The sequence below is a fragment of the Haemaphysalis longicornis genome, unplaced genomic scaffold, assembly GCF_048455015.1.
Source record: "Haemaphysalis longicornis isolate Haplotype H1 unplaced genomic scaffold, Haemaphysalis longicornis Haplotype H1 scaffold_13, whole genome shotgun sequence".
Lineage (NCBI taxonomy): Eukaryota > Metazoa > Arthropoda > Arachnida > Ixodida > Ixodidae > Haemaphysalis > Haemaphysalis longicornis.
This window is the reverse complement of record NW_027526233.1, coordinates 91825724-91969404: the sequence shown is the minus strand read 5'-3', so window position 1 is coordinate 91969404 and position 143681 is coordinate 91825724. Positions and strand designations below refer to the sequence as shown.

The 143681-nt window shown below is 47.8% G+C and overlaps 4 protein-coding genes across 4 annotated transcripts; 1 reads left to right on the top strand and 3 right to left on the bottom strand.

Annotated features, from left to right (window-relative positions):
* Positions 1-27358: 27358 nt before the first annotated feature.
* Positions 27359-61390, bottom strand: Cct4 (chaperonin containing TCP1 subunit 4). The gene is made up of 9 exons (XM_077694918.1): positions 61177-61390; positions 55548-55600; positions 44904-44993; positions 42835-42943; positions 35810-36074; positions 35027-35162; positions 33499-33974; positions 32264-32498; positions 27359-27634 (listed from the first exon to the last, which is right to left on the bottom strand). The coding sequence occupies exons 1-9, from the start codon at positions 61289-61291 to the stop codon at positions 27503-27505; spliced, it is 1611 nt and encodes a 536-aa protein (XP_077551044.1). The 5' UTR covers positions 61292-61390; the 3' UTR covers positions 27359-27502.
* A 146-nt stretch (positions 61391-61536) lies between these two features.
* Positions 61537-111672, top strand: LOC144164396 (denticleless protein homolog A-like). The gene is made up of 16 exons (XM_077694917.1): positions 61537-61773; positions 62153-62229; positions 64087-64126; positions 66328-66426; positions 69788-69970; positions 75331-75396; positions 78220-78308; positions 81890-81963; positions 82752-82855; positions 87036-87152; positions 90750-90868; positions 91787-91876; positions 93758-93884; positions 96986-97158; positions 102110-102505; positions 110276-111672. Exons 1-16 carry the CDS (start codon positions 61719-61721, stop codon positions 110345-110347), a joined length of 1881 nt encoding a protein of 626 aa, XP_077551043.1. The 5' UTR covers positions 61537-61718; the 3' UTR covers positions 110348-111672.
* On the bottom strand, positions 111163-139655 carry LOC144164398 (malate dehydrogenase, cytoplasmic-like). The gene is made up of 8 exons (XM_077694919.1): positions 139632-139655; positions 133969-134070; positions 131622-131718; positions 126491-126666; positions 120596-120718; positions 118747-118923; positions 113798-113911; positions 111163-112990 (listed from the first exon to the last, which is right to left on the bottom strand). The coding sequence occupies exons 1-8, from the start codon at positions 139632-139634 to the stop codon at positions 112778-112780; spliced, it is 1005 nt and encodes a 334-aa protein (XP_077551045.1). The 5' UTR covers positions 139635-139655; the 3' UTR covers positions 111163-112777.
* On the bottom strand, positions 128648-129561 carry LOC144164143 (uncharacterized). The gene has a single exon (XM_077694678.1). The coding sequence runs from the start codon at positions 129499-129501 to the stop codon at positions 128791-128793; it is 711 nt and encodes a 236-aa protein (XP_077550804.1). The 5' UTR covers positions 129502-129561; the 3' UTR covers positions 128648-128790.
* Positions 139656-143681: the final 4026 nt, after the last annotated feature.

Below are 143681 nucleotides of genomic sequence, written 5' to 3'. Positions count from 1 at the left end.
TTTTGAGGCCCATATGCACATCCAATTAAACGCAGCTACCTGCGCGCACTCCCTCACTTGAAAAGCCGCCTAGATGCAGCGCACTTTTTAAAGATGTAATTAATCTCGTGACCTCGTTTCTTAGCAAGGCCCTTTTCTTGACTGCACAAATTCCCGGGGAATTGGGCAATTTGCCAGAAGTCCTTTCTGATTGGCTTTCAATTTTGGTCACGTGCTTCTTGACAAAGCGGTTGTGTGTGCTGTCGTCATTTTGACGTTTTATGACGTTTACGGGCAACATTTCTATAGTTTGCCTTATTTCTCTTTACTAAGAGTGCACAATTCTTGGCCAGTAATGAAAAACCAGACTAAAAGCACTAGACATGACAATGTAGGCCTGTCTTTGCTATTCTATTCAACAACAACAATGCCTCACGCCCTCTCTCTGATTGGCTGAGAAGGCATCACGTAATTTAAACCGTTGGCGGGAACGATCACGTCATGCATTGGCAATTTCAGCTGCGTAAAAGTGACGTAATGTTACGTAACAGCTTGAAAATGGCGGCTGCTTTGGCCGCAAAATAGGGCAAAAAATTTCCCCGGCTTTCGGCTCCGCGAAATGTTCGCGAATTAACAGCAGGCGCAGTTTGTTTCGCATGCGCGCGGTTCAAAGCATGTTTTCGCCGAAACAAATTATAGTTACAACTGTTTCCAAGTCAGCGATCACGAGCATGCAAAGAACGTGCAGTATTTTGCTTTTATGTTTGGCAATAAAATAAAAATTATTTGTTTGGCGTAACTGCAACATAAGAGGGCAGTACAAGCCTCTCCGTGACAAAGAGAACCCAATGCATGGCATTTGTCCACACTCGTCCTAGTAAGCTGCCGGGTCACATGATCGAATTCAAGAGACAAATAGCAAAGAAAAGCGACTCTTTTGGTCATTACAGCGCTGATTGAAGTCGAGCTTGACGAATGAGTGGATCGGCGACATTGGTGCGCTCCGCGGTTATCAGGCGTAGCACTTCGCTGCTCTTATGTGCAGTGACGGATTATTAAATTTCGGTACCCGGGGCTACCTACCTCTTTTGGGCCCATTGAGTTAATCGTGGGGGCCCTAATGACGATGATGACGATAATGATGACTGGATAAAGACGTTGAAATCTTCGAATACCACATGTTACGGTCAATGATCAGTGAAAAACATATAAATAATTTAAAGGTTTCCAAAAACTGATATCTCAGTTTTCTTCGTAATATTATTTAAAGGTTATTACCTGATGTGCACGTCAGTATGGTTTATTCGCCAGTCCATCACAAATTCATAATAATCAAAATGCCGCATTTGCACGCATGACAGGCCAAAGAACGGGAGAGCATTTTTTTCGGAAGAAACAATTCAATCTTTGTTATAGGCGCATAAAGTTCAACAAAACACACGTATAGTCTCAGCCTTTGAACATCAAAATAGTCATACGAATCACGTACATTGACTTCGCTTCTAAATAAACCTTTTCATTCAATACATTTAAGAAAAGCAGTCCCGTCTGACTCAATTACTTGCAACAAAATGGGAACAAAGAACGACTTCCTTCACACTGTACATTGGTAAAAAAAATGATTCAATCTAGCGCTAAGATAAAACATGAAAAATTGAAAAATTTAAAATGTCCCGCTATAGCTTTTTGCACTCGCAAATTCACATATTGGAAATATTTCAGCAGTTCCCTTACGATCGACATGATGGCTAAAGAATTCAATTCTTCTTGCAGATAGTATAGCGTAAGCAGTCTTTAATTAAAAACACTTTTCAGAAAGCAGTGTTTGGTTTCACAGTTTGTTACGAAAATAGATCACCTTAGAGCAATAGAAACAGATCTACATTACACAACACAACATCGTATGCTGGACTGTCTGTTACCGCTTTCCAAAGTTATTTGTCCGTCACACTTCACTCTTAAAAAAAAGGTCGGCGCACTTACTAACAGAACACTAACCAGTTACTTGTCCCAGTATTGACTAGGTACTTAGTTGCTTTTACTAACTGGTCATGCATGACCTAGTAAAAAGCTACGCGTAACAATGTGAATGTGCTGAGTGCGCAGCGCGACAGACACATTCATGACGCACATATCACACCTGGACAATCAACAACTGAATTGAGCAAGAAAACCAACGGGTCACGCGAGGGGAGTGAGTATTACTTAGTTACCTTAGTAATACATCTGTTCTTCTTGCTTTTATAGCTAGCAGCGGAGAGTCCCCTGAGAGAGTCGGTGGGCTTGTCGTAAAAATCAAATATTGTAGCGATAATTTTAGAATTATGCATTTTAATGTAAGCATGTGCAAGACAGCATGTGGATTTACAAAAACTTTTTAATCGTGATGTGGCGTGGAAAAAGAGCTGCAGTTACAGTCAAACCCGGCTATAACGAACCCGTATAGAGCGAATTATGCTATATATCGAACAAAAATATTTCAGTTACGGAAATACATGGGAAACATGTTCCTTATAACGAAGTTCACATCCGATATATCGAACTCTGGGCGCGTAGAATGGCCACCGAAATGCATGATCTCGGAGCGGCGATGAGATGTGGATTGGCCGCGACCACGGAGCAAGAGCCGCGACTGAGGCATTGCGCCTCGCACGGAGCGACGTGACGCCCAATACTTTCCGGAACTGTCTCCGATGCGCGGGACTCGCGACGGAACCCGCCCTGTCAGTGAGTGCGGACCAAGACAGCATGCAGCATCGGTGAACTGTGGGAAGAGCTCGCCAACGTTCCCGATGATGTCTCCAGTGAAGCGCTTTCGGCCGTCGATGTGCTCCGCCAATGCTTATTAGATTTTTGAGGACACGGACTCGGAACTGGTGCAAACAATGTTTCGTGTAGAGATAGCTATGCTAGTTGAAGCCGCCAAAACGAAAGTGAAAACAAAAATACCCCCCCCCCTTTTTTTTTTTTGCAACGTGGGCAGTTAAGGCGGACAGTAGCTTTGATACTTGCAATAAATTGATTATTTTGGTCTGGTAATGGCTACTGTAGTGTGTTCGTTTCTGCATACGCGGATGGCGGAGTTGGGGAGGGGGCGGGGGGCTCTCGCGGATTGCGAACTCGTAACAATAAGCTCGTTATAGGTGGGTTCGGCTATATCGAACTATTGGATATATCGAACTAATCGCGGTGCTTATTGCAGTTCGCTATAAATGGGTTTGACTGTATTATGTTCAATAATTCATAGAATTTGTTACTTCACTGAATGTAAGTATCAAACCAGCAGCAGTTACTAAGTGCACGGTCTAGACTAGTAACGGTTCCACACTTAGTGGTAGGACCTACCTACCGTTCTGGGGGGTTGATAACTCCGTAAGGAGTTAGTAAATACAGCCGTTACTACCCTTTTGCGAGCTTTTTTGTTAAGAGTGTTGTTTTCCGTGTTCACTATTACAAGCCGGTTTTCCTGACATAGATCTACCACTAGAGAGCCGTTGTGGTCTGTGTATTCATCCAAATCTTGTATTAGGGCATTCATATCTCCAACTAAGATTATTTCGCCCGAATCTTCGAAGTCGTTTATATCTCTTCTCAAACAGTTTACCATTTCCTCATTTTCCTCCCAAGCACTGCTCAGTCAAACGGCTTACTCCCTCGCATGTAACGGTGCGGAGTACCTTAGGACCTCCCAATGTCCGTCCGCACACCACCATCACACGAAAATCAAGAAGCAAAATTCGATTTGATCCGTGAGTTGGAGTTTGATTTAGGGAATAATCAAGGTGCAACTCACAGCTTCAAATCGAATGACGGTCGGGGCGCAAATCGGATGTTACTCAGGGCTCAACCTGGATGTCATTTCGAGTCCCCGTATTCCGCACCCTCGACACCATCCACGGAGTGGAGATGCTGCCATTTTAGATGCAAACGCATCTCATTCACTCGCCTTGTCCCGGCCAAGGAGGTTGTATAAAACTTCTGGAGTGGAGGCCGCCCATAGCGGGCAACGCGGGGAGGTGAAGCCGGGCGAACCGGTCGGCGGCCATATTGCCGTGGGTAGAAAAGGCGCTGCGCCGGCAGGGACGCTGAAGTGCGGTCGCGTTTTTTTGGCTTTACAAGAGAGAAAACGACAGCAAGCTAGTTTATCGATTACGATATTTGAGGGCAGACTGAATTTTGCCTTACGCGTAAGGTTTTGACGTAAGATATGGTTCAAGCAGCGAGTTCGCGTGTGTATATCTTACGGTGGTCAACAGAGCTGTCGATGCGGGAAAACGCGCAGCGCTATGCTAAAGGCACCACCCCTGATTTTATTTCAATAAACGTTTATTCGGTATAGCTAAGGCTATAGACCGCCCCCGTAACATTAAAATTACCTCATGTTGCGTGCCATGGCAAGAGATTCTGCGTTATTTTATGCTGGAGGTGCGGGACACGCGAAAGCGCGATTATTTGACGCTTGTTTCTTTTTGGCGGCGTTGCTAGGATTAATGAATGCTTATTCATTAATGATTAATAAATAATAACGCAGTAGCGGTTCGAATGGTTTTTAAGCAGTACTGCAAGAATCATATCCATCAGGATATTGTAATCTTTATATGTAGTGCAAATGCACGTTTTCTGGTTTAAACAACATGCCCAGTTTTGCCCTTGCCGAAGAAGACCAAATTAAGCACGAGCTTTTGATTGATTGATTGGTTGATTAATTGATTCATTGTGGGGTTTAACGCGCTGACGCAACGCAGGCGATGAGGCGCGCCGTAGTGGAGAGCTCCGGATTAATTTTTACCACCTGGGGAATCTTTAACGTGCACCGAAATCTCGTTCACACAGTAGTTTTCGCTTTTCGCCTTCACCAGAAAAGCGGCCGCCGCGGCAGGGAATCGAACCCGCGTTCTAGGGATGAGCAGCACAGTGCATTAGCCACTGAGCCAACGCGGCGGATCTATTTCCAGCTTTTCAATCGTATTTTGCGAAATGGATTTGGCACCCACTGAAGCACATTAAAGCAGGTTTTTTTTATTCCGCGCGCACTTTACAGAAGGCATGGGACAAAATTAAGGAATTATGAAATGCGTGAGAACATAAAGAAAAAGAATCACATGACACTCAAAAATATACCTGTTACTATAAGGAATAGAATTTAAGGAAACATAAAACAAGGTATTTACAACAAATCTCAGGAATTATGAAATGCCGCAAGAATATTAAAAGTGAAAAATCACAATGCACTCACAAATATAAATGGAACTCTGAGCAATACATATTCAATAAACACAAAACACCGCAAAACTAAGAGGAAATGTACAGGAGGTATTTACAACAAGGTTTAGGAATTATGAAATGCCGCAAGATAATGAAAAAATTCGCCCCACATATTTACAAACATGTGATTTCGCGCAGCCAAGCGACTACAGGACCACCACAACTACGAGCGAAAACATTCGCATATCTGCGTAAACAAGCGCGTACGGTATGCTCAGTAAGCGGACGGCAGGTGCTACGGCAAATTTTCCCTTTACATCACGCACAAACTGCGGGCAAATGTGCACTCATAACGTTATAATACTAGTAATGCCCTCGAAACCCAAAACAAACAGATACCCTCAGTACTTAAAGATGAAAGGTGATCCCCGACGCCTTCTTCGCACGATTAGCGCAGCCGAACGCGACGCACGAGCAAACCATATCTGCTTTCTACACCTTTGGAGCATCCATACGCGAACGAAGATCGAACGAACACGAGTTCTGCTCTTTGGCAAGAGAGAACTCGGAAGAACGACACATGGGGCAGTAAAAAATGTCATTGTCTCTACTGTTTATTTTAGTTGTTTGCGCCCAAGAATGTAAAAAATTACCAGATGTGTGCGCCCCCGGCGCACGCACGGGCGACTTGCGAAGCGCTTAACTAGAAACACGGAGAGGGGAGCATAACCGAAACCACATGCGGCGAAATGAACGCGCGCAAGAAAAGCTCGGTGCGCTTGAAGGCATAGAGATAATCTTGAAGGTAGCCGCATGAGAGAATCAACTTGCAAAACAAAACAAAAGAAAACAAAAAAAGAACGGAAGCAAAAATATAACGTAACCCGATGCAAAAACAAGCACATTATGCGACGAATGCAATGCGTCTGCTACCGCGGAACGAGTTTTCTACCCACGGCAAGATGGCGGCTGTCGGCGTCAGTTTTCGAGCACCATCTCCACTCCAGAAGTTCTATACAACCTCCTTGGTCCCGGCATCCATCCGGCGTTGTCGGCGTCCACCCATCCCCCATTCTCCTCGCCGCGCCAGCTGCGCTCTCCGCCGCTCACCCCTTCTCCTCTCCGATAGCGAACACTCTCTCGCGAGGGGCATTGGATTGGATTCGATTGGATTGGCTTGGCTTGGATTTGGATTGGATTGGATTAAAGTGGATTGTGTTGCGTCATAGCCGCGGCAGACGCACTGGCGCCGGCGCGTCCCCTTATGCGCGCTATAAAACGCGGTGCCTGCGCCGCTCCGCTCCATCGTTCCAGCGCCGTTCCTCCGCTGTCCAACGCTGCAACGTGAACCCCCTATGCGTCGCATCTACACAGGGGTTCCCGCGAGGGGAGTTGGGAGTTTTTTAAGAGCGAATGCTCTTTATAAGCGACCCCAAACCATCCACCGCCGGCGTCGGCGGCGGCGGCGTCCGCAGTGCTCTTTAAAGAAAAAACAGCATCCGGCGCCAGGTTTCGATCCGAGGACTTTGCGGGCCGCAGCGCGACGCGCTACCGACCGAGCCACGGACTTTTTTTTTTTTTTTCTTTATTGACCGAGCCACGGACGCGACGGTGATATCGGTGTTAGACGCGCCTTATATCTTTAACGCATTCAAACTACGTCGTCAGCGGCGTGCGTTGGCGACTCAGCGGCGTTATAGCGGCTTGATAACTGCGTGGTGTACACGTGATACTACAAACCCGATGGAAGAGATGGAAGAGAAGGCGGCGAGGCGGTGGGCTGCGGGGGCCGAGCGCAAGCGCCGCAAGCGGGCCGACAACCGTGCATTCGCACTTTCACATTCTCCCCCTCGGGGAAATGCGGGGGAATTTTTTTTATTTATGTATTGGCTTTTCTGTGGCCGGTGGGATGCTGCGCTCTCGGCTACGCAAATCGTGCGAGCAAAATCAGCGGCATCCGACTTTTCTCCTAAGAGGTAAATTCGGCGGGTATTGTGGATGCGCGCAATGCGCCGAAGAGGCTGGCAGCCAAAGCAGCGACATGGTCTACTCTTAGCCATAGCAACATTTCCCGTTCTCGAACTTCTGCTTTTCTTCAAAACGCAGTCATGCCGTCTACATTGGCGGTCCGCGCTGATTAGTGTCATGAAATGATGCTGTTTATCAACCATCTGCTATCATGCAGCACCAGCAGAAATAGTACCCGGGGTTGGGGGCAGAGGGAAATTTTCCTGCTGGGAAATATTGTCATGTTTTGACGAGGTAGAGCACTGTGTTAAAAAGACAATGAATGCCTAACCTGCTGAGGCGACGCGAAATAAATGTTTCGACGCGAGACCCGCGATAGCCGCCAGGCGCCAGATGGACCACGACAAGTTTGGTCGTGTGGGGGGATCTGTTCAAGACGAACGAAATCCATTGCTTGTAAATGCAATAAATTTGTACCTTGATCAAATATATTATGCGTTGAGGATGCGGCAAAACAGAGATGCGTGCCGTGCTCACATGTAGCATCGTGCCTTCGGCGCAAGATGGGCCGCTCACGCGTCTCGAAAAATCTGTTGTACTTGGCTAGGCGAACGGGCTCAGTGAACGTATTCTTTTGTTGCAGCCTCCCGACGCTGGCGTATTAGCGGGCGTGCAAGGACACTAACTTTAACTATTATGAAATAATTACTACCGACAATTATTTCAGAGCCACTGACGCAAGCTATACGCATTAACCACATATAGCTGCTATGTTACTCTCACGATGACGATGAACCGTTTCGCGATTTCACTGGGGAAAAAGGCAACAAAACAATCGGTCCCTTACGTAGAGCACGACATCATCGTGATATTTTTATTGCAATATTTGTTTGTTTCTGCTCTTTATATTTTTTGTTTTGTTGCTGCTTATTTTACTTTTTAATCCTTTCATGCTTTACCTTTCCTTTTTTCCCTCGACATGAAATCGTACGTACGCCACTGTCCCGTGGCGACGCAAGGCGAGTAAGAACAGGAGCGTATATGCTGCCTGAGGCACCGCGCTCAGCTTAAACCTCGCAAATAACAATGAATGAGCTTTCCTTGGTATGTGTCCGAGCACAAAGCATCTTAAAAAAAACATTCTTGGAACGCGTCGCAATAGCACCAACCTTCAGAATGACTCGTTTAAGCTGTTCTGTCGCGCACTGATTACCCGAAAGCGCCACTCGTCAGTTGACCCTACGGTATACGAAAGTGTTGCGGAGGTTCTGGTGCAGAAAGCTACATGGAGGTGCGACGGCCGCAGCTAGGATAGCTAGATCCCCCACCTGTAATGCAGGTGGCCAACGACGGCCCGAACCAACGGCACATCGTTCTTCGGGCGCCGCGTGGCCAGGCCGGCCCGTCGGCGCAGGCGCGTTCGGCACTATAGTTCTGCCAACCACCGCCGAATAGTAAGTAAGTTCGTGGTCCTTATCCCTTTTGACACAGGGCAGGCGCATCAAGCGCCACAGGAAGTTCGAACATGTGTTTGCACATACGGAGAAATTGTCAAAGGACACTGACACGAAAATTTTATGTTACACTTTTATTGCTTTTATCGGTGCTTAATTGCCTGGCGAACCTGAAACAGCACTTCAAATACTTCAGCGCGTGATAGTTATTTATATTGAACGGCCTGAAAATCGTTTGTTTCAAATTCCCGCGCGTTCATCCCGAACGGCGCATATGACAGAATCCCGGCCTGACCTCACTGCTTTGTGCGAACGTCACCGGCGCCCGCTCGCCGCTCGTGGGGCGGCACGCATGAAGTGACGTCACGAGTTTTTGACGAGCGCTGCCTCGTCACTTCTTTTGGCTTTCACTGGATGATGTCACGCTGATGTCCATTTGCTGAGTGCCACTCCGCGCGCTGCTCCGTCGGCGCGATAAATGAGATCCAATTAAACTAGGTTCTTCGCGTCGCAGGCCGCTCATATTTCAGCCAGGGTATTCTGTTGAGTGAAGGAAGCAAACTGTGCAATAATATAAACGCCGAAAACTGGTGTCAGTGCTCCTTTAAGAAATTGTTGCCACCCGTGGTGTGGTGTTTGGGATCGAGTATTTGCACCAGCACCACCAGAGCTTTTCCTGGCACAGTAGTTTTCTTTTGCACCGTCAGGAGGCACCACGGGTGTCAGAGTACACAGTACACACACTACACACGTACACACCGAGCACGCGCGCACTCGCACGCATGCGTGGAAAGCCGGTCCACCACGGCCGGTCTGGTTGTAGCCGAAAAGTGAGGCCGTCGGCAGGTACGGCGGGTCGGTCCACTTAGCTCCCCACTCGATCTATGCAGGAAATACGCTGAGTGGGGACCTTTTCTAAACCTCGGCAGTACTGCTCCCGAGAGAGAGAGACAACTTTATTAAGGCCTGCACTTTACCTACAGACGCCCGAGCCCCGGTGAGGGGGCAGCGCCGTCGGCTGCTGGCGTTTGAGGGCCGCCAGCGCTAACTGGACAGCCTCCCGCTGTGCGTTAAGATCGGTATGTGTTACAGCACTTGCTAGGCGTGGCGGTAGCACGTCCTTAGCACTGTCTTCTACTGCACAGTTCCATAACATGTGCGCCATAGTGGCACGATCGGAACCGCACACCGCACATACGTCGCTTGTGTATAAGTCCGGGCACACATGTTTTGCGATTACAGGTGTCCACATTGCGCGAGTTTGTAGTTGCCGTAGCATCGTTGCCTCTTGCCTGGAGAGCTGTTTGTGAGGCGGCGGGTACTTCCGCCTACCTTCACGGTACCAGCTCATCACGTCTTTGTAGGAGGTAATTGGCTCCATGTCTTCGTCGTTGATTTCCTCCGCGGGTTGGGGGTTGTGGTCTGCGCTGCGGCTAGTGAGCGCACGCGCCGCCCGATCTGCCCCTTCGTTGCGGTTCTCTCCTGCATTCATTGGTTCCATGTGCCCCGGGAACCATTTAAGCACCACCGGCATTGCTCTTTGTGTGAGGGCCCCGCACACCCTGGCCGCGCATGGAGACACGTTGTTTTTGGCAAAGTTCATAATCGCGCTTTTCGAGTCGCTCAGTATCGTTGTGCAGTTGGGGTTCGCGAGCGCCAGCGCTATGGCTAGCTCTTCCGATTTCGCGGCCGCCAGCAGGCGCCGCCAGTCGCGCACGTGCGCTTCGTGACGTCACAGGGAGATGTTCATTGCCAAGCCCCAGGCACACTCTACTATATTGTCTGGGAATGCCAACTAAACGCAGATCTTCCCCCCATACCCAACCCCTCACGCGAGCAGTGGGAGAGCACGCTGGCCAGCTCCTGTCCTGAAACGCAGCTTTTGCTAGCGGAAAGGACGAAGACAGCCGGCCGTACCGACGGAGTCTTGGACTGAAGGCCCCGACCACAAATATGCTCACTTCAGCAGTGATTAAAGTTACTCTCTCTCTCTCTCTCTCTCTCTCTCTCTCTCTCTCTCTCTCTCTCTCTCTCTCTCTCTCTCTCTCTCTCTCTCTCTGAGGGGAATTTTGTATACCACATTTTCGCTGCAATCGGTGTTTTTTGTCGCAAATTGGACTCTGGACGCACCTGTTCACCTGACGGCACATGCCGTAGGCCTTGTTAAAGGCGAAAAATATGACCTTGAATATGCCTTGACGCCATGTTTCGTGCCCACTTTTTCATGACATGGGAGAACCTAGCGTCACTAAAAGGGCTACGCTTAAGAGTACCGCCACTTCGTGCACCCGGAAGCGTCTTGTGGACATTTTGTTGTCTGGGGGACATTCTGCAGTGTTGCCATCTCTCCCAACGAAACGAAACGAAATATCCCCAAAAAGTTAGATTCGGTACCTAGCCTCTGATACAGTCTATATGCCGACGACATTACGATGTGGGTACCTGAAGGTAGCGATGTTCAGATAGATACCATGCTTCAACAGGGTGCCCATATCGTGCGGACACAGAGGCGCCGCTCGCTGGGTTATCCTGTTCTCCAGAATAATCTGCCCTGCTCATTCTCCTTGACCGGTCTTGCCGTGATTCGCCGAACATACAGGTTTCCCTCGGCAACCGAATCATCCCAGGGGTGCAAACCCTTAAGGTACTCGGCCTCATTATACAGCGCAACCGAGGTAACGCTAAATTCCTCTCCCTACTTAACTCCCAAGTCAATCAAACAATTGGCCTTATTCGACGAATCGCTAGCCGTCACCGCGGGCTCAAGAAGAGAGAACGAATCCGTCTAGTTCAGGCTTTCATCATAGATCGGATCATGTACTCTCTCCCCTACCTCAAACTTGCCATCTCCGACATATACAAAACTGACTGCCTCATCCGAAAGGCATACAAGGCAGCATCACAAATCCCCCTCCACTAGTCCACTGCCAGACTCGCCTCGTTCCCACGAGCTAATAGAGGCCCATCGTATTAATCAGTTACGCCGCCTCTCTACCACTTACGCAGCTAGGGCGGCATATTCTTCACCACTTACGAATTGGCATCCCGACAATGGTAGAGAACGAAGCTTCGTTGCCTCGAGACATCCAAGACTACGTCCACATACTTCCACTCCCGCGCAACATGCACCCCCAGAAAACCACGAAAGTCCATAGGATATACACAACAGGTCACAATATCCAATGTCATTTGAGGACATTCATGTGATGTCCATACAATGTTTCACCCAAGATCATCTGCTTGAGGACATCCATGCGATATCACTGCAGGTGTGTTATTAAAACATCATTGCGCGCGATATTGCTAGGATGTCCACAAATTTACATTTTTCCTTACACTGAAAATTCGCATTCATAGCGCGGTGTACATATAGGGGCCCCAGCCACACAAAGTGTGTCTTAGTCCAAATCTCCCATCATCCCCGTCTTTCCAGCTTCAAAATATTTTCTGGCCTGTTTCTAACTCATATTTTAAATGAAGAGCGGGTAGTTATTTGATTTGGAATTTGAGCGAAATCTGGTTTGCCTTTCTGTTTGATACGGGAATTGGATTCTATATTTTAGGCTGCTTGATTTATGTGGATGAAAAACAAGCGGGACTGTTGATTTTCTCATACAGTTGCAGGCGAGCACTGGTACGGAGCCTGCAGTACGGAGCCAGTTACGGAGCCTGCTGAGTAGGCAGGACTCTTGTCACCCAAATTTGATGCTTGTGATGCGAGCGGGTGCATTGCATGATGCAACCCACGCGTCTGGATATTGCTTGTTTGGTTCTTGCGCGATGGAGTGGCGGGCCTCGTCCAGTCTTGTAAGGTCGGGGGAGATTAGGGGGACGGCCGAGTAATTTTGCAGCGTTTTACTGCATCGTGAATAGCCTCGTGGGGTAAGCAGTCGAAGGCTTTGCGAATGTTCAAAAGGATGACAAAGGCCACGGTTTTTGGTAGCCTTCGCGTTTTCTAGTGCACAGACAATGGCACTGCGCTGCCGAGGAAAACTGCTGCTCAGGGTTCAAGTTGCAGATTCGCGCGTATACTTGTAATTCGAGGCTTGCGAGCGCCATGGATTCGAGAATTTTGGAGGCACCGCTCGTGAGTGAAATAGGACGAAAAGAGGAGAAAAGTTTGGGAGATTTGTTCTTTTTTAGGATGGGAGGGACAAGTTGGAGGCCAAATTGAGCAGGGAGGGTGCCGGAAGACAAGTGGAAGTTGCAAAGTCAAGAAGGCGCGAGTGCTGCCTCTCGGCTACGGGCGCACTTTTCCTTTTTGCATTTTGAATGACCCGCACGAGCTCGGCCGCCATGAAAGGAGCTTCAAAAGCCGTGCCATAGCCTCCTTTATCTATGGCCGTGCTCAGGGCGAAGGAGGGAGCCGGCGCGCGCGGGGCGTCAGATTCTTCGTTTTGGGCTGCGGCAAAGGGTTTGCGCGAGAAGAGAAAGCTCGGCCGTGTTTTTTCCACTTGCGATGGAGCGGGCGAGGAAGGGGGGCGCGGGGGGGGGGGGGGGGTTGTATGTCGGGGTCGCGGAGATGGCGCGAAGCAAGTGCCGTGCATTCGCCCCCCCACCCCCCGAGCGCGCCGCATACTTCCTCCCAACTTCTCCGTACTTGGCGTATCGACTGACAAAAGCGGCGGCGGCGGAGGAGAAGGAAACCATCCTCGCTCTCTCCGACGGGGAGCTGAGTTCCTGTGGTTCCCGCGCTTTTCAGTCGCTCCCTCGCTCTTTGCTCGCCTGTTGTGACCACAACTGTCTCGTACTGAACTGCTCGAAGGACTTCGCGTCTCAAGAGACGGGATCTCGACAGTTCGTGTTCGGTTCCTGTCTTCGGCTGCACTACACGGTTCTCAGATCACCGATCGGCTTCACTTCAAGGACCCGGCCGTATACTTCTACTTCAATAATTACCATAAATTTCTCTCTGTTCAAGGTATATTTCTTCTTTGCGATTGTGATGTTACTCGCGACTCTAAATTACTGCTTGGTATTTTCTTCCAGCTTTCCTTCTGAGACTGCCAGTGAATACATCACAAAAACTTCATCCCAGCCCCTTGATCAACGTCTCAAGTAGCAGGTGAGAAACTCTCATAATGTCAGCAATAAGCTGAAGCTAACCAAGATATACGACATTTTCTTGCAGGACAACTAGCGTTTTCTCCAGATTCTGCCATTCTAAGAAGGGTACCTACCATTTCGTTCCCTTTCCCTTCTGCCGCTGCGTTGCTGCTGCTCTTTCTGCTGAAGAAACAAGCTTTCGGGATCAAACACAAGATTTCAACTGGTGGCCCAACTTCTCAGAAACAAATTTACAGAATATGTGAGCATGAATCCAAGCGCGTTCCTTCTTTTGCGTAATATTTTAGCATGCAGTATAGTTTTTAGAGACCAAATTTGCCTTTGCTTTTCCGGCCTGTTTCTTATAGGTATTCTGCCCCAGCTCCTATTTTCTCTGGTGTTCTGTTTAACTTCATGATAACTTTAACTTAAAATCTTTTGTGGGTTTATTACATTTAAAATTTATTCTTTGCTTAAGTTTTCATGGCTTCAAGTTGAATCACATTGTTTATTTGGCACTGTTTTTATTCGAAAGCTGAAATCTTTGCTGTGTTTTTTCTCGTCTCATTTTAGCTGTACAGTTAAGAAATGATTCATATATGCACGCCTGTTGATGGTGTATTTGTATGTAAAGTATTTAACCCGCCCGGTTGATTGCAATTTTCTTTTAACCTGTCACTCTTTCAATAGGCAAAATGGTGTATGCAGCTGTTTCAATAATAGCTATTTAACAAGCGTTTAACTGGTGCTGTTTTTATTTTTTTTTTATGTTTTCAAGGTCTTGGACTTCCAGCAAGGTTCATCTGGTGTATATTGAAATGATTGTGAAATAAACGCCATTTTTCTTTGCAATAAAAATTGGAGATGGTTTCATGTCACTAATAATAATATATAAATAGTTATATAATAATAGTATAAGGTCCTGAGAATGCCCCAACATGGCATCAAATGGACATTACATGATGTCGTCCGGATATCTGTGAAATGTCCACAAAAAGTTTCCATGAATTTTAAGGACATCCTGTGGATATCCAGACGAAAGTATTTGTGGATGTCTATTCCGAGGCAATAGGGACATCCCCTGAATATCCCTTGGACATAACGTGGGCGTTCACGAATATCCTCTGCACATTGAATGTCAGGGAAGTTACATTGAATGGACATCCACAAGATGTTTTATGGTTTGCTTATATATGTGACGCGGAGCGCAGGCGCCAGCGCGCCCGTGCCATTGCAGATACATACCCCATCTCCCACACCATATGTACAGGGTGTTGCAACGATAACTGGAACACTTTAAAAGTTTTCCCTGAGCGATCCGCCGCTCTGTTCGCGCTCAAACTTCACACAAAGGTCGCATTTTGTGGTCAATTTTGTTTGACACCGGGAACAACAACGGTACTTACCTGTTTATTCTGAAAATAAATGAAAACGATTTTCGCCTATGGGAAAATGGCCGCTGATTTGAACGTGCGAGCCAGCGCAAGTTGATGTTGGAACGACGGAACCACCTGCAGAGTGAAACGCACGTTTGGGATTCACGTACGGAGCCAAATGGTGCAGCAGACGATCAGAAAATGCACCTAGAAATGAGCTAACAGACGATCAGAAAACCCGGTTTTCGGGCTCGCACGTCCAAATCGCCGTCATTTTCCCATAGGCGAAAATCGTTTTTATTTATTTTCAGAATAAACAGGTAAGTACCGTTGTTGTTCCCGGTGTCAAACAAAATAGACCACAAAATGCGACCTTTGTGTGAAGTTTGAGCGTGAACAGAGCGGCGGATCGCTCAGGAAAAATTTTTAAAGTGTTCCAGTTATCGTTGCAACACCCTGTATGTAGACGCCGCGGAGTACCGACACGCGGATGGATTTGCCCTCGCAGTGGTCACTCACCCTATCTCTCCCCCGGTCACTTCCCTCACCGTACGGACATCTAACGCCGCAACGGCGGAAGAGACGGCAATAGGGTGAATTCACAGGGCTTTGTACCGCGTGGCGGCGCTACCTGCGCGGCGGCGACGACGCCATATTTGTGGCTGCACTCCGCCGCGCGGGCAGCCGGTTTCCCGCCGCGAAACGTGGTATGCGGCAACGGTGCTGGCAAGAACGTTCGTGTGGACGGGGTTTTTTCTGAGTGATTCGTGGGTTTGAGAATGCCTTGTCGTAACGAGTAGTCAACATTGTTTTCGCTGCGAAATTCCGGGTGCGCTGCTCACGTCTCCTACAACCGCAGACCCGAAGCCGGCCGAACGACGAAAGCAAGCGCGCCGGGTTTTTTTTTTTTTTTTTTTTTTTGCTGTTTTAAAGCGAAGACCAGGGCAGACAGTATGATTTCGCGCGACGAATGCAAATGTCCGACGGTTTGACAGGCGCGGCCAGCGTGCATAACCCGGTCTGTTTCGGCGATTTCGCGCTATCTCGGTGTCATCCGCGTGCGTCGATTTCCTTATTTCCTCCGTTGCCTGAAGCGACCGTGGCTCGAGTCGAGAAACTTTCTTCACCCAAGGCAGCGAGGATGTTTGATGTGGTATGGCGTGTGAGATGAGGAGCTGGTTTTACCGCGCCACCCAGACATGTTGCGCACCTCTTGAGGAGTGTGAGAGACGGTGAGGTGCTCTGGCGACAATGTTATGTGCGTTGTACGCACGAAGGTAGTCCATCCATTTGAGCTTCTAATGAGGCGGAACAATTACGCACAGGATCTGGGTGGAGACCATCGCGAGGTAAGTACGTGATAAAATAAAGTATGGTGGCGACGAGAAAGATCCCACCGATGATTTTCAAGTGTTTTCATTTCGGTAAAGGCGAAGCGGAAATTATAAGCAGAATATTATGGAACACGCATGGGCTACTTCGAAAGCAGCGCAAAGATAAGTGACAGAGTGCGCTAGTTTATCTCTGCATACGTTTTCGTCTTTGCGCTGTTTTTGAAGTAGTCAAACTGTGTACCCAGCGTCAAGGTTTAGTGTCTGATCACTTAACACGCTTGGTCATTATAGAGGAGTCGAAGGCGACGAAGAAGACTAGGATGCCCGCAATAACCAGGGAAGCGACATTGCATGCACGCGTGCGTTCAGTCACCTCAACACTCGAAGTAGCCCATGTTCAGGCTTGGCGCCCAGTCTGGTTCGTCTCATCCATAAAGTACGCCGGCTACCTTAAAGGGACCCTGCAACACTCTTTGAGCAGTGCAAGTAAACCTGCGCGACGTTTAGATTACACTGCCAGGAATACCTGAGCCAAATATTACACGTGCACGTGAAGCGGTGAGCGCGAAAATCGATGTGAAAGACGCGGAAAAACCAACCGCTCTCTCTTCAGTTGTCCTCATTATGCAACCCCTGGCATGGCCTAAGGGACGTCACATAGGCCATGGCTGCCCGATCGGCTGTCACTGGTCAACTTCGCGGCTAGATTCTCCCATTTCCGTCGTCGTCATCACTGTGTACGTCCCTCTTCTATGCTTGAACTTGTAGGCACAGTTTTGCCGTTTCTTTTGTGTTTCGAGTGCGCGCGGAGCTTCAGTGATGAGCTCAATACTTCCCTTTCAACGGGACCACTCGACTACAAACGTTTATTGCTTCAAAAACGCCCTACCAGCCCGAGCGCGCACTTGCGAGCAGGCACCCATGCCTGCTTTTTTGTGGCACCAGACCGGAAATAGGCCCCTCCGCGTTGCGGAGAAAAGGAGAAAACTACCCGGCATGTTATATATCGAAGGCCGCCGAAGAGAACGCCGCGAGCCGCCCCCCTCTCCGGGAGAGAGCGCGGAGTTTCGTCGCGTTGCCCGCGGTCGAGTTGAGGGGGAACGATTATGCGCGATTTCTCATCGCGCGTAGTTTCATGAATTGTGAACGGATTTTCATAATTCTTGCGGGAGGAGATTTCTGGGACAATAGACTTTATCCCAAAATACATTACTATAGTAGTCGATGGCAAGTGTTGCAGGGTCCCTTTAAAGGGACCCGGAAAAGCCTTTTGTAAAAGTTACAAGAGGTCTGTATTGTCGCGTAGCACCAATATAGCGATGCAATGCCGTTGGAATTATTGATCTACATTCAGTATTAGCTGCGCCAGAAGCAATTAAGTGCACCTCTCCCCCCTTGCCGATCGATTCCTCCTCCCTCTCTGCTTCTTTCAAAGCAGCTGGAAACACTGGGAATAGCCATGTGACATCGCTACGCTCGACTTCCGTTCTCCGCTAGCTACATTCCTGCGCCTAGGCACGCGTCAATCGCTGCAGACCCGCCTTTGCCTCGGGATCGCGCAGGAAAGAGGAAGAGCAGCCGGAAGCCAACGGCAGTGACGTTGCCGGTGACCGACGATCGGCCGAATCAGGGGGCCGCCTCGCCGTTGCGTCAGCCGCGGTCGGCTCGCTGCGGCGGCGCGCTCATCGGCTGAAAAAGGCGATCTTCAAAAATTGTTTACAAACTATCCGTTCAACGTATGGGGCTCACACTTGGCTCAAAAATCCCCGGTTATGTGTTCTACCACCTGAATGCATTTGATTGCCACCTTCACAAAGCTTTTCTGCGTCCCTTTAATTTGTGAACATTTTAAGCACTGCGTAATGTTTCAAACATGTGACGAGGTGCGAGGTGAAAGCTCCGACGCCCATTGTCCCGGGGCCCACCTGAATTTGAAACGGGCTCCAATAAATTCGGTGCTGATTAGCTATATTATCGGTAACTTATTTGGGAATTCGTTGAATGAAGACAGACCGTCTTCACTCAATGCCCTAGCCGTCGCTTCGAAACAGCGAAAGGGAAAAAAAAAATACCCGGCGCGCTTGATTTTGTCGTGCGGCCTGCTCCGGGTTTGCTGTAGTAGGAGACAAGCGCAGTGCGGAATTTTGAAGCGTAAACAATGCTAGCTATACTCGTTACGACAAGGCATTCGCAGACTCACGAATCACGCAGAAAAAAAAACACTGTCCACACGAACGTTCTTGCCAGCACCACGCCGCAAACCACGTTTCGCGTCTTGAAACGCGCTGCTCGCGCGGCGGAGTGCAACCTCAAATATGGCGTCGTCGCCGCCGCGCAGGTAGCGCCGCCGCGCGGTCCAACGTCCTGTGAATACACCTTATATAGCCCTGGCCCTTATCTCTAGGCCGCAACCACACATTATAATCACTGATCCGAAGACGGCCGTTCAGAACGTCATTCGCGGTAGCATTTCGGCTACAGCACTCAAAAATTCTCTAAAATCCCCCTACTCAACCAGTCGACATCGTCTGCAACCCGGCCCACGCTGGGGTGGGAGGCAACAAGGCGGCCCGCAAAGCAGCACGAGAACTCACCAGCCGACGTGCTGGGCTCGCTCCTGCTCCCTACCACGGTGCTCGGTCGGCCCGCGATCGACTGCTCTCGTACCAAGAAGTCACGGATCATTACCGTCTCTCCCGCCGCCGCTATCCCCCTGCCCACATATCCCTCGGCAACGCTGAGAAGCGGCGACTCCTTCAGACCAACTCCCTCGCCAGTCGTTCCCTCTTCCACAAGATCTATCCTTCCGAGTTCCCTTCACCCAACTGTCTCCTCTGTGACTCCCTGGGCACACTAACCCACGCCATGTGGGCCTGTCCTCTTAAACTGACACAAAAATTTTGCATCTTGTTTTTTTTTTTTTTTTTTTTGCGATAAGTAGCTATACTCGGTTACAACTTAAAGGGGTCGTGAAGAGAAAATGCATTTGTCTTTGATTAATTTTGTCTGCTTGAACGACCTTTTAAGAACATAAATCCCAAATATTTTCACAATTCATTGCTTCTGGAATTTAGGAGGCGCCGTTGAAATTCTCGTTTTGAGGCGCATCGCAAGCGACTATGCGCGTACGGGCGGTCGGCAGCGCAACTAGAATGACGTCATGTGAAGTACATTCCAGAGTTCAACGCAGTTCAATGTTCTTTGTGTATAATACTCTGCAAATCTGCAAACCCAATATTTTAAAAATAATGCCTCCTTTATTCGTTGCCAAAAAACAGTTTTCTATCCACGTGAGCGGTGTCGTGACCGCTTCAGTTGTCTGGCAACCATTGCAGCAGAACTCAGACCTACTGGGTGTTTGTACAGTTTGTAGCCAGTTTCACTGCCGAATTTCACGTTCTTTTGCCGAATTCTCTTCGGAATTTTATCTTTTTGTATGAAATGGCCCAAGACCGCTCAAGGAAAAAAAAAAAAAAAGTGCCCCATGTGCGATTCGAACTTGCGGCCTCCGGGCCAGCCCAACGTTACGGCCAGCCTAGTCGGACACTTTATCCACTACACTATCGCCGTGGGAAGTGCGCGCGCCGAAAAACTGCTGCATAAAAGCCTCTTCGCATTTGTAACCCAGAAGTCTGTCGTGTTTTCATAAATTCTAATCTACCCAGAGCTTTAACCGCCAACTTACTGTTGAGCGCTTCTGCAGTAAGCCAAAGCGGAGCGTATACAGTCAACAAAACAGCGTTAACAGCATTGTTTATTGCAGGAAACAGGAAAGCAATCGTCGAACTGCGTGATGTTGGGACTCGGCGACTCGGCGCTGTATCGCTGCTTCTCGCTAGTTATTTTTGCGCTTGATGAGTGAATAATGAGTGGGTTTTAAGTTCCGACTACTCGAAGTTCCTTCGATAAACGTGTTTATGTAATAAACTCTTATTTTAAGCGTTCGGTCATGTATCTCGTCAGGTCAGAAGTTTCACGTTCGCGCAACTCACATTACAGGCTACGTGAGACAGACGTCGGCAAACTTGTGCAAGAATATCGGCTAGCAAAACGACAGTTTAGACTCGTGGAAAGCAGCGTAAACAGTTTACGAATGCCCAGTTTAGATTAAACGTGGTTACTTCTGCCTGCGCCACTCGCCGGTGTTGTTGACTGAAAGTTCGACCATGTTGATCAGTCGTATCAGAGATCAGACGTCTCCCGTTCAGTTGCAGGGCGAGTTTCATCATGGCGCCGATGTTGTAGCTTTATCTGACCCTTTGCAAGCCCGCCCTATGCCGACATATTGTGCAGACGAGGGAGAACTGTGATTGGCTGCTTACTGACTTACTGAAACGTCACTTCACGAGTTGAGGAGGAAAGCCTCGGTGAAACCGTAACTGCATTTATTTACCTATTTCCCGATATCGGACGACGAAACGGGTATGCATTGTTTGTTTATCAAGGTTCCACGGTTAAAAGCGCACACACAACACAGTTTTTTTGAAAATCTCTTCACGACCCCTTTAAGAACGGCACCGAAGTTGCCGCTGTGCCTCATCACCGCAGCCGGATGTCACTCCGCGCAGCACAAGTAGCGCATTACTGGGAATATTTTGAACATGGCACGAGCCGTTTTTGTATCTTTTTGGACCTAATATGCTTACAAACTACTGCAGCGACGCCAAACAAACTACGTGAGAAAAGGCAGACGCTATGACGCATTCGCGGCAGTCTCCTTTCAAAATGCGCGCGCCCGTTGACATCCGGGTCCGTCGCTTAGGCGGAGTGGTACCGTACATGAGCTGGTGCCGTTCTTAACTTGTTCCCGAGTATACACCATTTTCCATAAGAAGCCGGGAAAGGAGGAAAATACTCTCAAACCAGTTCTCTCGGCGGCAGACCAGTGTTGCCTGTGCGCGCTGGGCTGTTAACATCGCTCGGCGCGGTATGCTCCGCTGCGTATACAGGGGGTATTTCGCACCGCGTGCTTAGTTTTTGCGGAAGTTTCAACTGTTTTAGCTAATGCTGCGATGCCGTTAAAGGCGCAAACGTCACTTGGTCAGCACTGCGCGGTGGTGGGTTATTGAACAACCAGAGAAAGCGAGAAACAGTCGCTGACAGCACGCATGTGCACGACACTGCCTGTAGAAAATGCAGTGCGGTTGCGGCGTGTTTTTGCTGCATCGCTTCCCAACACACACCGAGTTGAGATATTGGTGGATGCCGCTGATAAATCGCAACGACTTTGTACCAACGACCAACTCCAGGGTTTGTTGGGTGCACTTGGACGGCAAGCAGACGGAGCAAAATCCATTTATCACACGCAAAGCTGCGACAAGGAACGGAACCTCCTGAAATGTTAGAAGCAACTTTATCCTTTACCATACAGCATTGATTGATTGGTTGATTGATTAATTCATTCATTATGGTGTTTAACGCCCCGACGCTTCTGGGTGATGAGGCGCGCCGTAGTGGAGGGCTCCGGGTTCATTTTGACCACCTGGGGATCTTTCACGAGCGCCGATACAATACAACATTACAATAACTTCTGGTTCCTTGGAGTCAATTTAAAATACCATATATTGTTTGGTCATTACAGCCGATTGGCATTAAAATCTAACCTTTAAAATCACGGCGTTTTGTTTACTTTTTTTCAGGCCAACGCATTACACTGCCAAACGATATGAAAGGATAACTTTCTCCTTCGCACACTGCTGGTCAATAGCAGGATAAGCAGGCAGCCCAATGTGGAAACGAAGCTCGAGATACGCGTGAACGCTGCATTTGGAAAATAGCTCAACCTGTTCACAACGCGGCCAAAGGAAAAGCTTCCAATCGTTTTGCGTTGTCACGGAATCTAATTACAATTACAAAACAGTTACTGCTGGTCGCGTAAAGCATTTGTGGTGCAAGCAGCGGTTTCACAAAGGTGGGCTCCGAGCGACAGGCCACATGCGCTGCGCAGAGTTAGGTCAATCATAATCACGATCATGATCAACCAGAATTAACTCGCCCGAACGTCGACCCTTCTGCTCAACCTTCGAATAGTAATTTGACTGGTTGTGCGGTCGCGTTATTTTTCCGCCCAGGTAATTTCGTTTCGTCAGTAACCATCATAAGTCTAGTTAAGAAAGATTATATTACATTGCAATGTCAACAGCGTAGCAATCGCCTCGTCGAAAGTCCATCGCGAGCACGGATCACCGTGACCCACATATGCTGTGCGCGCTTCGCATTCGACGTCCGTGCTTCCGTAAACATGACTAATCGGTGAACATAACGAGCACGGTGGCATTGAAAACACGTGTTTACTCCCCGATATCGATTTCCATGTCAGTCGGTGCCATACCGGTACGTTTGCATCGCGGAACTGCGGAGCACCACCGGCACCACCACCACACTGCTACTGCTGCTCGCAACAGCCGGGATCGGCATTTTCCGCTCTGGCAGCAAATGAAGACCTAAAATTCGTCCGCAGATTATGAAAACAAAACAGAACCCACACACACAAGCACTGCAACCGCTAACTTAAAGCAAAACCACTACGGTTCACTTGGTAATGCACGGGTACCGAGCAGACGCACGGAAAGAACGGAGCACTTAACAGCCCAGCGCGGAAGTTTCGGCGGTCGCTTCATAGACGGCGCTAGCATCCGGTGAGAAAAAGCAAATGGCGGCGCCCATCTCTAGCAAGGAAAATGGTGTATAGTGACCTACTTATAACCTGTAGAAACCTCATTTGCTTCAGCGTGCGACGGTTATTTATTTAGAGGCATTTTCAATGCGGCCAGTCGCAGTTTCGGTTTCAGCGAGTGCCGCGAAACGATGGATTTTGTGGATTTTGTGCGAACAAAGCTGACCACGTGACCGTCGGAGGGATATCACCGAACAGAGCCGCCGTAGCACTGTCGAATCAGCATCGACGGCAGCTTCTGCGAATGCCCCCACGTACTGATCTCGTGAGGCGCTTAATTAAAAAGCGACCGTGGATGCGGTGCAGGCGCTGCGAGTGCAAATGCTACCTCGGCTAAAGAACGACGCGCGAAGCTCGAGACGGTGGGTGGCAAGACGCGCGCTGGGAGCAGCCGCGGCCGGTCTGCCTACAGGTACGCCTACAGATGTGTTCGGCTTAGCACTGCGGCGGATATTCGAGTGCCGCGGTAACAAGCTATCACTCGAGCTACCTGCGCCGGCCTGGGCCACTTCGCGGCCGTGGCCGCCGCCTGCACAGCTGCGACTAGCTCAGTGGGCTTTTCGTGCCTCCGGCGCGTTTTCGCATTCAATGGTAATAAACAGTAATAGAAACAGAGTGCCTGGAATCGCTATAGAACTTTGGTCGCGGCCAGCTGCCCGACGAGCTGACGAAATCACGGCGCCCCCGCCGCCAACGATCGGGTCGTTCGTTCTCGAGAGCAGAAGCTCCGCCCTCCGGCCCTCCGATTGGAGCGGCGAGCCGGCGAAAAACGCCGGCAGTGCGGAAGCGGCAAACACAAACTCGTGGCGTGTTTGGATATTGTTTGTTTACGCAATATCCTCGGGATGTCGATTGCGCGTGGTCCTCTGCTGGCTGCTCGGTTGCGTTTCGCACACTTTAAAATTAATTTTAAATATGCTCTAGGCCGTATTCGCCGCTGATATTTTGCAGATGATGTAGATGTGTTCCTACCAATCTATCACCGAAGTTATCTCGCCTTCAAAATTTTGTGTCAGTGCCCCTTTAACCCGTTCACCCCCTCCCCCATCTCCAGCGTCGAGCCGTGGGAGGACGCGCTGGATAGCTTGCCACCGGGCGTGCAGCTACTTCTGGTTGACCGAGCCGCCACCGTCGCTGCCCACCTACGGCCGGCAGCCACCACCCGTTCCTAGCCAACGTGCTTGGAAAATAAAGTGATTTCTCTCTAGCGTCCACGCAGCAGAGAGAGAGAGAGAGAGAAAGAGAGAGAGGCGCCCCGAAACAAAATGGCTGGGCCCGTATGTAAACATATATCACGTGGTGCTAACCGACCAATTAAAATCCTCGCGGTACATAACAGATAGAAAAGAGTGCCGATACTCTAAAAGCCTTTATTTAGTGACGCTAAGAAAACCCATGTACGCACGGGAGTACTGCCATACGTCTTCTGTTCTCTTCAGTGGGTCGGCGAGGCCGCCTCTTCTACTTACCCTTCATTTTCTGCAGGAGCGTTTCGCAGACAGGCTCCAGCAAGCTTTTCGGGTAGCCAGCGTACGTTCTGTAGGCGACTTTGCCTGTTTTTCGAAGATGGTGGCCATCTGGTGCCGGCAGGATTTCTTGACTGCCGTTAGCAAGGCTGCGGTGGTCACTGCTCATTTCAGTCTTGGAGCGACCCGACGCGTAGGAAAGAAAGGCCTTGGACGAACGGGGCTCGTACCTCCAACAGGCTTGGTGCTCCCGGATGTGATGCCCAGAAACCTGATTGACGCCTTTTCGGGGAGCTCGTGTGTGAAGGAGAGATCCGGGCAGCATTCCTTGAAGACTTTGAGGACTGTGTTCAGGCAACGGTTTGGTGGAGCACCCTGCAGCAACCGTAGGTGGTCCACCAAACCGTTGCCTGAACACAGCAAGTCTTCAAGGAATGCTGCCCGGATCTCCGGTGCGACGGATGGCGGCAATCGACATTCGTCCCTATATCCCTACTAAGATGCGCCGTGCCGAAGTGCTGCTCGCCGGAACCCCTGCAACGTGCACCCGCGTTTCCGCCACAGCCGATACCGTTGATTGGCTACAGCATTTAAAGGGGACCACCAATAGCGGCGCCGTTCTGTTCAGTGCTTCGTGCGTCATAAAGGCTGCGTCCGAGCCAAAAATTTACGTCAGTGCGGCAGAATTGCGACGAGGATTGGTAGGTAAACAAGGAAAGAAAGTAAGATCTTTGTTGAGTATGCAGAGGTGTAGTATCAGGTTACGTTATCATTAAGTACTCTAGCAATTGCGCGGTTGAAATGGCGACCTTCAGGAACATGCGGGAGTAAGAGTTAATGGAGAGTACCTCAGTAACCTCAGATTTGCTGATGACATTGCCTTGCTGAGTAACTCGGGGGACGAATTGCAAAGCATGCTTACCGCACTGGACAAACAGAGTAAAATGTGGGCCTGAAAATTAATATGCAGAGAACTAAAGTAATGATCAATAACCTCGTGCCAGTAAGCCTGTGTAGGGCCCCTTTAAATGTATATGCACTTACAACTAAGTATAACAAACATTTGAGAAAAATTCTAAAGCATTTGCTTGCAGCCAGATTTTACAATTTGTATCCGATTCAGTTTCCAATTTGATATTCACACATCTGTAGTCTTTGTTGTAATTTTCTAGGCAAAACCGAAAGTGCACAGGTCGCAAAGAATTCAATGTACAAGCCAACGTCCCGAGCGAGGCTGGAAAGTTTCATGCCGGAAAGCTAGAGAAAACACCTTTCTTACTGCCACAAAATAATTGTTACATTTAAAGGTTAAGCTTATTTATTCTTTGAATTGTTTGCGGTCGACAAGGCTTAGGATTGGCCTCAAAAATTTTGACAAAGGGTGTACCTAAAATGTACCCAATCAAATGCTGTGCAATGTGTTGTGCACGCAGTTAAACCTGGATGCAACGAAGTTGATAAAAATTCGCATTTTCTCGTTACATCCAGGCTTTGAGTTAAAGCTCGCGGGAATGAAGCAGAAATGAAACTAATATGCTATGCATCAGTGATGCTGAACTCGCCCTTGTTCAAGGATGTATTGCACACTGAAAAAAAATCCCGCGCCTTCCCGCGAGGGGAACACGAGTAAATGCAGAGCATTGGGGCCTCAGTACTGGTCACACGTGGTACTGGTTGAAGGCAGTGTTGCTTCCATCGCTTCTTCCGTGATGCTGGAGTAGCAGACACGAGTAAACGTCGGAGCGAGCGTCAACCAAGGAAGGAAGGAGCAACGCAGTGTCTGAAGCAAGAGCGACCGCTAGCCGCTTTATATTTGCAGCGCGCGCAGTACGGGGGGGGGGGGGAGAGCACGCATGCGCAAGCAGCGCGCGCCCTTCCACGCTGCTATCACGCACCTGTTACGCCGAGACCACGACGGAGCGAACGGGCTGACTACGACGCATGCGCGCGCCAGCTGCTGTTGAGAGGAGGATAGGCGCACCTGCTGCGGGCGCCGTCCGACGCAGGAAGAGGCGAGGCTAAGGAATGCTCTGCATTTAAAACTGCACGATTTGCGCTTGCTGCTTCTACACAGCTCCCGAATTCACAATCCTTAGTAAGAATTTTGCTTTTTGATATTTTTCGGTGCCTTAACGGGTTTCAAGAACCAAACCATTCTGAAGGGGCGCCTTTTTGCGAACTTCATGCTCTTTTCCACAGTCAAAATTGAAGGGATGCTAGCTGGGACCTTGTACTGGGTGGCGACGTTATTCTTTCTCGCCGACGGAGACGGCTTTTAAAATTGCGAGTTTGTCTTGAAAAGCCAAATCTCTCCGTATTCAGGCAGCAGAAATCACCCACGAACCCACACCACAGATATTAGGGGACACATGCAACTACACACTGGCAGGTAGGCCTAGCACCTGACTGACACCACACTCGCACGTGGAAACGCACGCGATAGTGGTGCAGGTGAAATTCGCCAAATTAGAGCATTTCGCCAGCTGATTTTTCAGAAGGGAAAGAAACCTTGACTCACCAGCACAGCGAATTCGTTACATCCAGGTTTAACGTCCCTACTCCTTCGTTGCATAGAGGTCTTTAGCACATGGGCATCAATGAAGGTGGAAATGGGGAATTGCTTCGTTGAAGCTAGGAATTCGTTACATCCAGGTTTAACTTTATTGTGGTCTTGCGCACTAAAGCTACACTTCCACAATGGAGGGCTCAGACTTAGTTTTGACAACCTGGGGATCGTTGATTTGAGCTGAAATGTTGACACCACGGCCAGAAATTGAATTCACATCCGTGCTATGTTCCTTACCCCACTGCCCTTGGTCGAGGCACAGATAGACACACACACAGACAGAGCAGCTAAGTCCGAAAGCATGTTTATTTCCGGCTTGGCGCCGCCGAGGAGAGAGGCCCAGCCACAACCACGGGGTGTTTTTTCCTCCTCCATCCACGCAGAGGAGGGAGGTGGGAGGAGAGATTGAGAGAGAGAGAGAGAGAGAGGCGGTCAGCGCACAGTCTGGACGATGTCGTCGATCTTGAGGATGCTGCGCACGGTCTCGGCAGCCAGGGTGATGGCGCTCGTCGACACCAGCAGGGGCTGCACCACGTTCTCCTCGAGGATGTTGGTCACGGAGCCCTGGGACACGAAACGCCGGCAGAGGGCCCCGTTAACCCGGAGAGCTCGTCCCCAAGGCACGCAGTGAACCAACTGGCAATAAAAGACTGATAGTGGAAGGAGTAGCCAGGTGGCAGAAGTCTCAGCGCATTACTCAGTAAGTGAGCATGAAGAGACTGCTCCTCAATTCCCTCCTCTTAAGGGGGGCAGCACACTGCTCTTAAGGGGGGACGCGGCTTTCAACTTCAGAAAAATGACCAAAACATCGTTTTTTTGAAATCCACATATTCGGCTTCTATGTTTCCTATTCTGTGCGTCTGCAAAGTTTTTACGCTGAAAAGCGTCGCAAAGTGGCATAAAAAAATACTTTTGTCAGGCGCGGTGACAAACTATCAGCGCAAAAGGGCGAAAAAACGGCGATTTTCGGAGCGCTGTATCTCCGCAACGGTGCCATCGGGCGCGGCCATTTTGATATCGTTAGATCGGCCGAGCGTTCATCTTTCCGGTTCCCCGCGTCTCTTTTATCTTCGTTCATTCACAAACGCACGAACAGCAGAAAAGAAATGACGCACAAACGAAGCTAGAAATAGATGCTCAAGCGCTATTCGTCCTCCGGTCGGGCCGCGCCAAGAGGGCCCTCCTGATTGGGTGTCGCGGCGCAATGCAAGATGGCGGCCGCCAGAACTGCGTAGCGTGCGGTTTGAGTTCATTTTCGGTGCTTCGCTCGGCCAAGTTTCTATTCAATCGGTGGTATTCAGCACGGACGTTATCGCAATAGGAATGCCTGAGATCACGAGCCAGATTACGGGAAGTTGTGTGGCTCGAAAGGCGGAGGTCATCGAACGCTTCGTGGGGCGCGTGACTCTGCCGGCGCCAGACCCCGGAGGGTGACGCGGTGTGCGCGCTTGCGATAGCGGTTCGTGAAGTGAACTTTTAGTCGAATTTGCGATGTTTACACGCTTAGTTATTGCTGTGATTTGATTGTGGGCTCGCTAGCCTTGGGAAAGAAACAGTCGACGCGTCAAACGCTGCGGCGCGCACGGCATAGCCGACGCGCATTGCAGCATCACATGTCTACGCAACCGGTTACAATTGAACGCCAGTAGTTGTAATTAATGCCTGCGACGTTAGATTTAATCTTAAAAGCGACCTGACAAGCCATATCAGGGATAATCAAAGTACGATATGTCGCGGTAAGCGTGCGCTGCAATGCGCGCGAGCCAAATCGCCTTTCTTGCGCAACGTTTCCCGTGCGCTTCTAATAATCATGCAAACAGGTTTGATTTAGGAATATAGGAATAAAAATATGTTCTCTGCGTTAAAAATTTACCTTACTGTCGCAGTATTTAAGTGATTTTTGTAGGGAAATGATTGGCACCAATGCATATAATCATGGCTTAGGGCATACTGACTGTGCTGCGAGAAATGTTGGATGCTGTCAAAAGTAGTAAAAAAAAACCCCCTTCCATCAAAGTTGGAGTTATGCACAGTATTATACCAAGCTTCAAAGTAGTTCGTTTGCACCCGTATGGTATGCAAACTTTTGGCAATGAACACCTATGAGTACTGAATTGCTGCGCCAGGCAAAGTAATAAAACATAAAAGAAGCCAGAAATTTTCAAATTTAAGTAAAAAAAAACGCTTCACTTGTTGCCATGGCGACAACACTGCAAAGGGAAGTTGTCCAGTGCGATACTGCCAACCAACTAACCTACTTTGCATCGAAAGCCCATTGAAAGCCATCTCCCCCTCCGTTTTGTCTGCTAACTGGGCTATGTACTGTTCACAGAGGAGCTGAAAATGATGTTTTGTGGAAAGAGAAAGGCTGTAAAAGGCACTCCAATTTCAAGGCAAGGCCTTCCAGAAGCCCCATGTTCAGAAGGACATGAAAGGCTACAACAGTGACAACTTTTGATAAGTGAAACCTATGTTGCAACTTCGGAAGCCGTTTTCTCAAAACAGTTTTTTTTGCCACCTGTGACGCTTGTACCAGGGATTTCTTTGTGACCGCTGGGGCTATTTTGATTCCGTTTCTTGCATTACATTCCTCGATGAACAGTTCAGGTCGTGACACTCTTGGTTTTCCTGATTAATTTTTTGTGGTTTTTTAATTCAAATAGTCATTCGCAGTCGACACGCCTTTTGCTCATTAACCTCTAAAAAAATGAAAACTAAAAAACATTGTGTTGTAAAAAAAAATTCTAAAACTGTCACGACCTCGTCCGTTCATTTGGGAATGCAAAGCACTCCGAACAAGTTTTCTATCATGTTTTATAAGTTGCTCAAGCTCGGTACAAGCGGAACAGAAAGAAAATTTAATAAATGAAAAAGTTATCAAAATATTACATTGAAATTTTGATGGTGTTATAACAGAAGCATTTCCAGTTGCTGTGCCAATTTTCATCAAAATCCACACAGAAATAAAAAAGTTGATTTTGAAAGCCACGTCCCCCCTTAAAACAACTTTTAATTTTCAAATGATCTTTAGCAAACCTGCAAATCTTGCTGCTTTTTTCCTCCTGATTTCAAACACGCCACTTTTTTTTTCAGTTGGTCAATTAGTTCCCAAGGTAATTAGAGACAATGAGCCATTTTTGGTCAAACAATAGACAAAACAGTGCTGGTCATAAAACTGTAATGTTTATATTTCCAAATACTGCGAACCCTGGTGGATGCAAAAAGAGAATCGGCTTCAATTTTGAGGCACCGTTTGGAACTAATATTACACCTCATTACACTTTGGTGGCACCAGTGACAAGGAACCATTTCGAGGGCCCATTTCAAACACCAAAGTTTAAGGAGCTGTAATATTAATTCCAAGCGATGCATCAAAAAACCACTTCATATTGCACTCACCACAGTTCGTAGTACCTGAAAATATAAAGATTACAGTTTTATGACCAGCCCTGTTTTGTCTATAGTTCAACCAAAAATGGCCAATTATCTCTAATTATCTGACCAACTGGAAAAATAATGCCTTATTTGAAATCAGTGCAAAAAAAGCAGCAAGGCTGACAAGTTTCACAATTTACTTGAAAACTAGAAAGTTTTAAAACCATGTCCCCCCTGAAAACATCCGAGGGGCCAGCTGAACCACCACTTCCTTTTCTGCATCAAAGGACGACGTGCCTCCCCTCGCTAGACACAATCAGCAAAGCTTCAAAATGTGGAGATTGTATGCATTCATTAAACCATGCTCCCCCTCGAAAAGTAACTACGGTGCGCCACATGAAACCCCTGTCGTGTGTCGCCAAGTTTTCAATTCCAAACAATTCCTGCAAAAGGGGAACTGATAATTTCATTACAGTTTCCTACAAAATTTAGCAATCACAACGTCTGCAGGCACAACTTGGTCCACGCAAAGTACAACTTGGCATGCGACAGTGTGGGAATCGGCCCTGCCACACGCATCAGGTATGCCGCAAGTAAGATCACCGCAGAGACTCATATGTGTCCTAAGGCGTTCAATGGGCAGGTACTCATCATGTGCGTGCGGCAGGGCCCCCTAAGACCTGTCTGATCAACGGCCTCACTCAACACCAACTGGATATTCTAAAAGCCTCACTGTGCAGCCCCAGACATTTCCCAACAACAGATTCGTTAACGTCCGATGTACCACAGGGCTGTGTTCTTGCACCTCTCTTATTCGTAATTCTTATCAATGACTTGCCCCCTCTACTTTTTGTGAATAATTCTATATTTTTCGTGAAATAAACTCCCAGGAAGAGCATCTTGCTCTCATTAGAGCCCTTGAAACAGTAACAATATGGTGCTTCAATTGGCTAAGGTCGCTTAAAAAAAAAAACACCACCCATGACAATACCGAGAAACGGAGTGATTAGATTTTCATACACTGTATAATACCCATCACTACTTCGAGAAAGCAAATCAGAAGTACCTGCGCTTCACTATACCCAATGACCATAGATTTCTCGAGAACCCCACATGGACGATAATGCCACAAAATGAGGAAGAGTAGCATGCCTATAATTCACGGAGCAGTGCTGGCACAACGAAAGCCAAGTTGTATTCAATACAACTTGGACAAGTTGTATTCAATAAAGATCCACACGCATGAGCACTGATTACAAACAGACTTTGAGCACCCATTCCTCCCATCAACAATGAGGGAATGGAACAGCCTGCAAACCATGATTACTCAGCGCAATTTTGATTGCAAACAAACGTTTCTCTTGAAGAATGCACACGTCCTGAACTCCAATATACCGTGAGTGATGCAATCCCCGTGAGAATCAAATGTGTTTCAACTGTGCGGTCTGACATTTCCTGTTCTCTAATGATTCGCTCGTACTATGCTTGTATCAGTCTCTATGTGCCAAGTCTTGTCACTACAGTAAAACCCCGTTACAAGAGACGCTCAAGGGAGCCAAAAAATGTGTCTCTTGTAGGCAATGTCGCTAACATGGCGAACTTGGAAAACCAACCAAAACGCCTTTATTCGAATGTCTCTTGTAACCAAGTGTCTCTTGTAACGAGGCTTTGCTGTACTCTGAAAGCAACCATGTCCCGCCGGTGTAAACAGATGCATACTTTACAAGCACTCCTTTCGGGTCGCTCCCTCGTGCCCTTCCCGTACGAAAACATCGCAAAGGGATCGACAGATCGCCCCCTCAACACCCGATCTCCCACCTTGCGGACGTTGATGCCCGCGTCGCGCTCCCCCTGGGCGTGCCGGTTGCGCAGTTCCGTCACCGTGGCGATGGGGTGCAGGCCGGCATTCTCGGCCAGGGTGTAGGGCACCACCTCCAGGGCCTCCGCAAAGGCCTTGACGCAGTGGGCCTCCAGGCCCCGCAGGGTGCGCGCACGCTCGCCCAGCCGCAGCGACAGCTCCATCTCGGGGGCGCCTCCGCCCGCGATCAGGGCCCTGTCGGTTGCGCAAGGGGGGAAGGCGATGACAGTCACAGCTTCAGAAGGAGAGAGAGACAGATGGCTCTTCATTGAAACACTAACCGTCCCAGCAGAGGTGTACAAAAAGCTTGTTTAACCCTGTCAAGCTGTAAACCAATCCCTCGTTAGAATCCTGGCAAACGAAATGCCCAACCCTCAAACAACCACAAGGCAGCCCTTGTTCTTCCGCTAAGCTTAACCCAGGCACAAATGCCCCGCGTTTGGGTTTCAGCATGTGCTATGACATGTCCTGCATTTGCTCTTCGGCAGAGCGGACCAAGCGTGGCCTACCCACAGCGCAGAGTGAGCTAACCTCCCTTTCCCTTCTCCAGAGGAAGGGAGCGCCTTTGATTGGCTGGGAGTATGGCGTGATCTGGTGTGCCACTTGTGGGAGTGGCCCCCAGCTGCGAGTGAGGAGTGTTGTGGTGTACGGCACCGACAACGACGCGAGTCAGCCAATACAAGCTTTACTGGAAAATGCAGAATTTTGACAGCCTTTACAACCACCTACAAGATTCTCTGTAGAGGACTGAGGATGTAACAAAAAAGGGCCTAGAAGAAGGTGGGCAGGAAGGGAAAAAAAAAGGCGAGGACTTGATAGGTGATGACAGACTATTTTGAAGTTGCTCACAGAATTCCCAATTTTAAAATGCAGCCCATGTCCTCCTCCAAAAAGCAAAACCATCTTCTCACAGCCTGGCACTGCTTTGGGGGGCAAGTCCATGGTTTTAGAACAAGCTTCAGGGTTAGCAGCCCTTGTTCTAGACGCTCAATGCCCTAGAATGTGCAGTCTTGGTGCCATGTAGGCTACACATTCTGACAAAGCACATTTGCTGGGCGAATCAAAGGGCCCTCTTGTAATACTGTGGCATTCCATTCCCTAAGTAGTCGGTCTGACTCTTTGATGATTCTTTGCTACGAGAAACCCCAGTAAGAGCAAAGGAGAGAGAGAAAGAGAGAGAGGGACCGGCACTCGCCTGCGCTTGACGAGGCAGCGGACGACGCAGAGGGCGTCGTGCAGCGACCGCTCGGCCTCCTCCAGCACCAGCTTGTTGGAGCCGCGCACCAGCAGGCTCACCGTGCGGCTTCCCCCGGCCACCCCGGTGACGCGCACGTACTTGCAGCCCGCGGCGGCCACCTCCTCGACCAGCTCGGCCGTGCCCAGGGCCTCGGGGGCGAAGTGGTCCAGGGAGGCGATGGGGCGGCAGCCGAGGGCGCGGCACACGAAGGGCACGTCCTCGCGCTCCACGTCGCGCACCACCAGCACCTTCATCTTGGCCAGGAAGTGTAGGGCCAGGTCGGAGAGGGCGTCCCGCAGGATAGACTTCTGCACCAGCAGCACGTTGCAGCCGGTCTTCTTGATCTGCTTGACGATGTTCAGGATGTAGGCGCGCTCCTCCCGCAGCACCCGGTCCATGGCCTGGTAGTCGCCCACGATCACCTGGTGGTCCATCTGGCAGGGGAGGGAGGTGGAGGAGGGAAAGGCTGTGTGCCATCTTGCCTGCTACCTCTAAAGAGTGTCGTCCCAAAGACTACTTTTACTTGTGGCTAGAGAGTTTTGAAGTGCTGTAATGACACCTTCACCGCTTTCCATGCGGCACCAAAACCCCCCTGCGTATATTCATTTCATAACATACACCAGCAACTGTGATAGGCACCTTGTGTACCACCACTATCATCATAAACTGGCGATAACTAATACTGCTCGTGCATTCAGGAGCATTACCAACGAATTATTTTGTTTTTGCTCTCTTCACATTTTTACGTGATGACCAGCTTGAGAAATTGCAATTTCGACGCCTCAAAGTATAAAGCTCAAAACAAGTACTGACGATGATTGCATTCAGACACTCAGGAAACAATGCCCGAAGGAACCAACCTCGATGCTCCAGTGGCAGCCACAACTGTTGTATTTATTTAAATGTAAGGTGAGGTTTTCCCCCCGAAATATGTAGTCTCAGACATAGCCCGCCTTATATCAGAAGCTCAGTATATATATATATGGAGATTTTATTTGTACTCTTTAAACTGCACCCTCGCCTTATAATTGAATAAATACAGTACCAACAACCGTGCGCACATCGACTACAATGTTGATGTCAACGTTGCTACGGAATTTGTTCCATGACGGGCCGAATCACTCCGCTGGAGGGCTCTCCATATGCTTCTTGTACAAGGAGCTCCTCATTGTGAGCGAGCACTGTGCCACCACAATTGCACTCGCGCAAACACAAACTTTGAAACTGGATTCTCATTTTTTTTTAAACGCCTGAAACCTTTCCCACTTCCTCTGTAAATGCTACATAGAGCATCCCATATAAAAGAAGCTTTGTACACGTATCCTTCACGATACGTAGAACGCCACTATCTATTTGAAATTGCTATATCCTACAGCAGGAATTGTGAAAGTGCAAGGTCGCGTCCCCCCGCATCTCAGAGCTCTCGATGTGGCCGACAGCACACCCCTGCTGCCTCCCGTATCTTTGCAGTTGAAAAGGCACTCACGTCCGTCTTGGGCGGGGAGATGCAGAACTGGATGAGTCCGATCTTGGCCTTCTCCACCCGGTGGGGGCCCCCCTGGCCGGCCACCCTCTGGGTGAACACCAGCCCGTCCACCAGCTCCGTGTCCTCCACCGTGCCCCTGCAACGTGCATTCGTGTCGGGCCGCCACCACCGAAGGCGCAAGCAACGTACGCGGCTGGCTTTTGCAACACCGTGAAACTGAACGCACAGCGCAGGTCAAAAACGAAACACCACCATGCAGAAACTTCCGTCGTGCACTCTTTTCTAACAACCAGAAGTTGTCGCGTTACTACAATGTCTGAAGACCGAATATCCAAAAACCTTACTCCCATGTTTGATACTACGACTAGTGAAGGAAATGCAATGTGGTCCAGTGCAAGCAGGAATGCGCTACTTCATTCGCTGTGTACCGTTGCACTACAACAGCAGCAGCAGTAACTCGTAGGCATTGCAACCCATAAGCATGCAGCAGTCTAAACCTAATGCCTCGCTTTGTGGCACCACGATGCTTGCAGCCTGACGTACATACGAGCACTGCTTGCAGTGGGGACTGACGTTTGATACTGAATGTGTGACATGTGGCCTAATGCTTCAAGAGTAGCCCCGACACTACGTATCCATTATGTTGGGTCCCATGATGTGCCAAGCAACCCCATACCCACCGTATATGTACTTCGACCGGTGGGTCTTGGTTTCGCGAAGTAACATCGTGTCGACCCATGCCCGTAATTAAGTGGAAAGCGCGGGAGTGCCGCCAGCACTCACCCGAGCATGCGGATGACCTTGATGTCGCGCAGGTCCACGTTGGTGTCCCGGGCGGGGTCGACCACCCGCAGCACCGCGTCCACCGCCATGGGGGCCAGCAGGGAGGCGTGCTGGGAGACCACCTTGGAGTTGAGGGCCGTGGTGGCGCTCTTGAGCAGGGACTCCCGATCGGCCAGGTCCAGCGGGTGCGACATGCCCGCCAGGATCTCCACCGACAGGGCCGCCGCCGACTGGAACGCCTCCGAGATGGTCGTCGGATGGATGCCTGTGAAAGAGGGGGGGCAGATTTCTAACCACGGCCTGCCTCCTCGATCCAGCTCTACCTTTCCTCAGAGTTAAAGCACACTTCTAGAAGGAGGCTCTAAAATGCGAGGACAAAATGACGCACTTACTTGGCCATAAGGCGAGTTTTTTCCCCCAAAATCCGTAGTACCAAAGTCATACCCCACCTTATACTCCGCATAAATATCTTTGTGCACAGATTGTTCATGAATACTTGGTGCCTGCTTTGCTGAAAGGCAATGAATTTAACTGCCTTCTTTTGTATCTGTAGCCTTATATTGGTAGGAATATACTTATTTTCTCTTCTGGCTCTCCAAAGGGCACCCTCACCTTATAATCTAATAAATACGGTAACCATGTGCATAAATGCGAGGGGGCATCATCCGTACTCGATTAAAATAGCTGAAGCTGCTGTGCCCCTGAACCCCCGCAGCCACTTCAAGTTCACCCTGCCTTTTAATGAACGCTTTTCAACTGGTGCCAACAGAGGTCCTGTCAAAATGCAGATCTGCAGGGAGCGAGTCTCCCCTACCACAGTGCACCATTCAACTACCTGTAGGCCTCTGTCTTCACGCAGGCCTGTTCCGCTCTCTGACAATGTGATCACATTCACTGCACTGCAAGAGTAAAAATTCATATGCGTGTCTCCGCAAGGGCTGCCCAAAAATGCAACAACAGAAAAATATTTCATGGCAAATCAAACACTAGGTGTGTTAGAGCCCAGCCAGTTTAACTCTAGCTCTACCAATAGACAGAAACACCAAGGCATACACTGAACCTGCTGCTGGACCAGTAAAGACGTCGACCGCATTAACTCTTTCGGGACCGCTCCATAGGCCATCGATCACATATGATCGATGGTTTCGCGAGCCTGCAGAATACAAATTTTCGCTCGATGGAACACCTAGCGACATCTAGAAGATAGTTTGAAAACTGGAGTTTTCTCTTTTGTGAAGTTTCTTTTTTTATCACCAGGCGGCAACGCATCAGATATTTTATTTTGACGGGCAGTGGTTCCTAATGTAAACAAACATGGCGTCATACTCGCGCGAGCGCGATAAGAAATCCTCCTCGTCTCGTCTCGCATATCTTCACCTTCTACTATGGATTTTAACGATGAGAGTGGCAGTGAAGAGTCGGAATGCGGCTTTAGAGATCGGATTTCAGCTCGAGTGAGGATTCGGGTGTCGATCAGCCTGGAACATCAAATCGCGCTCAAAGGTGGGTGTTGGTTTCGGTTTCAAATGGATTTGGAGTAGGTATGTGCACTCAAAATATGTTCTGGCTGGTTTATATTTGTTCGCTAGGCTGTTAACAGGGGTGAGACAGCCCAAACGAATTTGGGAGCAGTTTTCGGAGCAGCAAAATTTCGATTTTGGAGCAGAAGAATCTTGATTTGGAGCAGTTAGGGACATTTAATACATCGTCTTTTGAGCTTAAAAACTCATTATTTCAGCAATTTGCAGGGTCAAGTGCACATTTCAATCAGTTTTGAATACACAGAACCCTTAAACAGCCTTACCTGAAAGAGTTTTTAAGAGTATCACAAAGTACTAACTGCACTACCTTTTTCCTAACTGGTGATATTGTGTTGGGCCTGCACGCAACACCGACAACAAAACTGCCGTTAACATTAGAGAGTTTTAGCAGTCTGTCTGTTCTGTTGGTTACTTTGTTACCGGGTTTACCGGTCCGGTCTGCGCCTGCGCGCGCGGAAGGGCGAGGAGGCGCGGGCAACTAATCCCCCTACGGCTACGAATGCTCAAGTGCCCAGACGAGTCCCGGTGAGCACGGTAACTACGTACACGACGGAACAGACGGACTGCTAAACCTCTTGTCAAATTTAAGGGCTCCGCAATTGTGGCGTTTTTTTTTTGCTGTTTTAATGCTAAAATTACTATTTTTGTAATCCTAGGCTGTATTGTACGAACGACTGTAGTCACGGCAACAGTTGAGCAGCTTCAAGCTAACGGTCGCATAGCCCAACCAGCCTACCCGTTTCAGTCCCCGGGGTGCAGGTTCACCCTATGGTCATTTGAGTAGCGTTAATGTCTAGCCACCTATATTTTGGCATTAAATTTCACTTTGCATACATCAAGTGTTATAGTCGCGTTCTATGGCAACCGTGTAGTCCTGCAGCTATTGGGCACTGCTTGAACAGGTCGCGGCGCCGCAGCACAGCCCGCAACTTTCGTGTCGACTGTTCCATTCCCGAGGCTGGCGATTGCGCTTCGAAGCACAGCAACACCTCAGCATTTTACAACAGCACAACAAGCCAAAAAAATTCACTTCACGAACCCGATTATAGACGCGCGCACCGCGTTTCGCACTCAAGGACACGCCGAAGTCGTAGGCCCCACATTTCAATGAACTTTTTTTCGAGCCGCCCAACTTCCCGTAATCTGGCACCAATCTCAAACCATATCCTTGCGTTCACGTCACTGTTCAGAGCCGCAACAGATAGAATGAATAGACTGGAACTCAGCTGATAGCGTAAAATAAACCAGCGAACCAGAACAGGCGGCGGCCATGTTTGTTGCCACAGCGATGCCTAATCGAGAAGGCCGTTTCAGCAAACCCGGACGGAAAGCGAATCGAGTTTTAGAAGCTATCGCTTGCTTCGTTTCAGTCTTTCTATTTCAGGGTGTCTAGCAAATTGCCTAATTCAATTTCCCTGACTTTTCCATGTTTTCCATGACCATTTTAAACGAAATTCCCTGACCAATACAACAGGCGCCATTATGTGTGAATGGTACGTGAAGCATATAAAAAGCATATACAAAACACATTAACTTCAGCTTGTTGAGTTTGAGGTTTGCTTGCCTTCTGTTACGGCTTCAGAGAGTTTATTTCGTCTTGCCAGATAGAAGCTTCAAGTGCGCTTCAGCGAGCACATTTTGCTTTTTTTTTTATTATCCTGGCTCGACATGCAACGTGACCCGCATGGTGAGTCTTTTTTTTTTTTTTTTTTTGCACGCGATTCGCGCGCGTCGGCGTTGCGCGTGCGATTTTTTTACGCCCGCGTCGACGATTCGCGCGAGCGCAGCTTCTGCCTCGATCAGAAAATGACGCGCGTCGCGGGAGGCAGTGGGAGGAGCCATCGCCTCCTGTATAGGAGGCGATGGAGGAGCCTGCCGACTTGCGCCAATGGAGAGCCGCACGCCTCATGGCGGCAGTTTCGAAGCTCTCGATATGTTTAGGCTTACCACCTCGGTAGGTATTGCATGGGCGCTTTCACTAGCGGCGCGGATGATGTTTTATAGTACCGTTTTCGCCCACATTATAGACTCCTTTACCTCACAAGCAACTTCGTGCGTGCCTTGTGTGGCATTTTAGACAGCGCTTAGAAGCGGTCGCTCGAGCTCCCGTCACCAGTTCGCGGTCGAAGCCGCCGCCATGTTTCCGCTGCCGGCAGCACCGCGCGCAGCGTGCAGGCGGTGCCGCCGCAGCGTCAGAGTGTCTGTGACATGCGCGGCGCATTTTCGCGAGCAGAAAACGCCCCACGCGGTTCACGCTAAACCATGTCATGTTCCTTTTTGATTAGGTAATTCTGGCTCCTAATGTCAAAAGAAGTTCTATCAAGATTAGCTACAAAAAAGCGCTGACTTTTAAAATTCGCTAAAAAAAAAAAGCGCGTTGTGCGTGCGAATTGGGCACCACCTACATCGACCCTCTGCGCAAGTGCAACCAGCAAGCTAAGCCAGCTGCAAGCTGTGTGAGCCGCACGGCGAGTTTCTGCACGCGATTCGTGCGCGGTATTTTCACGGCCGCGTCGACGATTTCGTGCCTGCGGTGGCTCCTTTCCTGCACAAGCAAGTGCGTTTGTGCCTTGAGTAGCATTTTAGAGAGCCGTTAGAAGCAGTCGTTGGAGCTACCGCACTACTCCGCGGCCGGTGCAGCCGCCATGTTGCCGGCGCCTGCCGCTCGGCACGCACCGTGCAGGTGGTTTTCGCGGCGGTGTCAGCGCGCCCCGTGCGCGGCGCGTTTTTTGCTTGCAGAAGAACCAGAAAACGTTTCATGCGGTTCACGCTTTCATCGCGCGCGAACGTGTTGCGTTCGGTAACTTCTTGGGGGCCCCCAACACTGGTTTCTCCTATTCTGAAACTGTCGGCAGGCCCCGAAGTGGTTTTCCCTGACTGGTACTACTTGATTGAAAAATTCCCTGACAATTTCCTGACTTTTCCCGGTGGCGCAAAATTCCCTGACTTTTCCCGGTTTTCCCGGTCGCTAGACACCCTGTATTTGTGCCATTTCTGTGTTTGCGATTGACCGACGATAAAAGCGGTGACCGGGATGCGGGAGGCTTTCGTCCCCGCCGAAACTGACATGAGCATCAAAATCCGTGCCGTTGAGGCTCTTCTGGAGCAGTTTGGCGCAATTTTCGCCATTTTCGTGCTTTTGGAGCAGCTTGGCGCAGGAAAATGGAATTGTATCAGAAAGGTGCAATATGCGCAGCTGTCTCACCCCTGCTGTTAACTACCTATGGTGGTGATCTCCTGCCACCAGCGCAGAAACGGATAAAGTTTTCGCCGAGACGAGAGCCCGGCGTGTACCTGGGCAACGACGTAGCCATGGCCCTAGTGCCAAAGAGATCACACACAAATAAAAAAACCAGTTACAGCAAGCCGCATCAAACTTTCGCGATGAAGAAACAAAGCATTGTGTTAGATTTTGTATATCCTGAAATAATTTTATTCTTTTTTAATATTTTTATATTTACGCTTTTTCCTTTCTTTTTCTGTAGTTTTTTTACAAAGTTCTTACTTTAAGATTTTTTCATGGTTCTATCGTCAGTTTTGAAGTAAAACTTGGTATTTTATGTCACAGAACATATAATTACCTGCATTTTGGTATATGCTAAGGCAGGATGGTGCCTTTACTTTATGTAATAAAAAATTTGTACCGAGACCTCCCTTTTTCATCACTTTTTCCGGCGGTCCCGAAAGAGTTAGGAGGCAGCCAATGCAGCAGAGTCCTTCAATGGCTTTCTGGTCATGAAACTTCGCCGCCATGCTATGGGAGACTTCGTACGCTGCCACGCTGCGGTGCTGGCGTTGATCGGAGGGCAGCCAGGGGCATGGTCAGAGCGCGTTTGGCAGGGAACGGACCACGGAGTAAGATAAATCAGATGCCCGCCACCTCATCAGCAGTGCTTTCGCTTCACGTGTCGTGGGCCGCTCAAATGGACTTATTTTGTGAGTGGCGAAAAAATTTGGTGTGAACGGGCATGCGGCTACTGCGTTCCTGCGTGCCGGTCGGGCTACAGAGCAGCTACGGCCGCCCGATGCCCCCCGATCTGCAGTGGCGCCCCTCACGGTAGCCTTTGTCCCCGTACGAAACTTGGCTGGGAGTTTTACGACCAGAGAAGCATAGGACTCTGGTAGAAGCTCCCGACCCCTGCACTTCATTACATCTCATTAGAACTACTTACATCTCACTTACGCCCAATATGGAGGCACCATAGGCCGGAAGAGCGCCCATGGTAACACACTGCCTTAGATCCCTAAGCAATCGCTGTTGGATGTGGTTTGTAAACTAATTTTTGAAATTACGCCCTAGCATTCTCCAACAAGATGTGTAGGAAGTTCGGCCATGCCTTTTCATGTGCTGGCCAGCAATGCGTCGCACGCACGACAAAAGTATTACACCCAGACATCGCTCTACGGCAATTAACCATCAACGGTAAGCCGACGAGCTACGGAGCTAGAAAAGCCAAACCACTACGTCATCATCCTAGTCACCTTCACAGTGCACCCCAGACCTTCCAACCTTGAGACCGCCTGCTGCCACGGCCAGATCGAATTACAGCCAGCGATTTATCCCAAAAAGCAATCTGACCCCCTGCCAGAACAGAGACCACTACGCAGCTCACCGCACCCACTCCAGCTCGTCGTGGCAATCCACACAAGCGTGTGGCAAAGGGGCCCCCTGCCGCCGCAAGCGTCAGAACATGCCGCAAGCAAAGTCACCGTGGAGACTCAGATGTGTCCTAAGGCGAGCAATGGGCAGGTGTTCATCATGTGCGTGCACAGCGGAGGGGACCCCCGCGTAGACATCGTGACCCACAGCTATGCTGACTGGACTCCCTCCTCGCAGACGCAACTTCAGTTTGCACCGGAGCAGCATTTTCACAGGAGTGCCACCTGCTATGCTCCCTGAGCAACACCCGACCACGCCTCAAGTGGCTTGCGATTCAGGCTTGTAGCAGTGCAAGAACTTTTGCAGAAAAGGAAAAGCGCCACCCATCGCCTGGTGCGGCTGCGGAGGGAATGCGAGTGAATGCACAGACAAGGTGCATTGCACAAACACCCAATTTCCCACAGAAGACAGCCCCGCTGCCAGGCTGGCTAACTTGGCAGCCTCACGCACGGGGGGAACCTGAAAACAGGAACTCTGAAAAGTGCACCCGATACTGCGCACCGATCCCTCCTGCACGCCGGCCTGTTGTTATCAGCAGACACAAGGGTCGCAAATTCCCCCACACTCATTGCCCCCTCACACAACCAGGCTCAACCACCGCGGAGCCCAGATAGCGGCTGCGTCAGTCACGTCAGTGGCCGTGCGATGTGCCTGCTCACGCAACCCTCGCAGTGGTTCCGCCTGACCAAGCTGCCATTGGATTTTGAAACGAGTGGCAGCTGTTCTCACCTAGTCAAAGTGGGAATGGCGAGAGCCACACCCCCTTCTGCATAGCTTGCGAGGGGACGCGAACGCTGATGGCAGCGGGGAGGAAGAACACCCACCTTTGAGCAGCAGCTTGGCAGCCACGTCCAGCAGGCTCCCCGCAATGACCACCACCGTGGTGGTGCCGTCGCCGGCCTCCACGTCCTGTGCCTTGGACAGCTCCACCAGCTACATGGGGGGCGGTGGTGTTGTTTGGGGAGGGAGAAGGGGGGCAGTGGTCAGGGGCAGGTCACAGAAGAGGACGAGTGGGACGGGAAGGGGACGCCTACGGCTGCTTCCGCTCTCAGACATCGGTTGAGGTCACGGGGGGACACCCTCGCCATTAGCATGACACTATTGCATCACTGGCAGAAGCAGCCCTGGCATGGCTCACGTTCACTATTCAAGTGTGGTCGCGCATGCACTGTTTGTGTCACAAGAGCAGCAAATGCCACAGAGCACCAGTTGGACGACGGTAGATCGATCCGAGTGGAAAGAAGTGCAGCCGCAGAATTGCGGGGCGAGTGCGGTGCGATTAGGAGTGCCATGCGGGCGTCTAACGCCCTTAAAGGAGCCATGACGACAAAATACAAGTTGGGTTTATTAGAAAGACTGCTTAGTCCTGATAACAATAATACCAATATCATCGCAATCTTCGAACAAATAACAGATATTAGAGAAAATGTGTGAAGCAGTCACGACCCCCTAGCCAATTTCCCGCAACTTTTCTATGATGTCACGGAACCTTGTCTGTGCGATTGGCGGCCGCCTGACTGACCTGTCGCGACGACACATGACTGGACGTCTGTAATGGGGCCTCTAGTTCCATTTGATCGCATCACTTGAATGCTAACGTGCAGTCAACGCACTGAAAATTATGTTTTATTGTTGGCCTGTATGACGTCATTCTTGCTCATAACACGTCACTGTGTCGCAAAATTTGAAAGATTTTAAATACTTCTTGCTTTTTTTTTCCGTTAAAAAACATCTTTTGGGGCTGTAATGGAGCTGAGTGAAATACTGAATCCTAGTTCTTCCAAATTAAACGCAGTTGTATTTTCTCTTCATGGCTCCTTTAACTGCACAGTGAAGGTGGTCATGGCAAGTGGTCACAACAATACTACCAAATGCTGCAAACGAATTACGGGTGGTACGAGACAGTTTGCACATGGCACCTGACAAAGCAACAATTGACAGCGCTGGGCATAAATGTCAGCTCTCTCTCAGAGCAACTCGAACAGCTGCCCATGCATACAGTTAACAACCCCTTGCCACAATGAAATCATCCCCACTAGAAGCTGAATGTTCCGAGCGTGCTCTGTTGAAAGCAGGGTAGGGTTGCTCTCCCTGCTCCGTACTTTGGACCAAAAAAGCTGAACAAAGTGGCAATTTGAACAAAGCAATTGCGTTAAAACAAGGCCGTACTGATACTCGGAGCTACAACTTTCCACAGTAGCACTATAATAAACTACCACTGGGCCAGAGAGAGAGAGAAAAACAAGGACCCTGACACTGACACATAAGGCTGGAATGTGCAGCACAGCTGTACGCAACCTTCACGATGGTTCAAGTCTACGATTGCGCCCGATGTGCTTCTTCTTCGCTTCCCCAACGGCCTTTAATTCCATCGTGGCTGTAAGAGTGAGCTACCCCCATTTTTTGGAAGAGATAATCATTGGACATCATCTTGTAGTGGTGTACGCTATAACATGTCTTTCTTGTTCTGAACAAGGGTTGCCATGATTACGGCGAACGCTGGAGTTTTGTTTTCGGCCAATCTTCCCAACTGAGCATGCTTGGCTTGGCAAACATGAACAGGGGACGCTGGGCGGTTGTCGCGAGGCACGCACTCACAAGTGCTAGGTACTTTCTAGGTACTTTTCTGCCCATATGGAAAATGCTAAACAGCTTTGCTGTTAAAAAAATGAAGCACACCGCCCTCTTGTGCAACAAATAGTTGGCAAATACGACAGCTACTTCACTACACAAGCACACCCTCACGTGTTGTCGAAGCTACGCACTCAGCTTATTACAAGGCACGCCGTCCTTTTGAATACGCAATCACTGTTGCTCACAGCTCCCGTCAGCACTGAAAAAGCACTCGGCGCAGATGGGACAGAAAGTGAGTGACAAGTAGGAGACGCCGTACCATCTTTGCGGCGGGGTGGAGCACCTGCATCTGCTTCAAGATGGTGGCGCCGTCATTTGTGATCGTCACGTCGCCATTGGCAGCCTGGATCTGGGACACAGGAGCCACAACCACACAGGGCAGGTTTCACAAGATGGCGAAAAATCCGCGCAATGCTTACGGACCTCAATGCGGAACAAAAGGCCGCACTGGTACAATTTCACGTCTGGCTCACCAACGCAATGCGTAGGCAAATATTTCTTTACATAAACCAATATGTAAGAAATAGTTTCTAAATTATACTAACGAAATGTTGATACAGAGAGCTAAGCCTACGGAACATAAAAAAAGAAGTACGCAATCAAGAAACTTGCATGAGCTGAGCTCAGGGGTGGAAGCAGGCTTAATAGGGTGTGTTCAGATAAGGACAGCCAAAGTGGTGCCATGACCATTTTTTGTTTGAGATGAAACTTTAATATTGTGTAGAGCACTGCATCCCCACTATGGAACTGGCATTAGTTTAGTGAGTAACGCCATAGTTGATTTAATAAAAAATTATTTAGAACGCGATCGGGCTGGGCTACTTTCCACATTGCTCGGTGTGGCAACTCTAGGGACCCGTAAAATGAAGCGAAATTTTTTCCAAATTTTCCTAATTTTTTAAACAAATATTTGCAAACTTTTCTGCTAGATTCGTAAAAATTGAATTTGCAATACTTACATTTTTTGAGAAAATATTTCTCAAACTTAGTAGCGAGAGCAATGTCGTTCAAAAGTGGCACTTCTAAAAAAATATTTTTTATGCATCGCCCTAAAGTCTAAGCTGTCTATTTTTTTAGACGTGTTTACGAGGAGCTGCTGAACACCTCATACCCTTTTAAATGCTCTACAAAGAAAATCTATGAAAATACCGCTTCGTGAAAAGCGACAAAAAATGAAAATTTGGAAAAAAGGTCCATCTTTCGACGTCATTTAAAAAAAATCATGTTTGTCAATTTTTGCAATATTTAACAAAATGGCACTCAATTCCCGAGTATTCTAGAAAGCTAAACATGTGTTGCATTATTATTGTTCTAACTCGGAAAAATGAGCTCACATTCAACACATTTTTTTAATGTCCGATCAACGGTTGAGTAGCAGTCCGCAGTGAAAAAAGACAAATAATTATGGCTGTTTTTTACATTCTAGAAAAATAAAGCGCGTGATATAAAGAAAACTGATCCTAGTATTCATATTTACCCATTGTTCAACTTGTTAGTTGCAGTAGGCATGAAAATAATTGTGAGGTTTCTCAGCTTGTTTCTCTCAAAAGAGTAAGGCTACCTTTTTATTTCTTTTTCGCCTTGCCCTAGCTGTGTCATAAACCCATATGTTTGATTTCTGACGCTGCTTAATCACACATTATTAGATGCGGCGCATCTCTTTAACTCGCCTTGTCCACCGTAGTCGGCGTAGTCCGCACGTCTCTCCCCCATTCTCCTCACCGCGCCAGCTGTGCGCTTAACTCCGCTCTCACCGCAGCGCCATCTGCGTTTAGCGCTCGCTGGCGCTCGCTGCCGTCGCCGTGCCAGCTGTGTGTCAGCGCGCATTAGCGCTCGGTTAAACACATGCACATGCGCTGCTCCTTCTCATTCCGCTACATATAAACGCGGTAACTGCGCCGCTCCATTCAGTCGTTCCGCCGATGACATCCGATGACCACCGATGATTTGAATGGAGACTATGTTGGTTTCCGTTGCGTTTCCGTTATGTTAGCATGTCAATTGTTGTTATGTTTCCATTTTACGCAGCGTGTCCCCCCCCCCCCCCCCCCCCGATGCGTTGCATCTACCCATGGTTCCCCTCGCGGGAAGATGGTGTAATTTTTGGTAATTTACCCCATTTATAAGCAAGTAACCTTGCTGCTAGCACTGAGAATATTTGACATGCGATCGTCATAGTCAAATGTGTACCTATTTCCGTTCTACCTGGTACATGCGGAGCGCTAACTGCAAAGCATCTCCGTCTTGGCAACTGTACGTCTTTCAGGCTCCCGGGGATAATAAATAGATGGGATTCTTAAACATTTTCTTTTAGCTGTTGGAACATTCTGTTTTTAGCTGTTGGAAAACTTTTATCCCATTACAAAATCTGCCAACCTTTTCTTTGGACACTTCAAGGTTAAGGGGAAGGTGCAGCTTTCTAGTTCCAAGAGATCCGATTTCGAGATCCGACAAACAGTGGTCAGAAGCTTTGCTTGTGCTGTGGGAATTACTTTCCGATGAAGGTAGAGGATACCATTGACCGCAGAGGCAAAAAAAGTGTGTTCACATGCATTGCGATGTCGAGAAAGACTACGACTCTTTGCGGGAGCACAGTCTTGAATCGGCTCATGCATGCTTGGGGTTGGTCGAAATCAAGCGACTTCTTGAAGAGCATGCATGAATATGCGCTTTAATAATGTGTATAAATAACTGTGGTGCCATTCAATTTAAGAACAAATATCAGTTCCTCTAGGTGCGCAGAAGTGAATGTCGGGTCACTAGGGTGACAAAGTGGCTTTTCTCTGGAACCGGACATGACAAAAGTGCGTACGATGGCGTGGAGAGCCTTGTGAAGCATCAAGCTGCTGTGAATATTTTGCGTTTACCTTCAAGCGAAGCCACAAAAAGTACGAAATAGTTCGTGGACAGCATCCTGCAAAAGTGAATTTTGTCATGCTATATTTTGGCGATGGCGATATCGCCACATTTGAGGAAAACAAGAGAAAAGCAAAAATGTCCCGCCTGTACTCGGCATACCGTATCCTCCCGGAAATAGCGAAATCAAACAAAATAAATTGAAGGTACACAACATTGAACTGGGACTCAGTGAGGCAGTGACGGTTTTCACCTCTATGTGTCGACTCTTTGAAGGGCCTTGGAACTAGAAAGCTGCACCTTCCCCTTAACCTTGAAGTGTCCAAAGTAAAGGTTGGCAGATTTTGTAGTGGGACAAAAGTTTATCTTTCCAACAGCTAAAAACAAAATGTTCAAGAAGCACATCAATTCATTATCTCCGGGAGCCTGAAAGACGGACAGTTGGGAAGACGAAGTTGTATTGCAGTTAGCGCTTCGCATCTACCAAGTAGAACGGAAACACACATTTGACAATGACGATCGCATGTCCTATTCTCAGTGCCAGCAGCGAGGTTACTTGCTTATAAATGGGGTAAATTACCAATAATGTGCGATTAAGCAGCGTCAGAAATCAAACATATGGGTTTATGACACAGCTAGGGCAAGGCGATAAAGTAATAAAAAGGTAGCCTTACTGTGGTGGGAGAAACAAGCTCAGAAACCTCACAATTATTTTCATGCCTACCGCAACTAACAAGTTGAACAATGGGTACATATGAACACCATGATCAGTTTTCTTTATATCAGGCGCTTTATTTTTCTAAAATGTAAAAAAATAGCCATAATTATTTGTCTTTTTTCACTGCGAACTGCTACTCAACCGTTGATCGGACATTAAAAAATGTGTTGAATGTGACCTCATTTTTCCGAGTTAGAACAAAAATAATGCAACAAATGTTTAGCTTTTTAGAATACTCGGGAAATGAGTGCCATTTTGTGTAAATATCGCGAAAATCGAGAAACATGATTTTTTTTAAATGACGCCGAAATGTGGACCTTTTTTATAAATTTTCATTTTTTGTCACATTTCACGAAGCGGTATTTTCATAGCTTTTCTTTGTAGAGCATTTAAAAGGGTATGAGGTGTTCAGCAGCTCCTCGTAAACACGTCTAAAAAACTAGACAGCTTAGACTTTAGGGCGATGCGTAAAAAAAGTTTTTTTAGAAGTGCCACTTTTGAACGACATTGCTCTCGCTACTAAGTTTGAGAAATATTTTCTCAAAAAATGTAAGTATTGCAAATTCAATTTTCAAGAATCTAGCAGAAAAGATTGCAAATATTTGTTTAAAAAATTAGGAAAATTTGGAAAAAATTTCGCTTCATTTTACGGGTCCCTAGAGTTGCCACACCGAGCAATGTGGAAAGTAGCCCGGCCCGATCGCGTTCTAAATAATTTTTTATTAAATCAACTAGGGCGTTACTCACTAAACTAATGCCAGTTCCATCGTGTGGATGCAGTGCTCTACACAATAATAAAGTTTCATCTCAAACAAAAAATGGCCATGGCCCCACTTTGGCTGTCCTTATCTGAACACACCCAATAAGCCTTTTGGAGCAGCTCAGGGCACAGTAAAAGGGTAGTCCTGGAGCAGCTTTCGAGCACGCACGCACGCACGCGCGCGCGCACACACACACACACACCAAAAGAGCAATGCAAGATGCTTGGGAGCAGATTTCTATAGTCAAACATCGTATGTTTGTAGTTTCTCATTTTTAGTAAACAGAGAAAAAAATCCAAATGGCTTTTACTCAACTTTTCATCAATACTGTGCAGACCACTTTTTCACCCAGTTTGAAAAATATATGTTACCAGAATTAAAGCCTCGCAGCTGACAGAGCAGTCACCAAGAAAAAACTAGAGAAAAGTAATGCTTTAAATAGCTGCACCAAACTAGACTTCGAACAAATAATAAAAAAAAAATTCACTTATTGTAAAAAGCTGTCGGAAGTGCGGAGCAGTGATGCGCCATAACGACCCATACCGCCGTTATCCGCTCACTGCTACCACCCAACGCATTTCAAATTTCCAGCCTTCTCAGTGCTCGCGCACGCGCCCCCTGCCTGAAACTGCGCCAGCGGAAGTTCTGTTGTTTTTGGGCTTGCTTTAATTTCGTATGTTGGAGCTGTTTTGAGTCATCGCGAACCGGCAATTTTTTCCTTGCGCAGCTGCAGCCTTTCTGCGTCATTTCAAACGTGCCATTTCTTTCTTGCGCGGCCGCCTTTTTCGTTTACTATCGTAACAACCAACCCAACGAGCGTCCCTAACTAAATGAACGTGGGGGGTGCCGATAAATTACGTATATTTTGCCCCAAATGTACCTCTTTGCGCTGAACAACGGGGAGATGCATGACAAGCAGCAGCGGTTCGAGAGTTTCGAACGCTTATGACTAAGTGAACCGCTTGGCTTTCGAAGCCTCTGGGGTACGTGAATGACAGCCGTTACCACGGGACGCCCCGTTGCTCTATTTGGGTCCAGCGAGCGCGCTACGAGAAGGGGAGTGCCTAAAGTTCTCTGCACTTAAAATAACACCATCACAGCCATCCGAAGTGACCATGAGCTAGGCCTTCATTCTAGAAACAACTAAGAGAGGAAAAATTTGAGGAAATTAAACTAAGGGGAAGGAAACAAGAGGTAATCGGAACTGAGCCTGACTAGACTCCTCAGAAATTAAAAATAAATGTTCACGTCCACAGAAAAAAGGAAAAAATATCGCAGCGTATCATTCGCACTATTGTCTAGGTAATACACATGCTTCTATCTAAGCAAGAAATACTGTGCAACTACATCGTGCTTATCCAAATATTGAATGGACCCGTGTCTATCAACTTGCTTTGTCGAGTGTAAACACCGGGCTTAATCCAAGGGAAAAATGGGGGAAGGAGGTGGAGGAGTGCGACACCCCCCCCCCCAAAGGGACAGGCAGCATTGGGCAAGACACCTATGGAGCTGATTACTAACTTTAGCAGAATCTCCCCTCTCACTTGTGCCAGGGTGTTGCCCTGAATGTCACCGTATTCGAAACAGCCCCATGCATGGTTCGTACAGGCTTCAGAAGCGAAAATTCAAGGGTGTTTTTTAAGGAACCGAAAACACATTTTCAAGGTCCCCATATAATGTTTAATCTGGGAGTACAACTTTTTAAACACAATGCAAAAGTTTTTTTATTGCACAATACCCAAGCACATTAGTGCACATTTAGGTAGACAAGCGCCAACGGGTTCGTGAATGCTCCCCCAGCTTTATCTTTTATGCCGTGGTTGGTATTTTGAGGTTTTTCTTTTTTCTTGGTGTTTTGCTCGGGCTGTTTGATTTCATAACTTAGTTAATGTTGCCTGAATTGTCAGCAAGAGTATCAGCTGAAATTACATCAGCAAGTGTTGCTGCAAGGCAGGATGAACAATGTACACGTCCACCATTTGTAAAAGCAAACGCAGTAGGAGCGTATGAGGCATAGCAAACATGCAATGAGCGAGCGTCCACAGACTAGATGGAAGATGCAAGATAGAGAACAGAAGCCGGCTTTCACTGGATTGCATCCTGACATGAATTGGATTGGGAAGTGCCTGCTCCCAATGTTGTCTCACAATGATGAAAATTCACCAAACTTAATTCCCACCATACACTGAAACTTGATCGTTACAATGTTTCCTTACATTTGCTAAGACCTAAAATCCATGCCAAAGACTTTAAATTCTTGTGAAAAGACAGGGCCATTGATTCTGTCCAGAAAAATCAAGGGTTTTAAAGGACGAATAAAAAAATTCCAGGACTTTCCAGGCCTTGAAAGTGACACTTCTAAATTCAAGGGTTTTCAAGGACCTGAGCGAACCCTGCCCATGGCATGTAACCTTTGGAATTGGCAAGCGCGCTCGCAACAAGATAAAATGGCAAAGTACGGTTGAACCGCAAAACCATTTTACTTTTTCATTTTTACACCAAGCGGAAAGATGGCGATGACGACTGGTGGCGACTCGTGCATCACAACGCAGTGCGCTGAAGCTGCATTTCAGGGCAAAGTTTGCAAATCCCCCTGCACCGCCACTTGGAAGAGACTGGGAAATTGTGACGAGCGATACTACGTTCCTACCGTTAGTCCGTAAGCAAGTTCACCGGAGCATGCTTCACTGTCAACGACAGCCGAACGAGTAAGTCGCTACTGCTCCCTGCTCAAAGCGTCTGGCCCTGAACATCACGCTGAACAAACGGCACAGCACTTCCGCCCCTGTGCCCACTGCTGAAGTTTCAAACCGGCGCTTTCCCCAACCACACGAGGAACTGCCGCCGGCACGTCAGAACAAGCCGCATACACAATTCACCGTGGAAACTCAGATGTGTCCTAAGGCGATAAATGGGCAGGTGTTCATCATGCGTGCCGCTCCTCTTCATATGTGGCTGGGCGCCTGCGCACTCACCAAAGCTTTTACTCCGTCAACGTTAAACGGACCCTGACTACAGCTTCGTAGGCTGCAACTGCACACGCGCAACTGTTGGAACGCTACAAAAGGAACATCCTCTCGCAAAAAATTATTTCAGAGTGGTAAGTATTACCCAAGTCATCGTTCTCTAAGCTAGCTGTAAGGCCTCTGGCTTTCGCTCTTTCTGCATGCCTCAAAGCGCTGCGAACACTACGAGCTGACCAGCACGAAGAAACCCAAGAGACATCTGTCAAGGCCCTCGTGCTCCGAGGTGTGCAGCCTCTGGATCTACTCAGCTGTGCCTCGCGCTTGTTTCAGCAGTCAACGCGGATGCTCTGCCTACTGCTGGCGGCGCGCAAGGGCCACCCGTTTTCCCTGCTGTTTATGTCGGCCATGCTAGCATCAATAGGGAAAACGAGTATTTGGCAGCCAGGCACGGGTCCCCAAACACAACACGCTCACTCCCGACAATTTTCAGACACCGCGCTTCACCACGCCAACAATCTTCTGCGTTTCCATTCGCAGAAGGCGCACCCTGCTTTTCAGTGTTATTCGTAGCGCGTAAAATGTTATATCTACAAACCCAGCTAAGCTTGTGCGGCAGACGGCGCCAATGGGCATTTGTACCTACAAACATGTCGTGCTCACATAGATGGCCGCCAAAACCGCCGAATCCACCAGTACATTTCCACCAAGCCGGAAAAGCGGATTGGCCGCATCATAGAGTCTGCGTCACACCCGAAAACGGCAACAATGATTGACACGAAAACAAGTGAAGAGAACACTCTTTTTCGCTTGTTCGTATGGCCCATGGTCTACGCAGAGGTGTAACATTTGCCCTACCTTCTTCGACCATGTACTCGAAAATTGCATGCGTGGAATGGTGACCTTCGGAAGACTATATATTCAGGGGCCCCTTAACATGTGCAGCAGTTAGTCCATTAACACAAGACCGCATGAAAAAAAAAAAAAAAAAAAGGCTTTTACTCAACTTTTGATCAATACTGAGCAGACCACTCCTTCGACAAGTTTGAAAAATATACGTTCCCAGAATTAAAGACTCGCAGCTGACACAGCAGTCATCAAGAAAAAAACTAGAGAAAAGCAATGCTTTAAACAGCTGCACCAAACTAGACTTCGGACAAGTGAAAAAATAACACCATTACAGCCACGAGAAACAGCCAAGAGAAGATCGGAGCTAGGCGAAACAGCCTGTCTTGAACCTAAGATAGAAGGTCTACCTTTATTCTACACCTAATGAGACCACAGGAAAAAAAAAAAAAAAAAAGTGAGCGAGGAAAAATTTGAGGCAATGAAACTAAGAGGAAACAAGAGATATTCTGAAGTAAAAACCTGAGTAAACGCTACAAAAATTTCAAATAATCGAATGCTCACATTCACAGGACAAGAAAAAAAATATCAGCAGCGTATTAGTTACACTATCGACTAAGTGATATACACGCTTATCTCTTAGTAAGAAATACTGCGCAACTGTGTTGTGCTTGTCCAAATATTGAACGTACCCGTGTCTATCAAATTGCTTTTTCGAGCACGAACAACGGGCCTACTGTAGCAGAAATGGGAAGGAGGAGGGAGACGTACCTCCCCTCCCCTAGCAAGGAAAAGGCGGCATTGGGCAAGACACGCCTATGGAGCTTAACTTGCAGATAGCCGCTACCTTTAACAGAAACTCCCCTCTTGCTTGTGAAGGAGCAAGTGCGCTCGCAACAAGATAAAATGCTGAGGGGTAAAATGATTTTACTTTTTTTATTTTTACACCAAGCGGAAAGATGGCAATGACGACTGGTGACGGCTCATGCGTCACAGCGCAGCATGCTGAAGCTCAATTTCGGGGCAAAGCTTGCACATAACCCACACCCGCAAGGTCACTCCCAAGAGACCGGGAAATTGTCACGAACGGTACCACATTCCGGGTATTAGTCCTTTAGAGAGTTCACGCGAGCGCACCCCGTCATGAAAAACAGTCGAATAAACGAGTCCCTACTGCTCCATGCTCAAAGCGATTGCCACTGAACATCACGCTGAACAAACGGCACAGCACTTCCACCCCTGTGCCCACTGCTGAAGTTTCAAACCGGCACCTTCCCCAGCCACACGAGGAACTGCTGCCGGCACGTCAGAACAAGCCGCATGCACAATTCACCGTGGAAACTCAGATGTGTCCTAAGGCGTTCAACGGGCAGGTGTTCATCATGCGTGCCGCTCCTGTTCCCGTGTGGCTGGGTGCCCGCGCACTCGCCAAAGCATTTACTCCGTCAACGTTAAAGGGACCCTGAGACTACAGCTTCAAAGGCTGCAACTGCACACGCGCAACCGTTGGAGCGATACCCGAGGAACATCCTCCTGCAGAAATTATTTCAAAATGGTAAGTATTGCCCAAGTTCAAGGCCTTTGCACTCCGAGATGTATGCAGCCCCTGGCTCCGCTCGGCCATGCGTCATGCTTGTTTCAAGAGTCAATGCACATGCTCTGCTTACTCCTGGCGGCGCGCAGGGGTTACCCCACCCCTTCAACCCATGCAACTAGTCGATAAACACAAGACCAGATAAAAAAAAATGGTTTGCGCAGAGCTGAGAAAAATGACGGGAAAACATCACTGAAAACAGCAACAGTTGCCACGTGGTAGGTATGAAGCTTTGAGCTGTGACCTTGCAATTTGTGCTGTCTTGTTCCATGGACAGCCAAAATTTCTCCTTTGTGACTCATTCTCGTGTATTAGAAAAAGGAAACCTAAAAAAAAAAAAAAATAAAGACCCCCCTTTCCTCGCTATTCCAAGCCCTGCTGTTCAGTCAGCAATAAAACATGCACGAACACAGCTCTAATGCTTTGAGGCTTGAGTATTTCTGTTCACATCCGGCTTCTGAAACAATACTTGCACGCAGGCCCAAGATAGGACATCCCCCTCAGAAGCCCAAATATTTTGACACCACCTTTGACCCTTTCAGCCCTGAAACACCGAGAAAACAATGTTTTCTGTGTGTTTATTTAAATTTTAGGGTCCCATAGGCCCCCCCCCCCCCCCCCCCCCCTCTAAAAAAAGAGCTGAAAGTGCAATAGACGTATTAATGAGGCAACTAATTAGGACATCTAGCAATTAACATTTTTATGTCAAGCAGAAACATCACATTTGCATATTTTCCTAAACTTCATGACCCCATGAACCTACAAAAAAATGAGCTTCGAAATGCACATATTGTAGATTTACAAGCTTGGGAGTAAAATTCGAACTGCCATTTTATTCAGCCTCAAAATGTCATAATTTCGTCTTCACTGGGGCCTCTTTGTAGTGTGGAGCTCCACTAAAATGAAACACTGATATCTATCCCAATCGGCACCAATGAAGAACAATTCCCCCAAAAAGTAGTAGTTCTGGTTTCGTTTTTTCTATGCACTAGAGGAACTTTTATGTGATCGTGTCCATTGACACCACCAAGGACGAAAGGGTTAAAATAAGGTGCGCTCTTCGAAAACACATGCCTGAAAACAACTGCCACAAAGTCCAATCACAATACGCTAGTAGCGAAGTCCCTCGACCTCAGGGGTAACCGCACCCACAGAGCCCACTCACCATTTTGTCCATGCCGCGGGGTCCCAGACTTGTTCGGATGGCATCGGCAACAGCTGGAACGAGATTGTTCGCATGGTTTTCACAAGGCGACAGACCTCCCACAAATGCACACAAGCAAAACTGCACCGCCGAGTTACCACAGGAGCGCCCCGATCCCTTTCAGAGCAAATTCTTGCTGCACACTGACAAGGGTATAAAATTGAGGGAAAAAAAAAAAGCGCGTGCCCATGCAGTCTGCACAGGAGCAAAGCTGCAGCAGGCGTTTATCCGTGTTTCCCAACCTCCAATGCGTCGTTCCAACTTACCAGTGTCTGTAAATGTAAGGATAGCTATGTCTAGAGTCCCTAGATCAGGTTTCAGAGTATCGGCACTCTCTTCTCTCTTTGGATGCTGCCCACAGCAGCCATTGGTCTAACCGCGTCAGGTCACATTTGTTTACCCTGGAAGGCGCATGGGCGCTGACATTTTGGTGTCCTCGTGTTGTCGCGTTCGCATGGTTTTCGATAGATCGTGGTTTTCGGGGTGCAGTGCGGCTGTATGACAGGTTGAGAGCGAGTTTTTACGCCCCAGACGGAGTAGCGGTGCCGTGATACCCTGCACTGGGCTGTTTCAACCAGCCGGAAGGTGGAAAACGTCTGCTTCACTCCCTGCCGGGAAAGAACAACAGTGGCCGAGTGTAACTTAAGACCACTACAGAAGCGTAGCTTACCGTAAAATTCCGAGCAAGCGCCCCCACCCGTGCAAGCGCCCCCCCACCACTTCAGGGCTAATTTCAAATTTCCGCGCCGTTCCGGGAAAGCGCCCCCCCCCCCCCTTCCCCCGCGCAGTTATCACGAACCGCGTGCAGGCAACACTGGCTTGCCGGAGCCAGTCTAAGAATCCAATCCAATCCAATCCTGCTTCAACTGAACGCTACGCGCCATTTGTTACTTTGTTTTGGCGGTGGTAGGTCATGCATTCCTACACAGTTGCAAAGAAAACCGAGGTGATCCGGTGGCACCGAGAGCACGGGAAAAACGTGCACCAGACCTCTCGACAGTTCAAGCTTGACCGAAAGCGCATACGGAAATGGGTGAAGAATTTCGACAATCTCCTTCAGCAAAACTTCGGAAAAGCAAAACTTCGACGGAAGCTAAGCAACAGCGTCCCAGTGTTCAGCGAGTACGTGGAAAATGCGCTGTTCGAGTTCTGAGAGGGCGAAAGAAGCGCGGGACGCGCCGTTAGCAACCGGCTGCTGTCTGAAGAGGCTGTGAAAATAGCAAGCAGCATGCAGTTGAGTAACTTTGTAGCTTCCAGCCACTACATAAGCAGGTGGAAGCAGCGGTTTGGCGTTGCAGTGCGCCGCGCCATGAACGAGGGCCAGAGGACGCCCGAGGAATCTGCGGAAGCAGTAAGCGCCTTCCGGACTGCCGCGACTCCCTGCGATGGCGAAACGACGCCAAAAGGCAACTTTAAGAAGCCGTCGTGGCAGCAGGTCCTTGATTTTGTTGCCGAGGCGTGGGCTGCTGTACCGGAGGAAACAGTGGCGCGCTGCTTCAAGGGGAAACGCACTCGAGCTCCGAGGACGGCGACCTGCACGCCGGGCTGGCAGATGTCGGAGCCGTGATGCCAGAAGACTGGGGCGGACTGGAAGACGAGTGCGCCGAACTTTTTTTTTTTTTGCTACAGACTCTGAGGAGTCTTTCGATGGTTTCGAAAGTGACGAACAGCAGTAAGATCAAGCCGTGGCACCCGAAGACGGGCAGCAGAGTGCTGCGAACAATTTTTCTTTTTTTGCTGCTAAGTTTTGCAATGGTTTCCAAAGTAACTAACAGTAACATCTTTTGCGTAATAAAGTTAATCTTCCTAATGAAAGTTTAAAACCACGCGCACTGCGTTTTTTTTTTCGTAAAAGAATTGTCGCCGCCATCTTGAATTTCCGTGCCGTTCCGGGATAGCGCCCCCCCTCCACTTTGCCGGTAATTCCGACTTGCTGAGGGGGGGGCGCTTGCTCGGAATTTTACGGTATTTAGTGGCTGCAGCGTAACCTAGAGGCACTAAATTAGCTACGCTAGCACAACCGAGCCTGATCCTGTCACACTGGCTCGAAGAGTAAACACAGCTGTCATGGTTGCCAGGCAGCACCACCTGGACCAATTCCACCTGTCAAAGTCGGCCACAATTTGCCTTTGTCATTCCGCTGTGGCGGCCTCTGGTGGCACTGCCGAGAAGCAATATGGCAGCGGTGCAAGCGGACTGCCACTGCAGCAGAAGAGAAATCAGGGCTGCGTTGGTGGTGTTAATTCGTTTTTTAGCGAATTGTATAGCCTGCCCTAAGCTGCAGAAGGAATAACTTTGCTGGAATATGCAAGTTTTCAACGTGGGAAAGATCTGAAAAAAGCTTGCAATGCTCGTTTCTTTCTGCAGCGGTTCTGCAAGTGTCACTACAGGGGGGTGGCTATCTGAGACTGTGGAAGCGATGGTCTCACGCTATTTCTGTTTTTTTTTTTCTAGCTCTTTAAAGGGAAGGGAGGGGGACACGGGCACCTGATAGACAGCAGCATAAATGCAGGCGCTTAATGTGGCCTTTATAAATAAAAATTGTTGCTTGAGGCTGGTATGTGGATTTCAGAGATGCAAAAGAGTAGACGTGGCTGCAGATTTGTTCAATTCTGTCGTTTTTTTTTTCTGTTTCTTATAACGATCACAAATGGATACGCAGATTACTTTTGTGAGCGTTTTGACCGAAGCAAACAAAGTCCCAACGCATCTCGGAAGGCGATGGGTCGCAAGTTGTGATGATGTGCAGGAGGTGGTTAGCCTGTCATGCGGCTCTGCTACTGTTCTCTGCATGAAAGCCCGCCTTACCGTCGATTTGTACCACCTTACAGACATTTGCGTGGGAGCATTAAACCATCTTAGCATCTTTTAACCACTCTCTCTCGACTACGTAAATGTAAAAAAAAATAATAATAATAAAAAAAACCTACTTCGGATATAGCGAGTACCTGCCGTCTGGGTTGGAAGTAATTGCAAATTATTGCACCCTGGTTTGTAAATTTTGGTTTACAAGAGACGGCAGGTCTAATGGGTGCGTCATTAATATGACGCAAAAAAAAATACAAGTGTCATATTTAAGAGGCAAATACACCAACCAAGGGTGTTTTATTCAAAGCGGGACCGCTTTGAATAAAGAAAGTGTCTAGCGTTCCATCTAGACGGAACGCTAAAAAAATCACGCCATATCCACAGAATGAATGATAAGTGGGGCGAAGCTCGAGAGGGGGAGATCATCGGTAACCGTAACTCTCCCGTGAAAGCTCGCCCATTACATCATTAACAAAGACGTAATACTTTGCGCATACATTGTACAAATCAACTTTTATTTTCGGAGTCAATGCTCCCAGGCCCAGACCTGGTGAAAGACCCCGCGCCATCGGGGACTACCCCGCACCTCCACTACAATTTGTCACGTAGGATGGGACACAGTGGTAAAGAAATAACTTTTTATTTAGGGCGAACTTGTGCCCGAACAAGACGAGAGGAAACGAGCAAAGGTCCTTGCGTCTCGTTCGATCTCCGAGAACGACTGCCTGCGTTCGTGGCGTGATCTCCCTCTCGCAGTGCACGTACGCTCGCGCCCCCGTTGGCGAACACAGACAAGCTCGCGCTCCTGGTGCCGAGTTTGCGCTGCTGGTTGCAGCCGGTTCTTGCGCGTGCAACACGGCCCACTTTGCGACATCTCCGAAAGCATGTGGCGGTCACAAACCACGAGACACAAGGGATGGACAGACCCATGGCTTTAGGAGCTTCGCCCCTATAACTGCTAAAGTTCCGTCCAGACTGAACGCCAAATCAAAACCAGCCGATTAGCCGCCATTTCTCGTCCTGGGATTTGGTGTAGCGGTTCCGCCGCTGTCTACCGACGCTGTAGTCCCTGGTTCGATTCTTGCAACTTCTTTTTTTTTCTGTAGTGTTTAACGTTTTGTAATAGATGTACAGTGGGGTCCACTGTTAAAGGGAAACGGCGAGCGCGTGGCCACTGCGCTCCGCGAAGCGCCGGCTCCGAGAAGTGGCGAGAATCGGAGACAGCCGGCACATGCGCACTGACCGCACGAGGCGGCAGAAGCCGCTCTGTTGTCTGCTACGGCGCTCCGCTGCGCCGATCAGCTTGAAACAGCTGAGCGATTTCGCACTCGAAGGATGTCAGCGGCCGGGCGAAGCGCTGTAGCAGACGACACAGCGGCTTCTGTCGCTTCGTGCGGTCAGTGCGCATGTGCCGCCTGTCTCCGATTCTCACCACTTCTCGGAGCCGGCGCTTCGCGGAGCGCAGTGGCCACGCGCTCGCCGTTTCCCTTTAACAGTGGACCCCACTGTACTTCATGCCCGCTTTGCAATTCACGGGATGAGAGCAGTCGGTCTTGGTTTTTTACTCAAGTGGCCGAACCGCTCCCGCTCACTGGAGCGAATGCCGACATAGCCATCGCCAGTCACGCCCGATCTCCTGTAATTAACAGCGACTCCGGCTAGTCAGTGAGTGGAAGCAGTGTGGCCGGTTGGATAAAAATCAAGACCGACTGCTCTCGCTTAATTATTGTAAAGCGGGCGTCGGCTTTGAGATCCGCCCGGATCTGTATCATCTGTACTTATTAATAATGATTAATAATTATAAGTGATTCTGGCTAGTCAGTGAGCGGTAGCAGTTTGGCCGGTTAGGAAAAAATCAAGACTGCCCTCAACGCGACTTGTGTTTCCTCTGGACGGAACTTTAGTGACAGTTGCCGTTCCGTCTGGACGGAACGCTAGACACAGCCTTTATTAAAACGCCCTTGGTTGGTGTATTTGCCTCTTAAGTTTAACCCAACCACAGAGTTCTGTCGAAGATGTTCACATTCAAGTGTCATATTGGATGCATGTCTAAACTACGCTCCAGCACGGTCTAGACCCGAGGTTATTCAGAAAAGGCAAGTTTCGGCACTTCAAGCAAGCCAATCAAGGAAAACACTTTCGCCACTACGAAACCCAAACACGCAAATAGCAAGTGGAAAACAAAAATTACAGCAGGTCAACCCGCAACGATGCTGCTGATCCTGCCATTATTGATAACTATTCTCGCTTTCCGGTCCAAGTTTCGTTTTGTGGGGGGTGGGAACCGAAACCTGAGGTGGTCGACAACCGCGATAAAATGAAATAAACGACGGGCGGTGACCGATGTTTTATGCATACCTCCTACACCCAACGACCTGTCTGGGCACAGCCCTAAAAGGGCATCTCCAAGCTGCAACCTCTTACCAGTGGCATGCTTGATCACACAATACAAGACTTATTCCAAGTCGTTTTCTTCCGCCCTGGTGAGAAACATTCTCAGAATGTGCTTGGCAAAAGTTCATGAGCTAGAAACATTAGCAGAGGGTTTTTCTGCCTTATATGGCGAACAGGTGCTCGGCGTGGTTCGATTAGCACAGCCGTGCCGAGACAATCTAACGCTCAGACAGCCACCCTCACTGGGAGCGTTCATGACTTATTTTATAAGCAAGAGCACCGGTAGCATTTGTCAATAGACGCTGTTTTACTGTCAAGTCGCTCGTTCGAAGCACGAAAGTTGCATGCGGCGCCGCGGTGTAGGCCTAACGCACGTGCCCATACATACCTTTAGCGGCGGTGATATTGCTTTGACGGACTTGCGCTGGTTTGTCCTTATCCTTGTACGAAGCTCTGTCACCAGTCCCGCCCGTGGACGACGAAACCGGCGTCGGCGCTTTCATTTTGACACACGTTAACTAGCTTAAATTACACTTAATGCGGCTCACCCCACGCTCGAAACAGTGACAAAAGCTACTCTCGCCGCAGCTGTCCCGCACAAAGCTACTCCGCAGAAAACTCCTTTTTTACCATAACATATTAAACAATTACGTGTAAACGTTGAATAAACTTAATGATAATAATTAGTAGTTTATTAACAAAATACAATTGTTCAATAATGTGTTTGCAGGTGAAAGACATGTGAGTGACCACCAGAGCGGCGTAGCAGTCGTTCCACCGAAAGCCCGCCGATTTTCCGTTTTTGCGCGAAAAGCGCCCGATTGTTGACCGTTTGACAATGGCTCGCGCTAGGACGAATTAAATTCAGCGTAAATAAAGTTGGTTAGTTGAATCGTCGCGCTTACTTTTCGACCCTCCAGGTGACTGATCATGGGTCCCAACGTATTGAATGTGCTTCGAGAGGGCGAATACCTCCGGCGGTCCGGTAAGACGCTACACTGTTATCTGGTGCGGGCAGGATCCTACATGCCCGATCATTTAAATTGATGGGTGGCCTTGGGATATCATCTGCGCCATTTCGTGGTCGCATGGATGCGACATCGATAATTCGCTGGTGATTATGTTAAATGTCTCTTTAAGGTAAAGCGAGCGACGCTCGAATTTTGGTCAAGTCGAGTAAGCCAAAAAGTTTTCATTTCTGCCTCAGGAACTTTATTGCTCGTTCACGAGCGGCAGTATTGCGTTTTCTTAGCAAGTGTGTTGGGATCGCAAAAAAAAAAAAAAAAAAAAAACGAGAACAGCGGCGTTGCCGCAAGTTTTAACCTGCCGGTTTTTATTATATTTGTTTTCCCCCGCAAATGCAGGGAACGGGGCCCTGACCTACTCGGTCCTCAAGAATCTACACAGCCGAGCTGCCAGCGAATACGTCGTGCGCAATGATGTAAGTTGTGTTTTTTTTTTTTTTGTATTCGTAAGCGTTAACAAGCGTCGTTGGTAGCGTGATGGCCGGAACAGCCAGAAGGAATCCTGGGACAAAAGCGGCCACCTGTTTTGGCGGCCCCGGACAAGAGCTCGAAAGTTTTAATTGCCTCTCTTGGGAAACGATCACCGTTCTTTTACGCAGGCTGAATTAACATTATGGCGCTGGGCGAGATTTCGAATAAACTTATTCGAACAAAGGGTGTGAGGGTTTCTGCGCGCCGCAGAAAATGATCTCGTAAATCAGCGTCTGTAGCTCGCGAAAAGCCCCGTCAAATTTGGTCACGTTCGCTCATGTTTTAGGGGTGAAATAATACGGCGATAGACTGCGGCAGGTTCCACATTGAGTTTTCTAACTCGTAGATTGGGCTTGGTTGTGGTACCTACTTGTTTGTATTGTTATGGTGAAATTACGTTCTCCTTGTGCTTTCGGGTATGCTAGCAGGATAGTCTAATGATAGTAAATGAAAAAAAAAAAAAGAGAGAGAGAGAGAAAATGGTTGCATTTGTGAAGGCGAGGAAACTGCTAACAGTAAATGGCAGTGCCTGCTATTTTCATGGCAGCCAGTTTCGCACAGCAGTTTTTCCCCACAAGACTGGCAGCATTTTAGGGAAACCTGACCCAAATTAACCCGGCGCAACTATACCACAGACAACCTATCCTAAACCAAACCAAGTTGCAGTACTGTGTGCGTCGATAGAGTGGGAATTGTTAGAATAACACCCCAGTGAAAAATTCGCTGATGAAAACCCAATGAACGAAAACTCGTTAAATTGTGGTAGGAGAAAAAAAAAAAAAACGGACTTCAGCTTCGATTCGTAGTCATCCCATCTAAAGCAGAAGCAGGTACTTTCCCACAACACAATCACTTTTTACTGAATGTTTGATGCAATGATGCTCCAGGTGACACACTTAGCCAATCACAAACGGCTACAGTGAGAACTTCAGGAATGCAATTTTCATAGGTGCCGTGACTGTAGACACTGCCAGAATAAATTGAGATTCTTTATATTTTGTTGTTGCAAAACGTGATGCCTGTCGATTGGAACGGAGACGCTTGGCAATATTTAGTGAACTCCGGTGCTCACAGGACCTGTCGAGGTAACCAAGCTAGGTACATTTGGAAGCCTGCCTGGACCAAATAAGAATATGCCAAATTTTGTTGCAAACTTACAGCAAGTGAGCGGGATATCAGGTAGAATAGGCGAAGCAGTGGGAGCTCACCATTCACTTTCTCACCGGGTCCTTATGGTGTTGCAATCCTTTCGGCGGTTGGAGGGGGGGCCTCTAGTTCCATTCGATCGTATCATTTGAATGCTAACGTGCAGTTAACAAACATACTCGTGATTACATTTTTAGTGTTTTACCCTATTGCGTCACTTTATTAATTTTTGTCTGTTTTGCCTCATTACAAAATACCCTGTGGTGATGGCATGGTGAACAAATAAGCAAGTATGCGAAAAAGTTTTGCGTTGTGGCCATTCATCAACAGTTCACATTGCAGAGAATGTAAGGTAGCTCAGCAGAAAAAAAAAAATTATAGTGATAATTCGAGTGGTTTACATTACATGTGGTGTGTTTGCATTCTTCGTGTGATTTCCATTGGCAGATCGCTTTCTGCTGTGGGTGTGTTTTTTTTTTTTTTTTTTTTTTTTGCTTCTAGTTGTACACTTTGGCTCGTCCCACAAAACTCTTTAGTGCTTTCTGCAGTGAAAAGTGAGCTGGAAGCATGTTTTTTCTCTTGTTGCTTCTAATTAAGTGTTATCCTTTAATGGTTGTGTGAGTGTTCTAACTACAGCTTCCTTTACCTTCGCGCAGATGCAGGAAGTCCCTCCGCTTGCCTGCACAAGCTTCTCAGGTAATCCGTTTGTTTTTCTTGCCCCAAGGTCCGCTTGTTCAGTGATTGTTAGTCACTATCAATGCAAGAGCAGTCTAAACGGAACATTCTAGTTAGGGCAGCGAATTTTCAAAGGGTTTAAATAGGTCAGGGCTTCACGACAGGGCTTCACGACACTTATGGCAGTGCTTCACGACACTTATTGCATTTGTCTGGTTTCGTTTTAGTTCAACAGGGCAGGGCTTCACGACACTTATTGCGTTTGTCCGGTTTTGTTTTAGTTTAACAGACAGTGCAGACAAGTAGAGATAGGCTACCTAGAGAAGACACGGGCACAAACGTAAGCGAGTGCAAGTTGACTTTTTGCCAAGAGTCGTGTAGGAGAAATGATAAATTCCATCGCCGTAAAAGGACGGGCAGTCGTTTGCAGTGGTCCAAGCAGTATGGCTGCATAGTTGCCGAGCTTTTTAAAAAAAGCTGCGAAGTTTGTGCCGTCCTTTGATGTAAGTTGTGTGTGGGTTATATAGAGGCTTCAAGATGGGCCAGAAATTGTGCGGCCTTTTTTTTTTTTTTGCCTACAATATCCTTTTTTAAGGTGATAGTCTTGTTTGGACTGCTTAAACCCGAAAATTTTAATCTGTCTGTCTGCCCTTGTAGTCAGCTGTCCAGCCAGGAGTTAAAAGGTTGAACCACTACCGTATTTCATACAAATTAAAGTTGCTAAGAGAAGCGCTGTCAGAGCCTTACCATTTTCATAAAAAAACATGTAGGTAATTATGTAATTGAATTTATATTTCATTCGCAACTCACCATCGTCCCCCTTCGCCATGGAGCTTCTATCCTCACTGAAGTCTCTTGCGGCCACACTTTGTTGTTGGCACCGTCTTCCGTGCCGTCAAGGCACTGCAGAATTTCTTTTCCGACAACGGCAAACTTCTCTTTTTTGGGCCCACGAAACACACGCCGACCCTAGTTCACCACCCAAAAACCTTTCGTTTTTGCCCGTAGCCTACACACACACCCAAAAACCTTTCGTTTTTGCCCGTAGCCTACACACACTCGATCAACACTGAAGTGCCTGCCACACAGCTGCGCCATTTTCATGTGCAACGCATGCTCCACCACTGTAGTTTAAAACGCCGCGTACCAGGAGCACAAAAAGGGTTGGAACACAGCTGAACAACAAAACCATGGAGCGTAGTGGCGAAATCGCGTAACAGCAAGAGAAGAGGAGTGCGGAGTACGTTTAGTGCTTTGTTCGCACGCCGGCGGAACCACCTCAAACAGCAAAGAGCAGGGAAGGAGTGCGACTACGTTTTGTGCTTTGTTCGCACGCCGCAATGTTTTTGTGCCGCAAGAAGGTTTGTTTTGAATTCGACAGGTGGCGCACCGCAAGCGCGCAATTTTTAAATTGTAAGCCACGGCATTCGTGCTCACATCTCCGGCTACGCTTGAGATTTCTTTTTGGTTGAATGCATCTTTAGCATTTCTGCGCGTACTGTAGCACGATATCAAGTTACTGCGATCGCCTACAGCATCATCAACCATGCTTAAAATAAAAACATATTTCCGCTGCATTTTTTATTCAAAGTGACAGAAAAGTAAATTCTCAACAAGAAAAGTGGGGAGAGGGTTCATTGCGTGAGTAAATATGGTAGTTTATGTAGGCAAAACTTTTCCAAACCAATAACTCTGGAAAAACAGTTCATACCTCTCAACATTGCTCAGGAAAAAGAAAACATTGAGCATGTTTGTGAGGAAACAGCAATACATAAGTGCTATTGGCAGTGTTCTTTTAATTGAAAATAAATATTGATATTTGGAATTGGAAATTTAAAAAATACACGTTGAAAACAACTGTTTTGACCCAAAAATACAGAGAGAGCTCGCTCCCAACCCTAGACCACATGCCGGCATTCTAAGAAGCCCAACAGTAATCAAACTTTCGAGTAGATTGCGCGTGAGGGGTGGAAGGCGGGAAAATTGAATAGCCCGGAGCAAACATCCACCGTGTTTATCGTGGAAGGAGCGAGACAGGAGAGAAAGAGTGTGAGAGCGGTGGGTGGTAGAGAGAAGAGGGGCATTTACGTGGCAGAAAACTCGTCTTTCGATGACATTTGCGGTGAGGCGAGCAGATGTGTGACCAATGTTTTCACCTTTTCTTTGTTTGTTTTGCCAATTTTCACCTCTGCTTCCCCTGCCGTGACCCCTGAACTCCGCAGAACCTGACCTTCGTGACCTGCTGGCCGTGGCCGACGAGGATGGCACGGTGCACCTCCTGCGCACCGGACGGCCCACCGAGGGTGTCACCCTGGCCACCTGTGAGTGCCACCCCTAGGGGTACACCGTCGGGGTGGGGGTGCACCAGTAGGGTTGATGAGGAGGAAACAGCTGATGTATGAAGGATGGAAAGAGCTAGGCATGGAGGAGGAGTAAACTCAAGAACGGCACCACCTCATGTAGTGTATCACTCCGCCAAAGCGCTGGACCCGTGACGTCAGTGCGCGCGCGTTTTGAAAGGGGTTTGCTATGAATGCGTGATATCGTCTGCCTTGTCTCACGCAGTTTGTTCGTCGTCACTGGAGTCGTTTATAAGCATATTAAGTCCAAAAAATCACAGGAACGGCTCACGCCGTGCAGGGATTTATACACACCCCCCTAACACCCCCCCCCAACACCCCCCCCAGAAGGACTTCGACGCCCCCCCAAAAAGATTCCACAAGCACCCTGCCTACGGATTTATACAACACCCCCCCAAACATCCTACCGACACCCCCTCAAAATCGAAATTTTGCATAAACCCCTGACGCCGTGTTCAAAATATTCCCAGTAACGCCCCACTTGCGCCGCACGGAGAAACATCCGGCTACGGTGATAAGGCACAGCGGCAACTCCCGGTGCTGTTCTTAAGTTGTCACCGAGTATAGTGCAGCAAACTGGGCAAGCTCGGGGGCATTCACGGTGGCAACAGCAGAAAAAAAACATGGAAACTAAGAAAAGAGAAAACACAGACACACCGCTGAATCGCAGAAGTTTGTACCGTGCGCTAAAGAAGTAGTGTACGAACTCTCTTTGTCTTACTAGCGGAGAGTGTGGGTGGGCCAGACCAAGAGGCGTGTAAATGTTTGTGTAAGGGAACGTCAAAGAGCTGTGGAAGATGACCGTCTGGGGTTAATAGTCACATATACCTGCGTGTGCGGTTGCTTTGTAGGCTTATTTAAGAGCACTAGTTTTAGCCAACCACTGTGATAAACTTGCTGGAGAAATTATTGAAGCCGTGTCATTGACAAACGATTTGATAAGTGTATTGCATGTCCATGTGTAACACCTACGAGAGAAGTTGCGTATCTTGACTGCACGAAGGCCACCCTGGGTGTGCTTGCGTAAAAGCCTGTGTAATCTGCGCATGTTTCGTGCGGTCTTTTTTACGGCTGTTTCGTGGAGTAAAGTTGAGTTGTCGGTCAATACCGTGTTTGCATTTCCTCTTTTTTTTTTTTAAGTCCACTTCTACAGAGTGCACTCAGCTAAAATGTCATTAAACGGCAACCCCGAATGACACGTGCCACCGAACGCACTTTAAGCTGAGTGTGTTTCCGAAACACACTTTACCCAGGCCAGCTCACCGAGTGAGTTATCTCGCCCGCAGGGGTAAAAAATCGGGAGAAATAACATAAAACAGCGATCGTTTAGATAATAATAAGTAATGTTACAAGTTAATTATAGATACGTTGTTCAATTATTTTTGCAAAAAGAGAAGCGGCGACGAAAAACAGGGAAATAACGTCGCTCCCAACGACATGCCAGTGCCGCCTCGTGGGGTTTTGCTGCTCCATGGTGGCCGTTGTAGGTGGCTTCTTGTAGCCCTGTGGTTGTGTTCCCGTTTCAGCCTTCTCTGTTATATTCCACACTTTCAGATAATTTTCCCCAACTTAGAATGCTGCTGCGATTCACTGCGCACTGAATAACAGTAAAGACATCTGCGCCAATGGCCGGTGTTCAGTTGCCATCCCGACTCCGTTTTGTGGACTTGTGCGAGGCGCCGATTGCGATTTTGAACAACGCAAACACAACGTAATGTTTACATTATTGCTCACGTGATAAATAGAGAAGATTTTGAGTCGTTTTGAGCAATATTTACACCTTCTATCGTCACGGACATCGTGGTGAAGAGCACTTTGATTCATCGTTTAGCAGCGCACAGCCAAAGTGTCACTCAGAAAACCTGAGTGCACTTGGCTGTGCACATGCACTTAAATGGGCATGTTTTACAGCTGTATTAGCCTTCGTCCTCTGTTGCACAGTTGTCACGATCAACTGTTGAGCTATTCTTTTTTTAGTGTTTTACTTTCCGGTGTTCTGCTTTTACAAGTCGTTGCTAAGCAACAAATAAACTTTCTGACGCCCCTGGTGCATGTTGTTTTTAGTGTAAAACGTGCAGAATTGTTTTGCTTTGGTTTTATTAATAAAACTTTCGTGCAATGCACCGAACAGGACAAGAAAGAACTGCAGCGGCACTTGACTTCAGCGGTTATCCGTAGCCATGCATATGCATTGCCTGGTGTGTCGCAGCCGCCGTAGTGCTTGTTTTCTAGTGGAAAACATTGTTTGCCTTGCTCAGTGAGGGAAATCTCAAATCTCCGTCATCACTAGCCAAGCTGAAACGGCGAATTTCTGAGCGAAACCACTTTTTCCTTGCAAGGCCAAATTTACAGCAAGGTTGGAAAGTTGGGGTGCCACTACTTACTTCCCTGTGTAAAAATCACTTTTTCTCTATGATACGCGACCACTTTCAGGTCTACGTGCTTTCTACGCGTGGAGAGCTGAAAGGAAGAGGTGTTGTGTGATAGCCCGTACCCGTAGTTTGACAACCAGTGTGCATTTGTAATTGGGAATTAAGGGGGGGACACTGGTCTTAGACAACTTCTCTTAATTTTCGAGTGAACTTTGTGAAACTTGTCAGTCTTGCTGCTTTTTTCCCGCTGATTTCAAATATTCCATTATTTTTTTCAGTTGCTCAATTAGTTCCCAAGATAACTAGAGATAATTAGCCATTTTTGGAGGAACAATAGACAAAACAGTGTTGGTCGTAAAAGTGTAATCCTTATATTTTCCAATACTATGAACCCTGGGGGTTAGTGCAATAAGAAAATCGGTTTCTTTATGCATCGCTTGGAACTAATGTTACAGCTCATTAAACTTTGGTGGCACCTGTTACAAGGAATCATTTTGAGTGCCTGTTTCAAACACCAAAGTTTAATGAGTTCTAAGTTTAGTTACAAGTGGTGCATGAAGAAACCGATTCCTTTACTGCACTCATCACCAGGGTTCATAGTGATGGAAAATATAAGGGTTACAGTTTTACAACCCACTCTGTTTTGTCTATTGTTTAAACAAAATGGCTAGTTATCTCCAGTTATCTTGATAACTAATTGACTTACTCAAACAACAAAGGCATATTTGAAATCAGTGGGGAAAAAGCAGCAAGACTGACAAGTTTCACAAGAGTTTACGTGAAATTAAAAGGAGTTGTTTTAAGACCAGTGTGCCCCCTTGTCCAGGCAACTGTTGTTGCTGCTTTCCTTTTTTAAAGTGCACTGTGAAATTGACCGTTGCTCGAAATCTGACGGCAAGAAGCGGTCTAGTGGCTCAGATGTGCCTTGCTTTGGTGTCCGTTGTTTGCAGCCTGGCAAGCGCACGAGAACGCGGTGTTCGACGTGTGTGCCCGGCCCGGGCGCTGCCACTTGGCCACGGCCAGCGGCGATTTGACCGTGGGCCTCTTCGACGTTGTCCAGAGGATGCTTGTGGCCTCCTTCAAGGCCCACCGGGGCAGCGTCAAGTGCGTCCGTTTCGCCCCGGGACACTCCGGTGGGTGTCCGTCACCTCTTTTTTGGTTTACTTGTTGATTGATTGATTGGTTGATTGATTGATTGATTGATTGTGGCATTTAACGAGCCGAAGCTAAACCTGGGCTCTAAGGCGCACCATAGTGCAGGGCTCTTCTGGATTGATTTTGACCACCCAGGGGTCTGTAATGTGCGCCGAAATCTTGACTCGCGGGCTTTTTCACTTCTTACCTTTAATTTGTACCTGTAGTGTCCCATCATCTGAGGAGAGAACACAGAGTTCATTTGGAGGTAAAACTTTACATCGAAGGTGTACTCTCACTAGTCACTTGGGTAGTCTTAGTCTGTCTGGTACATGTTGGCTCGTTTACTTGGAGAGGAAAGCAGTACAAAAAAAAAAAAAAACTAGGGGTAACACTCTAGGGCATGGTTTCTCAAAGTGGGTTCCGCGCAACCTAGGGGTTTCCTCATGCCCCTCCTCAGGGTTCCGTGAGCCACTGATAAATTTTCCCTGGTTCCGCAGTCGCAAAGTCTTATATGGTAAACTTGAGGTGCAATCGATCTAAGGAACCTCTATTACTCACGCCCGAGTGTCAGTAAGCACAGCTCGGCTCATAACAGAAACGCGCGAGCTGCGCAATAAATCTCGCCAGCAGCTTGTAGCCAGCCAGACTCCGAAAACGGGCCACGTGGTTAAACTATTGCACTTGAATCTCGTCCTTATATTACCCCTATGCGCATTTCTCCTGTTTGGAGATAGGTGCCGCTAGCGTACACATTCGCGTAAAGTCGACGGGAAAAAAAAACGATACCCTTGATTGCTTTTGAATTTATTGCACGTTAATGTAGTATGAACAGAATGAAAACTGGCGGGAGTGAAGGGGGGGAGGGGGGTTCCTTGGCACTTAACGGAACTTAGCAGGGTTCCCTGGGACCAACATACTTGAGAACCCCTGGTCTAAGGGATTATCGGACCAGCACTGGCACAACTGAGCACTATATGTATTGCGGCACGCAAATACAGTGTAGCCCGCTTATAGCGAACCTGGTTTTATGGAAATAGCGGCTGTAACGAACGAATCTTCGTTTCCTGTTACCATTTGTATACACACCTTTTGGGTCCGGGTATAGCGAAAAGCGGATGTAACGAAGGGATCTCAGTTTCTACGTGTGTTCGTTATGAGTGGGCCAACTTGATTTATTGATTCCTCAAAGGTCGCATTGGGACATTACATGAGGGGTAATGTACATAGCTAGCTTTTTTTTTTTTCGGAAACAAGAACAACAAAAACGAAAAGTGTGTTAGTATGCAATTAGCGGCTGTAACAGAGAAGGAAGTAATGTAGGACCGAATGGGAATCAGCTTGGACTGAACACCAGAAAGACAGAGCATACACAACACACCACCGGCTAACAATTGATGTTTTTACTGAAGGAAACGCAGATGTATACACAAAATGGGGCCAGAAGGTCATTGATATTATTATCACTACTTGGTATGCAGAAACCCTGTTTCAATGCTCGGCAAGGCACACGATCATGTACCAACTTTCACGGATCACACTCATTCTAAGAGTTAGTTTACTTGAAGGGTTGAAGGGGGTATATTATGTAAAAGAGTGAACAGCGACTTCACAGTGTAATTGTGTTCATTTTACTAAGCAGTTTTGGGTTCTTGCGTTGTTGTTGTTTTTTTTTTTTTTACTTGTGTATTTGTGTAGTGCAACAGATATTCTCAGTTGCTTTCCAGCACTCGTTCAAGTACAGTAGAACGCCTTTGATATACGTGCTCGGTTCATACGATTTCCAGCCACTTTGCTCTCAATTGTGAACACTAAAAATTCCCCATAGTACGTTTCTTACTAGGTAGTATGTTTTCCCGGATTGTCTGTTTGTCCCCCCCCCCCCCCCCTTTTTTTTTTATATACGTATCACCGAGGTTTGGGGGTTGTCCATTGTGTGTAGGAGCCAGCAGCAAGGCACTAGCGTGTGTATATGTGGAGTAGAACATTGCTGGTTTCAGGTCAGTTCAGTTGGCAGGAGGGCTGCGGACAATTTGTACCGAATTAACTCGCATGTTGGTAGCATGTGTGCGCACTACAGGGCCCACTCAAGCTAGACAGGCCGTGTCCTTCTTAAAGGGGTACTGACACAAAATTTTGAAGGCGAGATAACTTCGGAGATAGATTGGTGGGAACACACATACATCATCTGCAAAATATCAGCGGTGAATACAGCCTAGAACATATTCAAAAGCAATTTTAAAGTGTGCGAAACGCAACCGACCAGCCAGCAGAGGACCACGCACAATTGACATCCCGCGGATAATTTGTAAATAAACAACATCCAAACACGTCGCGAGTTTGGGTTTGCCGCTTTCGCACGGCCAGCGTTTTTCGCCGGCTTGCCCGGCTCTCCGCTACAATCGGAGGGCCGGAGGGCGGAGCTGCTGCTCTCGAGAACGAACGACCAGATCGTTGACGGCGGAGGCGCCGTGATTTCGTCAGCTCATCGGACAGCTGGCTGCGACCAAAGTTCTATAGCGATTCCAGGCACTCTGTTTCTATTACTGTTTATTACCATTGAATGCGAAAACGCGCCGGAGGCACAAAAAGCCCACTGAGCTAGCCGCACGGTCGCTGTGCAGGCGGCGGCCACGGCCGCGAAGTGGCCCAGGCCGGCGCAGGTAGCTCGAGTGATAGCTTGTTACCGCTGCACGAAATTGTACCCAAGTCGCTACCATGGTGGCTTACATGAGAAAGGAGTTAATGATGCGATGGCGGGTCGCATTAAAAATTGTCATCTGCATCGCTTACGAGAGCGGCAACCGAATATCCGCCGCAGTTGCCACATCTGTAGGCGGACCTGTAGGCAGACCGGCCGGCTGCTCCCAGCGCGCGTCTTGCCACCCACCGTCTCGAGCGTCGCGCGTCGTTCTTTAGCCGCGGTAGCATTTCCACTTTCATCGCCTGCATCACGTCCACGGTGGCTTTTTAATTAAGCAGTTCAAGAGATCAGTACGTGGGGGCATTCGCAGAAACTGCCAACGATGCGGAGCTCTTCTCTGATATCCCTCTGACGGTCACGTGGTCAGCTTTGTTCTCACAAAATCCATCGTTTCGCGGCACCCGCTGAAACCGAAACTGTGACTGGCCGCATTGAAAATGCCTCTAATTAAACAACCGTCGCACGCTGAAGCAAATGAGGTTTCTAGAGGTGATAAGTAGGTCACTAGCTACTTATTGCAACAAACAAAACAAGATGCAAAATTTGTGTGTCAGTGCCCCTTTAAAATGGCTGGAGCTGGCTGTGCAAATGAACAGGACTGCATCGAAAGCTCAAAGCTTCAGAGCATACTGGGAAGTGGAGAAAGGGTTGTGGAAAGGTTGGTCCGTTGTTGTGTGGGCATTGTCACGGTCCCTTCTGAAACCACTTTGTCAAGACCCTGTACAGCAGTGCTTTTTTGTAATTCGTCTCCTTTTCATGGTGTGTGCGCAACTGGACTTGTTGCGCCATGTTTCGATAAATGAAGCCTCTAGATTTAGGTTGTAGAAGAGGTAACGTGTTGGGCCGTCACATTGTAGGGGTAAAGCGGCGCTGCCGTGTAAATGCTGCAGCCTTTAAAGGGACACTGAAGTGATTTGTAAACATTGCGGGATTACTAGCGCAAATTGTAGTTCGGAGTCCGTAGGCATTGTTTCGACCACTCTGGCCGCGTTTACGCGAATTTATTTATTAGAAAAATCAATTCGAAAATGCTGTCCTCCTCTCTTTACGCTCGCCCATTTTCTGTGGCGTTTTCGTGTGACGTCAGCAGGAGATGAGCTGGAAAATAACTGCGCTACTGCACGGTTCGCCGACCAGCCGACCTACCGATCGAGTCAGTCGGCCCAGCGTTTCGTCCGCCGGCCGCCGACGGGTCGTCGCTATTCGCTCGCTCAATTGAAACTAAGCCACAACACCTTTGTGAATGAAAGAATGTGCCTTTCCTTACTTTGTTAGTTTGTACACTGTGTCAAAATCAGAGTCCGGGTCGCTCCACACAAGCGCTGCACAAGTGCACATGCGACGCTTCTCTGACTTTACGGTAGTAGGAAAATCTAAGGCCAATTGAAGGCGGGAGAAGAGTCAGCAAAGTCAATATAGGTACTAAGAAAATAAAATCACCTGAAACTTTTACCGTGCAGCGCAAAACTTGGGAGCAGGAAGCACTTTTTGCGCTGGGTAAACAAGCACAGCGGTCAGCAGCACGACTGCACGTCTGCGAACGCTTTTCCGTCAAAGAAATGCAATTGCTAGACGTGAGATATTGTGGAAGTATGGGGAACACTTACTGCAGGAGTGATATACAACAAATAGTCACATAAAGTACTTAAAATGCTTAAAATAAATAAAAGTGTAAACTGGTCATACATTATAAACCTTATATATCCAAACCGGCCAGCACCGGCTCGTGGCCTAGCGGTCTGAGGCGCTGGGATTTCTTTTGAAAGTCGCGTCGCAAGTTCGAATCCCCGAGGGTACATGTATTTTTTTTTTTTTTTTTTGTAAGTTGATTTTTTCGTATGCGGCCGATGTTTTCTGAACTGAGTTCAGCATTTTTGGGCCGTAACGTTCACTGCTCCACGAGCGAGATCGCAGAACGCGCGCATACTGACAATGACGCGCTAGCGAGTTCTCGTTGGCGTGCTGTTGCCACAAGCACCGACTGCTTGCGGGCAGTGGGCCCAGGCCTGAATCAGCACACCCTTGGCCTGGTGCGAACTAGCTTTTTACGAACAGACATGAGTGAGGCAAGCTCCGAATATGCGGGAAAAGCGCATGGCATTTGAGAGTCTGCGGTGACGCGGAGGGCGTTCATCCACTGCGTAGGCCTCGTCTAGTGATTTCTACGATTCCAAGCCGCCCTGGGAGGTTTATCTTAGACATTTGACAGCCGACAACATTGCAGAAGCGCGGTACGGCGATAATTGAGAAATCGAGAATGCCCATCCAACAACGCCATCAGATGTCAAGCATGTTTTACAGAACCGAAACCGAAACTTTTGATTGCTAACCTTGGGCATCGTCCAATTACGGTGCCCCCCCCTCCTGACGTCAACGCCTTTAGTTGGTGCGGCCGCCGCAAACCGTGCATAGTAGTTTTTCTTCTTTCGCGCTTTGTAAAATAATTACCGATTTGTCAACCGGATAAACGATGAATAGTGTGTTAATTTGAGCCAGTCTACACAGTGCAAGCAAAAACGGGAGCTTGACAAATTCACTTCAGTGTCCCTTTAATATGAGCACAGCAAGCCGCCAGAGGCAGTGCTGGTTCAAATAACCTCTGCACCCACGTCAACCTCTCCTCCCTCCCCCCCTCTTTCCTTTCCTCCTCCCCAGACGTGTTCGCCTCGGGGGCCCGTGACGGTGGCGTCGTGGTCTGGGACGCCCGCTGCTTCAAGCCACGTGAGTGCCTACCAGTGTTGCCTGTGCAGTGTGCGTGAGGTCGAAGGCGGCCGTCCCTCTGAAAGGCACCCACTGTTGGGAGGCTCTGCACCATTGCAACAAGTCAGTGTAGTCCGCTAAGGCTGTGGCTGCAATTGTGAAAGGTGTGGGGGGGGACTAGCTTATGGTTATCAAAGAGCTTGCTGCTGGGCGAGTCGATGCGGACTTTCTGACATGGTTTAAAGGGACGGACAACCGATTTTAGTCGAGTATACGTTCTCCATCATAAATGAAAGGGCATCCCTTAAAACACCCTAGCACGAAACGGTTTTGCTGTTAATGCCCTAGAACTTCTTGAGTCGCAATTTTGAGAACTAGAGCTCTATGTGTCCTCCCGAAAATAATGCTGGCAACCACGACATGCAGTAGCGCAGCAACATGCTGTTATCTGTATGCAAGATGAAAAGTGGTATTTAAAAAATGGTTCCCAGCTTTAAAAAAGTCTGAACCGCAGGCTGTCTTATTCCTGTACGTGTTTTTTTTTTTTTTTTCAATTCACTAGTCTATTTTGCATGAATGCGCCGTCTGTTGGCATGAATGATGGGTAGAATGCTGGCTTCATGTTGTGGTGTCAGCAGTTCGATTCTCCTCTGGCGTCTTTTATTTTATTGTTTTTTTATTTTTTTTAAGCTGCCATTGGCGTTTTCGGAAACTGAAGACTAATATTTCGGCAGAAGAAATGCCCCCTACTCGGGCAGAATTGTCAAACAGTGTACAACAGAAGCGGGAAGCTCCTTCACTCTGCGTCTGTTTACTGAATGCTGCAGTTGACTGGGGACTGGACATTGAGGCTCAGTTAGCCGCACTGAGAGCAATGCAGTGGCGGCAGGCGGTGTGTCTTTAAAATCTTCAAAATAATGCTTAAAAATAGATATACAATTCAAACTTATAGAAATACCTGTGTTCAAATGTTTTCAATAAGTGGATAAACGTTTCAGCTGTTTCAATAGCTGCTAGTTTTGCAGGTCACGTGACCGGTGCACGTATTGTAGTGTCAAGTTTCTACACTACGAACCGCCACCCTTCCGATTTCGGAAAGTTTAGTGCGAGAAAATTATTTCTGCCACTTTGTTTATAAATTGCTTGTGGTTATTGGGCTATATAAAACACTGGCTTTCATACGAGCTAGAAAACACATGCTGTTGCCTGTCCCTTTAACTCTTTCACGACGGCGCCATAGGCAATCGGAAGCCGGCGTCCGATGATTTTAAATCTCCCGCAAAATCTGAAACCCGCGCTCCACAGACAACTATTGCCATCTGGTGTGTTCATTGGCAACTTCTCTTTCAATTTCGGTTTCGTTTGTTTGTGTGTCTCGTGTGGTGGCGGCGTAGCAAGAGAAATTTGAACCGAAGGGGGAGGGGAGAAGGAGGAAAAATGGCGTCGGGTTCGCACCGCGCTCCGCACAGTCGGACTGCTGTAGCAAGCACTTTGGCAGCTCCTGCTGTCGATTTTTCTGATTGCAGCAGCAGTGAGGGATCAAGCAATGATGTGGGATCTTCAGATTTCAGTTAGGAAGACAAAGCTCCGGTTCAGGTGCCTCGCACTTCAACAAGCGCTGGCAGGTAATTTCGTTGTGACTCCGCGCTATATTTATAAACAAAACGAACTTATCTGACGACTGCGGTTTTGATTTTGTGTTTAGGGTCTCGAGAACGTACGGCCGGGATATTTTGCCAAATGCATCGCGCCGTATCGCGCTATCACCTTCAAGATAACCTTGCGCTCATGTCAGATTAGCGCTGCAGGGTTCAGGTGCGACGCTTGTCGAGAGCGCTCGATTTTTTTTTCTTGTTTTTTACCACCTAACTGATAAGGATTTTGTGCGAGGACACAAAAGAGTATACCGTAATTACCCGATTCTAACGTGCACCCAATTTTCCTGACAAAAAACCGAAAAAACTTGCACCTCCGATTGTAACGCGCACGGAACTATGTGAGCAAGGAAAACGAATGCGATAGAAACGGGTGATTTATTTCCCGAAGTAATCTCACTCATCTCACTCCTCGTCGCTCTCCGCTGACCACAACATCTCGTCCTCGGTGCCGTCGAGCCTGTTCGCGATGCAACACTTCTGAACGAACGTTCAACCATGATCGATGGGATCGTGGCCCACGCCTCACACGCCCATCCCGCGAGCTTCTCCAGAGGCGCACGCTGCAGCCGACCGCTCGTTTTGAACACGTGAGAGCCAGTGCTGCCATTGCTGTTATCAAGCGCGCAAGTGGAACGATTTGACGATTTGTGTGAACGCCGATAGAAAAGCCTAGGCCCCTATGCTTCCTGCGTGCGAAAAATCGTTGCTAAAAGCTTCAGCGCCATCTTGACATGGTGATGGTGATGGGTGGGACGAAATTTTCGCTGTTTCGGTTTCGTATCCGATTCTAACGCGCATGTGATTTTTCGACCTAATTTTCCAGAAAAAAAGTGCGCGTTAGAATCAGGTAAGTACGGTACTTGGATGCACATACGGTACTTGGATGCTTGAGGTGGTACTTTACTCAGTCAATGCCCTGGTGCTTTGGCAGCTCTTCTGAGAAGGAATAGAGGGGAGCGCACTGAAACCCCGAAATGTGAAGGGAGCTAAGGATGAACAGTTGGCGGTGTGGAGATTTGGGTGGGCATTTTGCATCCACTATTCCGTGGAGAAGAAGCAAGCTCTGATCGGTGCGAACGAGACAGGACTTGCTGCAATGCCTGGGGGAAAAGTGTCTTTCTGTGGGGGCGAAAAGGAGTTGTGTGTGGCTTGAAGCGGCCACCGTCCTTGCTTGGTGCTGCTGCAGAGGCCGTCATCGCCAACGCCCACAGCATGGCACCCGGGGGCCACCATGGGACCCCGAGCAGGAAGAGGAGCCACCGGGGCCACGTCACGGTGGGTGCCCTTCTTCGCACTTCACTGCCACCATGCTTCCCCAACCCCCCCTCTAGGGTGGATTGCAGGAGGGTGTGGGGCATGCCCTGATCATGTTGTCGTGGATGTCGTAACTTTTGCCAACTTCAAAAGATAGATCACCAGTGCCCAACCACCTTGCTTTAAGTGGGGACATGGCTCTTAAAACTATTTCTTTTAATTTTTAAGTAAACTCTGTAAAACTTGCCAGTCTTGCTGCTTTCCCCCCACTGATTTCAAGTAAGGCATTGTTTTTTTAATTGGTCAATTAGTTGCCAGGATAATTAGAGGTAATTAACCATTTTTGGAGGAACACTAGACAAAAGTGTGTTGGTCATAAAACTGTAATCTTTACATTTTCCAACACTATGAAACCCTGGTGAGTGCAATAAGACCATCAGTTTTTTTATGCATCGCTCGGAACTAATTTCACAGCTCATTAAACCTTTGTGGCACGAGTGGCAAGGAACCATCTTGAGTGCCCATTTCAAACACTGAAGTTTAACGAGCTGTGAAATTAGTTCCAAGCGATGCGTAAAAAAACTGATGGTCTTATTGCACAGGGGTGAGACAGCTGCGCATATTGCGCCTTTTTGATACGATTCCATTTGCCTGCGCCAAGCTGCTCCAAAAGCACGAAAACGGCGAAAATTGCGCCAAACTGCTCCAGAAGAGCCTCAACGGCTCGGATTTTGATGCTCATGTCAGTTTCGGCGGGGACGAAAGCCTCCCGCATCCTGGTCACCGCTTTTATCGTCTGTCAATCGCAAACCCAGAAATGGCACAAATAGAAAGACTGAACCGAAGCAAGCGATAGCTTCTAAAACTCGATTCGCTTCCCGACCGGGTTCGCTGAAACGGCCTTCTGGATTAGGCATCGCTGTGGCAACAAACATGGCCGCCGCCTGATCTGGCTGCTACCAACGCGCTCAGTGCGCATCGCCGATATTTTCCCTGGTTTATTTGGTGCTATCAGCTGGGTTCTAGTCTATTCATTCTATCTGTTGTGGCTCTGAACAGTGACGTTAACGCGGGGATATGGTTTGAGATTGGTGCCAGATTACGGGAAGTTGCGCGGCGCGAAAAAAAAGTTCATTGAAATGTGGGCCCGGGCCTAGGACTTCGGTGTGGTTTGTCCTTGAGTGCGAAACGCGGTGCGCGCGTCTATAATCGGGTTCGTGAAGTGAATTTTTTGGCTCGTTGTGGTGTTATAAAATGCTGAGGTGTTGCTGTGCTTCGAAGCGCTATCGCGAGCCTCGGGGATGGAACGGTCGACACGAAAGTTGCGGGCTGTGCTGCGGCGCCGCGACCTGTTCACGCCGCGACTACACGGTTGCCATAGAACGCGACTATAACACTTGATGTATGCAAAGTGAAATTGAATGCCAGAATCTAGGTGGCTATAGACAGTAACGCTAGTCAAATGACCATAGGGTGAACCTGCGCCCCGGGGGCTGAAACGGGTTATGCTGGTTGGGCTATGCGACCGTTAGCTCGAAGTTGCTCAACTGTAGCCGTGACTACAGTCGTTCGTACAACGCAGCCTGGGATTACAAAAATAATAATTTTAGCATTAAAACGGCAAAAAAATGCCACAATTGCGGAGCCCTTAAATTTGGTAAGAGTTTTAGCAGTCCGTCTGTTCCGTCGTGTACAGTTACCGTGCTGACCGGGACTCGTCTGGGTTAGGTTAGGTTAGGTTAGGTAGGGCATTCGTAGCAGTAGGGGGATTAGTTCCGCGGGCCTGCCTTCGCCCTGTCCGCGCCTCCTCGCCCTTCTGCGCGCGCAGGCGCTGACCGGTCCCGGTCAACCCGGTAACAAAATAACCAACAGAACAGACGGACTGCTAAAATTCTCTAATGTTAATGGCAGTTTTGTTGTCAGTGTTGCGTGCAGCCGCAACACAGTATCACCAGTTAGGAAAAAGGTAGTGCAGCTAGTACTTTGTGATACTCTTAAAAACTCTTTCAGGTACGGCTGTTTCAGTGTTCTGTGTATTCAAAACTGATTTAAATGTCCACTTGACCCTGCAAATTTCTGAAATAATGATCTTTTAAGCTCACATGACGATGTATTAAATGTTCCTAACTGCTCCAAATCAAGATTCTTCTGCTCCAAAATCGAAATTTTGCTGCTCCAAAAACTGCTCCCAAATCTGTTTGGGCTGTCTCACCCCTGATTGCACTCACCAGGGTTTCATAGTGTTGGAAAATGTAAAGATTACAGTTTTATGACCAACACACTTTTGTCTAGTGTTCCTCCAAAAATGGTTAATTACCTCTAATTATCCTGGCAACTAATTGACCAATTAAAAAAATAATGCCTTACTTGAAATCAGTGGGGGGAAAGCAGCAAGACTGGCAAGTTTCACAGAGTTTACTTAAAAATTGAAAAAGCTTTTTTAAGAGCAGGGTCCCTCCCCCCTTAAGGCACATGGGTCTGATCAAAAACTGTATTTTTACAGTTATCATGATGAAAGTTGTAGTTCTTGATTCTGACGGTAGATGTGAACTCGGTTTTTGTGCAAAACAACTACGTTCAAGCTTGTTCAGATTTTTACATTTGATTTTTTTGACAGCCTCTGTAAACAAACTGCTGGAGGGGTGGAGCTGAACATGGTACCAGTGAACTGTGCACAATTCAAGGAGTGCAATGAGGCCAACAGTATCACTCTGTCTAATCTGTAGCAGAAGTTACGACCGTTTGAAGTGTGGGCTTGGGAGGCGAAACCGGTTTTTCTGGTTCCCACCTTACAGGCCCAAGCTTCAAACTGTCATAACTTCTTCTGCAGACCAGACAGAATGATACTGCTGGCCTCATTGCACTCCTTGGCTTGTGCACAGTTCACTGGTACCGTGTTCAGCTGCATCCCTCCAGCAGTTTGTTTACAGAGGCTGTCAAAAAATCAAATGTAAAAATGCAAATAAATTTTAATGTAGTCGTTTTGCACAAAAGCGAACTTTATATTTACCGTCAGAATCAAGAACTGCATGTGTGTTCCAACTTTCATCATAATAACTAAAAATACAGTTTTTTGGTTTAAGACCAGGGTGTCTACCAGATATGAAAAACTAAGAATTCGAAGGGATTTTGAATAGTCCGGGAATACTCGGGGAGTTTCTGCTTCTATGAGGGAAAATGAGCTGTAATTTTGTACGGAGGGGACAAAAGTGCGCGTTATTTGTTTGCTTTATGGTGCCATCGCTGCTCGATTACACTGGGACCCCATGGCATTTGTGTTTCAATTGTGGCGGATTTTTTTTTATTTCTAGGTAGCCACATGACAACTTCTATGTTTGCATCGTGTGCTATGATAGAGACACTTAACTTCGAGAGCTTTGCTTGGTTTTTTCCATTTGCTAGTAGTGTCTGCCTACGATGCCTGCCTGGATCATCAAAGAAGGTGTCACATTGTGTGAATTAGTTGTCAAAGGATGGCAAAGAGAATCGCTAGTGTGTGCCGGAAAAGTGGAAGAACGAGGGTAGTTACAACACTGGCATAGCTGTGCACTGCACTGGCATGCTGTTAAAAGGCTCCCATTTCCAACCTATCCTCTCCCCAGACGGCGCCCAGCAGCGTGACTGCCTGCGTGTTCCGTGATGAGCATCACCTGGTCACCTGCGGAGCCAGCAGCGGGTGAGTCTCTGTTGCGTGTGCACGGCATTTGGGGATGTTGACGAGTTTCTGTGCAAAGGCTTTGTGTGTGCGTTCATGTGCGTGTGATTGCAAACTGACTGCTGGTGAGAATGTGCTTGATTGGAGGGCCCATGTAGTGAACATCTGGGGGTGAACATCTGGGGGTTCTTTTTCTTTTCTTTTTCTTCTTTGAACTTCAGGGTTTGGAAATAACAGTAAAACATACTGTGGTTGCTGGCATCACCTGGTGGCCTTAACCAGATGAATTTCCATGACAGCGGCTGCTGCGGCCTCACTGCCGCGCGCTGTGTTCGCGGGAACAGTCACCACTCAGGCACGCTTACTGGTGCCCTGAGGAGGAAGCTACCAGGGCTTTCTGGTGTCGCACAAAGCCCCGGGTTGGGTTAAGGTTGCAGAAGTTGTGGTCGGCCACCGTGCAATCCTGCCCTGCACAGTGGCTCAGGCGTTGCACTGCTGAGCACGAGGACACGGGTATGATTCCTGGCTGCGGCAGCTGCTTTTGTGATGGAGGCAAAAAGCAAAAACGCCCGTGTGTACGATATTTCGGCGCATGTTAAACATCCCCAGGTGGTCAAAATTAATCCGAAGCCCTCCACTACGGTGCGCCTCATCGTGTGCATTGCGTCGGCGCGTTACACCCTACAATCAATCAATCAAGCAATCCTGCCCTGCCCTTTCCTATTGCTGCTCTAGCCGTGTGATTGGCCCTCTCTCTCTCTCTCTCTGACGCTGTTTCCTGTGTGGCCACCAACGAATTGCCGATGCAGGGTGGTGAAGGTGTGGGACCTGCGCAAGAGCTACCAGCTGTACAAGAACGACCCCCGGGCCCTGGCCTGCCTGCCGTACCCGGGCCAGAGTTCGGCCGTCCACGGTGAGTGGGGTGTCCCTCTGCCCGTCTGTGGGCCAACCCTGGCTTCGTCAAGGGTGGGAGGGGGAGTAGCGTATGTCCACGATTGTAACACGTCCCCCATTGTAATGCGCAGGTAAGGTTATGTAGGAAAATTATAAAAAGTAAGATGACGACGATTCTTCCACGCACGTGTGAAAGACGTGACACCATGTGTTAAGCAAAACATTTTTTTTCTCCTCCTCCTCCTTCCCCCCTCTCTCCCTCTCTCTCTCTCTCTCTCTCTCTCTCTCTCTCTCTCTCTCTCTCTCTCTCTCTCTCTCTCTCTTTGCAGAGCTCTGGTAGTAGCAACAATATCTTGTGCTTCACAAAGTTAGCTATCCAGCTCCTGCTGGCACTGAAACTGGTGCGGGGAACATTGAAAGTGTGTGCAATTTTAAGCGCCTTGACTTTCATAATTTGTGGTGGGTTTTAGGTTTGAGCCCGACTGTAGCGCGCACACAAACTTCAAGGCTACTTTTAGCAAAAAAAAAAGGGGGGGGGGGGTGGAGGTACAGTAGTTTTTGCTGTGTATGGAAGCAGCAGCTTCAAGATTGCTCTGTACACACACACACACTGAAGGACATCGTTTGCTTCTTGCTGTTTGAGAGCTACTGGCAACTGTGTACCTACATAACTTGTCGCAGAAATGCAGAGGACCTGTCTTTTTTTTTTTTTTTCACTCTCTTGTCTTTCTCCTACCCACAACGGAGAAGGAGAAACTGCATGCACTCAGCCGGAAGGAGTTCACGGGCCTCGTTAGTTAAATCTCCTGGTCAGAATCAGGGGTCCTGGTGTGACGGCCTTACTGGGTCATTATTTGATCAGAGATCATCAGGCAGCTTGTGTTGCTTGTGCAGCATGCTGTCTGGACGTAAACCTCCATTGGGTGGTGGCAACGCTTTGTTGCATGCATCACGAGACCTGTCCACAGCGACTCAAAACAGAACTCTTGATAGAATTGCTGTAGACGCCAGCCACCGATTGTTCTGGGGAACACAGCACACCACTCCGCACTGGTACAGCCACAGAATCGATACATTCCGCATCACCTTCGCGAGAGCATTGGGCGTCAGCTACCTTAATAAAGTGAAGCTTGCTTTTTAGGAAACACGGAATTAGGTTCACTTGTGCTTCCACGGTTCTCTATTTATGACTTGCAGCAGCCGGTGAAAGCACTTGAGAGCTGCTACTTCAGTATTCTGCGAACAGATGGCGGGGAAGTCATCTTGCCCCTGTTTGACTCACCATGGTGGCTCAGTGGCTAAGGCGTTGTGCTGCTGAGCCCAAGCTTGTGGGTTCAATTCCCGGCGGCGGCATTTCTGATGGAGGCGAAAAGCAAAAACGCCCATGTGTAGAGAATTCAGGGCACGTTGAAGATCCCGAGGTGGTCAAAATTGATCTCGAGCACGTTAAACCGAATAATCAATCAACCCCTGTTCGCCCCAGTGCAGGGGGGGCCAACCAAACACTGGTTTTGGATACATGGGTGGTCCATACAGAGCTTTGCAACTGGTGTGTCATTGAGCAACTCTGCCACCACCCCTGAGTGTTTACCAGCCCCTGGGGTGTGTGGGAAGACGATGAAACCACTCTACCTGAACCCAGTGGCCGCTTTGGCAGCGTCCACATCCTGGCCAGGGGCAGACAGCTTCTCCCCTCTACCGAGATGCCTGTAACAGCATGGCGCAGCTCTGCGCATTTCCCATTGGTGTGTGAAATCCACGCATGCCTTCCTCTATACCTGGGTCTGTAGTGGAACCAGAACTCAGTGTAAAAAGACGAAGGCCACCACCTTTATTTACATCCCCATGCCTGCCAAGTCGTCCGGATTTTCTGTAAAGTGTACGAATTTCGACCCGTCTTAACGGTTTTACGAATCTTGCCTGAAATTTTGCGGGAAATATTCTGACTTTCAAAAAAAAAATGCGAACATCTATTAAAGGAGCACTGACACGAAAAGTTTATGTTACACTTTTATTACTTTTATCGATGCTTAATGGTCTGGCGAACCTGAAACAGCACTTCAAATACTTTAGCGCGCGATAGTTAATTACATAGAACGGCCTGAAAATTGTTTGTTTCAAATTCCCGCGCTTTCATCCCGAACGGCACATATGACAGCCTCCCGGTTTGACCTCACCGCTTTGTGCGGACTTCACCGGCGCCCGCTTTAGAGGGTGTTGCGCCCGCTCGCCGCTCGTGGGGTCGCGCGCGTGAAGTGACGTCACGAGTTTTTGACGAGCGCTGTCGCGTCACTTCTTTTGGCTTCACGGGGTGATGTCACGCTAATGTCCATTTACTGAGTGCCGCTCCGTGCGCTGCTCCGTCGGCCCGATAAATGAGATCCAATTGAACTATGTTCTTCACGTCGCAGGCCGCTCATATTTCAGCCAGGGTATTCTGTTGAGTGAAGGAAGCGAACTGCGCCATAATATTAACGCCGAAAATTGGTGTCAGGGCTCCTTTAAAACATCACTGTGGCACATTCTGGTGCCGCGAAAGGGTAGTATGTCCGACTCTTGTTATCATCATCAACAGAAGTAGCGACTTCTGTCGTCTTCTCGGGGTGGACTACGCATTCATATCCAGAACTCGGAATCCCCTCAGCACGCCTGTTTATATATAGCGTGTTTACAGTGCGTAGAAAAGTATATTCTAGGCAATATAGCACGTTGTCCGCGGGCTGGTTAGGGCTTCCGTGTTTGCGCCGCTATTTGTCTGACTGGCGTGTTCGTGCAGTACGACCGCGGTACTTGCGTCGCAGCGGAATGGCGGACAATAATAAAAGCAGTGCAATGGAGGTCTCGAAGCCGCAGCAGCATTACCAAGTGTTTTTGAAATCGTGTGCGTCGGAATTTCTCTTCTTCGTGCCGTCAAAGAAAGGAGAGAAGTTTGGATTGCGCACCACGTGTGCCTGGGATGTGAACCTTTTGCGCGGTGGCAAGTCTTACATGAAGGTTGGAAAAATCACCGGGAATACGTGTGAGCCGTGGACAACTGGATAAGCCTGACAGGTTTTCTACACAGTGATAGCGATCTCAGTGTGATTCGTGCAGAATGCCTCTTCGCGGTGTTTTAGGTTGAACACAACATCCCGCTGAGCGTCGCCGATCATGCTAAGTGGAGTTGTTGCTCATCACGTTTCAAGACTGACGGTTTTCACTTATGGGTGGGGAAACGTAAGAACGCTTGCAGAAATATAAAGCGCACACGGAGACCCAAAAAATTGGCGTGCAGTTAGTGTTGAGTGGAGGCAATGCTCAAGATGGAGTGTTGTAACCACTCGCATCTGTAGCCGTAGCAAAATGTAAGCGCAAGCTACAGGCTGCAATTTTGGTTATGCTCAATCAGTGTTGCGTATTGATTGGCAGTTACAAGTTTGCCTGCTTGGTGTGGTTGTACTGGTACTGTTACAGTGCTGCCTTTGAACGGAAGGTTGTGGTGGCGGTTGAGAGCACGTTGAACCCGCTGAAAAGGCAATTTGGCGACGACAAAAGAAAAGTTCATGTGGGAAGGAGGATCTCGAAGCAAGAGTAGTACAGTGGCTCGGAAAGCCTGGCCTTGGGCGCATTCAGAAAGAGTAGCACTGCAAATGCACTTGACAGCGCCAAATATTGTGCGCACTCTGCGAATGTGGTGGTTACGAGGTCGTGCTGCCGGGCACGAGGTCGCGGGTTCGAGTCCCGGCCGTGGCGGCCGCTTTTCTGATGGAGGCAAAAAGAGAAAACGCCCGTGTGTATGAGATTTCGGGGCATGTTGAAGATCCCCAGGTGGTCAAAATTAATCCGAAGCCCTCCACTACAGCGCGCCTCATCGCCTCTGTTGCGTCGGCGCATTAAACCTCAGAATCAATCAATCAACAATGAGCATGATGATAATGATGAGAGGAAACTCAAGTAGCTTCATAAAACTTCCTACTGGGCTTGTTGCTGGGTAGTTTCCATGGTTTGGAGCACAACGAAAAACATGGACGGCAAACACGAGAGTATATACTTTCTCTCCTGGACTCCTGAATTTTGAGCGTCTGCCTAGAATGATGGCTGGGCTTGAATCAGGTGAATACGGTGTCCTTGCTGGGGTCACTAGGAGCACGTTGTCAGAGAGATCTGTTGTTCTCGCTCACCGGTTGGTTCCCTTATTATGATTGTCTCCATCACTGCAGGTTACACGGGCCTAGCGCTGGACGCCTCGGGCCGTCGCCTGTATGCCAGTTGTACGGACAGCCGCATCTACCAGTTTGACCTGGACCTGGACGGAGGGGGCCGCACGCCTGAACCACGTGAGTGCCTGCGTTTCGTTCTTTTTTTAAGGGGGGATGTGGCTTTCAAAATCAACTTTTTTATTTCTTTGTGGATTTTGATGAACATTGGCACAGCAACTAGAAATGCTTCTGTGATAGCACCATAAAAATTTCAAGGTAATATTTTGATAACTTTGTATTTATTAAATTTTCTTTCTGTTCCGCTTGTACCGAGCCTGAGCGGCTTATGAAACACGATGGAAAACTTGTTCGAAGTGCTTTGCATTCTCAAATGAATGGACGAGGTCGTGACAGTTTTAGAATTTTTTTTACAACACAATATTTTTTTAGTTTTCATTTTTTTAGAGGTTAATGTGCAACAGGCATGTCGACTGTGAACGATTATTTGAATAAAAAAATCACAAAAACAAATCTGTAAAACCAAGAGTCACGACCTGAACTTCATCAAGGAATGTAATGCAAGAAACGGAATCAAAATAGACCCAGCTGTCACGAAGAAATCCCTGGAACAAGCGGCACAGGGGGCATAAAAAACTGTTTTGAGCAAACGGCTTCCGAAGTTGCAACATAGGTTTCACTTATCAAAAGTCGTCACAGTTGTAGCCTTTCATGTCCTTTGAACATGGAGCTTCTGGAAAGCCTTGCCTTGAAATTGGAGTGCCTTTTACAGCCTTTCTCTTTCCACAAAACATCATTTTCTGCTCCTCTGTGAAGAGTACATAGCCCAGTTAGCAGACCAAACGGAGGGGAGATGGGTTTCAATGGGCTTTCAATGCAAAGTAGGCTAGCTGGTTGGCTGTATCGCACTGGACAACTTCCCTTTGCAACTTTGATAAAAAGGTTTTTTTTTTTTTTTTTTTTCTTGTTCTTCTTCTTCTACTTATGACGTTCAAGGCATCTAATATTTCTCGCAGCAGTCAGTATGCCCTGAGCCACAGATTATATGCATTGGTATCAATAATTTTCACTAAAAAAATCACTGCTAAATGCTGCAGCAGTAAAGTAAATTTTTAACGCAGAGAACATGTTTTTATTCCTATATTCCTAACTCAAACCTGTTTGCATGATTATTATAAGTGCACAGGAAACGTTGCTCAAGAAAGGCGATATGGCTTGCGCGCATCGCAGCGCACGCTTACCGCGACATATCGTACTTTGATTATCTCTGATATGGCTTGTCAGGTCGCTTTTGAGATTAAATCTAACGTCGCAGGCATTAATTACAACTACTGGCGTTCAATAGTAACCAGTTGCGCAGACATGTGATGCTCCAATGCGCGTCGGCTATGCCATGCGCGCCGCAGCGTTTCACGCGTCGACCGTTTCTTTCCCAAGGCTAGCGAGCCCACAATCAAAACACAGCAATAACTAAGCGTGTAAACATCGCAAATCTGACTAAAAGTTCACTTCACGAACCGCTATCGCCAGCGTGCACACCACGTCGCCCTCCGGGGTCTGGCGACGGTAGAGTCACGTGCACCACGAAGCGTTCGGTGACCTCCGCCTTTCGAGCCACACAACTTCCCGTAATCTGGCTCGTGATCTCAGGCCTTCCTATCGCGATAACGTCCATGTTGAATACCACAGACTGAATAGAAACTTGGCCGAGCGAAGCAGCGAAAATGAACTCAAACCGCCCACACTACGCAGTTCAGGCGGCCGCCATCTTGCATTGCGCCGCGACACCCAATCAGAAGGGTTGTCTTTGTGCGCCCTGACAGGAGGACGAATAGTGCTTCAGCATCTATTTCTAGCTTTGTTTATGCGTCATTTCTTTCCTGCCGTTTGTGAATGAATGAAGATAAAAGAGACGAGCGGAACCGGAAAGACGAACGCTCGGCCGATCTAACGATATCAAAATGGCCACGCCCAGTGGCACCGTTGCAGAGATACAGCGCTCCGAAAATTGCCGTTTTCTCGCCCTTTTGCGCTGATAGTTTGTCACCGTACCTGGAAAAATTATTTTTTATGCCACTTTGCAACGCTTTTCAGCGGAAAAACTTTGCAGACGCACAGAATAGGAAACATAGAAGCCGAAGATGCGGCTTTCAAAAAAACGATGTTTTGGACATTTTTCTGAAGTTGAAAGCCGCGTTCCCCATTACGCGCCAAACACAACTTTGGGAAAAGGGGGTTGCAGGGCAGCTAGAGATATTCTGTTTCCTTCCAAGATCGACAGTGATGGCTGCCATGCTTTTACACATATCTTTGGAGCATGATCACATGGTGTGTTTTCAGAGCTTTATAATCGCCATCACTGCAAAATAAAGCATGGTCAGTGCGCCTCTGCCCTATCGGTATCATTTTCCTGAAGTCGTGCTTACTGCTTAAACCTAATTCATATTTGTCATGTTCGTGCAAGGTGTGATGGCTTTTATCCTAGCTTGTTCTATCATAGTCACCTGCCATTTCCCGTCAGGTTCCCTCGCGCTGCTACATGTCACTCAATTCACACTCGCAGCATCGAATTTAGTGGGGTTTGTTGTTGGAGGAGGTATGGCGGGAGTTTCAAACTTCTCGATACAGTTGGTGCAAATTGTGCACCGTTTCGAAATCAGCTGTCATGAATTTAGCCCACGAAGTTTAATTATGGAGTTGAAAAGGTTCGTTATCACCCACAGGAGGGAAATTTTACTAAATTTTAAAGCAGGTTTCTGAATACACTGGTTTTGTATGGGTTGCTTGAATGGGAAGTATAATATCTTTGTTGAATCCGTTGTTTTGGCATGTCTTAAGGATTAAGTTTAACTATCCTGTGTGAAGAACTACTGGTGGAGTGACGTATGCAAAACTTGCTGCCCTTTTTCTTTTTCTGCTGACCTAGCCTGTGTTGTTTATTGCTTGTGGAGCACTATACTGGCAGTACATCCCTGAATTGCTTACTTAGTGCACTGGGTTATGCCACTTCAATTATACACTCCAGCTGGGACTCCCACGAAAACAACAACTTCTCCGGGGCCTGTAGGGTACAAAGTTCGTCTGCTCGTTCAGAATAGACCTATTGGGCCCCAAACTGTACGACCCCTTGCTGAAGAAAGTCCAGAGGAGCACGAAAGCTTTCTCCTTTCAGAAGTGCGTCAAAAGTGCACGCCACCTTGGGTGAAAGTGCGTCCAGTCAAGCGTCACACGTTCGGAGATTCAAATCGCAAACGAAGAAAGATCCCGTGCGACGATTTTTCGTGCGCTCAGTAAATGCATCTACCACGGAGGAGCTAAATGTATGCCGATGCGTGGTTTATGAGGTAAAGGTGTAGTACTACCGCACTCCTTCGTGATCAATGCGTGCACTATTGTCTTATCTGGAACCGGTCCCTTTTTTGCAATTTTCCGGTAAGCGTTTTGGCACAGTGGGAGCAGCTTGGTTTCACGCATGCATCGTGTATCATGCAGAGATCTTTTCAGAGCTTCTAGCCAAATTTATGAAGGGGGGAAGGGGGGCTGCATTATTTTTTTTTTTGACGGGACGCTATCATTCCCATTAAGAAATCGTTTGCTTTAATATGTCAGTGCATCAGTTCACCAACGCATCAGCATACCTTGTAACTGTGCACTTGTTTAGTGGCGTTGTTGGTCACATGCCTGTGCCTCCCGTTCCCCCCCCTCCTTTTTGTGCAGTGGGCCCCACTGTGTACCGTGGCCACAGTGCACACAGCTTCTATGTCAAGCTGGCCCTGAGCCCTGACGGCTGCTTCTTGGCCAGCGGATCCACAGACACGGCCGCCTACATCTGGCAGGTAAGGGGGGGGCGCTGTCTTTAACACGGCAGATGGGTCTTTGAGGCCGAAAAACGGCCCAAAAACTGCATTTTCGGCATCCACGGCCATTTTTCGGTGTCTTCAAATTTTGTCAAAAAGGGGAGTGTATTTTATTGCAAACAGCATTTTAAAAAGTGCACTATACAGCACGCTTTGCGGAGAATTCGATGGTAAAACGGCACTTTTCTTGCAACACGAAGCTAGTGTTTTGTGGCAGATCTTTCGGCACCCAGGGCAGCTACATATGACTTTTTTTTTTTTTTCTGGTACTGAAATGTGTGGAGAATACAATGTTGGAAACAAAGTCTTCTAATGGAGGCTTTGGAAAGTTATATGATTGTGCTCAATTGACACCACCTGTGAGCCATTTTTGGCACATCGCGGGAGAAGTGAAGTTCAGTGTGTTGTAAAACGACCAAAAATAGCTAAATCAAACAAGTTCTTCCAACGTTGTATTCTTTAGTCGTTTGTCTGCCTAGCCACTTGGGAATCGCCATTCAGTACGGACAGGTTTTTTTGCAACTGTGAACCTAAATAATGTCCACTAATCATTAATTATCTCAAAAAGTAATCAACTTGCAAAAGAATCTAATGGAAGATTTGAAATCAGCTCCACAAACTCCGTAAAGCTGTTCAGTTTCATCAAAATTGGTTTTTAAATGAACATAGCATTGGATGCTGTCGTATTTCCGCCGTACTAGTTCACCCACACGCTAATTAGGGGCTCGAAGTCACCCTTCACTACCTACTTCAGGTGGAATGACATCTGCATCTGGTGATGCGATGGGGTGCTCAATTCACTCAGCTGGGCTGAGTGGTGAAACAAGCGCGCCGGGAGCACGGTTGCAAAGGGTGACAACTTTGGCGGTGTTGTTTCTCTTGTCCCCCTGCCACCAGGTGCGCTCACCCGGGTGGCCCAAGCTGAAGCTGGTGGGACACAGCAAGGAGGTCACAGCACTCGCCTGGGACCACTGGCACCCCGCCAGGGTGAGTGCACCATGGGAACACCACCCACCCACCCGCCTTACTCCAAAGCCACCACCTTTTCGATTTTTTTCTCTTTCCCATTATTTTTGATGCGGTAATAGCGGGTGGAACTGTTTTTCATTAATGGTTTGAATAGATTATACCGTATTTTCGCGCCTATAACCCGCCCCTGCGTATAATCCGCACCCACACTTTTAGGCCACCGGAGAAGGAAAAAGAACTCGCGTATTGCCGGCACATTTGATAAGGAGAGGCTGCACCAAAGCTACTGCTCAAGCAACACGTCACATACTATGTAGACAGAAAAAGCGCGTGTTTAGCAAGTAGAATGCACTGTCTGCAAGGCGAAAGTACAATTCACTATTAAAGTTCCGTTGTTGGGGTGTGCTCGTCCTACTTTGCCACTGAAATTTTTGCATTTTTGGTGCAGGTTATACGCGAGAAAATATGGTACCCGTGACACACGTACCTGAAAAATGTCATTAAATGCTTAATGCCTCACGTTTTAACACCATTAATTCGCTGCTACACGCACGAAATCTAATGCCATTTAGTCTAATATCATTTTTGGTTTAAAGAGTTCCGCACAACTCATTTGTCCGCACGAACGCCTTAAATCTGCCTACTCTCGAATGCGATGGGCACCAATTGAAACCAGCGAAACTCTTAGCACCGGAGTGTTGACGCGGAAGGCAGCTGAACTTCGAAATAAGACGACTTTTTGTGCCCTTTTGGTGGCGAAGTTCTGAAGAAGAGGAATTTTACTAAAACAGTAGCAAAAAAACAAGAACGTCATGCTACTCGTCGTTTTGAATTTTTTGGACTTGGTGACTGCTGGCAGGCGATGGCAGCTGCTGAAGGCACTTTCAGAAACGACTCGCACCATTTTTTAGAAAACACTATTTCGTATAACGTTTTCTTTCACAAAAACCATTTTCAACCTTTCTAAGACACTTCTAAAATATCAGTGCATTTCTCTTTTTGGGCATTATCACCACCATGCCCAATACATTTAATGGCTTTGCGTTTCGGCGTGTAGCACGGACCGCCCAAATAATGTCATTTGGTGTTTTTAAGACGTTAAGCCCTTAATGTCATTTTTTGTGCACATGTGGCATGGGTATTATACCCCGGCTACCCTAGGTTCGAATGTCATTTGAACCAAATGTCATTTGACTCAAATGGGGTGCTTCGAATGCCATTCAGAATCCGCTGTGCTACACTACAATTTCGATGGCATTTGAAAGCTTTAGCATTCGCTCACCGTGCTGTAGTGGCGCTGTTGTTGCCCCGTTCCGTTCTCGCACAATAATACAACAATCAAATTAAGGAGCAGTTTAAGGCAGTAAAATGATATCAAAATTAGAAGAAACACCAGTTTTTACTCTAATGTGGCGGCTTTTTTCATAGTTTTATTTATTTATTTATTTATTTATTTTTTGCAACTGACCCACTGGTTTTGAGAGTACGAAAATTAAATATGTTGGTTTCATATTTTAAGTAAATGAACAGTGAATAAAGTTCCTCAAACAAAAATATTTTGTTTGTTTTACGTACGGAAGTATTCTATTTTTTTATTGCCGATCGAAGACGCTGCGTGCGAGAGAGCTAGAAATGGCATTTGAAATCCCGAACGTCTCTCTCGGTGCTCATTTGGCTCGAATGTCAGTTGAGCCGAATAGCATTTCAAAACCTAGTGTAGCAGCACAACGTTTGAGTCAAATGACATTTGGTTCAAAGGACATTCGGACGCTAGTGTAGCAGGGGTATTAGTCAGCTTTTGTCTTTTGCTTTCGTCTTTTGACAGGACGCCATTGTTCCGAGTAAGCAGGCTTTCGCTTCAATAATACGGTTGTGTTGTTCTGTGCTTCCGTTGTCCAGCTGAGCACCTGTGGGGACGACAACCGCGTGCTCCTCTGGGACGCGGCCGGAGCTGAGGATGATGGAAGGGAGAGGGAACGCGACGCCTCGTTCTCCGCACGTGCTGAGGCGTTTGTGGTCATCACAGGTGGGTGTGTGTGTGTGTGTGCCTCCAGTGTCTGGCCTCTGCATGTGTTGGGGAGGGGTGCGCTGGGGACAGGCTCATCATCATCATCATCATCATCATCGCCATCATCATCAGCCTGGTTGTGCCCACTGCAGGACAAAGGCCTCTCTCGTAATATTGCTACTGTTATGGGCTAGTATTATTCTTTTTGCTGCGCACCGTCATGATAGCAATGCCTGTAATGCAGTAGCTGCTCAGAGGGACCATGAAAACAAAATACAACTCTATTCTTCAACCTTAAAGGAGCCATGAAGAGAAAATACAACTTTGTTTAATTTGAAAGGACTAGGATTCAGTATCTCACTCAGTTCTATTAGAGCCACAAAAGATGTTTTTTTTAATGAAAAAAAAAGTAAGAAGTATTTAAAAAACTTCAAATTTTGCGCCACAGTGACGTGTTATGAGCAAGAATGATGTCATACGGGCCAACCATAAAACATGATTTTACGTGCGTTAACTGCACGTTAGCATTCAAGTGATGGTGTCAAATGGAACTCGAGGCCCCATTACAGACGTCCAGTCATGTGTCGTCGCGACAGGTCAGTTAGGCGGCCGCCAATCACACAGACAAGGTTCCGTGACGTCATTGAAAAGTTGCGGGAAATTGGCTAGGGGTTCACGACTGCTTCACACGTTTTCTTTCATATCTCCGTTATTTGTTCGAAGATTGCGATGATATTGGTATCATCGTTATCGGGACTAAGCAGTCTTTCTAATAAACCCAGCTTGTATTTTGTCTTCATGGCTCTTTTAAAGGAGTACTGACACCAAATTTTGACGCCTAAAAAATGATATAATTGGCTTCAGCAGTTTGCGCAAATGCCTCGCAGAAATTTTTGCAGCGATCCAAGACCGGAATCACATCGAAAATCGGTTTTGTTTCGGCTGTGAGCTACCACAAATCGGCAGCACTTGCGAAATCGCTATCGGCGTGACCAAATATTTTCCGGCGGGTCTGGCCGGTTCAGGGTGACGTCTTTAGTCGTTTTCGGAACTGGAAACAATGACCTGAGCTGCTGTTGTCGGTGGTCTTCGTTTCGGCAGGAGGCGTGGGTGTGAGCCTCGGTGAGCAATGCTTGTAAACTTTGCGCACTTTGCGTATTCAAAGTCTTTGCTCTTCAGTTCGTGGCCGGCACATGGTGTTCCCTTGCACTGGTGCCGAAAACTGCGCGGTGTCTTATCTGAGCGGCCTGTGCGCGTTGCCGAGCTCGCCAAAGTTCTGCTATGGCAAGCTCGCGGAATGCGAAGTACTGCTCAGTGGAAGCCTGTCCGAGCAAAATCGACGGACGACGCCAAGATGCATTATTTTCTACGTGACGACGCGCCGCGCGGAACATTGGCTGGGTTCGTGTGGAGCGGTGGCCGCAAGAATTGGTTGCCGAAGCCAGCGAGCAGGCACTTCTTGGATGGCTGCTACCCGCAGAGGCCGAAGTTGACGAAGGAGCTGCAGTAAAAGCGGAGTGGAAATGATTAGGCAGCTTTAGATTATGGGAAGCCGGCGTTGGGGACCCCCAAGAAGTTGGGGGAACCCTAACGAGTGTACTCGCGCGAGGCGAGTTTTAGAAGAGGGGCGTCCCTACTAGCTCCGCAACCGTCTTGCGTTGCTCAGGTGTTCGGAACTTTAGGCTTAGCATCGTGGCGGATATTTGAACGCGGCTATCTGTACAACTGCGAATGACCATCCCTAACACAGCTTTTCACCACCCTATCACCCCTTTTTCGCACGTGGAACTTCATTTTGGCGATAATTGCCATTTGCGCGATCGGTCACCAAGACATCTGCCGTGGCCTGTTTTGATTAGAATGAGAGACAGCTGGGCGAGTTGGAAGGGGTTCATATTCGAAATTTAACTGCGCGAAAGACGGATACGAGAAAGGACACGGACGAGCGCAGTCTCACAACTGAAGTTTTATTGAAAAAACAGAACATATATATGCACAGTCTGTTTTGATTCTAGCGCGCAGGTGGCGCCATCTTTCGGCCGCTTGCTGCACCGCGATGCCGGCAGTGCTGGGTCGGACCGCCGAACCTCCGCTGCCGGTCAGCGTAGCCTTACCATCGCGGCAGATACCTGATCGCCGCTTTTAAATTCAGCGCTGATAACAATCCCTAGCACAGTTTTTCACCAACTTGAAAAATATTGGCATATTTGAAATTAGTAGGAAAAAAGCACCAAGACTGACAAGTTTCACAGAATTCACTTAAAAATTTAAGAAGTTTTTTTAAGAGCAGTGTCCCGCCTTAGGGGACCTGATGGTACATGGGATGCAAGGAAGACGGTTCATGTTGTCACATAGTGAAGGGCAACGTAGGACGATGGTTGAAGGAATAGTTTGTAGACGCCAAGTGGTGCTCTATGATAAACTTAAACAATACTCTAACTAGTGTCTTTAAATAAGGTTTTAGAGTACTGCCAGTGAGGTGTGCAAGTGAGCAACAATGGTCATTTTGGTTTTTACCAGTGTTGCCAGATTGCCACACTTCTGTGGCCTCACCGCTAACTTTGTCTGGGTTGGTTGTAAACAACACTGCTACGGTGCTGTTCACACCCAGTGTAAAGAATACGTTCAGCCTCTATCGTTTGGTGACACTAAATTCACGTTCTGAACATCAGTGTCGATATTAGCCACACAGCAAAGAGGACAAGCTAGGACTGCCAGAATTGACCGAATGAAAGCGCATGAATGACATAATGGCGGCGTGGCGGCATGGAACAATAGAAGAGAGTGCCGGTACACTCTGAAACATATTTATTGACACAAACGTTAATATCAAGAGGCAGTCAGTGCAGGCGATCATTGGCAAACTGAATGACACTGCAATCGCTTAACAAGCAATTATCTAGAACGCTCTTGTTACCGGTAACATCGATGTAAATCGAGAACATTAAAAGCAGTGTTGGAAAGTGACCGCCAAGCAGCACCATTTACCTTTGAAGTGCGACGTATAAAAGAAAGAGAAGGAAATACACGCTCCACTTTGAATACACATAAGGCGGGCAAACAACACGGAAGGCATGGTTGGGGGCATGGCTGCATTGTTGAGGTGTTCGGCCTTGCAGAGGTCCCGGAGCAGAAGACCCCCGGCCGAAAGAGCGGCGCAGCGTCCTCTGTGTCGAGGGCCTCGGGGGGCAGCGGTGGCAAGCCCTACCACCAGGTGCAGACGCCCACCCGGTCGCTGTCCATGGCCGACTGGCTGACGCCACCCTCCAAGCGCCGGCTGCTAGGCCCTGAGGTGAGCTGTGAGGGCGGGAACCGGGGGGGAAGGTGATTTTGCTTGGCCTAAGGGACTCTGAGTCTCACTGGTAAAGGAGTACTGACACGAAATTTCAAAGCTGTGATAACTATGTAGAACGCTTCCTTTTTATCAGCTGATATCTCCCAGCAAGTTTCAACAGCAACCGTTCAGCGAAACATAGTTAAAATCCATTTTAATCGTCGCCCGCACGAGAAAGCCCAGAGCGGGCCGACGTGACATCATCTGCTACGTGCCCCAAACTGCCGACGTCGGGGCTCCCGTGACGAAGCTACTACTACTACTAAGTGGTTCAAGAGAAAAGGAAAGGAGATGCACTGGGGATATTATTGAGCCCAGCTGGGGGCTCACCTGCATACAACCCAGTGCAGGGGGGAGGGGGGGGAGGAGGAGGGGTATATAAAGATTAGAGAGGAGAAAGGGAGTGATAAAGGGATAGGTAGGCGAGACGAAGCCGACGCGCTGGCTGTGGTTGGCGCGCGCTGCTCGGGCGTGTGTACACGTCATGGTTCTGGGACTGACATCATGCTGCCCGGGTCTGTAGGGACGGCGAAGACCTCGGCCGGTCTGGGCGCGTGCGTGCGCTCGCTCGTGCGCGCTTCCAGAGAGGCAGCGATATGGCAAGAATGGTAACGCCATGTGATACATGCTGTCATGGCAGCCGCTCGGCGTTTTTTTGTCGGAACCGAAACTGGCACGAATAAACGACGCCGTAAATGAATGTTTACGCTGCACGCGACCGTCTAATCTGTAATTCTATGATTAGTGGGCTGGTAGGCACGCATAGCAGCGAAAAAAACGTAACATAAAAATTTCGTGTCAGTACTCCTTTAAGGGGGGACGCGGCTTTCAACTTCGGAAAAATGACCAAAACATCGTTTTTTTGAAACCCACATATTCGGCTTCTATGTTTCCTAATCTGTGCGTCTGCAAAGTTTTTACGCTGAAAAGCGTCGCAAAGTGGCATAAAAAAATACTTTTGTCAGGCGCGGTGACAAACTATCAGCGCAAAAGGGCGAAGAAACGGCAATTTTCGGAGCGCTCTATCTCCGCAACGGTGCCACCGGGCGCGGCCATTTTGATATGGTTAGATCGGCCGAGCGATCGTCTTTCCGGTTCCCCGCGTCTCTTTTATCTTCGTTCATTCACAAACGCACGAACAGCAGAAAAGAAATGATGCACAAACGAAGCTAGAAATAGATGCTCAAGCGCTATTCGTCCTCCGGTCGGGCCGCGCCAAGAGGGCCCTCCTGATTGGGTGTCGCGGCGCAATGCAAGATGGCAGCCGCCAGAACTGCGTAGCGTGCGGTTTGAGTTCATTTTCGGTGCTTCGCTCGGCCAAGTTTCTATTCAATCGGTGGTATTCAACACGCACGTTATCGCGATGGGAATGCCAGAGATAACGAGCCAGATTACGGGAAGTTGTGTGGCTCGAAAGGCGGAGGTCATCGAACGCTTCGTGGTGCGCGTGACTCTACCGTCGCCAGACCTTGGAGGGTGACGCGGTGTGCGCGCTTGCGATAGCGGTTCGTGAAGTTAACTTTTAGTCGGATTTGCGATGTTTACACGCTTAGTTATTGCTGTGTTTTGACTGTGGGCTCGCTAGCCTTGAGAAAGAAGCGGTCGACGCGTCAAACGCTGCGGCGCGCACGGCATAGCCGACGCGCATCGGAGCATCACATGACTGGGCAACCGGTTACGATTGAACGCCAGTAGTTGTAATTAATGCCTGCGACGTTAGATTTAATCTTAAAAGCGACCTGACCAGCCATATCAGGTATAATTAAAGTTCGATATGTCGCGGTAAGCGTGCGCTGCGATGCGCGCGAGCCATATCGCCTGTCTTGCGCTACGTTTCCCGTGCACTTGTAATTTTCATGCAAACAGGTTTGAGTTAGTAATATAGGAATAAAAATATGCTCTCTGCGTTAAAAATGTACGTTACTGTGGCAGCATTTAGCAGTGATTTTTTTAGGGAAATTATTGATACCATTGCTTAGGGCATACTGGCTGTGCTGCGAGAAATATTCGATGCCTTGAATGTCAAAAGTAGTAAAAAAATATGCTCTTGCATTGAAGTTGGGAGTTATGCAGAATACTCTACCAAGCTTCAAAGTAGCTCATTTTCATCCTTGTGGTATGCAAACTTTTGGCAATGAACACCTGCACGTATGAGTACTTAAGTTGCTGTGCCAGGCAAGATACAAATCATAAAAAAAGCCAAAAATGTTCACATTTAAGTAAAAAAAAATGCTTAACTTGTTGCCATGGTGACAACACTGCAAAAGGAGGTTGTCCAGTGCGATACAGCCAACCAACTAACCATACTTTGCATTGAAAGCCCATTGAAACCCATCTTCCCCTCCGTTTGGTTTGCAAAGGGGGTATGTACTCTTCACGGAGGAGCTGAAAATGATGTTTTCTGGAAAGAGAAAGGCTGTAAAAGGCACTCCAATTTCAAGGCAAGGCATTCCAGAAGCCCCATGTTCAAAAGGACATGAAAGGGTGCAACCGTGGCGACTTTTGATAAGTGAAACCTATGTTGCAACTTCGGAAGCCGTTTTCTCAAAACAGTTTTTTTCGCCACCTATGTCGCTTGTTCCAGGGGCGGTATTCTCGAGTTTTGTCCCTTTTGCGTCCCTTTGAAAAGTGTCCCTTTTGGCGAGCCCTGATTGGCTAAAAGCAAACAACCGGAAGTGACGTAACGCAAGCGCGACAAACCTACTGCCAACCTTCCTCCATGCTGCCAACGTCCACTTCTAAACCGGAAGTACGTCACGATGAAAGGGACGCAAAAGGGACGTTTTCAAAAGGGACAGTTACGAGAATACCGCCCCAGGGATTTCTTCGTGACCACTGGGTCTATTTTGATTCCGTTTCTTGCATTACATTCCTTGATGAACAGTTCAGGTCGTGACACTTTTGGTTTTCCAGATTTGTTTTTTGTGACTTTTTTATTCAAATAGTCGTTCACAGTCGACATGCCTGTTGCACATTAACCTCTAAAAAAATGAAAACTAAAAAATATTGTTTTGTAAAAAAAATAATTCTAAAACTGTCACGACCTCGCCCATTCATTTGGGAATGCAAAGCACTTCGAACAAGTTTTCTATCATGTTTTATAAGTCGCTCAAGCTCGGTACAAGCGGAACAGAAAGAAAATCTAATAAATAAAAAAGTTATCAAAATATTATCTTGAAATTTTTATGGTGTTGTCACAGAAGCATTTCCAGTTGCTGTGCCAATTTTCATCAAAATCCACTCAGAAATAAAAAAGTTGATTTTGAAAGCCACGTCCCCCCTTAAATAAGAGGGCTACGAAGACGGAACCCAAGTTGGGTTCATTAGAAAGACTGCTGCTCTGTTCTGATAGTGTTGGTGCTGACTTTATTACAGACTTCCTCCAAATAATCAAGATGTTGACGAAAACGGGTGAAGGAGTGGTGACTCCGCAGACACGTTCGGGGCAACTTCTGTGTGACGCAGTAAAACCTTGCTTGTGCGATTTGCGGCCACGGACCTAAGCCGCCACTAAGAAACATGGCTGGGGGATCGTAGTGGAACCTGTAGTTCCACTTTATTGCATTACTTGAGTCCTCCTGGCCCATGTTACATCACTGTAGTGGCTAAATCGAAAGCATACCTGCCGACTCTCCCAATTTTTTACCTATCCTCCCTATTGTACGGGAATGGTCATAAATCTCCCGGAAAAGTGCCCCGACCGCACCGTGGGAGAAAAACGAAAAATACACGTCAAGCAACATCCTTGCATCATAATTGCCATCATGAGTTAGGTAGCCAGCTGAAGTCAGCAGAAGTCATATCCACGCCGTTTGAGTTCAGTGAGCGTGTACAGCTTTTTTTATAGCTCCGTTGACTACATGGCATTGTTGAAGCTGAAGAAGAAGTATTTGGAGATTTTCTTCATTGAGGCCTTTTACTACAGCTTTTCTGTGTTTTGAGCCACCCCCGAAAGTCAAGCACTTTCAATTTTGCACGACTTGTGCATGCAGAGTGAGCGCGGCGCATGGCAGGAAAGGTGATGTAAAACTGCATTTGGCAACAAATAAGCACCGGAGCTTTGTTCGTGTCGCTGAGAAGGAGGGGAACGTGGATAATTTCCTCATCAACGGCAATGTCATTTTGATTTTGCTTGGTTTTCAAACTGTGGCCTTGAAATGAAGGCTGATCTCGCAGGCTAGACAGGCAATGTATGCTGAAAAAAAAAAAAAAAATTCCTCGCACCCAGTCTCCCGATTTTCGAGGTCCCCAGGTTGGCGGATATGTGAAAGTCCGTCAGTGTTTCTTGTGTGTTTATGGTTGCAGAAAAAGGCTCGTGGCTGTAATGGCGCTGGGTGAGTAGTCACCAAGGCAGTGGCTTAGTTAGAAATATTTTTTGGGGGGTGTTATTCACCGCTGGCAAAAAAAAAAGAAGAACCATAAGGAAAGATAGTCTGTGTGCAAACATCACCTCATGTTGTTGTCTAATTTCCTTAATTTGTTTTTACATTTGTTATGAGACGGATTTATTTGCTACAGGGTGTTTGGCCAGCGACCCAAAAATGCCAAAGCGGTTCTAAGGTGACCAATGTCGCCTTGAAACCGGAGTGCACCCTTATTTTCTTCTTTGTCTAACTCCACAGCTGATGCATGTACGGTTGTAACTCCTGGTGTGTAATATGTGCGTAACAATATTAATATAGTGATGCGGGGTATGGTGTGGACGAAAGAAAGGCTGAAATGCAGAGGGGACAGAGGGAGGTGTGTGATGCTGAGAAAATTTCGGGGCTGTTCCAACACCAAAACACCCCCCCTTGTACCAAAGGGTAGTTGTTTCAGAGTAAATAGGGATGTTTGTCACCTTCATGGCCCCATAAACGGGAAAGAGTGATTTCCCAAACTGTTGTTCTTTTCCCTCCTCCCCTCGCAGGCACGCAGCAGCCAGACCAACGCCACCCCCCAGTCCTCGAGCACATCTGCCGAGGGACCGTCTCCTCTTGCCACTTCCGCCCTCCTCTCCCCGCGCAAGGCCGACAACGCGGTGAACGTGACGCAGCGCCGCCTCCTCCCCCGCCTGGAAGCCCTGGCCACCAGCAAGGCCTTGGTGGACGGCGGTGGCACAGAGGAGGGTGGCTGCCTTGCTGCCTCCACCACGGTGACAGAGCTGCTGGGCTGCGACTCGGAGAACCTGCCCGTGCAGAAGCTGGAAACTCCACCGCGTCCGGCGGTGACCGAGTTGGTGACGGCTCTGAGCGCAGTGCGCGGTCGCAAGCAGCACAAGGCCATGGCGAGGCTCTTCCGCAAGCAGGGGGCCAGCACTGACAAGGTGAGGGTTGGTAGGCTGGAGGTTTGGGCGAGTTGGTAATCCATGGTGTACTCCAATTGTGCAGAGAAGGGGACGAAAACTAAAGCGAGACGACAAGACACAGCACGCAGAGTCGCAGAGCGCTCTGTGTCATGTATCGCGTTGTGACACGACACAGAGCGCTCTGTCGTGTCGTCTCGCTTTAGTCTTTGTCCCCATTCTTACGCAATTGTAGCACAGAAAGGTGGGGATGACATTGTATTCGCTGCTGGGTTAAGGGGGGCACGTTTTTCATTTCGCATTTTTGACACTGCAGGAAAACTGAGTTGGATGAGATTCTCCGTCTCAATTGTCCTCTTTTGTGACTTTACTTTCAGAAGCGGTTGGAAACTTTTTGCAGCGAAGCTGTTAATGTCTGTTTCCACAAATCGTGTCCATGTGCAGAATCGGGCAGAATGGAAGTTTTTTGTCTCCAAAGCTTGTGTTTTGAGTCACCTTCTTGAAGGCCTTCCAGGGTGAAGTTTTAGTGATTTTAGTGACATGTGTCACCTGCTGCCGGTTTATGTGTTCGCAAGCGGGGGTGAGGTGTGAATGCGTTGCTAGGCTTCATGCAAAGATGGCAGGCCTGTTGTGCTGGTGGGAGATTTAAACGGACATTTCACAGCCCAAATGCGACCTGACTGCTGTCCTCCATGGACGAGCGGTTTGGGTGGGTGTGTTACACACAGAGTAGAGTTTTTTTTTTTTTTTTTTTAAGTGGGTGGTTTGTTGCCTTTTCTAGTTTTTGACGGCTTTCCTGATTGGAAAATGCTGAGTTGGTGGCCCTGCTTGACTTCCGGCATTGACGAAGAAAAGAGTGAGCACTTGTGACAGTTCTACAGTTCTTTTCAGATCCTAGCCTCGGAGCAGGTTTCGCATTTCTACTCTGCATAACACTGTCTTCTCTTACTCGAGTGGCAGAAAGTTACCCGCCGCGGTGGCTTAGTGGCTAAGGCGTTGCGCTGCTGAGCACGAGGTCGCGGGTTTGATTCCCGGCCGCGGCGGCCGCTTTTCTGATGGAGGCGAAAAGCAAAAACACCCGTGTGTACGAGATTTCGGCGCACGATAAAGATCCCGAGGTGGTCAGAATTAATCCGGAGCCCTCCACTACGGCGCGCCTCATCGCCCACGTTGCGTCGGCGCGTTAAACCCTACAATCAATCATCAGGGGCAGAAAGTTCAGCAGGGGAGGCAATATTTGCGCACGGTAGCGTCCCTCTGAATGATTCTACGTGAAGGCATTACAAAGAAGGGTTTTCTGAGGAAGCCGTGACGCTTCTGTGCTGTCCACACTGGAGGTGGTGTGAACGTGCATTTCTGAGAGATGCGAGTTAAAACAAACGCGCGAAGTTGTACAAGGCTGCACAGTTGATCAGTTGATGTGTCGTGTGTGAGTGGGAGTGAGCGTTTAGGTGGGGTGGATCCGCCCAGACGTGGAGTGTTGGTTGGGAAGGGTTGTGGAAGGGAGTGGATTGTGTGGTGGACAACATAGTGGAAAGTGAGAACACGTCGGCGCAGGGGCACATAAGGAGGGTTTGACGGTTGTGATGGGGGGGAGGTGTGTTTCGTAGTACAGTTGAACCCCGCAATAGCGTAACCGCTGAGGAAAGCCAAAAAATTTGCGTTTGCGGGAATTTCCCTGCCATGGGAACTAAACGTAAACAACGGGAAAATAGCCCACCAACCGAAAAGTTATTTCTAAAAGTCAGTTATATTACTTTGCAGCAACTTCACAGCTCAGCTCTCGCACTACACGAAGTGGTTCACTGCTAGTCGTCGTGGGCACCTAAGAACGGCCGAATCGTGTCAAATGCGTTCAAAACATCGCGCAGGTTTGCCTTCGCTGCATGTTTTTCTGCTTGGTCCTCAGCACCGAGTACGTCCGAGCATGCAAGCGAAGTCCAGCTTCTTCCGTTGACAAACTTTGGCAGACAGTGGCACCTCGTTGTTTCAGTGCTGTTCACAAAACCAAGTGGGCACCACTTTGTTGACGTCCGTAAAGGCCACGGCCGTCACTTTTGTTTCGCGCGCGTGCACCATTGTAGCAATTATATAGTGGCAGCCTTGCTTTTCAAAATGGTAGAGCAAACTGCAGGCGGTTCCAAACTCGTCACCGCTATCCTGCAATAACTGCGCTGGTCTTCGTGTCCCTTTTTGTATTTGTCTCCGTCTAAAGTTTCGCAAAAGTTACAGCCATGAATTCGCTATCCTGCCTTCCTCCACTTGGGCCACTGACTTGGGCAATGCTGGCTGCCTTATCTTGCCGCGATAAAAACTTCCGCTTTTGGGCTGGCGGAGGCACCTTATTGAGTGAAAATGTGCGTGCCAATTGCCGTACACGCAACGAACGCACGTGTGCTCTTCAGTGGTAGCCAGCTAGCATTGCCCAAGCCAAAGCCGTGCCGAGTCACCATGTGTCGCCCCCTGGTGGTGTCGCTGCGAGGCTGCCCCCACAGCCGCCTGCTGCAGTTTTTTTCGTAAACAAATATGGCAGCGGCCATGCAAGTGCACTGTGGCAGAAGTTTATGCACTGAGTCCGAAAAAAAATGACATTTGAGCACTTTTCGTACACTGTTCCCCTCAAATTGGTAGATAAAATGCCGACCGGACTTGCAGCGAATTTCGTTTACACGGGATCACTTTTCAAAAGCATTTCGTTGCCACGAGATGTGAAATACATGGGTATGTGTGGACGCTTGCCCGGGATTGGAAAATATTTTGTTGCTGCAGGAATTCCGTGCGCATGGGACTTTGTTATCGCGGGGTTTGAGTGTAGTCAGGTTATTTTTTCTCATCTTAGTTTGTTTCGAAGTTTCAGCTGTTGTTGTTGCTGTCACACCAAAACTTGGTGTTTGTGTGAGGGAGGGAGGTAGTGGAATGAAAGGAGGAACACTTTTTACCTGCATCAGTTAAAGGGACACTGAAGTGATATGTAAACATTGCGGGATTACTAGCGCAAATTGTAGTCCGGAGTCCCCAGGCCATGTTTCGACCACTCTGGGCACGTTTACGCGATTTTATTTAGTAGAAAAATTAATTCGAAAATGCTGTCCTCCTCTCTTTACGCTCGCCCATTTTCTGTGGCGTTTTCGTGTGACGTCGGGAGGAGCCAAGCTCGCAATTGGCTGCGCTGGCTGTGCTACTGCACGGCTCCCCGGCCTTCAGGCAGAGTCAGTCGGCCGAGCGTTTCGTCCGCCGACCGCCGACGGGTCGTTGCAATCCGTTCGCTCAGTTAAAACGAAGCCAGGACACGTTTGTGAATGGAAGAATGTGGCTTTCTTTACTTGGTTAGTTTGTACACTGTATCTAGCTCCAAGTCAAGGTCGCTTCACACAAGCGCTGCACAAGCGCACATGCGACGCTTCGCTGACTGGTACGCCAGTAGGAAAATATAAGGCCTCTTGAAGGCGGGAGAAGAGTCAGCGAAGTCAATATAGGTACTAAGGAAATAAAATCAACTGATATTTTTTTCCGCACAGCGTAAAACTAGGGTGCGGGAAGCACTTTTTTGCGCTGGGCGAACAAGCACAGCGGTCAGCAGCACGACTACGCATCTGCGAACGCTTTTCCGTCTAAGAAATGCAATTGCTAGATGTGATATATTGTGGAAACTTGGGGGATGCTTACTGCACGAGCGCAAAACAACAAATAGTCACCTAAGCTGCTTGAAATGCCAAAACTAAATAAAAGTGTAAACTGTTTATAAAATATATACCTTATATTACTAAGGTCAGCACAGCCCGTCCCGTGGCCTAGTAGTCTAGGGCGCTGGGTATGTCATTGCAAGTGCTTTGCAAATCGCGAGTTCAAAGTTAACTTTTTCGTTTTTGCAGATGTTTTCTATACTGAGTCACGGTATTCGCGGAAGAGGTGAGCCTGGGATGTGAGCGAGCAGGCACAAAAGAAAAAAATTGTACAGGTCTCGTGCAGTTGGAAACTCGTGACAGCGTGCGTGTTATTTTGGAGGGACAAGTTGCAGTAATGTGGGCTGAAGCGATTGATGCGAACATAGAGTGAGAGAGAGAGAGAGAGATTTTGTGCCCAGCTCGCTATGCAAGATGAGAAAGGAAAAAAAACACAGATGTGGAATGATGCTTAGAGAGGTGTCAGTCGCATGCGCAGGCTTACACAGATATTTCTCACGAGAGCTTTTGTACAGTCCAGTGCTCCACAGGTACGCCATAAAGCCTTGCTACCCTGTGTGGCCTGTCTTGAAAGAAATGAGGCATGCAGAGTTCGTTGACCCTTGGCCATAGACAACATTCCCAATGTCCCTGCTTACGTTAGACATGCTGTTTGAGCTGCTTGATTTGGAAGAGGGAGTTTCATGTGAAGGCTGCATTTTTTAAAGGTTGTTTGTGCAAGATGGCTGGCGCGTACGTTGTGAAAGTTTGATACCAGGGGCTGTGGTTGCTGATGGTTGCGCGGGTGCATTTGAAGGGCACAGTACAAGGGCAGAATTGATGGAGGGAAAAGCCACCGTGCAAAGAAGACAGGACCGGGAGAAGAAACAAATACGGACACACCGTTTGTTATCTCTTTGGCATGCGCAGTGGTAATTAAACAGGCCGGAGATTCAGGTGCAACACGTGAGGCCAGTGTGCGAATTGTTTTTGCAATGAAAGCTTGCACAGGGTTGCACACGTTGACGCGAGCAAAGGCCGTTGCAGGTGGCCATGCAAGAAGGTGGTCTCATGCCGTCCACTCTGTGATTTTCTTTCTTTTTCCCCATGTTGGTCAAAACCTGTTGCTTACCACAGTGCTTTTGGTTGGGGCCAGCGATGATTGACACATTCGTACCTGGAGGTCAGGTCTGCTGCAGACTGCAGGGTGGGAGCTTAGCACCTTCCCTATAAGCTCTCTCTCTCTCTCTCTCTCTCTCTCTCTCTCTCTCTCTCCTTCTCTCTCTCTCTCTCTCTCTCTCTCTCTCTCTCTCTCTCTTTTAAGGTAAAGAAAATTAAGTGGGGAGTGTTGAAAGGAGAGGGGTCCTGGCTACGTTGGTTGAGAGTGTAGCGGTGTGGGTTGGGAACTGCCGTCGAGGGGGGGGTAGTTCGAAGGTATCTGTGGATTCTCTCCTGCTCTTGGAATAGACTAAGTGGACAAAAAGGGACAAAAAAATGCAGTCAAGGACTGTCCGGGTGACGATGTTTCCGCACAAGCATGTTGTCCTACTACACGTAGTAGGCCTTGTCTGTCCTCACTCTCTCCAAGGTGTGATAGCCATGCAGATGCAGTCGCCGTGAGCTCTGATGCATGATAGGGATTGCGAGTCTGGGAAACCTGTCAGGAGGCTGAAAGTTGTGAGAGGTCTCCCGGTCGGTCAAGCACACAGTCTGCTCAAAAATGTCTTGGAAGGGGGTCGGGGCGGAGGAGGCAGAGGAAGTTTTGCGTCAAGAAACTTCGTCTCTACATATTTTTTGCAGCAATCTTTCAAAAGCGGTTCAAGCCAGCCGTCGCCGCAGGGGCCACAGATACAGTAAAACCGCGTTACAAAAGACACTTAGGGAACCCAGGAAACACATCTCTTGTAACCAAGGTCTCTTGTATGCAATGTTGCTAGCATGAGCAGGTTTTCGGAAAGCTGTGAAAATGCAGTTCTTTCCTATCCATTGTTCCCAGGGTTCGCACAGGTCCTTGAAATCCCTTGAATTTAGAAGTGTCAATTTCAAGGCCTGGAAAGTCCTGGAATTTTTAAAGGGTCCTTGAAAACCCTTGATTTTTCCGGAGAGAATCAATGGCCCTGTCTTTTCACAAGAATTTAAAGTGTTTGTCGTGGATTTTAGGTGTTAACAAATGTAAATAAACATTGTAACAATCAAGTTTCAGTGTATTGCATGAAATTACAAGTTGGGTAGATTTTCATTATTACGAGGCAACATTAGGAGCAGGCACTTGTCAATCCAATCTATATCACGATACAATCCAGTGAAAGCCAGCTTCTGTTCTCTATCTTGCATCTTTCATCTGGTCTATGGACGCTTGCTCATTGCATGTTTGCTGTTCCTCATACGCTTCATCTACGTTTGCTTTTACGTGAAAATGGTGGACGTGTACATAGTTCATCCTGCCTTGAAGCAACACTTGCTCGATTTAATTTCAGCTGATACTCTTGCTGACAAAGCAGGAGATGCACGCAGCATTAACTAAGTTTTGAAATTAAACAGTCTCAGCAAAACACAAAGAAAAAAGGAAAACCTCTAAATACCAGCCATGAAATAAAAAAATGATTGATTGTGGGGTTTAATGCACCGACGCAACGCAGGCGATGAGGCGCGCCGTAGTGGAGGGCTCCGGATTAATTTTGACCACCTGGGGATCTTTATCGTGCGTCAAAATCTAGCACACACGGGCGTTTTTGCTTTTCGCCTCCATCAGAAAAGCGGCCGCCGCGGCCGGGAAACGAACCCGCGACCTTGTGCTCAGCAGCGCAACGCCTTAGCCACTGAGCCACCGCGGCGGGTGAAAAAAAAAATGAAACTGGGGGGAGCATTTACGAACCCGTTAGCACCTATCTAAATGCGCACTAATGTGCTTAGATATTGTGCAATAAAAAACTTTAGCATTGTGTTGGAAAAGTTATAAATAATCCCAGATTAAACATTAGATGGGGACCTTGAAAATGTGTTTTGTGGTGCTTGAAAGTCCTTGAAAACCCTTGAATTTTTGCTTTTGAAGCCTGTACGAATCCTAGTTCCAATCTGGCTGTGAGGCTGCATAGTCTTTTCTTTCTCTCTTGGCACCGTGGTGACTAAGCTTGCACTCATCAGTGTTTCACAGTGGGATGTGCAAGACTATAATGCTCTGCACATGTATGGAGGGTAGCAGCAGCAGGCTTTTTTTAACACGAGAGTGTTTTATTCCCGGATACACAAAGATTTCGCTGACGTCACCTACGTCACGGAAGCGACGCCAGTACAACGGAGCAAGCGGCCTGTAAAGGGTGCACCCCTGCACACAGGGTCTTCTTGTGGGGAAGCAGACTTTAGTACTAAAAATTACGTTATACTTAGGGTTGTTCGTTTTTGGGTTTTATATTTTAACACGAAAGCGTCTTATGCCGCGATACCCCAAGATTTCACTGGCGTCGTATCCGTCACGGAAATGACACCAGTACACCTTTGCCGAAGCGACCCGTCCGCAGGACGTCGCTCGCCAAGCACACCCACAAGAAAGCTGCCAGCCCGCAAATCATGCTCAGCTGCAGATGTCGCTGCACATTTCACTTTTGTACTAAAGTGTGAAGACTAGTTGGTTCATACTGATGGCAAAAAACAGCGAAACGGCACGGAAAACGAGAAAGGACAAACACGGGCGCCCGTGTTTGTCTTTTCTCGTCTTCCGTGCCGTTTCTTTGCGCTGTTTTTTGCCTTCACTTTCTTGTTTTACCGATTCCTGTGACAGAGAAATCAACAATTTTTTTCTAACTTCTGCTTCCACTAATCAGCAAAGCTTTCACGAATCCCTTAGCTGACATCACAGACCCTGCAGCGGGCTGTAAAACTTGAATAGAAGAAAAGGCAACCACGTCCTTGTCAGAAATGAATAGTGAACAACCGGTCTGTATGTTCATGCCCAAGAACGTGCCAACTGGCTGGGGCGTGCTGTGTGCCAAAGCTCCAGCAGAATTCTTCACACGCAACTGCAAGGCGTGCAGTATCATCCTTGTGTCCCAGCTTGCTAAAATTCCTATACACTGGCGCGGCAGTTGTGGTTGAGAAGTTTGCTGTAGCGGGTGTCCGCTTGTTTTCGCAGGCCAAGAAGAGCAGCCGCGCCAAACGAGCTCTGCTGAACATGCACCCGATCACGTCCTTCTTCAAGCGCTGACGACGGCCCTGGCAAAGACCGCAGCCATTTCAACACACTGCCATTCGAGGGGAATCCTTTTTACACATCACATTTATTCAGTCCTGGACAAGGGATTTGCCCCGAAAAGGAATTTCGGTCAAGAGTCCCACTCACAAGCCCATTTTGAAGCATTTATGGTCACTTCTCATCAGATTGTCTTGCAGTTTTTTTTTTTTTTTTTTTTTGACCATTGCTGTTATTTTAGTCTGGACTCCCCTTAAGAGTGTTTGTTTTTATTTGTACGCAGCCCAAGTCCTGGGACAGAGTTTGTTGAGAGGAAGGTGTGTTTAGTTTTTAGCTGTGTGTTTGTGTTCTTACCGTTTATGCAGAAAGCGTTTTAGGCAGTTTTTTACGTTCAATGCAGAGTTTGTTGCGAGTAAAAGTATCAAACTTGGTTGTGCAAGCTTGTGGTGACAGAGCTTGTTTTTAAGTCAGTGTCGCGGTGAACTTGCCATATGCACAACTGTCCCGAACTGGTTTTATTGGTTAACACTACTAAACGAAGATTGAATTGTTTTGTGCTCTTCTTTTAGAAGAGCTCCACCCTATACAAAGTGACAACATTGCAAGAGGCAAGCAGAGAATGAATTAGCCTTACAAGCAATGCATTTGTATCTGTTATAATGGTACTGTAATGTCTATAGATACCTGCAATGTTCATAGCATTTAACATGTAAAAGCATGTCAAGGGGTGTTGTTGCAATGTCACCGCTTTCACAAGAAGGAAATTCAGGTTTAAGAAAAAATATCATACATAAACAGTGTTCTTTAACAAAGGAAAAGGCGCAGAGGCGTTGTTCTTCCAGCAACCCAAGTGAAGCTTTATTTGTAAACTGAAACATGTCAAGGCAGCATTTCGAGCAGGGCTTTTTGTACTTTGTAGCAACTGCAGTTTGGTGGGAGTTGTCTTCGACACCAGCATCTTCAAACAGCAATGTTTTTTGCAAAGTAATGTCAAGGTGTCTTGGTTAGCTTTGTGCTAGCTAGGTGTTTGTTCATAATGTATCGACGCAGTTGTAGCCAATTTTGACGCCAGAAAATTTCGTTTCGATTTCTCACATTACATACTCATCACGTATAATGTTGACACAACTGAAAAAAGGCAAGGTTAAAACGTACAGCCTAGCTTACCTGCCATACTATCTATCACATCTGCATGTACCTTGTAGTCTACATGATGGGCTATTATTTCGCACACAAAGCGTGTTTTTGTTAGTAAGTGCAGACAATGTTCACCAGCTCCCAATTAGTAGCGTTTTACAAGATTAGCAATTTCTCTTGCAATACCGAGCCGTCTACAGCCAAGAGAGAAGACACTGAAACGTTTTCTCAGCATCTCTAGAAATGGGCAATTTCCAATGTGCTTGCAATTCGCAGATAGAACAATCGTTTTGTTTCGTAGCAACACTAGACGCGTTTTACTCGTTTGTGCCTTGTACAACAGAGCCTGTACAAATAAAAGCCTTTGTCTGTCCTTGACAAATGTGTGTGGAAGCTCATATCGAGGGGCCGGGGTATTTCGTTTTAACACATGCACCCAGTCATTGAATACACGCAGTCTGAACCAACTACACAAGACTACTCGAGTCCTAACTTTCTATTCGCACACGAAAAGAGATTGGTGAGCCCCTTGTCTCAACAAACGCTCCACACAGAGTTTAGATCGTTGCACGTTAGAGGTCTTTGAAAGTGGGAGGTTTTTGTGTACTCTGAACGCGGAAAACTTTAAAGGAATACGAAAACAAGGTCCTAATGTTGCTACTTCAGTACAGGTTTAGGGGAAAAAAAGGTGTGGGAAGTGAAAAAAAAAAAAAAGAGAAAAGGTCTCGCCCATTGCCTCACCACGCTTGCATACCTAGGGGAATGTTACTGACTGAACCAGTGCTTGCTAGTGCTTAAACTCAGTTGCGAAAAGTGTCTACGAGTTCATTTTAGGTGCTTCTAGTGCACCCAGAACACAAAAGATGTCCCAATACTCTCTCCCGCGTACACGAAAAAGTGCGTGTCAAAAGCATAGGTCGATTACGTACTGACAACACGCCTGACCCTTTACAGAAGCTGAGTAAGCTGGAAGCACTGTCAATCACTAGTCCACCAAGAAAACGTCCTTATCAGTGCAGTTGAAACACGTCTTGGTTGAGCCTTAAGAAAACAAAAAAGAAAAAAAAAAAACCTCTCGGGACACGAAGGAACCCTAGTCCTAGTTTCCACCCGAGCAAAACACCACCAAGTGGCCACTTGTTACCTACTCAAACGCTCCAGTCTTTATTATGCTTCCCGAAACAGCGGGACAATTACGCACCGCCATTCCCCGACAACTCTCAACCGGGCGTGGCAACGGGGCGAGGACCAAAAAGAGAGGGGGAAAGAGGTGGTCGGTCAGAGCTTGGCTGTGGACGGCGCGCCCCGTCAGTCCTTGCACACGGCCAGGGCGTCGTCGCGCTCCTGGACCAGCTCCTTGCCGGTCAGCTCGATCTTCTGCTTGGCGAAGTCGGACATGGGCAGGTCTCCCACCACCGACCAGCGCCGGTCCTTGCCCACCTTGACCGGGTAGCTGAAGATCACGTCCGCGGGGGAGCCGTACCATGTGTTGCTGATCACCGCCATCGACACCCACTCGCCCTGTTGTACGAGGGGAAGGAGGGAGGCTCTCGATTAGAAACAACGGGCCGGCAAACGGGAGTACGAGACTGCACGGAACCACTTTCCCTCGCGGGTGCGCTGTCTATCCGTCGAAACATCCAGAAGCCAACAGACACTCGGTTGCTACGATGTCGCCGGTTTCCAGTCTATTACCAGCACTATGTCACTACTATCTCGGCCTCTGAAATTTCAGTGTAGGCAGAAGAAAGCCAGCTGGCACCCAAAAAAAAATGTTTTCAAATTTCCCTCCACACTGATGCTTTGTGGGCATGAGTGACGTAAGACTTGGGCCAGCCAGTGTGTTATAACTGAACGGTCATATTCCAGTGACACAATGAAACGGAATGACAGGCGCCCCCGTAGCAACATTCTCTTAGGTGGGTGGCTCCCGTTCCCACAAACAAGATTCTGTTACATCACAAAGACGTTGCCAGAAAGTGCCATCTGTGTAGTGTCGTTCCCTTACACGAGATGGCCTGCGAGTCATGGCACACTCAACGGATGACACCACTGCACTCTTGTACACATAGTCAATGGCCACGGATCGAGGTTGTTACTGTCAGAGCGTATTGCGGAGTATTCTGTTACCCCAACGCGTCACCGGTCTGGCAACACGCCAATCTCCGCTACTTGCGCTAAGTTAGCGCCAGATTTGGTACTAAGCTACCAGGACAACGCAGTCTTCTGCCATGTACCAAGACTTGTATTTCATCTTCATGAGCAATTTCATTCACTCTCAACGTGACAACGCAACTGCCCGAAACCAAGCAGCCCCACTGCCCTCACCTCAGGGGTGCCGTGCCACCAGTCATGCACGTGGTCAGCCGCCGCCTTGGCCGCTGACATGGCACTCGACAGCTTGCGGGCCGCAATCACGGCCGCACCGCGCTTCTGCACCGTCTGCAAAAGCACGCCCAACCGACAACAGAGGGCTGACAACACTGCACTCCACACTCTAGTGTAAAGTTCCCTCACAGAGGGAGCAGAGACGTACACCCACACAACATTGCATCCATAAAACTTATACCACGTTCACACGGCAGATCTAATGACATTTAGAGCAAATGTCATTAGTTCTAATTGTCATTAGTTCGGCACTACACGAGAATACCGGATGACATTTGAGGCGAACAGCACTTAGCGGCTTACTGAGGTTCGGAAGCTCATTCAGCGCCCAAATAAGTAGCCTCGACAGCAGTGGTACTACGTCACTACACAAGAAAGTTCAGCAATAAACCAAACCACACTGTTTCTAAAAACTGTCAGTAAACTTACATTTTCCCCTGCATATTTGTTTTCAAGTAAAGAAAGATAAAGAACTCCTTAGAAAAAGAAAAGAAATCTGGTCCGCAACCCTGATATGAATTTTTTGGGGACTTGTCTCGGCTTATGATGTCCACTTATGTCACGTAAAACGGTGATTTTTTTCTTTTTAATTTTAAAATAGAAAAATTATTCATTTTGTTTTAAGGAAAAAACTGTTGCGTATGAAAACATTCTGGACGCACTTGAACTACAATTTCGCAATTGTGCGAGCTTGCTAATCGTTATCGCTTTCACTACCAAATGACGTCGCCGTGCAGACCCGCACGGTCAAACCGAATGTGATTAACAGCTAATGTCATTCACTTTGAATGACATTAGATTTGCCGTGTGATGGTGGTATTACCCTCTTCCAACCCGAGGCGGTGGGTAAACTCACACGAAACAAACCCGAGTGCAAGTCCAAGACGTGCTCTCAAGAGTAACGGAGCCACATAGTAATTTCCACACAGATTGCCACACAGGAGGGGGATTTGTGCACCAATGTGCCAGTTGCCATTTTTTCAAAAAGGCCTTGATTATCACCTCATCTCTCGCGGGAAAAAAATCACCCTCACACATGTGCACTGTACTGATAGGCCTCCCACTTAGTGGAAACGACTTCAGTGAATAGATTCATCAGCACATGTTGTGTGCCTGCCAAGCATTGCTGAATGCACCACTTCCACAAATCTGCCCCCACTTGCCATTGGTACAAAGGACGGGCCATTGGTACTTGCATTGTGGTACAGATGGCAAAAAGAAAAAAGGAGAGAGAGAGAAGGTGACACTGCCTCATCAACATTAAGTACCGACTTGCAATACCGTTTTACAAGTTCCACTTTACAAGACACTTGGCCAGCGGTCCATAACAAGCTTTTACGCTTCTTTGGAGATGGTACTACAAAGGGGGGGGGGGGCCTCAACTTACTTCAATGAATCTCGTTGCAACTACCTCGTGAAACTAACTACAGTCGAACATCGTTACAACGAAGTCGTATCGGGGCAGTAAATTTGTTCCGTTATATCCACTATTCATTGTAACAGCAGAGGCAGAAATTGGCTCTAACAAATCGGCAATCTGGCTCGTGCAAAAAAACCCAGATACCTTTAACACGCATTATTCTAGGCTTCAAACATGCTACAAGGAAGGTGATCCTTGCCTGTCTCCTTGTGGCATTTCAAACTAAACAGACCGAAACATAACAACGTGAAATTACAACAGAAAAAGGGTCCTTTGTCAAAACAGGCCTCCGTTTTGATTGCTGTAGGATTGTATTAGACTGTCGGGTAGCTCTGGCGCAATGTGTCCAAACTGAGAGAAAGGTTTGGCCTGACACGGGTGTGTATTCGGAAGATTTTCGTTTCGGCCGTACAATCGTACAAAACCATCAAAATTCGGGAGTCTCCCGGACAATTCGGGAAACCTGGCAGGTATGACGCTTCCAGCGCATTGCATGCGAGATAAGGCCGTGCGTTTACAGGGTTTACATTTTTTTGCGTTCACACGTTTGTATTTCGGGCTTGTTGCTCACGCAAGATTGTTTACGTATTAAAAGAAAATGCCCCTTTTATTCGCTCGTACCGGCCGGCTTAAATTTGACCGAAAATTAATCGCGAAGGCCGGCTCTTCCGCCAACGGAAGCGCAGAAGAGTGCACACACTCTCGCTTCGGCCACGGAATGTTTTGGTGGCCCGGCGAAATAACGATGCGATGCCGCGGCCGGGTTGGACTGGACGAGCGCGAACAGAACGCGCGATGGCCGTGGCGATGACCACGCACTTCCTTCGCTTGCCGCCAAACTTGACGTTCGCCAAGTGCTTGTGATGTTATCAGGCTGTCCCAGGAAGCCAAGTTTCCCCTCCTATTTTATTCTTGCTCCGTGGCCACTATATTGCCGTTGACAACAACTATAAACCCCCGTGTCATTCTGTCACCCGTCCCAGGGCACTAGTATTGAAAAAACAAAAAACAAAATTCAAGCCGTTCCACTCAATGTGAAAGCTATCAGAAGTGCAGAGCAGTGATTTGCCATAACTGGCTACACTGTCATTATCTGCTCACTGCTACCACCCCATTCAATTCCAATTTCCCGCCTTCGCAGTGCTTGCGCGCCCCCTGCCTGAAACTGCGGCAGGAAGAGTTGTGTTCTTTTTGTGCTTGCTATTTCCTCCCACACATGCTGGCGTTGCCCCCCCACTTTTTTTCACTTACTATCGTGAAAACCAACCCAACAGGCGTCCTTAACTAAATGAACGCGGGCGCTGCGGGTTAATTACGTATATTATGCTTCAAATGTACCTCCAGTTTTCTTTGCCCTAAACAACGGGGAGCTGTATGACAAGCGCCAGTGGCTCACAAGTTTCGAACGCTTACGACTATACACCATTTTCCTTGCTAGAGGTGGGTGCCGCCATTTGCTTTTTCTGACGAGACGCTAGCAGCGTCTATGAAGCGACCGCCGAAACCGCCGCGCTGGGCTGTTAAGTGCTCCGTTCTTTCCGAGATTCTGCTCGGTACCCGTGCATTACTGAGTGAACCGTAGTGGTTTGGCGTTAAGTTAGCGGTCACAGTGTTTGTGTGTGTGTGCTCTGTTTTGTTTTCATCATCTGCGGACGGATTTTAGGTCCTAATTTGCTGCCAGAGCGGAAGATGCCGACCCCGGCTGTTGCGAGCAGCAGTAGCAGTGTGGTGGTGGTGCCGGTGGTGCTCCGCAGTTCAGCAATGCAAACGTACCAGTATGGCACCGACTGGCACAGAAATCGATACCGGGGAGTAAATACATGTTTTCAATGCCACCGTGCTTGTTATGTTCACTGATTAGTCATGTTTACGGAAGCGCGGACGTCGAATGCGGAGCGCGCACAGCATATGTGGGTCACGGTGATCCGTGCTTGCGATGGACTTTTGACGAGGCGATTTCTACGCTGTTGACATTGCAATGCGATATAATCTTTCTTAACTAGACTTATATGGCTACTGACGAAACAAAATTACCTGGGTGGAAAAATAACACGACCGCACAACCAGACAAATTACTATTCGCAGGTTGAGCAGAAGGATTTACATTAATGGGCGAGTTAATATCGGTTCATCATGATCGTGATCATGATTGGCCTAACTATGCGCAGCGCATGTGGCCTGTCGCTCGGAGCCGACCTTTGTGAAACCACTGCTTGCACCACAAATGCTTTACGCGACCAGCAGTAACTGTTTTGTAATTGTAGTACTTTAGATCCCGTGACAACACAAAAGGATTAGAAGCTTTTCCTTTGACTGCGTTGTGAACAGGTTGAGCTGTTTTCCAAATGAAGCGTTCACGTATCTCGAGCTGCGTTTCCACATTGGCTGCCTGCATATCCTGCTATCGACCAGCAGTATGCGATGGAGAGAGTTATCCTTTCATATCGTTTGGCAGTGTAATGCGTTGGCCTGAAAAAAAGTAAACAAAACGCCGTGATTTTAAAGGTTAGATTAGATGAAAAGAGGATTGTTTAATGCTGATCGGCTATAATGACCAAACAATATATGGTATTTTCAATTGACTGCAAAGAACCAGAAGTTATTGTAATGTTGTATTGTATCGGCGCTCGTGAAAGATCCCCAGGTGGTCAAAATTAATTCGGAGGCCTCTACTACGGCGCGCCTCATCACCAATGAAGCGTCGGCACGTTAAACCCCATAGTCAATCAATTAATCAATCAACCAATCAATCAATGCTGTATTGTAAAGGATGAAGTTACTTCTAACATTTCAGGGGGTTCCGTTCCCTGTCGCAGCTTTGCGTGTGATAAATGGATTCTGCCCGTCTCCTTGCCGTCCAAGTGCACCCAACAAACCCTTGAGTTGGTCGTTGGTACGAAGTCGTTGCGATTTATCAACAGCGTCCACCGATATCTCAACTCGGTGTCCGTTGGGAAGCGATGCAGCCAAAACACGTCGCAACCGCACTGCATTTTCTCCCGGCAGTGTCGTGGAGATGCGTGCTGTCGGCGACTTTTTCTTGCTTTCTCTGGTTGTCCGATAACCCACCACCGCAGAGTGCTGACCAAGAGACATTTGCGCCTTGAACGGCATCGCAGCATCGGCTAAAACAGTTGAAAGTCCCGCAAAAACTAACCACACGGTGCGAAACACTCCTGAACTACGCAGCGAAGCACACCACGCCGAGCGATGTTAGCAGCCCAGCGCGCACAGGCAACGCTGGTCAGCCATCGAGAGAACTGGTTTGCGAGTATTTTCCTCCTTTCCCGGCTGCTTATGGAAAATGGTGCATATAAACCGCCTGGTTTTCGAAGCCTCTGGGTAACGCCGCGACGACAGCCGCTACGATGGAACGCCGTAGGGCTCTACTTGTGCCCAGCGAGCGAGCTACGCCAACAAGGCGAGCCCCTAAAGTGCTCGGCACTTAAAAAGAGGCCCCATAACTCACGCTGAGGAAGTCCCCCTCAAAGTAGCTGGGGTCCTTGATGGCGTCGGTGGCCTTGACGTGCTGGCCGTTGAGGTTCACCCAGGCGTGGCTGGCATCCGGGAACTGGGTGGACGAGTGGTTGCCCCAGATCATCACATTGTGCACGTCGGCCGCCGACACCTTCAGCCGCTCCGCTATCTGCGCAAGGGGAAGGGGAGGCCAGTGTCGTCCACGTTCCATAGATCAGAGTCAGGCGCGAGAACAAGGAGTCTCGTCAGTTGGCGGGAAGCTTTCTTGCCTCCTCTATTCAGTTTCCTTTGGGGGTGTTCCGCATGGATGCATGCAGAAGAGAGAGACTCTGAATTCAAACTGGCCCCTTTTGCTGGTAGTACCACAAGGCTACGCTGTAAGCCCAACGCTTTTCCTAGTCGATGTGCTGGCGGCAAGAACGTGCGGCAGGCCTACACTGGCGCAGAAACAATTGCGGCTGAAAACAAAATTAAAACAGCGTTTAAAAGAGGGGGGACACTCCTCTTAAAAAACAATTTCTAGTTTTTAAGTAAACTGTGCAACTTGTCAGTCCTGCTGCCTTTTTCACACTGATTTCAAATATGGCATTATTTTTTGAGTCAGTCAATTAGTTCCCAAGATAACTAGAGATAATTAGACATTTTTGGAGGAACAATAGATAGGACAGCGTTAGTCATAAAACTGTAATCTTTATACTTTCTATGAACCCTACTGAATGCAATAAGAAAGCGGTTTTTTTATGTAACACTAGGAACTAATTTTACAGCTCATTAAACTTTGGTGTTTGAAATGGGCATTCGGAATGGGTCCTCGCCACTGGCACCACCAAAGTTTAATGAGCAGTAAAATTAGTTCCTAGCGTTACATCAAAAAACCACTTTATTATTGCATTCAGTAGGGTATCATAGTATTAGAAAGCATAAAGATTACAGTTTTACGACTAACGCTGTCTTGCCTATTGTTCCTCCAAAAATGTCTATCTCCAGTTATCTTGGTAACTAATTGACTGACTCAAAAAATAAAGACATATTTGAAATCAGTGGGGAAAAGGCAGCAGGACTGACAACTTTCACAAAGTTTACCGTATTTACTCGCATAATGATCGCACTCGCATAATGATCGCACCCCTGAACTTGCCGCAGTCATGTGCCATATGTGTGCCAAGTCTAGCTGACAATGGTCGTGCTTACTTATGTTTCATCCTCTTTCAAAGCGGACACGGCTTCCGTTATTGCCGCAGACTTGCCGATTCTAGTGATATCGGCAAGCATGATTTCATTATTGGGGCGGGAGAAACTCTCACTAATTGATTGATTGTGGGGTTTAACGCGCCGACGCAACGCAGGCGATGAGGCAAGCCGTGGTGGAGTGCTCCGAATAAATTCTCACCACCTGCAGGGGATCTTTAACGTGCGGCGAAATCTCGCACACACGGGCGTTTCCCTTTTCGAGTCCGTCAGAGAGCGGCCGCAGCGGCCGGGAATCGAACGCGCGACCTCGTGCTCAGCAGCACAACGCCTTAGCCACTGAGCCACCGCGGCGGGTACATGAATATATGATTCGCGTTTATTTTTTTCACTCATCGCCGCTAAAGCCATACATTTTAGGGGGTGGGCGATGTTTAAGGTTTTTTAGTAAACAATGTTTCACTTTACTAAATAATGGGCGATATTTCGGGGGAGGGCGTTTTTTCGGAACTTTACGGTGAACATGAAGTGGCATCTCCTGCGCAACAACCAAGACCCCAATACACTAATGTGGCGCTTTGTCCAGGAGTCAAACTCTCCCAACGAGGCAACACTTGACACCCCCCCCCCCCCCCCCCCCTATTTCTCCTCACCTGTCCCTTGGCGCGGTTGTGGTCCAGGCGGGTCATGGCGGTGAAGTTCTCCTTGGGGATGGAGGGGGCGTACTTGGAGCAGATCAGGGCGTTGGTGTTGGCCGGGTTCCCCACCACCAGGACCTGCACAGCACAGCGATGACTAAATGCCTCTGCCCCGGTCCCTCGACACTCTCCTCCAACGGAAAGCGGCAAGCTTCTGAGCACACTTAGCAATAGCTTAGCTGTAAGGACCACTGAACTGTCCCCAGGCCTCGCAGCACTCCTAACACAGCCTGCAAGTGACTGCAGCCACAGTCAAGCCAGTTGTACTACAGGCCTACCACCGTATCTACTCAAATCTTACGCGCACCTTTTTTTTCTGGAAAAATAGGTACCCAAATCACGTGCGTTACAATCGAGTACGACTCAAAACTGCGGCGCCGTATCGCCTACGACGTTTCAAGATGGCTCCTTGACTACTGAACGCGTAGCCAGCGCTTCGTAGCCGGTGCATGTCTTTTTTTCGTGTTCGTCTGTTCTTTACACCATGGAATTTACCAGTGCGAAGACACGGTGGGTTCTCCACGATGCTGCGTTCAAGAAGAAAGTAATCGTGTGCGCGGAAACCGATGGCAATCGGGCCGCGTCACGTGCGAACAGTGTTCCAGACACTTGCATGCGGGACTGGCGCGAACAGAAAGAGAAAATTTTCGCAAGCAAGGCAACACGGAAAGGGTTCAGCGAACCAAAAAGGGGGCGATATCTCCAAACAGAGGACCCGCTGGCAGACTACGTGCAGCAGCAGCGGGCAGCTCAGAGACCCGTAACAACAGAGCTTCCCTGGATCATCGTCGTGGTGACTGTCTTGCCGGCAATAACCGGCACATTTCATTTGGTGCCACCTTTGGAATGAACCTTACTCAGTCCAAGTGAGAAAAGGTTGCATTTTTGTATTAAATAATGAAAGTCTAGTGCGTGTTACAATCGAGGACATGGCATAGCATTTTTTTCTTCTTCAGACCGCGGAAAACGGGTGCGCGTTAGATTCGAGTGAATACGGTAATACCCCTGTCACGCGGCAAATCTAATGTCATTCAAAGTGTTAATGACGTTAGCTGTTAATGACATTCGGTTTGGCCGTGCAGGTCTACACGGTGAAACAAACGTCATTTGATAGTGATAGCACTGACGATTAGCAAGCTTGCAAAATTGCAAAATTACACTTGAAGTGCATCTAGAATGTTTTCGAACATAGTTTTTTTTTAAACATAACAAAAGAATTTTTTTTTTTAAATAAGCATTTGAAAAACACTGGTTCAGGTGACATCAATAGACTTCACAAGCCTAGACAAGTCCGCACAAAATCCGTATCAGGGTAGCCCGTGCACTGGGGCCAAGATTTTCTTTTTTGTTAGTACTTGTTTGAATTTATTTTAAAAACAACATGAAGGGGAAAATATAACTTTACTAACAGTCTTTAGAAGCAGTACTCCTTGGTTTATTGCTGAACTTTCTTCTCTAGCGACGCACCACTGCTGTCGAGGCGACGCATTTGGCCGCTGAATGAGCTCCCGAACCTCAGTTAGCCGCTAAATGTTATTTGCCGCAAATGTCACTCGGTATTGTCGTGTAGCGCCGAATAATTAACATTTAGAGTGAATCGCTCTAAATGTCATTAGATCTGCCGTGTGACAGGGGTATAAGTGAGCACGCAGCTTGGGAACCCTCTCCAAAGTTCTTTGCTCTGGACGCAACCACTTCCACGCACAAGTTGGCTCTCAGTGGGTCAGACGGGCACAGCACATCCATCCACTAGACCCTTTTCTAGGCGACAATTAGTGCACTGAACCTAGCCTCTGCGCAGGCTGAGTATTCCAATCAATTTGTTTGTCATTGCTTTGTGATAATGGTGAAGTATATATGCTGACTGAAGAAATAAAACACATTTGGTTGTTAGTCAGCGCCGTGGTCCTGTGTCCTTTCTTGTCCTGTCCTTTTAGCGCTGTTTTTTCACTCGTAATCATGAACCAACCAGCCCAAATGCGTACCTTATTGTAGTGCACTGCTCACTGCTTATGTCGCCTGACAGGAAGAAAATCAGTCCATGCCTTCAAAGAACAGCAAAGGCACCAGAAGGACTCCCTTGCACTGCGTCAGCCTTCCCTCTCCTTAGAGTCTTTCTAAAAGAACTGGGGCAGGCACGTTATAGCCGGTATTCATTGAAAAGTTTAGCTGTCAGCTTATTCATTTGGCAACACTGAAATGGCCACGGACATGGCCGAAGCGCCACAAACATGGCGCGCCTTATGCCACTGCGGCCGCACGTCTAAGAAGAAAAATAACACTGGCGTGCGTGGTCTGCTCCGTTTCAACCCGATTCTCAACGGTGGTGCCAACAGAGTTGTTATTTATCGCACTCACATTTGAGTCGAGGCATTAATTTGCGTTCGGCGGGCTAGAGGTTGGAATGTCCAACCCATATCATGCGCTTAGCACGGACACGGGCAAGTACCGCCATCTCGCGGAGCCCGACGTAACCAGTGACGGCGCATTCACATGGTTGCCTGCATGCGCGCCTCGCTATTGAATACCGGCCATAAGCTAGGTTACAGGACACACTTGTCCGCACCAAACTGTCCCTGCGCACACCCACCCACACCACCAATTTGGCTCCCCTGAGCGCTTCACATGACGCGCTGGACCCACTCCCTACGCGAGAGTCCGCGCAACCCCTTCCCCCCGTGCAAAATAAGAGGAGAGCCCACGGGCTGCGATGTCCTAGTGATAGAGCGGTGGTTCTATTCACAATATGGCGGTGCAAGAATGGTAAAGGAGCTCGAACTAGAGCTGCTGATGCGAATACGGGCACGGAATAATATTATCTCTCACTGCAGAGATGATGATTACAAAGTTTCTACACCCCCCCCCCCCCCCCCCCCCCCCCCTACTTTCCCCGTCTCACTGGGAGCACGCTCTGGGGAGCTCAGACCTGGGCCCGTTTGCGCGAACGCGATAAGTGTGGGAATAAGTTCTCAACTACGACTTTAGCGCGGTCTAGGTAATAAGTCGTTTGCCCGAAACTGATACAAACGCTCGGTTAAGGTAGCATTTCTGTTGGGTTTTCTGGCAACCGGCTGATTTGCCGTGGCCGACTTAGACTTATTGGCGTCTTATTCGTAAGTGGGAACTTGTGCGTACGGGCAAACGGGCTTTGGCGACACAAGAGACCATCACGACCAGAGCCCTGGACGCCACAGGGGGCCTCCGCCACACCTTTCCGATTGAGCCCAATGTTGAAATTATAAAGTGGCACTGCCACACAACCAAAGTTGGTGCAGAGTAAACAATGCCACCCTATGTGAGCGAGGCAGCCTGGTCGGAACAGTTGCTAATACATATCCCCTATCCATCCTGGGCACTTGGGCAGAGTCGCTTCTTCAATGCTGTTTAAATGCTCACGAGACACATTTGACCCAGTGCAGGGGAGGAGGATATCATCATCATCATCAGCAGCAGCAGCAGCAGCAGCAGCCTATCTACACCCACTGCAGGGCAAAGGCCTCTCCCATTAATCTCCAATTATCCCGTTCCTCTGCTAAGTGCGACCAATTTATCCCTGCAAACTTCTTGATCTCGTCTGCCCATCTAACTTTCTGCTGCTCCCTGCCACGCTTGCCTTCTCTAGGGATCCACTCTGTTACCCTTGATGAGCAACGGTTGTCTTGCCTTCGCATTACGTGCCCTGCCCACGTCCATTTCTTCTTCTTCTTAATTTCCACTAATATTTCCTTAACACGTATTCGTTCCTTGACCCACTCCGCTCTCATCTTGTCCCTTAAAGGGGCCCTGAAAGGCATTTTGAGCACACTAAATGAACTAGCGCAACCGTTAGATTGGGTCGTCAACGTCCTCTGTGCCAAGTATTACTCTTTTACGCGCAGCGGAAAGCTCACACTTTTGTTGCAAAGTTTGTCGTTTTTTTCTCACCCTTTCCTTCGTGTTTTTGGACGCCGCCATCTTCACATGTATACATCATCAATTCCCAGATGTTCGCCATGAGCTAGACATCCTGCTATTGGGCGGCTTTTTCATGCACTTCCGGCAAAGAGATGAGTCGTCTGCTCAGCGTCGGCTCGCCGGCTGATCTGCCAGCGGAGTGCCGGAGTGCTTTGACATTTTACGACAAACGAAACAAGTGTAAACAAACGCTTAACCGTTCGTATTGAATGCAACACGGCCATAACACGACGTGGATTTTATCTTACGTGAGTACGTACCATAAAAAAAGTCCCGTGGCACTTCTTTGGTGCAATCGCAGAGAACGCCCTGAGCCGAATGCCCGGGTTTGACGCATACATTTTATTCAACTTCAAAACAATCCAGAGATGCGTTTCTAACGAACACAACGTCACAACATGCGTTGAAAGTCTGAACCACGATTGACAGAGGATGGGTTGCCTCCTGCCCGTCGTAAATTCGGTACCTCGCGCGCGGTTTGCGGGGACGAACAGCAAGTCACTTAACTCTGGCGCACAAGCCAATGGCTTTTAGCCACGCACACTGCACATACCCCATGAGAGGTTGAGTCGTACGTCGCTCGAGAAAGATAATCCAGACCATGGGAAGAACTATCCACCCGCAGAAGCACGTCGCATTTCATCGAGAAACAAAGGCGTCCACAACACACACACCATCGCCTCCTGTAATGCCAAACGCATCTCGCACTTCCCAATGGGAGTGAGTGGTACGCCTGCAGTGCCCACTTGTCGCGAAGTGGGGCCCCAAGCTGAACCGGAATCACGGAACCGTAACTGACTTCTGGAGCGGTTTGTGCCTTGTTGCCCAGGCAACCGATGCTTGAGATTGTCAAAGAAATGGCGCTCGCTCCAGCGCTAGAAAGCTCAGAGCCGCGGCGGAGAATGTTTTGCCAACGTTGCCGCTCTCCACCACGCGTCGCCCCAAGCTGAAGTGGTCACATGATTGAAGCGTTTTGTGCACGGGTTCTCTATCGGTTTAATACGACTTTTTCACATGCCGCCGGCAGGAATTACCACCGCCGCAAAATAAGACCCGGCACCAGCGGGGACACATCTGATACGGCGCTTTTTGGATAAACAGCGCGCGGTGCATCAAGGGAACGAGCGCACTAAACTCCCTCGATAAACGCCGATCGAGGGACTTTAGAGCGCACGACCCTCCCCGTGCGGCTGCGAGTTCGCCGCCGATAAAAAGTCATGTGCCGCCAGCAACTACACCGCGAAAGGGCAAGGCGAGGCCGCCGCATGCATGCGGCCAGATTTTTCGTTCGCTTTTCCAGCCTTGAGCGGCAGAGTGCGGGATTCATGGTGTCAACAAAGCTTGCCCGTAGCAGACGACAGTAACAGCGCAATAGCGGAAGTACGTCACCGCTGCAGAGCACAGCATCATGGGAGGCAAAGCTCGCGCGCCGTCAACAGCGGAGAGTAAGTCGAAAGGAGAAAACGCGGAGCGACGATAATGCGCGGTTTTTGATTTACGATTTCTAAGCTAATACTCATCGCTTTAACAAAATTCTTGCGGGAGGAGATTGCAAATACATTGCTTTATTTGGGTAGATGTACATCCATGCATCGGCGGAAGGCATTTCAGGACCCCTTTAATGTTACACCTATCATGTTCCGCTCCATTGCCCGCTGAGTCGTTCTCAATTTAAGTTGAACCCTCTTAGTGAGCCTGCAAGTTTCTGCCCCCTACCTGAGTACCGGTAAGATGCAGCTGTCAGACACTTTCTTCTTCAGGGACAATGGCAGGCTGCCATTCATTATCTGGGAATGCCTCCCAAATGCACTCCACCCCATCCTCATCCTAATTATGTCTGCAGACCTCATGGTTGGGATCCGGGGCCACTACCTGAGGAGGAAACAAACACCCCACCTTGACGTCCTTCTTGGCGAACTGGTCGAGGGCGCGTCCCTGGCTCTTGAAGATCTTGACGTTGGCTGCCAGCAGGTCCTTGCGCTCCATGCCTTCCTTGCGGGGCATGGAGCCCACCAGGAAGGCCACGTCCACCCCCGTGAAGGCCTGCTGCTCGTTGTCCGTGGCCACCACGTCTGCCGGGCACAGGCTCGCATCAGTCCCAGCTCGAGACACATTTGTGGAGGCATTCGCAGCGGAACCTTCTCCGTCCATCGCACCAAAAAACCTCAAAGCCCCAAGAAAAAAGTGTGGTTAAGGGGGGACATGGGTCTTTGATCAAAATGTTTATTTTTAGAGTTATGATGATAGAAATTGGAGGATGTATGTAGTTTTTCATGCTGATTCTAGATATAAAGTTTGCTTTTGTGTAAAACAACTACATTCAAATTTGGATTTTTATATTTGATTTTTTGACAGCCTTTGTAAACAAACTGCTGGAGGGATGCCGCTCAACACGGTACCGGTGAACTGTGCACAAGCCAAGGAGTGCAATGAGGCTAACAGTATCATTCTGTCTGGTCTGCAGCAGAAGTTACGACCATTTGAAGTGTGGGCTTGGGAGGCAAAACCGGTTTTTCTGGTTCCCACCTTCCAATCCCAAGCTTCAAACAGTCGTAACTTCTTCTGCAGACCAGACAGAATGATACTGTTAACCTCATTGCACTCCTTGGCTTGTGCACAGTTCACTGGTACCGTGTTCAGCTGCATCCCTCCAGCAGTTTGTTTACAAAGGCTGTCAAAACATCAAATATAAAAATCCAAATTTGAATGTAGTTGTTTTACACAAAAGCAAACTTTATATCTAGAATCAGCATGAAAAACTACATACATCCTCCAATTTCTATCATCATAACTCTAAAAAATAAACATTTTTGGTTTAAGACCAGTGTGACCCCTTAATGGGGAACACTACCCTTAAAACAGCTAAAAAAGCTCTGTGAAACTTGTCAGTCCTGCTGCTTTTTCCCCACTGATTTCAAATATGGCATTATTTTTCTGAGTAAGTCAATTAGTTACCTAGATATTTAGTAGAGATAATTACTCATTTTTGGAGGCACAATAGACAAAACAGTGTTGGTCATAATACTGTAATCTTTATGTTTGCCAATACTATGAACACTGGTGAATGCAATTAGAGAATCGGTTTCTTGATGCACTGCTTGGAACTAATTTTACAGCTCATTAGACTTTGGTGGCACCAGTGGCAAGGAACCATTTTGAATGCCCATTTCAAACACAAAAGTTCAATGAGGTGTAAAATTAGGTGCACCAAAAAACCGATTCTCCTATTGCATTCACCAGTGTTCTTAGTATTGGAAAATGTGAAGATTACAGTTTTATGCCCAACACTGTTTTGTCTATTGTTCCTCCAAAAACGGCTCATTTTCTCTAGTCACCTTGGCAACTAATTGACTTACTCGCAAAACCAATGACATAAATGAAATCAATGAGGAAAAAAGCAGCAAGACTGACAAGTTTCACAGAGTTTGCTTAAAAATTAAAAGAAATAGTCCATGTCCCCCCTTAAAGGAGCCATGAAGAGAAAACACAAGTTTGGCTCATTCAAAAGATTGCCTCGTTAGAATCATACTAACACCACTTTTAACATAAACATCGCTCAAATAAGCTACATAATTCGAAAAAACGGAATGGCCATGCGACCCACCAGCTCATTTCTCGCAACAGAACCTATGCTGTGCTACCAGCCAGCTCTGCGATCGGCGGAGTCCGGCAAAAGCAAACACAAATTAGGCAGAGCTTATAAGCTTGCCGAACGAGCTATTTGCGTTTAAATTTAGAGTACATTTTTTTTAAAGCCGTAAAAATGGTGGGACAAACAGTGGAAGTTACGAAAGCACACGTAAGCATAGAAGTACCGATGCGTACTGCTGTTGGTACTGCGCGCACTATGCTTGGTTTAGCCGCGCAGGACTGCGGGGCTGTCTCAGACGACACTGGCCGACTGACGCGAGCGACGGTGTCTTACGCGAACATATTTGTCGAGCGAGCACCATGTTTCACGAAACGAGTATTTTTTTTTTTATTCATTCAAATACCCTAAAGGCCCTTGCAGGCATTACATAGGGGGGGTTAGAAAACAGCTCAAAGATCTCAACACAGTTGCTCAAAATAAACAGCAAGTGTAATTTTGAACATCGAGTAGGGGTTAGACAACACTAACAAAAGGAATACAAGAATGAAAAATCACCCAATACAAAGCACATAGTGAATCTTGTTAAAAGCACAACACTACTTTCCTAAACAAGCATGTTTAAACTGCCTTTCAAATGGTTCACAAACGAGTCGTGATCTTTAATACATGCAATTTGTTGCGGCAGCTTATTCCAATGATAAATGGCAAGAAATAGCGGTGACTGTCGAAGAAGATTTGTGCGTGCAAACATGAGGCGGACTTTGAACGGATGATCGAGTCGAGGAAAAATGAGATTCGCGGGCTTGATATGGGATGCTGTAAAGGATGATTGGGTGTGATACAGTCTGTGGAAGTGAGAGAGCAGTGCCATCAGTCGTCGTTTTTCTAGAGAGGGTAATTGGAGGGATGCTTTGATAGCTGTGATGCTGGATGTCGTGGAGTAATTTTTAGTGACAAAGCGTGCTGCTTTGTTCTGTAAGCATTCCAGTTTGTTTATTAGGTATGTCTGATTTGGATTCCAAATTAAAGAGGCATATTCCATCTTCGAACGAACTAAGGCTGTGTAAGCTAAAAGTTTGGTCGATTGATTTGCTAAATACAAATGTCGTCTAATGAAGCCAAGAGTTCTACTTGCTTTTGAAATTACATAGTCAATATGATCATTCCATGTAAGGTTAGAGGATAGGTGAACGCCCAAATACTTTAATGTCGACACATTTTCTATGCACATGTTGTCCATATAATATGAGCTGAGTTGAACGTTGCTAGCCCTAGTAAATGACATAGTTTTAGTTTTCGAAAGGTTTATTTCCATCTGCCATTGCTCGCACCAAAGGAAAATTTTGTTTAGATCTGCCTGCAAAATGTTAGTATCTTGAGGGGTAATAATTTGTCTGTATAGAACGCAATCATCCGCAAACAATCTAACTGTTGAATGTAGGTTGGTACTGATATCATTAATGTAAATAAGGAATAAAATTGGTCCGAGTACGGAACCCTGCGGAACACCAGATTGAACTTGTGCTAAGGCGGAATACTGGTCATTTATGGAAACGAACTGGTTTAAAAAACTTGAAACCCAGTTAATAATTTTGCTATGTAAGTTGAGCCGACTTAGTTTCATCAGTAGGCGAGTGTGAGGAACTTTATCGAACGCTTTTTTGAAGTCAATAAATATGGCATCAATTTTTACCGTCGTGAACAGCTTGGTGAAGGTCTGTAACGAGTTCAAATAATTGTATTTCACAAGAACGTCCCCGTTGAAATCCATGTTGATTAATAAAGAAAAAATTATGATGATCTAAATATTTCATAACTGAAGAACTTATTATATGTTCAAGTAATTTGCCAGGAATGCTAGTCAAGGAAATTGGTCTGTAATTTGAGGGCAGTGATCGGTCACCTGATTTGTATATAGGAGTGATGCGACCAATCTTCCAGTCGTCCGGTACGATTCCCGTTTCGAGTTACTGCTGAAAGAGTGCGGCGATTATGGGAGATATTACAGGCTTTGTCATTTGAAGTATTGGTGGGCCGACGCCGTCTGGACCGGGTGCTGAGTTGTTTGAAAGACGATCAATGGCACGTTCTATACCCTCCGGTGTGATTATGACGTCATCCATAGATGAGTTAATCGATGGAAACACAAGATCATGCGGTAATGGGTTTTCTTTTGTGAATACTGAGATGAAAAATGAGTTTAATTCCGTCGCAGCTTCAGATGGTGAGAGCAGCACACCGTTATTGACTATTGGAATTGTGAATTGCGAAGCGTGTTTGGGATTTACTACTTTCCAAAACTTTTTTGGATTGCTAATTAACATGCTGGCAATGTCACCATTAAAAAACTTGTCTTTAGACGCTTCAATCTCTGCTTTGCATTTGTGCGATTGTTTACGATAGCGTTGCCAATCATCATCTGAGTTCGACAACTTTGCTTTAGAATAGAGACGTTTCTTTTTATTGATTGCTCTTTTCACTTGGGACGTGAACCATGTGCTGTGTGTTGATGAGGCGATTTCAATTTTGGGGACGTGCTTTTCTTTAAGTTCTGTAAGCTTTGTTCGGACAGCTAGCCAGTTATCGTTTGCATTAAGATAAACCATGGATTTCAAGAAACACTCCGAAAAAGATGACAACTCTTCAAGAATTGCGTCTCCATTTGCACGAGAGTAATCACATATAATTTTCACGGCTTTGTCTGGTTTACTGCTTTTTATACGGTATTCACATTGCACCACATTGTGGTCACTAATACATTCTAAGACGTGAACAAGCATATTATCCGGTTCGGTTGTCAAGACAAGATCAAGAATCGCGTTTCCACGAGTTGGCTTTTGCACCATTTGATGAAGATCAAACAATGAAAGGACGTCAAGAAATTCCCTGCATTCGTTTTTTCTTGCGCAGCCTTCGGGCGTACGCGTCTGCCAATTTATTGTGGGGTAGTTGAAATCGCCGGCAAGAGTTACTGGTGATGTTGGGTACATGTTTTGAATTGAACTTAAAGAATCATTGAGGATATCGATAAATTCAGCTCCCTGAATTCAGCTCCCTAAATTCTCCCTGAATAAAAACAAGCCAGGTTTAAATACGGTCAAAAACAAACCAAAGGCAGAAAACGGCTTGCCACGGTATGGTGGCACCATCTAGGTTCACTAACAGTAAACGAGGTTCCGCGATCAGCTGCAGAGCGGTCGGTTCCTGTGATGTCATTGCAGACCAGGAAAACGCACGATTCAGCGGGAAAATCAAAATTTTAACTTAAAGTGATTAATTTCTCAGTGAATAAAGCATCGTTTGCATTCGCACAAGCGCTGGGGGCACAATAAGACATGAAATGTTTCGAATAACACAAACTTGTATTTTGTCTCCATGGCTCCTTTGACCCCTCCAAAGGCTGACAGAGTGCGTAAAGGACCCTCGATCACTCACCCTTGAGCAGGGGGAAGGCGCAGTCGACGAGCTCCATGACGACGCCGTTGAGGACGGTCATCATCATGGGGATGTCCAGCAGGTGCAAAATGACCGGCTGCAAGAAGGGAAAGAGAGGAGGAGGCACGTGGCCAATGTGACCGCCTGCTTGCTAACTCGCGCCACCTTTCCTCCCGTCTATGGAGCAATTCTCGACACTTGTACTGTCTACGTCATGTGACATCTGTGATTGAGAGGCTACACGAATCATGCCCCCAAGGGGTCTAGCACGTCCTCAAGTGCCCCCCCACAAACTGCACGCAACGAGGAAATCAGAGGAGCTTGCTGGTGTGATGGGGTCCTACCCATACCTTCGAGCAATATTTAACTTCATCCGACTGAATTTAGCCGTTCCATACCGCTCATATTCATCTTTCTATAATTATTGGCGCTCTTTTTTCTCCGTTGGCCTTGCGCCATCAAATGATAATGATCATCACCACGACTTCACAAATGTCAGCAACAGTTATAAAGCAGCACAGATCACCGATTGATTGATTGTGGGGTTTAACGCGCCGACGCAACGCGGGCGATGAGGCGCGCCGTAGTGGAGGGCTCCGGATTAATTTTGACCATTTGCAGGGGATCTTTAACGTGCGCCGAAATCTCGAACACACGGGCGTTTTTGCTTTTCGCCTCCATCAGAAAAGCGGCCGCCACGGCCGGGAATCGGACCCGCGTCCTCAGATCACATCAGACTGCCACTTTGAGGCCAAAAGCTGGCACTTCATGCATCTGCCTAAAGGCGGCCCCTCAAAAATGCAGGGTGAAACAGTTTCAGCCAGCGTGCAAGAAAATTGCAGAAAAAGCTGAATTTCATATTGATCGTCTGCAAAGAGCTCTGCACAGCGCGGTCAAATAAATTTGGCCACTACGCCAGTTGTTGAGTGGTCTACTTATTTTTGCTTGATTTCCTCAGTGGCACACTGAAGCAAATATGTTCACCCTGCTACCAGCCAAAAAATTTCTCAAACTGAGAGTGCTGGAAAGGCTAAGATTAGGCCATGCACAAGCAGCCCACTATGCCAAATGTTCAACAAAGAAATTCTCCTATTTCCAATCCCAAAAATGTGCGTCTGTTTAATATTGGCGTAATTATAAAGGGAAAGGTAAACGGAAGAGGCATTAGTCGATCAAGCATCTAGCCTGACAAAAGCCGTCCGAAACTATCACACAGCAGAACCCCACACAGGTAGCAGTGTGGTTGAATGCACAAGTTTACACCAGGTAGACATCTGCACAATGCCACAAAAGAAATCCGCTTGTTTCCCCGAATAAAACATGAATTCACACATTTTTGTTAACTGAACAAACCTTTTCATTATTGTTTATCTTTTTTTTATTATTCTGTTTGTTGAACAGAGATACGTACCACATCCTGCCTCCTACAAAAAAACAAGTTCCCAGTCAGTGAACACCCGGGCATATCACCTCTTCTTTCAAAATCAGCTTTTCTCAGTGCAGTTACACCTACCACAGGAGGTCCATTGACACAGCAGCTAATACCCCTGTAACACGGCAAATCTAACGTCATTCAAAGTGAATTACATTAGCTGTTAATGACGTTCGGTTCGGCCATGCGGTTCTACGCGGCGAAACAAATGTCATTTGAGTGTAGTAGCTCTGACGATTAGCGAGCTCGCAAAACCACAAGATTATATTTTGAAGCGCATCTAGAATGCTTTCACACATAATGTCTTCTAAAAAAACGTAAAGGATTATTTCTTAAAATAAAAATAAGAAAATCACCGGTTTAGGTGACATCAGTAGGCATCACAGGCCGAGACAAGTCCGCAAAAAAATCCGTATTAGGGTAGCGCGCGCACGGGGGAACGAGATTTTCTGTTTTGTTACTACTTTTGTGTCTTTCCTTATTTGAACAAGGACGCGAACAGCAAAATGTAAGTTTACTGACAGCTTTTAGAACAGCAAAATGTAAGTTTACTGACAGTTTTTAGAAATAGTACTCTTTGGTTTATTACTGAATTTTCTTGTCTAGTGACGCGCCACTGCTGTCAAGGCTACTCGTTTGGCAGCTAACCGAGGTTGGGGACCTCAGTTAGCCGCTAAATGTCATTTGGCATTCTCGTGTGGCGCTGAATTAATGACACTTAGAGCGAATGACATTTGCTTTAAATGTCATTAGATCTGCCGTGTGACAGGGGTATAATTTCCAGTATGAACCAATCACAGGCCCCGACCTCAGAGCGACATTCAAAGCGCCAGCCCACGGCCACGCGAGATGATCGAGGCAGCTCTGTCGGAGGTCGCTCGAACAGAAACTGGGCGAGGTCGTCAGGTCACTCACCTGGTCGGCCCCGAACACCTCACCCCTGGCGATGATTGGCACCAGCGAGTAGGCGATCTGGCCCGCAGCACCGGTCACCAGCACCCTGACAGGTTCCTTGGACTGCACGCAACAGAACCGAACGCAATGGTTCACGGAATTCATGAAACTGCAGTGGTTCCGCGGAATCTCACGTGGTCACCTCACCGTTTCTCTCTTTTCCTCTCCCTACCAATTTCACCTCAAAGCATGCAAAGCAAGCAAGGCACCACGTGTGCGCTTGACGACTACAAATGTAGCAGCAAACACCAACACTTGCGCTCGATCCCTCCCACCCAAACCTGTCCACAAAATGCTTATTTCACAGAAAACAAATGTACCATCTCTTCCTGAAAAGTTGAGAGAAGCATACAAGCGTTGAAACATCGAAACTCCATCAAAAGTGCGTCAAAACTTTTGCTAAAATTTCATCCAACCTGTGCTGAAAGTGCGTCCAATCGATCGCCAAACCTTGAGACTGAAATCGCGAACAAAGAAGGAACCAACGCGACAATGTTTTGCGCACTAAGTAAACGCATCTTCAAACGATTTGAATGCATACTAGTGCGTGCATTATGAGATAAAGGTATTCGATTGTGTACTCCTTCGTGATCGATGCATGTATTGTCTCATCTAGAACCATTTCTTTTTCCCAATTTTCAAGTAGCCGTTTTGACACAGTGAAAGCCAAGTTTCACACACGCGCTGTGAATCCAGAAATGTTATCAGAGCTTCCCGGTTGACCAACCATTGGTCCGACTGAGAAAGCTTTCCCTTCAAAAAACGAGAAAGTCATGAGGGGGGCTATTGCCCAGGTTGACACCTACGAGGCCTGCGATGACCACATTCGGGGAGAATGCCTGCCCTCCCAAAGGAATAAGTTTCTTCGGCAGAGGAAAAATTTGACCGTAGCCCGGGACACAGCTGTGCGGCAAGGAAGGAAAGCTACACAGCTTCCTCAAAAACCTAGTAGCTGAGACCAAATCTCCCCCATGGTTTTTTTTTTTTTATTATGCAAGTTACTGGCCTCTATCTTCTTCTCCAGCTGCGAAATTTCTCAGAAAGCCACAGCTTTGCTCCATGCCCATACGGCTACGCTTCCGGTCAACGTCAAGCTTTCCCAACGCTATATGCGTCGCTTCAGCTGGCCATTATTACTGCTTGGCTGCCTGATGATACGTCGGTAGCCACTATGTCTTTCCTCGTCATCACCCCCACAACGATCATCATCATCATCATCATCAGCCCACTTACATCCACTGCATGGAATCCATTCCCTCTTACCCCACGACTAGCACCGTTCCTTAGTGGCTGATGTCTTGTCACTCAGGCTCTGCACCCGTTGCCTTTCCCCCCAACATCGTTCATCCATAGTAAACAACTGACAAAAATTAACATTGCTAGCGACAAAATATGCGTCCCCTACCTGGGTGTTGAACGTGCCACTTTTACCAGTTTCACTGAAACACACCCTCAAGAAATTATTGGTCGATTGTAGGGTTTAATGCGCCGACGCAACGCAGGCGATGAGCCGCGCCGTAGTGGAGGGCTCCGGGTTAATTTCAACCACCTGGGGATGCTTAACGTGCGCCAAAATCTCGAACACACGGGTGGCGTTTTTGCTTTTCGCCTCCATCAGAAAAGCGGCCGCCGCGGCCGAGAATCGAGCCCGCATCCTTCTGCTCAGCAGCACAACGCCTTAGACACTGAGCCACCGCGGCAGGTACCTCAAGAAATGACTTATCCTACTTTAAGTACAAGAAACGCTTTACACTGCCTCAAGCAAGTTACACCCGTCCGCGACATTTGCTTCACGCGAAACGAAACAAGCGCCACCGATCCATGCAACCTCACCAGCTGACTCAACCTGAAGGTTCCCTGGAAGAACACGCTGTGTTGTTCCTCCTGCTTCTGCAGACGGTACTTGCCACGATTAAGTAGCACCGCTCCGGCAAGATGGTACATCCTGCACACTTAACTAAACGCCTCAACTAAGCCACGAGCAATGACTGATCCCTAGTCTTCGACGCCTCTCACGGGAACCCACAACCACCATTTCATCATCAATGCGTATTTTACGTGCCTTCTCTTGAAAAGACGGCTTGTTCGTCACAGCTGCGGATTATGAACCCGCCCCCCGGAAGAAGCAGCAGCGAGTTCTATTGTAAAGTTACAACGGGTTAGGCGCTATTAAACTTTGGCTGCTTGGTGCGACACGGTATTTTGTTTTGTTTTTTTACCAATGGCATAATGCAGCCTGAAGCAAGAGGCCAGACTGCAGCCTACCACAAGCAAGTCACGATTAACATAAGCAAACAACGCTGCAAGTTCGTGAAGCACAGTGTAATATCACTTCTACATCATCACGACTTGCTGGCCCTCTGCTAATACTACTGAGGTTTGGTTTCCCAGTTGAAAAGTAACGTATATTTGCTGGAGCAGTAGTGGACGGTGGATTTATAGTACATATTTTCTGGATATTATAGAAGGTGGAAGAAAGCGTCACGCTAGCCAGGCAACAAAACTGCTCACATGTGACCCTCACAGCATCATCATCATTTTTCCTACTTGATGATGATTACAGGGTGGAACATCCCATCAAGCATCCTCCGAGTTTAAGGTGTCCTATAACAATATACATACTGAGCCTATTCTTGAAAGGCAGGGCAGTTTGTATGCACAACTTGTTGCACGGTAAAGGACACTGCTTTTGGCAAAATTTGAGAGTGCTCTAGTGGACTCTAGAGCACAGCTGTTGAATAACCATACACAACTGTTCACTCCTCTTGGAATCCATACCTCGGAGAGGTATTTTCGTTTTTAAACGCACCAGCAGACTTGTTAACCAAGCTCAGTAATTTCAGTGCGTGCGCCCGTTAGATTTATTCCAATTGACCGCTATCTTTAACACAAACTGAGCTACACAAACTCAAAGAAAAGTATAAGACTATAAGCGCGCATTGTTGCTTTTAATGTGTTACAGACACTCAAGAATTACGCCATCATTTGTGCACATCGGGCCTGTTCGAAATAAATGTCCCAGAAGTACCCGAATCAAAATGTCTTCATCACTATTTGTTCATCAGTGTGTACAACGAAAAAATAGGTTTTTTTATTCAGTTTGTGGCACTACACAGGCACGCCAGATTTTCGAAAACCTTCCCAGCAAAGAAAATTATCCAACGAAGAAGAAAGTTTGGAAAATTCCCAAATTTTCCCGACAAAGAAAACCTAATACCTCTAGATCGTTTGGATTTAATTTACCCTCGACTAGGCCGCCCAATTTCATCAAGTGCACGGTTCTCCATGAAGCTGTCATCAGACAGCATTTATTTACACCTCGCATTGAATACGTTAAGGCGGGAAAAGACAAAACAATATTCTCATCAGAATAATGATCTAAATATCGTGATGAAGATGGCGTTGGATCAAGCTCGGGCCGCTACCAAGTGTTCAAGAATTGCTGCCATCACGACTATTCAACAGAACAAAATCACACGCAAGCCGCGGAGATATTCATATCGCATTAAAGGGACACTGAAGTGAATTTGTCAAGCTCCCGTTTTTGCTTGCACTGCGTAGACTGGCTCAAATTGGCCCACTTTTCATCGTTTTTCCGGTTGACAAATCGGTAATTATTTTACAAAGCGCCAAAGAAGAAAAACTACCATGCGCGGTTTGCGGCGGCCGCACCAACTAAAGCTGTGACGTTGGGAGGAGCGGGACCGTGATTGGACGATGCCCAATGTGAGCAACCAAACAAGTTTCGGTTTCGGTTCTGTAAAACACAACCTGTGCGTTGTTGGATGGGCATTCTCAATAACTCAGTAATCATCGTACCGCGCTTCTGCCATGTTGTCAGCTGTTAAAATGCATAAAGATAAGCCTCCCAGGACGGCTTGGAATCGTAGCATTCACTAGCCGAGGCCTACGCAGTGCATGGACGCCCTCCGCGTGCCCGCAGACGCACAAATGTCATGCGCTTCCCCCCCTCCCCCCCCCCTATTTGGAGCTTGCCTCACTCATGCCTGTACCGTAAAATGCGTGTTCGCACCAGGCCACCAGGCCAAGGGTCTGTTCATTCTGGCCTGTGCCCACTGCCCGCAAGCAGTCGGTGCTTATGGACAGCACGCCAACGAGAACTCGCTAGCGCGCCAGTGCCAGCCTGCGCGCGTTCTGTGAACTAGTTCGTGGAGCCATGAACGTTGCGGCCCAAACAAAGGTGGGCTCAATGTAGAAAACGTCGGCAGAAAACAAAAAAGTTAACTTACAAAAAAAAAAAAAAAAAAGCACGTACCCACGGGGACTCGAACTCGTGACTTGCAAAACACTCGGCGGCGACACACCCGCAGCCTTAGACAACTCGGCTACGAGACGGGCTGCGCCGACCATGGTAATATAAGGTATATATTGTACAACAAGTTTACATTTTTATTTAGTTTTGGCATTTCAAGCAGCTTAGGTGACTATTTGTTGTATTGTGCTCGTGCAGTAAGCGTTCCCCGAGTTTCCGCAATAGCTCACGTCTAGCAATTGCATTTCGTAGACGGAAAAGCGTTCGCAGATGCGTAGTCGTGCTGCTGACCGCTGTGCTTGTTCGCCCACCGCAAAAAAGTGCTTCCCGCACCCTATTTTTACGCTGTACGGTAAAAATATCAGTTGATTTTATTTCCTTAGTACCTATATTGACTTCGCTGACTCTTCTCCCGCCTTCAAGAGGCCTTATATTTTCCTACGGGCGTACCAGTCAGCGAAGCGTCGCATGTGCGTTTGCGCAGCGCTTGTGTGAAGCGACCTTGACTTGGAGCTAGATACAGTGTACAAACTAACCAAGTAAAGAAAGGCCCATTCTTCCATTCACAAACGTGTCCTGGCCCTGGCTTCGTTTCAACATAGCGAACGAATTGCGACGACCCGTCGGCGTCCGGCGGACGAAACGCTGGGCCGACTGACTCTCTGAAGGCCGGGGAGCCGTGCAGATAGCTCAGCCAATTCCGAGCTCGGCTCCTCTCGACGTCACACGAAAACGCCGCAGAAAATGGGCGAGCGTAAAGAGAGGAGGACAGCATTTTCGAATTAAGTTTTCTACTAAATAAAAGCGCGTAAACGCGCCCAGAGTGGTCGTAACATGGCCTGGGACCCCGGACTACAATTTGCGCAAGTAATCCCGCAATGTTTACATATCACTTCAGTGTCCCTTTAAGATTGCACCGCGTCCTCTAGAAGATCGTTTAAGCCAGCGTTGAACCACGCTCGGCTGCTTTCGGCGAACACTTCCGCGATAATGCGATAGCGCCGTCGAGGCCGCTATATAAATACCGCTCCGTGCCGGTTGAATAGCGCTACGTGACATCGGCACAGAGTCCGAGAACACATGCATCAGCAAGTTGATTCATGTTCAACGCAATGCCGTACATCAGAGAGCTGCAGGCTGCACGTTTCCTCGAAGGAAAAGCTTGCTCCGCGCTGTTAAACGAACGAACAGACTCGGTCGGATCAGTGAGAGAGCTCAAGGTCAAAAGTGATCATCGTGTTCAACCCGCCGTCTGGTTCCACAGACCTAAGATCGCCGGTTTGGTAAGACCCGGCCGCTACGCTGCACAAGCGCGTGCTATTGCCCCAAATATAATGCAAGCTGCGCTTACCATGTTTCTGGGTTTGCTCGCAGGTTCCCGGCGACACCCGACTTCTACACGCCCCTTCCGACGACCGCAAGGAAACACCGACGAAACTTGACCACAAGGAACGCCGCGCCGCTTCCCCCGTAGCCAGTCGACACGAACTTAGTGGTGAGGTAGCCCAGCGTCAGAGTCGTAGGAACGTCTTGCCGCATGAGCTGTGTGGCGCTGGCGTTCGAAGAGTTACTTGTAGGAGGCGCTAGCGCTAGCAGGTATCCTCCATGCATGTTTCCTTGGCTAGTTCCGTTTACTTATTAATTTACATCATTCTGATACTTTGCGGCGACAGTCATCAGCACAAAAATTTTTTTATGACCTGCCAAGCCCATTTTTAAGTACTTAGAGCAAGAGTGACGCCTTCAAAACGTCCGAGGTGCCGACAGAACAGAAAACCGCTCGCAGCTTTGAAGGGCTTCACGTGGGCTGACAATGCTCTACACGCCCGGAAAACACTTCCGGAACCTCAAAAAAGTAAAGAACAAAGTTTGTTTCACTTCAGCGCCCACTAAGACTAACATGAACTAGAATACTATTCTAGTTCACTCTAACTAAGACCACGGCCGGGCTGGAAGAGCGGCGGGCGCGCACTCGCCGCTCCTCCAGTTCGGCCATGCTCTCTATGCAGAGTCTCTATGCACGAAGAGGCGCCCGCGCAAGACTGGTGAAGCGGTAAATTGGCAGGAACACGGGCGCCTCAAAAAGGCTGAGTACCCAACGTCGATGCGGCTATCTGAAAGCGAAATGCCATTGATTCAATAATGAAGCCGGAGGGCGACGATAAACAAAGAAGCCCAGAAAATAAATTTTCGGCAATTATAGCGCGGTCTATCACACCCACTAAAAAAATCTGCCAACAAATTTCCCAGATGGAAATGATTTCCAGTCCCGGCTGTGTTATGAAACAGTCTTCCAGCCTGAAATCATTTCCGGCCTGGACTGGAGCTGGCACCACTGGCTGGAAATAAAAATTTCCAGGCTTGTCTCCAGCCAGAAATGTCACGTCTGCTGGCTGGAAATCGCACCATTCCCAGCAGGAAAAGTGCCACTTCTAACTGAAAATCACCCTTTTCTTTCTGGAAATACTATTATTTCCAGCCAGAATGGTGGTAGCTTACCAGCTGGAAATTGCTTTATTCTTGCTGGTTCTACAATGCTTTCTGGCTGAAAATTGATTGTTTTCTTGCTGGATTGTGCACCACCTTCCAGCGAGAAATCACTTCTTTCATGCTGGATTCGTCTCCATTCCCAGCCAGAAATCACTTTTTTTTTTTTTTTTTGCAGTAAGCACACACACCAAATTTAATTTTTATGAACAGCATTCTGACCTGAAGTCCTTTGTAGCAGACACCAAGACACTTTCAGCATTTCCGAATAAAAGAACTCTTCTGTGTGGGCTTTTGTGCCCCGAAGCAGTAACACAGAGGCCAGATTAAAAATTTAAAACTATATTGTCGTTCCGTATATTACATATTTTCAGCCTTGTCACGTGTATACCCAGCACATCCGCAGGGGCCGGAATCTCCACCTTCTTTGGGTAAATGGTCCTCCCAGTGATTCAGGTAGCCTATGAAAAATAAAGCATCATGAGAAACTGCGATGTCTAGTGATTTTGTGAGCTTTGCACAACTGCTAATCAAACCATTTCCATCTTTTTATGTGCTCACCAGAGTTCTCGATTCCACTTTTTGGTCCTTCCACCCGTAGTCTTCTAGGTTGCAAGCCTCGTGTACCACATTATGAAACATAGACGTTCCCTCACAGATACTAGAAAAAACAGAAGAAAAAGCGATTTATTACACATTGGTTCACCTCGTAACAATATCACGTGTGACTGTCTGCTGCACTTCAATTGTTCACGGCGCCGCACCGCTCATGCATTAATTACGCCGTGTTTATTAAAATACACGCTGACGTCTGAAACGCACAAAGACCTTCGACAGCTACTCTCGCAGTGTGCACAGGCAACCGGAATATAATAACCAATGACCCAGTCAAACTTTAGTGAGGCCCAATGCAGTGTTTTTACGAGCGCCACACACGGTGCTAAGTCGCTGCAATGATCAAGACTGCGTTAGGGCTATAAGCGTGCACGCATTTTGATTCCGCTTCCCACATTGAAGAAAGTTACATGCTCATAGATTTGAGCAAATCAATACGAATGTGCACTCACCTATACAGGGTGTTGCGACGATAATTGGAACACCCTTGTTGCGCCTTGTGTTTTCTCTTACCTGAGCAAAAATGGTAAACGTGTTGCAAACTGCGGCCCGGCTACGACGCAAAGTATTTTGCTTGCCATGCATATTTTTCGAACGAAATAAGCTATCGATTTCATTTAAAGCGTGCCCTCTTGCGCAAGACGTCTATTTATTCCCTGCGCGCTAGTCATGCAGGTACCAGTTTGTGCTGATTAGAATTAATTCCAGGCACGTTGCAAGTACGATAACAGAGTTCCACTCTGTTCGCGCTCAAACTTGCCACGAAGGTAGCAATTTGTGGTCTATTCTTTTTGATATTGGGAACAACGATGGTACTTACCTGTGTATTCTGAAAATAAATAAAAGCGATTTTCGCCTATGGGAAAATGGCGGCTGATTTGGACGTGCGAGCCAGCGCAAGTTGATGTTGGAGCGACGGAACCACCTGCAGGGTGAAACGTACGTTTGGGATTCACGTACAGAGCCAAATGGTGCAGCAGACGATCATAAAATGCACCTAGAAGTGATCTAGCAGACGATCAGAAAACCCGGTTTTCGGGCTCGCACGTCCAAATCGCCGCCATTTTCCCATAGGCGAAAATTGTTTTTATTTATTTTCAGGATAAACAGGTAAGTACCGTCATTGTTCCCGGTGTCAAACAAAATAGACCACAAAATGCGACCTTCGTGTGAAGTTTGAGCGCGAACAGAGCGGCGGTTCGCTCAGGAAAAAATTTTAAAGTGTTCCAATTACCGTCGCAATTCACACTGTATTTGGTAGTATCAGTGTTGAACGGTACGCAGTCCATTGTTGCACCACATCGTTTTCGAGGCATTTCACTTTGTTATCGACAAGCGACACGAATAACGCGAGAGCGATCCTGTCAACGTCGTCCACGAACAGCACAAGCTCGCACAAAACCGCGGCAGAGAAAAGAATTGAATACACTGTCAAAAGTTTAGCCCAAAAGAGGACGTAAAACACTCTGCAGCCACGTGCGGGCCTGTGCACGTGCGCCAACATGGAGCGGTCGAACACGTTTTAGGTGTGTGAAATGGCGCCGGGCACAGGCGCGTGAAAATGTAGTCCGTGCACAATTAAAACAATTTTGAAAAGGTTGTTGCTTTTTAGTTTGGGATCGCTTATTGTTGAAGTGTTTTACTTAGGTATTAAAGCGCTTAGCACACTTTTTTTTGTTGTTACACATTTTAAAAGCTAAAAGTGCTACAACGTTCATTTCCAGGAGCACCTCCGGCTGGGGCTGGAAATATCTTTTCCAGCCAGAATTAGGAATTCCGCCTCCAGCTGGAAACCTTTCCAGCCGGGTCACAAATTTCCCGAAGGAAAAAAATTGTGTTCTGGCTGGAAATCAATATTTCTCGCTGGGAAGGTTACGTTTCCAGCGGGAAGTTGATATTCACAGCTGGCACTGGAATATTATGCTACAAATGTGGCTGGAAATCCTCATTTCCAGCAAGAATATGCAGTCCATTTTCATCTGGGTCAAAACTCGATTTAACGAAGCTGGGGGGAGTCGAGAACTATTTCGTTAAATCTAAAGCTTCGCTAAATCGAGTTAGGCACTTCTTGGGCACCTAATTCGGTACATTCGACTATATACTGTAGCGGCATACAGCTTATGTGGCGTAATAAAGTGAATGCAAAGAAAATAAAATTTCGGCCCGTGCTATAGAGACAGACCTGGACAAGAACGGCCCCGGGGACTACAAATTTACTTCCCACCAAAGAAGTCAGTGATCTTTGCTTGCGTGCGCTTCGTAAGGCACGGGTGCACAGATTTCTCGCAAGTTTGTAGTC

Coding starts and splice junctions, on each gene's coding strand:
- Cct4 (XM_077694918.1), bottom strand. CDS start 61,291: ATGAAAGCGCCGACGCCGGTTTCGTCGTCCACGGGCGGGACTGGTGAC. Junction 55,601..61,176: donor CAATATCACCGCCGCTAAAG/GTATGTATGGGC, acceptor ATCTCGTTCCAG/CTGTTGCCGATGCCATCCGA. Junction 32,499..33,498: donor CGCTGCCTCGTCAAGCGCAG/GCGAGTGCCGGT, acceptor CGCAACCGACAG/GGCCCTGATCGCGGGCGGAG.
- LOC144164396 (XM_077694917.1), top strand. CDS start 61,719: ATGGGTCCCAACGTATTGAATGTGCTTCGAGAGGGCGAATACCTCCGG. Junction 82,856..87,035: donor CCAGAGTTCGGCCGTCCACG/GTGAGTGGGGTG, acceptor CCATCACTGCAG/GTTACACGGGCCTAGCGCTG. Junction 91,877..93,757: donor ACCACTGGCACCCCGCCAGG/GTGAGTGCACCA, acceptor TCCGTTGTCCAG/CTGAGCACCTGTGGGGACGA.
- LOC144164143 (XM_077694678.1), bottom strand. CDS start 129,501: ATGGAAATAAACCTTTCGAAAACTAAAACTATGTCATTTACTAGGGCT.
- LOC144164398 (XM_077694919.1), bottom strand. Junction 126,667..131,621: donor CGCCTTCCCCCTGCTCAAGG/GTGAGTGATCGA, acceptor TGTGCCCGGCAG/ACGTGGTGGCCACGGACAAC. Junction 112,991..113,797: donor GGTGGCACGGCACCCCTGAG/GTGAGGGCAGTG, acceptor CTCGTACAACAG/GGCGAGTGGGTGTCGATGGC.